The 119,535-nt window shown below is 42.0% G+C and overlaps 1 protein-coding gene across 4 annotated transcripts; it reads left to right on the top strand.

Moving 5' to 3' along the window:
• The first annotated feature begins 32,824 nt into the window (after positions 1 to 32,824).
• Epc1 (enhancer of polycomb homolog 1) lies at positions 32,825 to 112,977 on the top strand. 4 transcript variants are annotated; one of them, XM_021214300.2, is made up of 14 exons: positions 32,825 to 33,068; positions 85,252 to 85,411; positions 92,428 to 92,573; positions 94,838 to 95,044; positions 95,561 to 95,709; positions 96,826 to 96,985; positions 98,574 to 98,747; positions 98,828 to 98,917; positions 99,002 to 99,150; positions 99,932 to 100,284; positions 107,318 to 107,439; positions 108,682 to 108,823; positions 108,939 to 109,302; positions 111,619 to 112,977. In XM_021214300.2, the coding sequence occupies exons 1-14, from the start codon at positions 33,066 to 33,068 to the stop codon at positions 111,689 to 111,691; spliced, it is 2,292 nt and encodes a 763-aa protein (XP_021069959.1). In that variant the 5' UTR covers positions 32,825 to 33,065; the 3' UTR covers positions 111,692 to 112,977. The 4 variants fall into 4 exon arrangements, with proteins under 4 accessions (XP_021069959.1, XP_021069958.1, XP_021069960.1 ...); XM_021214299.2 differs by lacking the exon at positions 32,825 to 33,068 and adding an exon at positions 59,365 to 59,817; XM_029547241.1 differs by lacking the exon at positions 32,825 to 33,068 and adding an exon at positions 77,365 to 77,404.
• Positions 112,978 to 119,535: the final 6,558 nt, after the last annotated feature.

Genomic DNA, 119,535 nt, shown 5'->3' with positions numbered 1-119,535 from the left:
CCAGTGTTGGTTGTGACTTTACCACATCCCTGGTCCAGAACACATTTCTCATGCATTTAGATGGCAGATGCCTTCACACTTCACAGCACAATGCTATTGATACACCTTGACTCAGAGTCCAAACTACCATATGCTGTGAACTGCAGTTGTTGTTTTTAATCACAAAAAGAATGGTTTGGGGACTTATAGAAACACAGTGGTTTAGTAACAGAAAGCTAAGACTACTGAATTTTCCTGTTGTCATTCCTCAGCATGAAAGAATCCAGAATTTTAGGATTGAATTATGCCATAATGTTTGATTTTCAAGTATGTTTTTAAGTCACTGACTTAGTGTCATAAAAGTGAATTTTGACTTAGGATTAGGGAAAAACATACATTTGTGTGAAATGGAATTTTCAGCATTGATGATTGTAAAGTCAGAATATTGATCAACTCTGAAAAACAATGAGCATGGTCAATATTTTGCAGCATGAAATATTTCACCAAGATTTAATTTTGTATATTTGTGTGTGTACATGAGTGTGTATACCTGTGTGCATGTGTATGCACATTTATACATGAAGGTCAGAGGACAACCTCAGAGGTCATTTCTCAGGTGCCATCCACTTTTTTGAAATAAAGTTTCTTACCAGCCTAGAACTCACCTAGTAGGCTGGCCAGTGAACCCCATGGATCTGCCTATCTATCTGTCTCCCTGACACCTAGATCACAAGCCTGGATTTTTTTTCTTAAGTGGATTCTAAGTATTGAACTTGGTTCCTCACACTTTCAAGGCAAACATTAAACTAAACGGGCTGTTCCCACAGCCTCAGGGCTTAATTCTTTCTTATAGAAACTATTTTTGTGTGAGTGGTGTGTGCATGGTTGTAAAAGTGCTGGGCTGCGGTGTGTGTCTGGAGGTCAGAGGACAACTTTCTGGAGTCAGTTCTCTGCTTCCAGTTTTATGTGGGTTCTGGGCATAGAATTTTGATTGTAATGCTTACATAGTAAACCCTTACCAGCTGAGGTATCTCCCTGACCCACAAGATTTAATGCGGAGATGCCCACAGAGGCCAGAAGAGGGCAGCAAATCCCTTGGGGAAGAGCTAGAGTTAGCTGTGACTGTGAGCTTCAGGGACTAGGTGCTGACAACCAAACTTGGGTCCTTCGTAAGAACAGCAAATACCCTTAAACGCTGACTGAGCCATCTCCCTAACCCCAAGAGTTCATTCCTCATGTGAAAAAGCAGGACTCCAGCAGTTGCCTGCAATCACAACTTGAAGACCTCTAGGAAACAACAGAAGCTCTAGCAAACATGGCGCTGGCAAGCCTTGTCCTCCCTCCTCTCTCTCTTGTAAGCCATATATTACACCCCTAAAGCTAGCCATCAGGGTCTATTTTGACACTTTCTTATTCCAGACTCATTTCTGGGCTGACTACCAGAGTCCAGCAATCGAAAACCTCTTTTGGCTCACCAAATTAACAAGTTCAGTCAAAATGTACCACTGCAACCTTGCCCACTCTAACACAGCCCTCTCCTTTTCTCTTCTTAAAAATTACACCTGCATGGTCTTTCGGGGCTCTTTTTCTGCCTGAGTCAGAGAGCAGCCACTTGGACTTTTCTTCCCTGCTTATTAAAGGGTCTCTCTGTGAAAATAGATGTTTGGGTATTGTATTAGTCAGGGTTCTCTAGAGTCATAGAACTTACGGATAGTCTCTATATAGTAAAGGAATTTATTGATGACTTACAGTCCAATTATCAACAATGGTTCAGTAGTAGCTGTGAATGGAAGTCCAAGGATCTAGCAGTTGCTTAGTCCCACACGGCAAGCAGTTCAAAGAGCGAGAACCAGACTCCCTTCTTCCAATGTCCTTATATGGTCTCCAGCAGAAGGTGTAGCCCAGATTAAAGGTGTGTGCCACCACACCTTTAATCCCAGATGACCTTGAACTTGGAGATCTCCCTGTCTTAATCTTCTGGAATCAATCACCACTCAAGATCTCCATACCAAGCTCCAGATCAGAAACTTCTATCTCCCAGCCTCCAGATTAGGATCGCTGATGAGCTTTCCAATTCTGGATTGTAGTTCATTCCAAACATAGTCAAGTTGACAACCAGGAATAGCCACTACAGGTATGGTTTATGTCTAATCCAGGATCTGGTAGGGAGCCCCCACAGTATGTAAGTTTCTTCAGTATTTACAGGAATCTACACTATATCAGACATAGAGATTAGACTCAGGGAAAATTAAGGAAGAGTTAGTAGAAAGAATGTAAGACCTAGCATACAGAAAAGGGTGCTATGAATTGTTGACTTTTGAACATGGCATAGCAGTTACACACATCAACTGATAACAACTGTGCTGACCTACACAAGATCATGTCAGTCAAAATCCCAATATGAATGGTTAAAGGGCTCCCAAGGCCCCAGCTTTGATGGAGGAACTATTGACGGTACATGGTTGGTGAAGGAGAGAGAGAGAGTTTAGGTTGTCTAAGCATCAGTGGATATACCCACATTCATGCACATATGGGCTGTACTAATTGGACTAAGGGGCTATCAGTAGCAACAACAACAAATAGAAGATATGAAGTTTGGAAGACAACCAGGTGGGGTGGCAATCATGGATGAATATGATAAAAATACACTGAATAAATGTATATAAATTATAGGAAGAAAACTCTTCCTCCATCCGGACCCCATCTCTACCACTGCACACACAGATATTCCTTTTTCACATAATACCCAAGGTCAACGTAGCAGACTAGCACTGTTGCCTACTGTCCATGCCTGTCCTCTCTTGTTCTCTCTCTCTCTCTCTCTCTCTCTCTCTCTCTCTCTCTCTCTCTCTCTCCCTCCCTCCCCCGAGTTTATATCTTTACCTCCATATTTTTTTTTTATTTTTTTATTTTTTTGGTTTTTCAAGACAGGGTTTCTCTGTATAGCCATTGGCTGTCCTGGAACTCACTCTGTAGACCAGGCTGGCCTCAAACTCAGGAATCCGCCTGCCTCTGCCTCCCGAGTACTGGGATCAAAGGCGTGCGCCACCACGCCCGGCTACCTCCATATTTTTATTCTGTTAATCAAAACTCCCACATCTCCTCCTATTTTTCTTTGCCCCTGTTATTCCCAGTTATTCCCCTCCTTTATCTCTCCCCTAGCAAACTATCCTGATCACATATCTCACTGTGGTTCTTCACTCATGCTCTTTCCACGTATACCATGGTAACTAATATGCCCAGGGAGTGTTCAAAGGGAATGGCTGCGGTGTAAGGGTCGTTAGAGAATTTCCTCACCCCCAGCACCTTCACTTAAAGAAAATGGGTATGGGAGGGAATTTCTACAGTCTACATTTAAAGAATTTAACACAAGTAGTGATTTTGAGCAGATTTTTAACTCTGCTTAACATCTGCCTGGTACCCAGGGCAAGGCAGTCCATTTATCCATCTCAGAGTGGCCTTGACCAAGTTGCTGAGATGGCCCGGATTCGTTTTTGAAATGATCACAGCACTATAACCCCCAATGCTAGGCTGTATGTGAAGGGCTGAAGCATCAAAGCAACTGTGGCGCACAGACAGTCAGAGTGCCTGTCACTAGCTGGGTTTTCTTTTCTTTTTCAATATTCAGTATAAAATTCTCCTAACCAAATGGAATTTTCCATCAAACGTCTTTTCCTTTTTTACAACTTTACTTTCATTATTTTAGGTAAAGAATCCTTTGAAATTAACCCTTACCTTTTTCAGATTTTAATTTTAGAAATTTTAGAGGAATTTTAAAGGTAAGATTATAGTGAAGTAAACAAAAATCAAAAAGTAAAAAATAGATGATGCATCATCCATTTTTATTTATGTATTGCATGCATACATGTTGTACTGGCTAGTTTTGTGTCAACTTGACATAAGCTGGAGTTATCACAGAGAAAGGAGCTTCAGTTGGGAAGTGCCACCATGAGATCCAGCTGTGGGGCATTTTCTCAATTAGTGATCAAGGGGAGGGCCCCTTGTGGGTGGTGCCATCCGTGGGCTGGTAGTCTTGGGTTCTATAAGAGAGCAGGCTGAGCAAGACAGGGGAAGCAAGCCAGTGAAGAACATCCCTCCATGGCTTCTGCATCATCTCCTGCTTTCTGACCTGCTCCAGTTCCAGTCCCGACTTCCTTTGGTGATCAACAGAAATGTGGAAAGTGTAAGCTGAATAAACCCTTTCCTCCCCACCTTGCTTCTTGGTCATGTTTGTGCAGGAATAGAAACCCTGACTAAGCCACATGTATAGATTCAAATTCAAAAAACCGGAATGTAACTATGTAACTTTGTTTCTTTTTGTTTGTTTGTTTGTTTGGGGTTTTTTTTGTTTTTGTTTTTTGTTTTTGTATTTTCGAGATAGGGTTTCTCTGTATAGCCCTGGCTGTCCTGGAACTCACTTTGTAGACCAGGCTGACCTCGAACTCAGAAATCCACCTGCCTCTGCCTCCCAAGTGCTGGGATTAAAGGCGTGTGTGCCACCATACCCGGCTTTTGTTTCTTTTTTAATATAACTTTGCATCTGTCCTCCAGTTGTTAACAGTGTTTCAAAACTTTATTTAACCCTGGGCTATAAACTCTTAACCATTTTGGATAATTTCCAATTCTTCTAATTAAAAATGTACTGCAATAACATTCTCTTGTTGTTGTTGTTGTTGTTGTTGTTACATTTATTTATTTGTTCTCTCTGTGTGTGTAGCCAGGGCCGTAATCATTTGCCACATCACACACGTGGAGGTTAGAGAACAACTCTTCTTCCACCTTCTGGGTTTCGGGATCTGGTTCCATCTGGTCTCTCTCTTGGCAATAGGTGCCTTTACCTCCTGAGCCATCTCACAGACCCCTCATTCTTATACAAAACTCCAGGTAGTTTCTGATTGATTACCTAGAATAGGTTTCTATGCTGGGCGTGGTGGCATTCTCCTTTAAGCCTAGCACTCAGGAGACAGAGACCAGCCAGAATCTCTACAGAGAGATTCTGTCCCACAACAGAAAAAAAAAATGTTTTCTAGCAGTGTAATTACTGAGTTAAATAATTTAAACAATTTCAAAGAAAGACTTGCTGTCAAATTGTAAATGTTTCCACTTTAAATCACACCAAGCTTTGTGTATATTTTATATATATACACATTTACTTATTTGTATTTGTCTATGAGGAGTTAGAGGCCCCAAATCGTTAACAAAACCACGTCTTTTTTTTTTTCTACTTTTGAATTGTTTTACCAGTGAGTTCCCAGTATCCCCCTGTCTGTACCCTAGTGCTGGATACAGATACACTGTGCCTGGATTTTTACTTGGATTCCATTTATTCAAACTCAGATCTCCATTCTTGTATAACATGTAGCTTACCTACTGAGCCAGCCCACAGATCGTGGGTTGGTTTTTATTTTAATTTTTAAATTGTCTTGCAGAATAATAGGTCTTATGCCAGCATTTTCATACATATATGCCATTTTACCGCTTCTTATTAATCTCCTGCCACACTATCTGCCATACTGAACCCCTTCTCTCCTGTTACTGGTCCTTCACACCCCTCTGCTGCTTTCATGTAAGATGTGCTCCATTTCTCTCTTTTCATCTTCCTCCACCCTTGAACACTCTTCTTCTGTCCTTTGGCCCCCTTCCTGCTTTCAATTTGTGTATGCCCAACATACACTGAAATATGTAACTGGAATATGAGAGAAGGTCTAGTCTTCCTGAGTCTGCATCCATCTTCCTGCACATGCCACAGTTTTACTTAATAGCTAAATAAAATTCCAATATATAGACATACCTCACTTTCTTTATGTATTTAACAGTTGCTGGGCATCAAGGCTGATTCTACTCCATAGCTATTGTGACTAGTGAATCAATAAACATGCTGTCAAGTACCTCTGTGCTGTGGACTTCTGCTCTTTGGGTAGTAGTTCTGCCCTTGGTTTTGAGGAGAGCTGCCATGTTGATTTCCAATTTATATTTTCACCAGCAATGTGCCAGGGTTGCTGCTCCCCATGGCCTTGCCAGCGTTGGTGATAGGACAACTAGTGGGAAATTGGTTCTCTTTTTGCCACTGTGTGGGTCCCAGGGATTGAACTCAGATAATCAGGTTTGGTTGCAAGTGCTTTTACCCACTGAGCCATTTCACTCAAGTCATTCTAACTGGGGTGCAGTGGGGTTTCAAAGCAGTTTTAATATCTGTTTCTCTGATAGCTAAGGATTCAAACACCATTTTCATCTTAAATAGGAATCACTGGGTCGATGGTCAGGCACCGTTAGTCTTGAAATTACAGGCCATGGTTCAAATGATCAGATCTGGTCTCCCGTGCTAACTTGCGATCTTCCAGCCCCTGAATACAACCAACAAGTCACCATTTTCTCCCGAGGAATCAGCTCGGGCTTGAAGGGGTCACATTATAACACTGGAGATCATGTGATGGAAGGACAGCTCCCCACCTTATGTGCCAGAAACATTTATTATATCCTGGCCTCGGGTCTCACTATCCATCCCAGGCTGGCCACAGCCTGCTGAGCTCTGTGGTAAACTGAGGTGTGCCCAGCCTGATTAACATGGTCTAAAGTGTGTATTATTTGTGCTAGTCAGCTTCCATTCTCAGGAATGCCAGGATGGATGGCTGTTAAAAGAAGGAAGGCGTATTGTGGCTAGAGCTCAGTAGGTTCACTCCATGACCAGTGCTGCCCTGTGGGAAAGATGGAACATCACTGAGAGAGCCTGTGATGGAGGGAGTCATTCACCTCAGGACTGAAGGAAAGAGAGAGAGAATGATGCAGTCCTTTCTTCCTCTTTAAGAAACCTCATCTCCTGCCATGTCACCTCTTCTATGCTCTGCCACCTCCCATTACAGCCAAACAACAACATGAGACGTTCCAGAAACAAACTACCACCTTGTGAAATTCAGTGCTTTACCCCAAAAGAGTCCTTGAGCAAAACCACCATGGGTACTTAAAGGCACATCTAAGTCTAAGAGACAAAAATAAATTCTTCAGGCCAAAGAGGACACAGGATGGGCTGCCCAGGCACTAGAAGCCATTCTACGAGGCAGAGTAGAGGTCAGCAGGTTATAAAGTACATGTGACATCTCCCCTAATTATGGTTCTATTGATTGAAAAACAAAGCTCAAACTAAAAAGTCTGGGAAGGGAAGACCTGGGATTAAATTTGGGGGACGATTTGTGTGAGGCCTGGGTCTACAGAGAGTGAAGGTTATTAACAACATCCACTCCTAAGCTTGTGAGTGGAAAACAGATATTCGTTTCCTCCATTACAGAGGCGGTACTGCACAGTCCTCACTCCTGGTTTCTCCAATGTTTATCTGTGAGTGCTCTGTCTTCTACACAGCTAAACATGTACATAGGTCTTCCAGAGGATTAGAGTTTATTTCCCAATATTCATCTCAGATGACTGAAAACAACACCTAACTCAGCTCCAGGGATCCAACACCCTCTTCTATCCTCCATAGGCACCTGCATTTATGTTTGCATACCTCTACACACACACACACACACACACACACACACATATATATATATATATATATATATATATATATATATATAATTTAAAATACAATAATTGTCTGGTGTTTTTGAGTCAGGATCTTTCTATGTAGTCCTGGCTGTCCTAGTTCACTACATAGACCAAGCTGGCCTCAAACTCATGGATTGCTACATGCCTCTTACTCTCAAGTGCTGGGAACAATAAATTATATACCAAAAATTACTTGCAAAACAAATTAAAGGTGACATAAAAAAATCAATGGCCATATGAAGTTGGTTGTATTACAACTTGACATATACAAATAAATAAATGTATTTCTTAATGGACTCAAAGATAGATATCATATGATGATCTCATTAGATTCCGAAAATGTCTTCAACAAATCCAAATCCCTTTATTATGAAAGCCGTGGAGAAGATGAAGATGAACATAAAGAACACATACATATAGCCAGGTCTGGAGAGATGGCTCAGCGGTTAAGAGCACTGACTGTTCTTCCAAAGGTCCTGAGTTCAATTCCTAACAACCACGTGGTGGCTCACAACCATCTGTAATGGGGACCAATGCCCTTTTCTTGTGTGTCTGAAGACAGCAACAAGTGTACGCACATAAAATAAATAAATAAATAAATCTTTAAAGGAAGAAAGGAAGAAAGGAAGGAAGGAAGGAAGGAAGGAAGGAAGGAAGGAAGGAAGGAACTTATAGCCATCACTAAATCAGAGAAACTGAAAGCTTCTCACCAAGGACAAGACCAGGAGACTGTTCTCCCTGTTCCCCTTCAGTATAGTGTCTAAAGTCTTAGCTAGAGCAATAAGACAAGAAAAGGAAATAAGGAGGGATACAGAAAGCACAAGAAAATGTAAAAGCATCCCTGTTTGCAGGATACAATCTATATATGGAAAAACCCATACACTTTCAGCAAAACGGTAGTATGAACACAGTAACCTTAATAAGAGGGAGGTCAGGCCAGGAAGATGGTCCCAGTCTCGGAAGCCACACACAATAGGTACCTGAGAACAAGCCTGACCAAGAAAAGGAGCTCCTCTTTAAGAAACTGACCGAAGGGAAGCTAAGAAAGATAACAGAACGTGGGGAAACTGCCCATGCTCCTGAAGCAGAACAATAAATATTGTAAAGACAGACCTCCAAATGAAGGCACTTACAAATTCAATGTGACCTCATAAAAATTCCAGTACCATTCTTTACATCGAGGGGGAAAAGTCCTAAATTTGTATGGAAACCTTAAAATCTGAAGTTATTTACAAGTGGTTGACATTAACTGCCAAGTCCAAGAGAACTAGCAAGGATTGTCCCATACTGTAGGCCGTCTAATCTGCTGCAACCCCATTTATCAGTTCTCAGGGTTATTTCCCATGCTGTTGGGTTCCTTTTCATAAAGTTCTTGCCTGTGCCTGTACCCTGAAGTGTTTTCCCCCATGTGTTTAAGCACTTCGGGATTTATTTTAAAGCCTTTGCTTTATTTTGAGTTGATTTTTGTTCTCTTCTAGGTGAGAAATATGGATCCATCCTTCTAGGTGTAGAATGCAGTTTTTCCTGCACCACTTGATGAAGATGTTCTTCTCCATTCCATCTGTATTTGACACCTTTGTCAAAACCAGGTAGTTGTAACTGGGTGAAGCTATATGTCTGTGATCTCCCTTGTGTTCCAATGTTCTATGCAACTATTGTTTGTCTTAATTGACTACGTTGTTTCAAAATTGTTTTTTTTTCACCATTCATTTTTAAGAGAAATAAATAAAATAAATATCTAGTTCTTACACTTTCTACCTCCTGTCTTCTGAGATGTTCTTTGAGCTAAGTGTGGAGAGATGTGACAGACATATCCCACTTATAGCTAAGCATGCCACACTTACTCTCTGTGCTTTGACCAGCTGTAGATTTGTGTTAACATCATTTTACTGCACAAAACACTCCTATTATGAGCACTGAGAAGCTAGAGACTCCCTACCAGAAGCAGGAGAACTTGCTGATTCTCATCTGGATTCTGAACTGACTGTGGAGCTGTGGGCCTCCCGTGTGCATGGAGGAAGACAGTCTGAGACAGCCTTTTCATTTTGTTTTCATTTTCCCAGGAATGCCCTTCTGCTCGTGCTTTTTGTCCTCTCATACAAAGTTTTCTTTGATTCCTAGGATGGGACTGGCACAGGGCAGCCCACTGGGCTTGGTCCTGAACCACTTTAAGAACTTTTGCCAAGTTGCAGAAGACTAGGGTCTGGTTGTTCACCCCCGAAAACTAACCATTTTTTTTGCAGGAACAAATGGCTCACCTATAAAGTAGGATGGCCTGAGGAGGGAACTTTTCGTCTCCCCACCATTTATAGGGTAAAGGCTGTAATTTATGAGGACAGGGGCCACCCAGACAAAGGGCAATATTACCACATAGCAATACTTGGTTGAGAAGTCCCCTGTTTGGATGAGACCTTTTTTGTTACTGACCTCGCTGCTCCCTGCCCTTCTTCCTCTAAAGGAGGGTCAGCCTTGGACCCTGCCTTGCTCCCGCTTCTACTCCCAAGGAGGATCTTTGTCCCCCTCCTTATGCTTCTGCCACCACTGCCCCTGCCCTCCCCTGACTCTCCTGACTCCACTTGGAGTCCACGTCACACTCAGGCCAAAACTGCTCAACTCTATTGCAGCCTTACCCCCTCTGGGCTACAGGACTGCTCAAACTTACTCTAATGTCCATTTGATTGCTTACATTTGAAGTTTGGTGCTCTTGACATCGTTGTTGGATACCTCATTGTTAGCATGCAAACATGAGATGTGTTCTCTTACTGCTGTTCTGTTATAACTTTGTCTTGCTTGTTCACCAGCATTCCTGAATTCCTCTCTTTGCTCTTTGTTTTTAATTTCCTTCACTATTCAGTGAAGTCATTCCACTGCCAACCCTCTGAACTAACAATGCTCACAGTAAAGTATATGGAGACCATAGAAAGAACCAGAACATGTTCAAGCTATTGTCAAGACTATAGGTTGTTCCCCCACAACCTTGTGGCAAAGCCCTACACAGCCCACTGGACATGGCAAAGTCAAGCTGGTGCCTAGATAGAGTCCTCACACCTACAAGCTGATGTCTTTGGTACAAGAAAATACTCTGTGTGCTTCCAAAGGAGAAACATAAACACCAGCCCAACCACAAACCCTTTGACCTACTACAATGCTGTCCTTCCTGCAAGGTATGTTAGTCTGATGGTGGCACAAAGTTTGTTAGGTTTAACCAATCAATATCTGATTTGATTAAAGACCCATTCACTCCATGACATGAACCCCAAACCCTACACAGCTTGAATGATAAAGTACCTGAGACTAGATAGCCCAGGAACGTAGGTAAAAAACAAATGCTTAAAAACAAATTCTTTAAAAAAAATAGCAGGATAATGACTCATCTATACTCATAGACCAGTGCCTTGCTCAGCCCTCATCAGAGAAGCTTCCTCCTGCAGCAGATGGGGACAAATACAGAGACCCACAGCCAGACATCGTGCAGAGTGAGAGGCCAAATCCCTTCCATGAGGATTCATGGATCCCCTTAAAAGAGGAACCACAAAGAGTATAAAATCCAGGGAGCATGGAGAACACAAAGGAAGTAGGCCCTCTAAGTGAACATGATTAGTGCGCATCTGTATCAGGGCACAGGGACTGAGGCAGCGTGCACAGGTTGCACCAGATGAAGTCTTAGAGCTGTAAGTGGACACATCCCTGACCCAGAAGCAACCGATATCGATTTGCAATTGCTAACCACTTGCAAATGGCAATTTAGTTTCTTTCGAGAGGATCTCACTAGGGAAACAAACCACTCTTAGGGTAGGCTGTGTGCCCAGAAGTAGATGCCAACAGGAAATGAACTCGGCAGCATCTCTGGGGGTTTCTTGTCTCATAATATCGTGTCGTGGCTCTTCCTTATCTTTTTTCTTTTCTTTTTTTCTTCTTTCTTTGTACCCTACAGGTCATTTGATTACATGTTCTGGCTTCCAGTTTAGTGTTTCTATGGGATCTCTATGTAAGTATAGCCTTTGTTTCCTGTGTCATTTCTGTCCTGTGTCATTTTTTGGGCTCTTTATTTGCTTCATCCCATTCTTGTGTGTTAGTTTTATCTTGTCATATTTTGTTGTTATAGTTCACTTTATTATTATTCCATAAAAACATATTTATTTTCTAATGAGAGACAGAAAGGAGCTGGATCTAGAAGGAAGGGGAGGTGGGAAGGAATTGGGAGGAGGAGAGGAAGGGAAAGCCAACATCAGGACATATTATGAGAGAAAAAAAAATTTACTTACTATGAAAGGAAAAAATAAAAATAAAGAACCAGAAAATAAAAATAAATTTTTTTAGAGGGGAAGGCTGTGGCGAGCTAAGGGCTGCTGCAGGAGGAACCTGGGATGACTGTATGAGAGGCCACAGAACTGGAGCTGTCTTCCAAGTGCACAGAGATGAGCTGTCAGACGAACTGGTCTTATGCAGCCACCTCTGCAGGAGGCAGACCCACTGCAGCAAGTGCCAGATGTAGGCTGATATTTTTCAAAATCTACTTTTAATATGGATTCTTAAGTGCTTTAACCTCCCTTCTAGCCCACCACCCACCAAAGGTAGAGGAAAAGAAAGGTTATTAGGATATACGGGGTTGGGGAGGGGGACCTGTTTAGAAAATGTTCTTTAAAGTAAATCCCATCTGCTTTGTCAGGAAATCGGCAGTTTAGTTCACAGGAGTAAGCCGCAGCAGCTTGGTCCACTCACAAACACTTCAGAGATATACCAACAGTCCAGTTCAGTAGTGCTGATAACAGCAGCGGGGGCAGGACCTAGCAGTGCCAGCCAGGCACAAGTCAGCAGGAGGGATTAGGACCAGCAGGGACACCAGAAGTTCTCTGCCCTGACTCTCTCAACAAAGCAAAGATCAGCAAACACGGGGAAACTAAGAAGCGCTGTCAGCAAGCCAAGCCCCCGTCACTGTTCACTGAGTCCTATTTATGCTCACTCCAAACATCATGTGTGCTCCAGAGGTCTTGCCTCCCCACCTGAGTCTGACTTAGCAAAACTCCACAGGAGTCTGTATCCGCTGACATCATTCTATTAATCAGCTGAGTTTATGGATGCAACAAGAAGACACCAGCACATCTCCAGAAGTTTTTTGATGCATTTCTCTATATAAAGTCCCAACAAATGGAGCTCAGCTATGCATTGTACAGTGAACCAATACATGTATGTGGTGAGCAAAGAATCCTCATCACATGTCCTTTCGTGCGCTTGCTTTAGCAAACCATCCTTTTACTTGTCTCCACTTCAGGAAAACAATCCTTCACATGTTTGCTCCATCTAAACACCATCCTACACAACTGACTTTCCAAAGAACCCTTAAGTTTCCATTTCAACAAGAGGTATAAAATGTGTATTTTGTCTGCAGGCATGCTGAGACACAGGATCCACTGCTGCTATCAGGTGACATCACAGTGGGATAGAAGACTGAGCGTCTTGGAAGTCTTACTCAGCCTGAAGATGAATACACGTACCTGGTAATATGTCTACCCAGAGTATTATCATGTATTGTCACATGTGTTATCACTTCATGTATTATCACATAACATGGGAACCCAACTGGCTCCCTTCCAGACCTGTGTTTAGAAAGTTGCTCTAAAGTGGCCAGAATTCCTGATTTTCCCCGTGTTCAAAGAGATCTATACATATAAAAATGACTCAGTTCCCTGGTTTCTCAACCTGTTCTGCCAGGATAGTTACTGAGGTGTTGTGAGAGTTGTTTTCCCTTTTGCAAGGTCCACCAGCACCTGGGTCCCACGCATGCTAAGCAGGTGCTAAACCACTGAGCTACCCCTGGGACCAATGCAAGAATTAAGAGTGATAGTCTTAACAGTGCCCTGGTTTTCCTGTCCATCCTCTGGTCACTCTGTCCATGCTATCATCCTGCATTATTTTGGCCCCCCACCTCTTCTCTACTCCCTCATTTCCTTCAGTCCCCAGCAGCCCACCTCTTCCACTATGGAGCAGCCTTTCCATGTTTCAAGAGGCCCATGTTCCACAGTCATTTCCTGTCATGCCCTTGTCAATCCAATGATCATCGAGCAAGCAAGCAATCTAACTAGTTACATCGCCACCCATGTGTGACTTCACAAGTAATCCAGAACTGTGAGGATGATTTTCAAGTGCCCTCCTGAAAAATCCCTGCTCTGTATCAAAGTGAAGTGCAATTGTGCTAATTATGTAATCATCCCGTCTGGGTTATTTTTGTGGCTGCTATTACATACACTCATTCAGTTATGTAATAGTGATCACTGACTTGGCATCCTTTATTCTGAAAGTTTGCCAACACAAAAAGAAGTTGAGAGGAAGACAGTGAGGGAGGAGCTGGGGAACAGGACTGTAAACAGTTGGCATGCTTGTTATTACACATTTCTGTCTCCTAAATGCTTCATGCTGTGTTTATCACTGGAAAAAAATGAATATAATAAGTGAGATTGATTTTTCAGAAGGATACTTGAGACTGTAATTATTTTATCAATGAGAAAATCTGAAAGCTACGTTTGATGTTAGATAATAGCTGGTTATTAATTAATTCCTATGTTATATGTACATTCAATAATGCTTTTTACCCAGTGATTAAGTCTAACATGAGTCATCATTCCAGTGATGCAGCTGTTCAGGAGTGGCAGCTTCATTTGAACTTCTTGCAGGTATTAATGGAGGCTCCATGGTCCCCAGGATGCAGTCCTGTCAGTTGTCCCAGGCAGACACGGAGCCTGGTAAAAATGCTTGTTCTGAGAGACTATGCTTCTCAGATCCACTTCCTGAACTGTAATGACCACCTCCAGCTGGAGAGAGAGAGAGAGAGAGAGAGAGAGAGAGAGAGAGAGAGAGAGAGAGAGAGAGCTCGTGTGTGTATGTGTGTGTGTGTGTGTGTGTGTTGTATGTATATATGGGATATGTGCGTATGTGTTCATATGTGTGCTGTGTGTATATGTGTATGTGTGTGTCTGAGTGTTCATGAGTGTGTGTTGTATGTATATGCGTGGTATGTATATGTATGGTATGTGCATATGTGTAGCATGTGTGTATGTATTTGTGTGTATATGTGTGTATTTGTATGTATATATGATGTATGTATTTGTGTATATACCTCTGTGTGTGTGTGTGTTTGTGTATGTGTGTGTGTGTGATACATGTGTGACTTGCTCCATATGGCTTACTCAGTCTGCTTTCTTATAGAACCCAGGACTTCCAGCTCAGGGATAGCACCACCCATCAAGGCCCTCCCCACTGATCACTAATTGAGAAAATGCCTTACAATTGAATCTCATAGAGGCATTTCCTCAACTGAGGATCCTTCCTCTCTGATGACTCTAGCTTGTGTCAAAGAGACACAAAACCAACCAGTACGATCACTAACCAAAATCTAACACCAAAAGTTTTTTTTTCAATGCAGGAAAAAGATAGGGTTATTAAAAACAACTGTCTAGATGTTGACAATGCAACAGACAGCCTATGCCTGTCTGCTGTCACTAAGGGAAGATAGGAAGCCCTAGCTGTGTTTGACTTGAAAATGGTAAACTCCTCCTTCTCCCCTGAGGCTTGATGCACTCACTGATCCCCTTTGCTCTAGTATGAAGCGTATTCCATAAGGAGAGGACTTTTCAGCTCCGTCCTAACCTTGCTCAAAGGTCACACCTTGAGGGAGCATCTTTGCCCACTGTGTTTCCATTGCTGCTACGGTTGTTCTAATTCTTCTCTGAATTAAAGGATTCCTGCTGAATTGGAGCATTGAAGTCTGTGGGTTTTCTCTTTATTCTTCCCAAATCTTGCAGGAGTGCAGCGAGGAGGCAGGAGGCAGGGCCAGGAGTTTATAGTTTGCTAATTTCTTAACAACAGAAAGAATCCCTTTCCTGTATATCCCAGCTGAAACACTTCCCCTTAAGGCACTTTTACTGTTACTTTCTGTGTCCTATTACAACACACACACACACTTACACACACACACACACACACACACACACACACTTACACACACACATACACACAAACACTTACACATACACACACTTACACACACATACACACACTTACACACACACATACACACTTACACACTTACACACACACACACACACACACACACACACACTTAGGGATTTGGTGTTTTAATCACTTTGGGCCCACCAGAATCCAACTATATCCACTATTCTATAAGACACAGGCATGAGAAATTTGAGTGACAGCCAAGGTCACCCTAGATTCAGAGCTCATATACTGGAGTGGCTGCTACTGAGAAAGGCATCTGTATGGCTCTAAAATAAGAATACTAGGGGACATAGTGAGAAGATGAACAGTAATGTAACACACAGTTCTATGTGGCCACATGCCAGCAATACATGTCAGTAACACAACAGGGAAGTGTATCCATACAGGAGTACCCTTCTTCCTGGGAGAGATGGCTGTGGTCTCAGTAGCTACTCAAACAAACAAACACTAAGAGACACGATCTTATTTCTCTTTATGGCTGTATTAAATTTCATTGTGTGTCTCGTGCATTTTCTTTATAAACTCATCTAGGCTGTTTTTTTTACCCTGGCTAGTGTGCGTAGTTCAGCTATAAACATGGACGCCTAGTATTTCTGTGTTGACTTCCTTTTGACTGCTTCAGGAGTATACCTCTAAGTAGCATTGGTGGGTCATATGATAGTTATGTCTCAGTTTTTCTTGAACCTGCACACTGATTTCCACAGTGGCCATACCAGTTGACATTCCTGCCAGCAGTGAGTAAGCTTCCTCATTTCCCACATCCTCTTTCATTTGTCTTTCTGTCATCTGTCTTCTTGATAGTCATTCTGACTGGTAGTCAGTGGAATCTCAAAGAAACTTTTATTTGCCTTTTCCTAATCCCTAAGAATACCAAACTTTTTTTTCACATATTTATTGACCATGTGTATTGCTTTCATGTAACACTGTCTGTTCACTTAATGTGTAACTAGAAGATGTGTGGGTTTGTAGTTCTTTATATATCATGGCTACTCATCTCCTGTGTGAAGTATGGTTAGTGCAGCATCTTTTCCTGTTCCTCCGCTGGCTCTTTGCCCTGGTGATTACTTCCTTTGCTTTGCAGATGCACCTTAATTTCATGTACTACCCTTTTGTAAGAACATGGTCCAAGAGTGGAGCCGTGTGAGGAAAGTTCTAAGTGCTTGTGAGGAAACTCCTAAGAAACCAAGACAAGAGGTTTTGTGACCTCAGTTTCTTCAGAACCACAAAATTGCTTTTGGATTATGTTTTCATGCCTCTCCCAGGTATAGTGGATAGGAGTGAGTTTACCTCAGATTATTCATTACAACTGGCTATTGTTATTTGCAGACATGCCTCTATGGAAAACATGTTCTTGCCATGTGCTGCTTATCTGCCATGTGCAGCCTGCCCTTGTAGTTTGACACTTTACTTATGTGAATGCTCTTGACCCTCAGAGTATAAACTGCCTGCTACCTCGAGTGTTTAGTCTGCCTCGTTTATCAGATCCATTCTCCCATGTCCCACCACCAACTAAAGCGGTTAGCAGCCTTTGTTAGTGCTCAGCCTCGTCCTCTGTGCTACTGGAGTCCTCTTCCAAACATCCTCATCAAAACCTATCTCTGAACTATTTCCTTTATGTTTTCCTCTAGTAATTTTAAAGTTTCAGGCATTACGTTAAAGTTTCTGATCCATTTTTAATTGAGTATTGAGCATAATTAATAAACAAAGAAAGAAAGATAATTGTTCACTCTTCTACATGTGGGTACTCATTTTTCCTAGCACTGTTTGCTAAGGAGGCTCTCTTTCATTCCATGTATTTTATGGCAATTTTGTCTAAGGGCAGCTGTGCCTATATAAATGTACTTACAGGTCTCTTTCCCTAGTCTGCTGGGCTATACATGTGGGTTTGCACCATTGCTATATTGTTTTCACTAGATCTTTATAATCCATCTTTATTATTGGGTGTTGCAATCCCATCAATGTTCTCTTTCAACTAAGGTTTGCATCCTGTTCCTGACGCTTCAGTATTGTGCTTCCAGGTCTCTGCTGAATGGCATGGATTCTTGATCAGGACTGCAGTAAGTCTGAAGCTCTTGCTAATACTCTTTCACAGTGTTGCCTCTGCCTGTGTGTGGCATGGAAGCCTCTTCCATCTGGGATCTTCAGCAATTGTTTTCTTCAGTGTCCTAAAGCATTCTCTGTAGGGGTCTTTAACTTCTTTGGTTAGTTTTATTTGTAGGTCTTTCCTTTCCTTTCCTTTCCTTTGTTTCTTTCATCTTTTTACTTTTTGTTTTTGTTTAGTTCGGTTGTTTGGTTTTTGGTTTTTCAAGACAGGGTGGTCTTGGAACTCACTGTGTAGATCTGAGATCAACCTGCATCTGCTTCCAGAGTGCTGGTATTAAAGGTATGCAACAACACCACCTGGCCTTTCTTTTGTTTACATGAAGCTACTGTAAATATCATTTTCCCTGGTGAGTTCATTATTATTATTATACAGAGCATTGTTCCCTGGTGAGTTCATTATTATTATTATAATACAGAAAATATACTGAGCATATGCTGATTTCATATCCTACCACATTGCTGAAATTTTTAGGATTTTTTAATCATAGAATCATATAATCTATAAGTGGCAATGATTTGGATACTTTTCCTATTTGTGTTCTTTTAATTTCTCTCTATTATCTATTCTTGGACTCTCTTAGTTAGGCTCTCCATTGTTCTTAAAGAGACACCATGACCAAGGCAATTCTTATAAAGGCAAACATATAATTAAACCTGGCTTACAGTTTCAGAGTTCAGTACCTTATCATCATGGTAGAAAGCATGGCAGCAGGCAGGCAGAGTTGGTGCTATAGGAGCTAAAAGTTCTACATCTTGATCCAAAAGCAGCCAGGAGAAGACTGTTATATCTCACACTGGACAGAGCTTGAGCTTATATGTATTACCTCAAGGCCCCACCTCTACAGTGACAGACTTCCTCTAACAAAGCCACTCCTCCTTGAATAAGGCCACACCTCCTAATAGTGCTACTCCCACAGGCCAAACATTCAAACACATGAATCTATGGGAGTCATACCTATTCAAACTACCACATTCCACTCCCAGGCCCTTATAGACTTATAGCTATATCATAATGCAAAATGTATATGGAACAACTTCAAAAGTCCCCATAGTCTATCACAATTTCAACAATGTTTAAAAATCCAAAGTTCAAAGTCTCTTTGAGATTTATGCAATCTCTTAATTGTAATCCCATATAAAATCAAAATAAGAAAGCAGATCACATACTTCCAACATATCTTGGCATAAGATATACATTACTGCTCCAAAACATAGGGAACGGAGCATAGTGACAAAATACCAGACAGAAGCAAGACCAGCTGGGCAAACCAAACTATATATCTCTGTGTCAGATGTCAAAATGCTCTTCAGATCTCCTACTTCTTTCATCTTTGTTGACTGCAATACACTTCTCTCTCTTGGACTAGTTCCACTCCCTATTAACACCTTCCCTCTGCAGGTATCCCACAGCTCTGGCATCCGAATATCTTGGGGTATCCAAGACAATTTCAACTTCACAGTTTCTTGTTCCAGTGTCTAGGATCCACGCATGGTTTTCTGGGCTCCTCCCAAGGGCTGGCATCACTTCTCCAGGTCTGCCCTCTGTAGCTCTCTAAGCTCTGGTTGACTCCACTCCACTGCTGCTGCTGATCACATGGTACTGGCATCTCCAGTATGTTGGGGTCTTCTGCTGCAACTAGGCTTCACCATAGCCTCTCATAGGCTCTCTTCATGGCACCAAACCTCAACTTCTTCACATGACCCCTTCAGTCCTGGGCCTTCAACTCCCACTGAGGCTGCACCTTCACCAATGGCCTTTTCTCACCTCTCACCATGCCGAACCTCAGCTACTCTCCATGACCCCTTCCTACCTTCCAAACAAGTATCACCTGGGTGACTTTTATTCCTTACCGAGTCTGGCTACCACCACAAGGGAGAACCTTGGCTTCCCCTGGAACACAGCTTCTTTGTGCTCTCATAAAACACTTTCCAGAAGATTTCACCACAGTGATGTCTGTACCTTCTTAAGCACCACTAATTTCTTAGCCCCAGCTAGCCAGCATCAGTTGTCCCAGTAGACCCTTCTATTCTTGACTCTGAAGCCAGAGCCATATGGCCAAAACTGCCAAGTTCTGCTGCTTGCTGGAGCTGGAACACTGTCAGAAGCCATCATAGGACAAGCTAATAACTAGCAGGTGATCTTCCTGAGATGACCACCTTAGATTAAGCTCTACACAGAACTCTAAATTTAATATGCTTTCCCTGTTATTATTAAACATACATAACAATGGTATTAGCACACCCCTTTTAAGCAGATCTCTGCAGATCTATGAAGATGTACTGTCTTGTAGTGATGTTATACAAATAGATAAATAGATGACTTCTTAACTATTTTTTTAAAATTTATTTATGTATTATATATAAGTACACTGTAGCTGTCTTCAGACACTCCAGAAGAGGGCATCAGATCTCATTACGGATGGTTGTGAGTCACCATGTGGTTGCTGGGATTTGAACTCTGGACCTTTGGAAGAGCAGTTGGTGCTCTTAACCACTGAGCCATCAGTCCATCCAGGCTTCTTAATTTTTAATGATGATCCTATAAGAATTCCTAAAATTATATCAGTATGGATTAAGCTCTTTTACAGTGGAACTGCTATTAGATCCTTTTCTGATAGTCAAAACTACAATAAGAACTCTGCCAGTCTCCCATGTGTCACCAGTTAATTGCTTCTAGATAGTAACCAGACTTTCTACTACTCAGAGCACATTCAAAGAGATAAAACCATTAACCAATGCTCATAAAAAGGGAATTAATGATTTATTATAGGTGCTAGGACAGAAAATAAAATATTGACTGGATTTATCTGTATAAAACTTCACTAAAAACTTAGTTATGGTTTTTAACTTTCAATGAACCTGTGGAGCTGTGACAGGTGATGAATGTTTAGCCAGATAATTACTCTTAATGGATATGCATGTAAACATTCACTGTTGCAAACCTCTTATTTGATTTATGATTTGAATTTTATGTATCAACTTGTGATGAACTTTTACCACGTAGTCATGTATTCCGAAAGATGTATAAATGATAGGACAAAGAGAAGAGTCAGGACTGAGCTGAGGAGAACGTTTTAGACAGAACACATTTTAGTCAGATCTGAACAGAACTTAGGATAGAGCAGAAAGGCTTCTCCTTACCACGGACAGAACAGGCCTTTTCTTAATAACAAGGCAGGCTTAGTCTTATTAACAGGAAAAAAAATTCTTCTTAGAAACTTGGGTTTAATTCATTTAGCATTAAAAGAGTAGAAGCTTTTTTTTTCTCTATGCAATAAAGATTGGAGCTCATTTTTCATCCAGAATGAGTGAGTTCTTTCTGCACCGGTGCTTGGTCTTTTGCTCCAAACCCATATGTAAGTATGGATGTGTGTGTGTGAGTATGTAATTGTGAGAATGTATGCAAGCTGGACCCACCTGGTTTGAATATATATATATATATATATATATATATATATATATATATATATATATATGAATGAGTTATTTCTGCAAGAGTTATTTTCTTCTCCTGGTTCAATGGAAGTTCTTTGCTCCAAACTTCTGCCTAGCCTGACAAGTATGAGGCATCTGGACAAAAGGAGAAAGGCTCTAGCAATTAATCCTTTACTTAATCTCCTGCTGTTTTAGGAGGAGGTGCTAAGTGTCAGAGACTACAGTTCCTAACTCAGAGAAACACAGAAGGCACAGGAGCAGATCAGTAGCAAGGTAACTTAGACTTAGCCAAGTAAACGTTTTATAATTATACGGCAACCCTAAATACCTCTTAAGACAAAGTCTTACCCTCTCTGACACTTATCCCCATCACTGCCGCGAGAAGAACAACAACGAGAAGGAAGACCCTTCCAGGGCTGGCCCCCAGCAGAACATGGCCCCTCGTTCTATTAAATCTTCACCAGCTTTCTGGTTTCAAGGGTTTCCTTCACTACTTAAGCTTGTCTGTCCAGGAACTTGCTCTGTAGATTGACCTTGAACTCAGATATCTGCATGCTTCTCTCTCCTGAGTGCTAGGATTAAAAGTGTGCATCATCGTGACTGGACCTATGCCTTTCTTGCTGTTTTCACAAGAATTTTATAAGTTCTAGATTGGAGTTTTTTCCAGATACAGTCAAGTTGACAACCAAGAATAGTCATCACAATCTATCTCTTATCAATTTGGCATATAATCAAATCTCCTTATGTCCAAATGAAAATAATAACCGGGTGATAGTAACACCTAACGTGATATAACTATAACTTGTCCAACTGCAACACATAAAAAATAAGCTTATCTTGGTGGGATCTTGCCCTGAGGTCACCACTGCCTTAATTCCATTTTAGTCCTTGAACACGGGAGTTAGCTCCATTTCCTGGTGCCCCTTTAATCTTTGAACCATATATTTTGTATTTTTCCTTTCTCAGTTTACTACATTTAATTAAAATGATCTTCATAAGAGTGAACCACATGGCAGAGTCTATGCTAGGCTATTTTGAGTCCTCCTTCCTCAGTACAACCAACCAATCTAAATCTCTACATCTTAGCCTCAAGTAGACTTCCCAGAAAAGGGCAAAAAGCATCCACATTCTTCACCAAGAATGATCTCCGTGCCACATACTAAAATTCTTCTTCTCTTAAACCTCTTGAGCCAGGCCCCCAGAATTCAAATTATCCTCAGCACCAATGTCTTCCATACTCCTACTAGGATGGCCCACTAAGCCCCACTTAAAAGCATTTCAGTGCTTTCCAAATCCAAAGTCCCCAAATCCACATTCCTCCAAACAAAAGCATGGTGAGGACTGTCACAGCAATAACCAGACCCTGGTACCGACTTCTGTCCTCATTAGGGTTTCGTTGCTGTGAGACACACCATGACCAAGCCAACCTTTATATAGGACTTGGTGCTGGAGGAGCCAAGAGCTCTACATTCTGATCCAGAGGTAGTCAGGAGATTACGGTGCTTCGTGCTGAGCAGAGCTTGAGCACGTATTATACTTCAAAGCCCCACTCCACAGTGACACAATTCCTCTAACAAGACCACATCTCCTCCAATAAGGACGCACCTCCTAGTAGTGCCACTCCCATGGGCCAAGCAGTCAAACACATGAGTCTATGGGGGCCATTTCTATTTAAACTACCACATTGACCTAAGACTTTCAAGCACTACATGGAGTAAAAATTAAGAGACTGAGCTCCATTGTTGAATTCCAGACTATAGAGAAAATGTTTTCTCTTTGTCTTACATATTATGGTTGCTGTAACTTTGTCATATATAGCCTTTACTATGCTAAAGTACATTCTTTTTGTTCCTAATTTCTTTAGGGCTTTTATCATGAAAGAATGTTGATCTTTGTCAGAGGCCTTTTCTGAATCAATTGAGCTGGTCTGTGGCTTTTGTCCTTAAGTCTATCTATGTTTAGATAATGATATTGAACTATCTTGAACTCTGGAATGAAACTAACTTGGTAATGTTGTGTGATATAAATATATACTTGAATTCGATTTACAGGAATTTTATTGAGAAATTTTGTATAATTGTTTAGGGAAATCTATAATTTGTTATTGTTGTTTGTTTTTCTCTGTGAGTGAGTCTTTGGTTTTAGAACCAGGGTGGTGCTGGTTTCATAGAATGAGCTTGGTTGTGTTTTTTCCCTGTCAGTCCATGGATGTTTGTGTAGCATTAGCGTGGGCTCTTTTTAATGACTAGGCTGCGCTCAGCAGTAAGTCTGTCTGCCCTGGACTTCTTTTTGTTAACATTTCAATGTCATTGATAATAACAGATCTGCCTAATTTTCCAGTTTAACCCATTTTCCTAAAATTTTTATGACTTTGATTTTTCTTTCAGCCTAATAAAAGTCCACGTGTACATGCCCAACACTTTCCTTACTGTTCATCAGTTGACAGACATCACGGTGGACTCCATCTTCTAGCTGCTGAGAACAGACCAACAATGAATATGGACATGTCTCTGAAAAAGAACATGGAGCTCTCTGGTTATGTGTCCATGCGTGCTAAAGCTGGGCATGTGGTATTAGCTTTTTGAGAAAAATATAGACTGACTTTCTCAGGAACAATACCAGTTTCTAGTGCCACCACCAGTAGACATGGCTTCCTCAGGGACTACACCAGTTTCTAGTGCCACTACCAGTAGATATTCGTTCTCCTTTTCCACATAGGCAAGCCAGCATTCATTGTCACTTGTATTCTTGATGATACCCATTCTGACCAGAATGACATGGGACCTCAAAGTAGTTTTAGTTTGTCTTTCTCTGATGGCTAATGATGTTGAATACCTTTAATTAGTCATTTATATTTATATTAGTCATTTATATTTCTTATTAGTCATTTATATTTCTTCTTTTGAGCACTCTCTGTTCATGTCAATATAGTCTACTTTTTGATTTAGTTGTTTTCTTAAAAATTAGTTTCATATTTTTTTGTAAATACTGTCAATCTTACACCAGATACATAGTTAGCAACAATTTTCAACTATTCTATAAGTTTGCCTCTTCCCTCTTCAGTTTCTTTTGCTACAGAAATTCCTTTTAATTTCATGAGCTCTCATCTGTTCATTGTTGAACTAATTGTCCCTGTCTTCAAGTGTTCTGCCTGCTTCTCGTTCTAGCAGCATCAGTGTTTCAGATCTTAAGTCATCATTCTCCATCCGTGTGCAAATCTGCACTGAGAGACAAGGATCTGGTCTCAGGATCTAGCACAACCGTCCAGTTTTCCCAGCATGCAGAAAATGTTCTTTTCCCAACTGTGCCTTGTTATGAAAAAAAATTATATAGCTGCAGTTGCATGGATTTCTTTCTGGGCCTTCTGTTCTATTTCATTGGTCCATCTTTCTGTGCTTTTGCCAAAAGTATGCAGGTTGTATTACTATGGTTCTGTAGTATAATTTGAACTTGTTGATACTTCCAGCAGTATTCTTTTTGATCAAGATTTCTCTGTCTATCAATTTTTTTTATTTTAAAAGAATACCACTGGAATTTTTATTAAGATTTCATTGAATCTGAAGATTGCTTTTGATAGGACTAAGAGATTTTGAATTTTGTCATTTTTGCGTCTTAGGACACTTGAGCAAGGGAGATGTTTCCATCTTCTTGTTGGCGTCTTCCTTTATTCTTTCTTCAGTGCTTTAAAGTTTTCATTATAGAAGTTTTCTACATCCTTGCTTAACTTTAGTTCTAGACTTATTTTTGAGGCAATCATGAATGGAGTTATTTCCCTGGTTTCTTTCTCACACATGTTTGTCATTGGTATATAGGAAGAACACTGATTTTGTACATTGATTTTTTTTTTATCTTTCCCTTTGCTAAAAGTGTTTATCAACTACAAAGATTTTCTGGTGTACGCTTTAGAGTCTCTTAGATAAGGATAATATCATCATGTTCTATCTGATTTGTACCCTTTCTCTTGTTTTATTGTTCTAGCTAAGACTTCTAAGACTTCCAGTTCTATATTGAATAAAAATGGAGAAAGTAAACACCCATATCTTGTTCCTGATTTTAGTGGAAATGTGGATTTTCCCCATCTAATATTATATTGGATGTAGGCTTGTCGTATATGGACTTTATCATGTTGAGTCATGCTCTGTCTCCATGTCTCTCCAGGACTTTAGCATAAAGACTTTTTTGTCAAAAGCTTGTTTATTTTTTATTTTTATCAAAATAATAATGTTATTTGGTCCTTGTGTCCATTTATGTAATTTATAAATTTTAAATTATGTGTATTAAGCTATTTCTGCCTTGATGGTGTAAAGTCTACCATGTCATGATGAATGATGTTTTTGATGTATTATTAAATTTGGTTTGCAAATATTTGCTGAAAATTTTTTAATCTGTTCATCAGGAAAATTACTTTGCAATATTTCTTGTGACTTATTTTTTCCTGCTTTTGATATCAGGGTAATGCTAACTTTGTAAAAAGAGTTGGTAACACTTCCTAATTTTCTAGTTTATGGAATATTTGAGAATCTTTGGTGTTAATTTTTCTTTAAAGATGTAGTAAAATTCACTGGTGAATTTATCTGGGCCTGAACTTTTTTCTTAATTGGGAGATTTTTAAATTACTGCTTCAACTTCACTCCTTGTTATAGCTCTGTTTAGCTAGTGTGTGTCTCATCTTGGTTTAATTTGAAAGCTTGTGTGCATCTAGACACTCATCAATTTCTTTTAGATTTCTCAACTTAGTATTTTTCTTTCTCTCTCTTTTTTTTTTTGAAAGATTTATTTATTTATTATGTATACAGAGACTGTAGCTGTCTTCAGACATACCAGAAGAGGGAATCAGATCTCATTACAGATGGTTGTGAGCCATCATGTGGTTTCTGGAATTTGAACTCATGACCTCTGGAAGAGCATTCAATGCTCTTAACTGCTGAGCCATCTCTCCAGCCCAACTTAGTATGTTTTTAAGGTAAGACCTTTAAAAGATTTTTCTGAATTAGTAACTGTTGTAATGGTTTCCTTCTCAATGCTTTTTTATTTATTTAGGTCTTCTCTCTCTTCTTCTGTGTAGTTAACTAATGCTTTACCAAACTTGTTTATCTTTTCAAAGATCAACTTTTTGTTTCAGTTGTTTTTGTTCTTCATTTGTTTCTTCTAATTGTTTTTGTTGTTCATTTGTTTCTTTCTATTTCATTCATTCCTGTCCTGATCTTATGTCTCTTCCTGTATGTTGATTTGGGGTTTGTTTGGTTCTTCGTTTTCCAGGGTCTTGTGGTGTATCATTAGGTTATTTGTTTGAGATCTCTCTGACCTTTTCTTTCTTCCTTTGTTTTCTTTCTTCCTTTGTTTTTTCTCTCTCTCTCTTTCTTTCTTTCTTTCTTTCTTTCTTTGTTTCTTTCTTTTCTTTCTTTCTTTCTTTCTTTCTTTCTTTCTTTCTTTCTTTCTTTCTTTCTTTCTTTCAAGATAGGGTCTCACTATATAGCCCTGGCTGTCCTGAAACTCTCTATGTAGACCAGGATAACCTCCAACTCTCAGAGATCCACCTGCCTCTGACGAGTGCTGGGATTAAAGCATGTGCCTCTGTGTCTGGCCTCTCTGATTTCTTAGTTTACATATTTAGAGCTATAGATTTCCCTGAAAAGACTCCTGTACTGGCTGGTTTTGTGTGTCAACTTGACAGAAGCTGGAGTTATCACAGAGAAAGGAGCTTCAGTTGAGGAAATGTCTCCACAAGATCCAGCTGTAGTGCATTTTTTCAATTAGTGATCAAGTGGGGAGGGCCCATCATGGGTGGTGCCGTCCTGGGCTTATAGTCTTGGATTCTATAAGAAAGCAAGCTGAGCAAGCCAGTAAGAAACATCCCTCCATGGCCTCTGCACCAGCTCCTGCTTCCTGACCTGCTTGAGTTCCAGTTCTGACTTCCTTTAGTGCTGAACAGCAATTTGGAAGTGTAAGCTGAATAAACCCTTTCCTCCCCAACTTGCTTCTTGGTCATGATATTTGTGCAGGAATAGAAACCCTGACTAAGATAACTCCTTTCATTCAGCATAGATTTGTTATGTTGTTCACCCAAGAGGGAACCTGATTTGTACTGAATAGTTCTAATTTCGTTGTTTAAAAAAAAAAAAAAAAAAAAGAAAAGAAAAAGAAAAAGAAAAGAAAGAAAGAAAAAAAAAGGCTGTTCTATTTATTGAACAGCACAGAGAATATGATAGTGAAAAAGAATAAGGAACTTATGTCTTAAATCAATTTGTTGCAGGAATCTCACAAAGGGAAATTGTTTTTCTAGCCCTGTTGACTCAGAGCAGCACACAAAGCCATCATATGTTATTTATGCCCACATGTTGTTGTCAATATTCTCTGTGGGGACTGTGACTTCCAATGCCTTGCTGCTTTCAGCAGATGATCTTAGTCTTGGATAGTATCTTATGACACACTCATTGATCTGAGTCAGGGTCATGATGACTTATGAAAGAGAAAAAAGAAACATAGGAAGTCCAATGCATAGTAAGATTAGTTATATTGTTATATTATTATATCATATTGTTTTTCTTAATGTCAGTTGTTCGATTTTGGTTTTTTGAGATTTTTCTAATTAGGCTTATCTATCATGAAACTTGCTATGTAAAGTAGATTGGCCTTCAACTCAAATAGAGCCTCTTTCTTTTGCCTTCTGAGTGCTGAGATTAAAAGTGCGCCCCACCATTTCAGGTATAAGGTCAGTTAATTCTCAATAGACTAAGTATACAGTATGTGAGCATAATGAGATAGTAGTTATAAATGATCTCAAAGAACATTATTAGTTACAGATTGGGTAAAAGTTTAATTTGTAAAGGAAGCTGTAAGCAGCATTTCTTAAAGAGTCATTGCCACTGTGGGGGGGTGGGGGCTGTCTTATTGTATAACCTACTTGTGAAGCTCAATCCCCAAAGAGCAATGGCAAACCCTATAAGATACAGAAATATACTTAAAAGCAATTACAACCCATGAATGCATGACCAATATCAAAAAACTGAAAATGATAAGACCAGTGTGGAATGTACTATGATGTTAAACATTTTTAGAATAATTGTGTAAACAGTAAATGAGATAAGATGAAGAGCATAGGAAAAGAGAGAAGGCAAATGTGAAACAGGCAAAGGAGAAAGGAGGTGTGGCCAGAGAAGAGTGCTGGAGAGGAGAGAAGAGAGCAAGAGCCTGGACGAGCAAAGAGGTTTTACAGAGTTTAGAAAAACACATAAAAGCATGCAAAATGGTGTAAGCCAATACAGTCAAGTCAAAATACTAGTGTGTGTGTGTGTGTGTGTGTGTGTGTGTGAAGGAAGAGACAAGAGACAGAAAGTCAAAAAGGGAAATGAGAAACTGAAAAACCCTTGCTCTAGAAAGAAGAAAGATGACTGAATACAATTGGGTGAGTATAGGGTGGAGTGTGGATAATGAATAAAGCATAAGAATCTTAAATGTAATAAAGTAAAAACTCTGCTAAGTGTTTAAGAAGAAAATCACTCTGAATCGTCCAAGAAATAAAAAGACAAAAATGAAGGGGTGAACCAGTTTGCTCTGTGCCCCTAGAATTCTCACAGGTGTGTACGAAGGGCAACTGAACTCGACTTGTGCAGTTCTGACTTTCTTTTGGTTTATTTTGTCACTGAGTTATATCGGGCTGGCAACTAATGCTCAATAGAGCTGGCAGCTGTGCATCCAGGGCCTCTGCTGACCACACTTAACCCTTGCATTCTGTACACTGGCATAGAAGACTGCTGATGTCAGCCCTGAAATGGCTGTTTTAGCTGAGGGATGCCTTTCAAGTGCATTGGCGTGTCAGAAACAATCACAGCATTGAGGAGAGTAGAGACAGGAGCCTGAGTATTTTCAAGGCCTCTTGAGTATTGGTCACCCCAGCAGAGGGAAGCCACTGTGGGTGTCATGTATAGCCCTGAAGCTTCAGAGTCTCGAGTCAGCCCTCTTTAACTGACTTGTGAGTCCTACCGAACGATTTCAGCTGTAGCCCTTCAGGGAAAATGAGCAAGCCTTTCAACGAGTAAATGCACCTAAAACCCACAACAAACAATAGAGTCTCAAGTCAACACTCTTAAATCTCAGCTTGAAGGTACCAGAACATTTAAAAAACAAAATCGCCAAGTGTGTTGCTTAAAGATAAGTTTGCAGGAAGTGTGAGTTCACCATTCTTAGGGCAGAATCACGGAAGTCATGGGGGAATGATATTGTGATTTTTCCCCAGAATATACACAATTTAATGCTACTGTTCCCTGGGTGCCATATTGTCTATTTGGGGGTATTTCCAAATTGGAGTTCTCCATGCTCCTTAGGGTTACAAATGCTGGCTTCAGCTAAGAATGTTTTGGGTTTTTGTTTTTTGTTTGTTTTTTTTTTGTTGTTGTTGTTTTCTGAATTACCTGAGAGAGACTCAAATCTACAGATGTACAATCCCCCTGCACAGTTCCAAAGGTGGGAACTTCTTGAAAAACTTAATTGCAAGCTGCATTCCAGTATTTAGTGGGGAAAACTAAGCTGAATTACTTCAGGCTACTTGTCATATTTACTCTACTTACAGCAATTGGCCATATTGTATTTGGTTGAAAAAAAAACAGTAATAAACTTGATTGGGATCAGAAGGCTATATTATATCCCCTCTTAAAAATAAAAAGATTGCACTAAAAAACATATCTTCCTTTACCTCGCAGTTCTATGAAGTAAAGATTTTATTAATGTACTATCTGGCTCACAGTTTGAAGTCTCTGACCATTGTGGTTCCTAGGTGCATTTGAGGTACTGTGTCCCTGATTTGATAGAACAATGAGTATTCTACAACTTAGATTTAAGTAGTTTAACATGCTGTTTCTGTTCATGTACACATGACATTTTGATTTGCAAAAGTCAGATACCAAATTGTAAAAACATTACTTTTTATTCTAACTTTTCTAATTTCTAGATTCAACAATGTTTTGTATCTGTTATAACAATAGAAGATACTCAGATTTTTCAACTGATTAAACAATGTGTAAGAATTTTTTGTTTGTTTTTATTTTGCTTTCCAGACAAAATTTCTCTGTCCAGCCCTGGCTGTACTGGAACTTGCTCTGTAGACCAGGCTGGCCTCGAACTCACAGAGATCCACTGGCCTCTGCGTCCTGGTGCTGGGAATAAAGGGTTTGCACCACCACACTAGCTTTTTTAAATTAAAAAAAAAAAAAGTAAGAATCTTAAATAAAAGTCAAAGTACTAAAGCCAAGTACTAGGCCAGAGCCATCTAATGAGACTTTACCTAGACAAACACAGCTAAAGAGACGTAGAAAAGCAAGATGATTAGTTGTCTGTGTTGCTACTTTTTAAAAGATTTTTATTAGTATTACACAGTGTAGTCTGCTTTATGTCTTGCTTTTTCATATTTATAATTAATTCAACCATCATCCCTGGCTATGACCTGTGGATAAAAAGCAGAACTCCATGATGTAGCCGTGATGTAGCCATGTGAACTCAAAATTCTCATTGTGGGATTTGCTCTCCACTTCCATTTCTGCAGTTCACCATCATTAAAACCTCTGAGTCTAGTGTCTTAGTCACTGTAATTCACAGCTTAAATATGGAGCTCCATGGTGGACCTCGGTCCTCTCAACTTCAGTCCTGCTCACATGCTTACTCAATCCTACCTGCACCTCTGGCCAACTGTTGCCATCTTCCTTCTTCTGGGCATACTTTGGGCATGTTGGCCTCCATGGCACTTCCAGAACGTGTCTCTGGAATCCACCCCAGGGTCTCAGTGCATGTCATGTGGATGTCCCAGGTGGTTTCCCCATCTTTCGAGTCTAGTGTCAATGTCATCTGCTAAGGAGCAATTACTGGGCCTCCTTATTGATGCACTCTCTGTTCTGCATGCCTTTCAGAAAGAGCATTCTCCAATACTTCGAATCATGTATTAGCTTGCTACTTGTCTGTCTCCATGAGATAAGAAATATACCACTGCTATTCATTATTACCTATAAGCAGCAAATGCTAAGTTCTCAAGAACTGTGATAAACAACCTCCAACTTACTTAACTGAGAACTTTTCTACACTGTCTCCTCCATTTTGCCTTTGAACATAAAGAAAAAGCAAGAAACCTGTTTATGTATACCATGAATATGGCTTCGAAACTGGAAAACCAGCTATTTCATCAGAAAATATATAACTAAGAATATGAATAACTTACAAGGCACTCAGAGTAGTCTAGTCTGTAGACTATCTGTAGACTTACATAAGAGTCTATTCCTGTCCAGATTTTTTTTTTTTAACCATAGCTGCTCTGTAAATATTTGTGAATCCAGTTCTACACTGGTTATCTACTTCAGAGCAGGTGCAAAATATAGAGGCCAGAAGGGGAATCTGACTCTATTTAAATTAGCCCCAAGTCTGCGGGTCACTACCTGTTCATAAAATTCTTGTTTTGTCCACTCTCTGGCTTACTGGAGGCAAGCCTTGTTTATTCTAATCGTCCTGTGATTAACAGCATTTTTTCCCTCAGTCTTGTAGACGGTGAGTGTGATAGTAATCCTAGATACAGTTTTAAAGGTGGCTACCTATTAAATACTAGCCCAGTATATCAGACCTCTGTGTGGAGTGAGTTGTGTGTGTGTGTGTGTGTGGGGGGGGGATAAGTGTCTTGAAGAATGTGAGCAATTCTCCATCTTTGTTTTCATCTTTTGCTATTTTTCTTTCATCATTGGCCTATTAGAAATTTTCTGGCAAGGTATTAATTGCACAGTTGATGCATTCAGTTCACACATTTAAGTTACTGAAACACTTTGATATTAGCTGACTTTGGGGACTTTACATTTGCAATCACAAGTGTTGGATTCCTCTAACATTTTTATGCTTAATTTTTAGACTCTGCTCAGCACCCAACTAGAGATAATCAAGTTTCCCAGCCCGCTTAATTGAAAGTCGGCCAAGTTAGGTGAAAGACCTTATAAATATGTAAAGCAGTTAGTTTAAATTACAATCAAGTAAACCCCTAATGATTGATGTTCTTTTCAAAACAATTAAAAGAAGAAAAAAAAAAAAAAAAAAAAAGAACAAAAAGGAGCGCATTTCCTAGACACCCGGCTAGCACCAGCACCAAAGGTTTGTAAGGAGTTCAGACTCCAGGGTGGACTTTAGGGCTTTATTTATTTTGAATTTCTACCACTTCCTGAAGGCCGGGTGGAAGGATCCAAAAAAAAAAAAAAAAACTGGACACCTCAGCCATTTTGTTTGTAAGGCGGCGCTGTAGAACTGGGCCGGCCAGGAAGGGGTTTGGGAGCAGCGTTGAAGGCGGAGAGGGTGGGGGAGCTGACTATGGTTTCAACTTGTGTCGGGATTCATTCGATGCTAATGCAGGGACCGTCGTGCTCGCGGCTGAAGGAGGCCCTCGGAACGTCACACCTCGAACGAGCATCTTTCCCGAATGGCCGCATCCGCGTCCCACACGGAGCCGTCTCGCGTGGAGCTCCCCACGCGCCGCGCGCAAGGGCGTGCCCAGATGCTCCGAGGACGCGGTCGCTGCCATTGTTGTGGTTGTCACTGTCACTGACTCCCCAGCCCCGAGCCGGGCCCAGGCGTCAGCACTCTCCTGAGCTCGTTGTAAAATGGCCCAGTCGTGCATTCTTTCCGAGCTGCGGGAGGCGGGAGCGAGGGCGGAGCCTAGAGGCCGCCAGCCAATGGGCATGCGCGCCCGCCCTCTCGCCCGCCAGCGCAGAGTTGTTAACCCCGCGCCTGCCGCCGCCGCCCGCTCCGCAGCCTCCAGCCTGCTTCATTCCCCCGGACGCCCTCGGATCCTGCGGCTGCCCGCCCCGCTCCGCCGCCCTCCATGGACGAAAGTCTCACTTTTGATTTACCAAATATTTTCAGGATGTTTGAAGATCCGTACGCTGCCCGGAGGCTGTTTTTTCTGGACAACCCAGACCCCAACCTATATTGTTACAAATTTTTTTTGAGAGCTGGCTGCTGCTTTGCCTACACCAATGGTAAGTTTATAATTTTAAACATTCTTGGCATTACGTCTTCGAAAGGAGCACCAGATAAGAGAGGTTTTCATTGTGTTTCTTCTCACAAAACCAATCTTTGTATTTTTCTTTAGCTTGGATCTCTGCACGTTCCACCTAATTTTGTCTGGTTAATTTTTACCAAAAGGAAAAAAAAAATAGTTTTTCTCTCCATTGTTAAAGATAAACATGTATAATGAAAATTATACTTTAATTGCTGTGAACTAAAGGGGAACTCAAATGTTTCAAGATGGACTTTTTTTGTGTGCCAGCAATGTTGGTAGTGCCAAATATGTACGCATCCTCTTTTTATAAAAATTATCTATTGCCTAGTTTGTCCAGAGTAAATTACCAACAGGCAAACTACCGTTGTAGTTTTGTTTTGCTTTTTAAAAATAAATCTATTGTGATTTCCTTGATGGAGTACTTCAGAAAGCAGCTCTGGTATAATGAAGGCGGAGATTGACATAACCGGGTTTAAGTTATGGCTGTTGCTAAATAGTGGCTCTTTTATTGCTGAGCGGATCTAACTTGTGGTCTAGGATGTGATTTCTTTCGAGCTCTTTGTCGATTCATCTCTTCAGATCTATCTTATTTTTTTCTCCAGAAAGGTACATTTGGGAGACATTTTGTAATTTTTGGCATTTTTCTAGTTTTCTTCTTTTTGCACACGGTGGGAGATTTTTTTTTTTTTTTTTTTTGTTCTGCACTGATCTGTGTTGGTGGCGCTGTAGTGCTCCTCAATAATTTGTCAGTTTTACTAAAAGAAAAAAGGAAGAAAAAAGGTGGGGCAAGATTTTATCTATTATCCTTTAATTTCCATAAAGAAAGTTCAGTTTGGTCAGCTGTATTATTTAAGCATTTGCTGTGGACTGTGCACCATGGTGAGAACAGACATGTCATCACAGCCAATCCAGGGGACATTATGGACAAGCTTGCAGTTGGCAGTTGTGTTTGATCTCATCTGATTTATTATCTTTATCGGATTCTTTAATAATAAGCTGTCCTTTGCCCTCTCCTCTCTAGCATTCTATATGTATTTTTTCTTATTTTACAAAATCATGTCCATTAACACCCTTTCAATGTAATAAAACATTTGAGTATTAGTTCTTTGGACATTGTAAAAGTTGAATTCCATTTTGAATCAAGGGATTTCTCAGATACATATCCTGGCTCTGTCTTGAGAATGGTCTAGTAGCTTGTCATGCTTGTTTTATTTTGAGCTGCCCCTTGGATTGAATTTCTAGACAGCCTTGTTTTAAAATGAGCAAATATTTTTATTGTTGGAACAAAATAATTTTTAAAAGAATATTGCATACATATTTTTAACTTAAAAATACGAATGTGTACATTACTAAGGAGGCATTACATCTTTGTTCTTGAGAGTTATCTGATTAGAGACTAAGGGATTTAGGCCCAAAGCCTGCCAGGAACAAAAATATGTCACAATATGACATTGGCTTTACTAGTCTCTGTAAACATGTTTGTTGTTTGTGAAGAAGTCTTCAGTTAAAAAAATAAAGTAGGAAGAACCAGTAATTTTACTTTGAAATGCATTGTTTACCAAGTAAAGTAAAAATGAAACAGCTTTTGAATTATCTGACTAACAGGTTATGTCTTGAGAGAGTGACTGTCAGGAGTCAAGAGTCTTTATTACTTTGACATCTGTAAATGCCCTTTCCACTGGTCCTTTAACAATCTGGGATAAAGGAATGTGTGAACCGGAGTAGAAATAGTATTTCCTAGAATCTGTTTATCTCCTTCCTTGAACTTCAGAAGAAACAAGCCCAACGCCTATATTTTGTCTGTAGCATGCTCAGAAGGTTTGGAAGGAATCACAGGCATAGTTCATTCTTTCTCTCTTTGTGAAGTCTAAATGCAGCTTCAAGCGTGGCTTCTGACAGTATAGATTATGTATGGAATGAAATACTGCAGGTATAAATACTGTCTAAACTGGTTATCTGGAGGCTTTAGCTCTCTGAAGCTGATCAGCTGGATAAAATATTCCTTCCAGCACATTTATTGCTAAAATATTCTCTTCTCCATAATGTAGTGATTTTTCATTTTATTTAATTTCTGAAACTGTGTATGTTTGTCTAATGTCACCCCTTTTAAGAGCAAACTGAACGGAGAAATCCATCTGTAGCTATGCAATCCTCTTTGTTCTCCTCCTGACTCTTACGTCATTGATTATGAAGTAACCATTAGAGTTCAGTCGTTACTTTTGAAAATCACTCAGACATTTCTATCACACATACTCTTCTAGATGTGACCTTGCTGTCATTGTGTAAGTAAAGAGGTTTAAATCTGTGAGGTAAAAATAATTCCCTATTTTATATTTGTCTCCATTTTCAAATGTATCTGGTACTTCATCTTAGCTCTTGATTCTTTGGGAATTAATTATTTATAATTGACATTTTATAGACATTAAGTTCATGAGTTTGGTGTGGTTATGTTTAGAATTATAAAACCAATTTTTTAATCATTAAAAATCCTTATAAAATGTAATATATAAGGAACTAATTTATTTTTTTTCATGGCAGAAATTGCTAGATCATGGACAATCAAAAATTGTATTTTCCACAAATTTGCTGTGTCATTTCAAATTGACACCTTTTTGTATATCATTGTATCAGAGGGAGTAGTGGCAAGTAGCAAAATTGACTTCATTAAAATGCCTTTTGTGTGTATGTGTGTGTGTGTGTGTGTGTGTGTGTGTGTGTATGTGTGCACGCGTGCACACGCACACTGCCCATCCCTCTTGTGGAGGGAGAGGTTAAGGAACAGTGATACAGTCAGGAAACAGGTTGTAGAAGGAAGGAAGGACACAGAAGACAGGGACAGTCTGTAAGTCAGATTCTAAACAATACACCTCAGAAAAATGAACTTTGAATCCTCAATAATAGGAATAAACTGAAAATTACATTCAGACTAATGTACTGAGCCAGTATAGTTTCTTAATTCATTACTATGATGTCATTGGAATACCTAAGTATTGAGAAAATTTCAGATTAGCCAAACCCAGTAGGTAATAGATAGTGGTAGGGTGAGGCAGCAAAGGGAAGAGGCTTAAGAGGCACAAAGGCAAGATGCTGACCTCACTCAGGGCCAGGCTCCCTTAACTTGGGGTGAAGTTCTTAAAGGGAAGAATATATTCTCTGAATGCTGCCTCAATACAGATCTGAAGCTGGGCGTTTTATATGGTGCAGTTTTGTCCTTCCTGTGCACACATTTGCCACTTCTCTGTTGTTTCTTGGACACACTGCTGATTCCACAAATGTAACTTACTGTTCCTGGCATGACTTTACCAAGGAAAGAAAAATAATACACAAAATGGGTGTATTGTGCTCTGACTTATTTTTTATCTTTCCACTATGACCCTGAAATGACGACTCAAGGCAGAAAGTACGGCAGAGTGAAAGATTTCATTCCTGCACAGACACACGCATGCTTTATACTTGCTGAGTACAGTATAAAGCATGATTTTACCAGGGGTTCACAGTGTTCAAAATCTCCCTGTCTCCATCAGTAGTACAAGATGCTGGGTTATGGTAGTGAGAGAGAATGAAAAAGTTTTTCTCTTATCCACCTGAAAGTCCAACATGGCTCCATGTTCTAACAGTGTTTTAAATCTGAGGCCTTGGGTGTGGGATGTTACCATTTGGAGCCACTGACCATGTATAATCTCTGAAGGAAGAAAAAGGTTAAAATTTTAACTTGTTAATAAGGATCTGACAGTCGTCTTTTTATTAAAGGACCATAACTTGGACACCAAATACTCGCAGCCAGCTTGGGGAAACAGTGGCTGGCCTTCCTGTTTCAGCTATAATACAAACAGATGGTACGTAACTAGATAGCCACCTGATGTCTGTTCCCAGTACAAAGCAAGAAGTGCAACTTTGGTTTATGTCTGTAAGAAAGCACTTGAGAGGGCATCCTGTATGATGAGTTTGGGGTGTGCCTCTGAGCTCTGTTTATTAGTTTATGTGCTTGCTTGCTTGTATCGATGGTTAGAATTCAACCCAGAGTCCAAAATGTTTACTCTTTTATATAATTTTTTTTTATGTGCATTGGTGTTTTGCCTGCACACATGTCCGTGGGAGGGTATAGGATCCCCTGGAACCAGAGTTACAGAGAGCTGTGAGCTGCCATGCCAGTGCTAGGAATTGAACCTGGATCCCCAAAAAGAGCAGCCAGTGCTCTTAACTGCTGAGCTGCTACATGTTTACTTGAAAAACAAAACAAAACAAAACTGTTAAGCTGTAGCAATACAAAGACTCAGGACTTCAAGGACAGCCTGTGCTACGGAGATTCTGTCTCAAGAAGAAAAGAAAGAATCCAAAACAAAGACAGTAGCCACAAAAAGTTAATATATGATGGTTTTTTTTTTTTTTATCATAAATGGACTTTGTACATTTTACTCACATAGCCCTAATTTAAACATTACCATGTTTGGTATCAACCTTTACAGTAGTACAGACAAATAAAAGGATTAAACAAAGACTGTTAGAGTCAGGGTCTCTCATTGTGTTAGGCTGGCAGGTAAGAAGTCAGGGGTGGGAGGGTGGGAACACACCTGTCGCTAACCCCCCACCCACCCACTGCTGAGCTTACAGATACATGACACCAGTTATCTGAACTCAGGACTCGTGCGTAAGCTCCTTTTAATATATTTTTGAGACAGGGTTTCTCTGTGTATCCTTGACTGTCCTGGAACTCAGAAATCCACCTGCCTCTGCCTCCGGAGTGCTGGGATTAAAGGTGTGCGCTACCATGCTGGCTCTTAACATATATTCTTATTTTTAAATCTTCTGTAGACATTTCTAATGCTATAAAACAGAAAAATTTAAAAGCAAAAACAAATATTTTATGAAGTTAATATATTTAAACATCTAGCTAATGTTTAATCTACTAAGCAAGTATAGAGCAAGAAGTCAAATTAATGTTATTTCTACACACATGAATTGATGAACAATTAAGGAGTTGCTGTAGATGACTTAAGATAACTAAATTATTTTGTTATACAACTAGATAACTCATACTGGCTGGGTGTTAATCATCTAATTTGTTTTTGTGCTAACACAGAACTCTGCTGAGAATGATGTTAAAACTAACAGTATTTATTGTTTAAGTAACCAGGAGGGAAGCTCTAGGTTTGACTTACTAGCGGATTGGCTTTTATGAACCTTTTTGGTTTTTTTGTTTTTGTTTTTTTTTTGTTTTTCCTTTGACACTGTCCGTGTTATCAAGATGGCTGCCAAGACACAAGCCTAGGGACACAGTTTTCAAAATGAGAAGACTCTCTTTTACAAAGGGAGATGTCCTTTCCCAGAAACATTAGACATGCCTTACTTCAGCAAGGTTGGAATGATCACAGAGGGTGTGGCTAGAGACAGATGCTTAGAAGGGCGAGCACTGTCTGTGTGTCCAAAACTCAGTGCTGTGGGCTTGGATTGCTTTGTAAACTTCTATGTGCAATTCTGAAGTGATGAAGCATTAACATCATCTGTCTTCACGGTGACCAAACTGGTCACCTGCCAGCTAATTTACAAAGGGACAACCGGGGCTGCAGAGAGGGCTCAGCGGTTAAGAGTGCTTGCTGCTTGAGTCTCAGCACCTACACGGCAGCTCACAGCCACCTGTAACTCCCATTGCAGGAGAATTGATGCCCTCTTTTGGCTTCCATGGTCTCCTCCATGTCTGTGGTACATGTAAACACATGCAGACACGGAAAAAATAAATGAATGCACAATTATTTTTAGAAGGCAATAACATGGTAGCTCTCAACTAGGGCTTGTGTTGTTCTACAGCCAGTACTGTCTCAGCATCTTCACTCAGAGTAGGGAAATTAAACTCATTTTTATGGAAGAAACTGAGAAATTAGCACACCTTAGATATGACCCACATTATCTAGTAAATCAAAGAACAGAGCTGGAATTTATAGGTCTGAGATCAGAGCTTATATTGTAGAGTCACCTCTTCACTAATGCCACAGTAGATCATCTGTACATTTGCACTTTGTGAATTGACATATTTTAAACGTGCAGTATAGTATAGCAGCATAATTTTCTACTGGATTTATTCATTATTTTATAACCAATAGTCATTTCGTAGGAAGAATAATTCTCACTTAGCAATGATATATATCTGAATTTTTCTTTAAAACTTTATTTATTTATTTATGTATTTATGTATTTATTTATTACTGTTATTGTGTGCATGCTTGGTTTCTGGTATGTGTGCGCAGAGATCAGACAACTTTTGGGATCGTGTCTCTCTTTCAGCCAGGGTTTTGGTATCAGATTCAGTCTTCAGCCTATGGCACAGGCCTTTTACATGCAACGTGACCTTAGCAGACTTGCTTCTGAAGTTTCCATGTTGAGTTTGCCTAAAGTACCCTCATGAGCAATTGTATGTGATGAGATTCTGTCAGAAGTTGATTTTTACAAATTTTAAACTTCTAAAATTGAATTACATTCAAAAAGCAAAGAAGCCTTGTTGAAGTATGGAATTTCACCACTTGTAAAATTAAGTGCACATAGAATAATGGCTTCTATTTTATAGCATACAAGGCCTGATTAGGTTCTAAAATGGCTCATCACTTAAAGGTACTTGATGCACAAGCCTGATGACCTGAATTTAAGCCCCAGAACCTGCATGGTGGAAGAAGAAAACTATTCTCTGACCTCTACTTGTACACACTTCCGTGCACACACACACACACACACCATCATCTATCATCATTATCATCACCATCATCATCATCATCACCATTATCATAACAGTATAATAAAAAAAAGAAATATAATCAAATGGTTTAGTCATTTTCAGCTTCAGGTCATAAGGAAGCTTTTACTTGGGGGACAGTTTTGGAGGATTTACAATACTTTAGGTCAGTAGGTGTCAAATTTTAGCACCAGAATCACCTTGATGGCTTGTAAGAACACTGAGTGCTGGGCCACGCCCCTTGGGTTTTGACTGTAGGAAGTCTGGGGGTATCCTATGAGAAAGCCAGGCCCAAAAGACCTAAATGCTGTCCTCAGAGGTACACCCTTGGAGAACACTGCCCAGTTCTGTCAGGCTATATGCCATGATACTTAATTGGACTTCAAAAGCTGGGTCACAAACTGTCATTCAAATCTGGCAGATACAATGAATGGCTATGTGGGCAGGCAGGGGTGGCCTCACTAAAACACTTGACAGGGACTTGGGGGCTGGGGGGGGGTTAATTCCACAGTTGAATTTGATGGCAATTCACATGCTGTGTTGCCAGTATTTGAAAATGTGGCCATGGGGAAGTATCATGGTCTAGGTTGATGCTAAGCTTTAGAAATTCATTCTTATTCTTTCAAACTTTGTTAAATTAAACAACATGAGATTTTTAGAATTTCCCAAAAGCTACCCACAATTTACAAGTTATTTGGAAATTAGGTAAACACAGTTCAGTTTTATTCAGTAGGAAGTTGCAGTGGAAAGACTCTTATCTGGGCCATGTTCCTGACTGTTCTCAGTCTTGTATCCCACCAACCATGAATAACCCCATTCATGGATAGGGCTTGATTTCCAAGTGCCTGAGAAAGGAAAGCTGTCATTGCCAATGACCTATATTTAGCCCTGGAACTCAGGCTGTCATCACAGATCACTGAAAACTCTCGTCTTCCAAGGCAGAGGTCACAAAGCACAGTTGGAAAACCCTGTACTATGTCAAAGACTGAGGAGGACTTTCCCCGGAGTTTAATCAGCTCATTTCTCCATTATTATGTACAAGACTTAAAGAACATTTAGTTCTGAAGATCTTTGCTTCTTTTTTAACCTGAATGGAAGAGTGAAAAGCTAATTCACAGTCCTTGCTTTCCTTAGAAGCCAGTACAATCTTTGTGTATCCTTCCGTTTAGCCGACTTGTTAGGAAATGGTATGAAGAACCTCAAAGAGGTGTGAGTAGAGAGAGTGAGATGGCCCAGCAGCCTAAGTCTCATGATCTGAGGACAATTCCTGGCAGCTACATGGTAGAAGGAGAGAACCAACTCCCCCAAATTCTCCTCTGACCTCCACATGTAGGACATAGTGCCTACTGATACACAGACACACAGGCACACTGAATATATAAAGATTTTCTTTTTTCTCCAGTGAGCTGGTCCGCTTGCTGCATAGCATCTGTATACACTTAAACCTGGAGTAGTTAAACTTGGAAGTTTTAAGTTCTCAATCAGACTATCAGCATTTCAAGTGGTCTACTTAGCACAGACTATGAAACATTTCTGATGTTCTAGAAGATTCTATTGGGTAACCCTGGTCCAGAATATACCTGGATCCTCCATACTACTATGGCAGACTCATCCTCTTATTCTAGAACTTCTCAACGCTGTCTGTGTATGTGCATGTGTTTATCCACTGTGCTGCTGAGGACAGAAACCAGAGCCGCCTCCTGCTTGCTAAGCAGGCACTTTGCATATGGCTTCACCTAGAAAATTGCAAACTCAGGAAATTCTGAGTTAGTTGATCTGCACTGGATCTTCCACAGCTATTCCCAGTCCCTAATATGAAGCTAGAGCTGAGGATCTGAGTTAGATCAATAAATTAACAACTACTGAAGGAAGATAAGGGGCACACACCTTTAATCCCAGCATTTGGGAGGCAGAGGCAGGTGGGTCTCTGAGTTTGAGACCAGCCTGCTCTACACAGTGAGTGGACAGCCAAGGCCACACAGAGAAACCCTGTCTCAAAAGGCAAAGCAAGAACAAAACAAAACCCAAAGAGCTAGTGAAGCCAGCTGTAGAGCCAGAACTCTGTGGAGGGTTGTGGGTGGATTTCCTTATCCCCATTTTTCAAAACCTAGAACCTAGGTGAGGGGGATGTAAAGTAAATAGATTATAACCGCACAATTGAATGAAGGGAAACAGTGAGCTAATGGCCCCTTGCTACCCAGACCTTAGCTAGGAAAGAGATGCTGACAGTCACCCTCTTTCCTCCCCAGGGAACACTTTTCAAGCCTTCAGAAAGCCTTACATAGTTAAGAAAGGCAACATAAGCATGGCAAGTCTCCAGTCCCCCTTAATGTGTCAGTGCTACTTATAAACCTAGTAGGTATTCTGCTTAAAAGTGTAGTGGGCAGACCTCCACTGTTAACCAGTTCAGTTCCTTTCCATCAAGTACTTAGGAGCCAGTTGTGGGGCACTCACCTATGATCCTAGCACGTGGGAGGTGGGATCAGGTGTTCAAGGACTACCTCAACTTTGTAGTGAGTTCAAGGCTAGCCACATCAGATCCTGTTTCAAAAAGTAAAGTGTTTGCTGTACCTTTTACTGTGCATCCTGTCTTCCTGGTTTGCCGTGTGTATAGCTATTACAGGAACAGTTACAGCCTTACATACAGTTCTGGAAGGTGTTGTGGGAGTTCATTTTCATGCATACCTGGCAGCCACTGCTCACTCTGTCTTGTTCATATAGCTCAGCTCCTCCAAAAGTCCCTGTTTCTATTATACTATTTCAGTCTCCCTTGGCATCTGTCTTAGTCAGGGCTTCTATTCGTGCACAAACATCATGACCAAGAAGCAAGTGGGGGAGGAAAGGGTTTATTCAGCTTACACTTCTACTTTGCTGTTCATCACCAAAGGAAGTCAGGACTGGAACTCAAGCAGATCAGGAGGCAGGAGCTGATGCAGAGGCCATGGAGGGATCTTTTCTTTTCTTTTCTTTTCTTTTCTTTTTTTAAGACATGGTTTCTCTGTGTAGCCCTGGCTGTCCTGGACTTCACTTTGTAGACCAGGCTGGCCTCGAACTCAGAAATCCACCTGCCTCTGCCTCCCAAGTGCTGGGATTAAAGGTGTGCACCACCATCACCCGGCAGAGGGATGTTTCTTACTGGCTTGCTCAACTTGCTCTCTCATAGATCCCAAGACTACCAGCCCAGGGATGACACCACCCACAATGGGCCCTCCCACCTTTGTTCAGTAATTGAGAAAATGCCTTACAGCTGGATCTCATGGAGGCATTTCCTCAAGGGAGTCTCCTTTCTCTGTGATAACTCCAACTTATGTCAAGTTGACACACAAAACCAGCCAGTTACAGGGTAATGCAGAAAAAACTGACTAGACCATTCTAGTTGAGGATTGTGTTCCTTCGAGTGTTCTCTCCTGAGTTCTGAAATGCACCCTTTACACCTGGATTAGGTTAGGCCAGTTAGATCATCACCCAGAGCCTGAGTTTGCTGAGACAGGTGGTAGCTAACCTCACATTACAATGTGATACCAGTGAGGTCATGCATTCTGAGTACCTGTGGTTGATCCTGACTTGCCCTAGCTCTTGAACATGCTCTCAACTCACTTTCTGATGGCAGAGTCAAAAATGCCTCCCCATGTTCTCCATAATTACCATAACAAATTATCGGAGATAATTAGCTTACAAAGATATAAGAGAGTATTGGCTCACAGTTTTAGAAGTTTTGGTGTGTGGTGGAGACCTGTCACTGTTGAGGTGCCAGGAGTAACAGTGAGGATCTTTGGACAGAGCAGATCCACTCTCTTCATGGCCAGAAAGCCAAAGAGAATTAGAGAATAGGCCCTACCTTTCCCTCATGAGACTGCCCCCAGTGATCTAAACCCTCCCACTTGGTCCAGCCTCCCAAAGGCTCTACCATCTGCCCATCACACCACCATGAGACCAAATGTTTAATAATTGTAGAAAACTTAAGCTCCAAACTCTGGGAGCTTAAGAGGGGCATTAGAAGATCACCCCATGTCTGAGAACTTAGCTCAATGGTAGAAAACTTGCTGACCTTGTTTGAGGACCTGGGTTTAAGCCCCATCCCCACCCTCACCCACACTGCCTCATTCAAACACAGATTATCAGTACTAGAAGAGCTCCTGGGGCTTTATTAAAAGTCATAGGGGACTGGGAAGATGGCCCAGTGGGTAAGAACATTTGCTCTGCAAGCATTGAAGACTGGGTTTGAATCCCCACTACTCATACAAAAAAAAAAAAAAAAAAAAACCAACATACCTATAACCATAGTGTTGGAGGCTGGACCCAGGCTGATCCCGAGAGGCATGCTAGCCAGCCAGCCTAACTCAAATGACCCTGCTCCAGTCAACACAGGATGGAGAGTGAGAAAGACATCCAACGTATTGTTCTAGCCTGTGTCTGTTAATTTGTTCACCACTGGCCAAAGGAAAGTTTCAGCAGCTTCTATCTCTCATCAGTTTTGATGTGAGAATAAAGGGGTTGGAAGGTTTGAGACAGGTTTTAGTAAACATGGGCACAGGGCAGCAAGGAGCAAGCAGCCTGTGCCTGCTCTGAAAAGTTGGTAGAATGTGTAGGTTGTTCCTATAACATTTCCTGCCAACTGTGAATTTACATTTCTAACAACTGATATTAGTACCATTATTCTTTCCCCTAGAATGAATAGAATTAACAGGCAGTAAAAGAATAGCTTACCTGTGATAAGCTGGTAGCATTGCTGTTTATCTTAGAGGACAGAAACTGCTCTGTACATTATTTCCTCTCAAATCTATACAGGAAGCCAGAGCTTCACACAATAGTTTCAACTGGAAAGTGCACACACACACACACACACACACACACACACACAATTCTAAGATTTTGCCTTCTAAAATGGATTTTCTTTTCTTTTTGTGTATGTGTGTGTGGTTGGGGCATGGTATGCACCTGTGAGTACAAATCTTCTTAGAGGCAAGAAGAGCTCACCCAGTGCTCTGGAACTGGAGTTACAGGAGCTTGTGAACTACCTGATGTGAGTGCCGGAGACTGTAATCAGGTCTTCTTGAAGGGCAGTGTGCTCTCCTACCTGCTGAGCCACCTCTTCAGCCCCAGATCTTTCATTTTCCAATATTCATCCATGCTGTTAAAAGGCAGGGAATGTGCGTGGTTACTCTGGAATACAAAACTGCAGGTAAATAATGAACTAAGCTAGATGTGGTGATACATGTAACTCTTAATTCCAGCAGAGATGTGATAACCAGAGGCCCGAGGCCAGCTTTAACTATGTGAGAATCTGTCTCAAAATAAATCATTCTATTTTAAATTTGAATGTACATATTATTTTATATACCAAATACATAGAATTTTTGAATCCCAATTTTGTAGCTAGCCAAGTTTTTGAAATCATTTTTGTCAGTTTTATACAGTCTCACTTTGTAGCCCAACACAGCATTAAGTTAATCACTTGAATCTTCAGTTCCCTCTCTGCCTGCCTCCACCCACCCCTCTCTGCTATTGTCTGTTTCTCCCCTCCTTCCTCCTGATTCCTAGTGCCCTGCCCACGTTGGGAAGCTGTAATCCCTGCATGCCTTCACATTCTGCATCTTGTTTTCATATTTCTCCGTATTACATATTTCTGCTTTCCACGTATATCCATATGCCTCACATTTATCTAAAAGATCAAAATGATTAATGTGTAATGTATGATTGCTGAATATTGACTTCTGTCTTTATTAAAGAAAACCACAAGGAATAAATACATTTTTGGGCTAAGCTAGCTATAAATAAATCACTTTGTATATTTATGAACTATTATCTATATGTTTTATTTCAACAAATAATTTTGTAATCTGGAAGCAGAAAGATAACAAACTTACCTTTCAAAATAGGGGGTAAAATAATGTAGCCTCTTTTGTGAACAGGAAATAAGTTGGCCAAGGTCAAAAAACATGTTTTTCTTTGTTCTCATGATTCATAATCAAAGCTGGCATGAGGTTGGGCTTGGTAAACAAAATAAGCTAATGAAAACTTAGTTTTATACAACTAGTTATATAAAACATAACCAGGCTTTCTGTGCAGATTTACATATATATAGATTCTTTATACAAATAACACTTCAGATAGCTAAACTGGTTGAAATGGTCCTGTCATTGTTTGGTTACTAAACTATACTACTGTGTTAATTATTTTCTAAACCTATTACAGTGAAATTCTCCATCCTTTTTCAGGAAGAATATCACACCAGTTGGATTTTTGCCCTCCCCTGACAATTTCAATCATTTCTGTATAGGCCATTGTTACAAAGTCTGTCTTTCTCTTTTCTAGTTTCACAATATGTTTGCAAGCTGCTTGGATCCCTCAAATCACGTGGTCACACTTAGCACAAAGCTATATCCAGGTATACTACACAAGGAGCCTTTTATAGGGCAGCTTGAGTACTTGGCATGCAAGAAGTCCTGGTTCTGATCTTCAGTGGTGGAGAAAAAAAAAAGAAAAAAGAAAAAAGAAACCCCTTTTGCTTCCTGCCAGGTGTTAGAAAGTGTTAGAAGTTTGTGTGTGTGTGTGTGTGTTTGTGTGTGTGTGTGTGTGTGTGCCTGAGCATGCCAGGTGTTAGGAGTCCCTAGCACAGCACCGATCCTTTGACTCAGCTTTATGTGGGTTCCCAGGTCAGCAGGCTCTCATGGCAAATACTGTTCACTGGGTACCTCACTGGCATCTTTTGGGGGTAGGGGTCAGGGGAGTGAGACAGGGATTCACTGTATAGCCTGCCTGTCCTGGAACTCACTCTACACTAGGTTTGCCTTGAACTCACAGATATCTGCCTGCCTCTGCCTCCTAAATGCTGGGATTAAAGGCATGTACCACCACTGCCTAGCCACTAAACATCTTTGATTACCTTTTTTTTTTTCTTTTAAATAAATCAGAATTGAATCTTTTATTAAAATATTTTAATATAGGTATAAACACAGGGTTAGAAGAAAAATTTTCTCAAAGAAAGTCAGGCACATTTGAGAATGTGTGGGCATGGCATCTCAGAGAGTAGTTGTCTGCTTAGCTTTCTCTATATTTAAAGTTTTTCATCTGTCATTCTTCTGTCAATTGTGGGAGAATAGAGATAGTCGTAAAATTGAAGAAGCATCAAACACTCATCCTTTTCAGAGCTAAGGACATGGGGACCCAGGGGACCAAGGTCAGATACAGCCTGGGTGTGGTCGTAACTCAGAGCATTAGTGTGGCATGAACAGGCTTCCGATTTCCCAGCAGCACAGGGAGAGGAGATCATACATGCTGGCTGTCAGCAGAGCACTGGAGCCCAGCTCCTTTAAAATAGATGCTCATGAGTAACCACTTGAGACAAGAAAGCTGGATCATCATGGATTAAATTTTAGCTTATTCATGAGTCAGTTCTAAAAATGTCACGTGGCTGAAAATGCTTTTTTGCTTTTTAAGATGAGTTCTTGAAACACAGCAGGAGGTGGCAGCACTATGAAAAGCTCTCTAAATTTTTTTATTTGTGTAGATGTTTTGCCTGCTCATGCCTGTGCAATACATGAATGCAGTAATTACAGAGGCCAGAAGAGGGTCCCTTGAACCCTCATGTGGGTGCTGAGAGTGGAGCTTGACTCCATGGTCATTAGACCTGTGCCATCACAGCAGCTGGGCAGGAAGGGTGCTCGGCCCTCAGAGTAGCACGGGCGAGCAGGGTGCCTTGTCCTTTTGTGATTGCAGCTGACCACAGAGGACTTACTTACTAGAGAAGACATCTTTGTCCACTTTCCTTTCATAAGAAGTCTTTTAAACAATTTTACTAATTTTAAGACTCCCCACTCCCCTTTTTATCTTGCCATAGTTTATCAGTGCACTGTAAAGAATGTATTAAGTCAGGCTCATTTGTACATACGTGCCTCTTGTGGCTTACTCTGAGGCTTGCATACCCTTCCTTCCAGCTGCTATGTTGAAATTGAGTACTCTTCCTTAGATTGTTGTGGCATTTTAGCATTTTTAGAGATTGTTCCCACTATACTATCTCATTTGCTCTGGTTAATTGCCTAAAAGGAGAGAAACTGAGTATTCATTCCTTTGACCATTCGGGTGAGATCATACTGCTCAGAAATTAATCATTTCTGTAGTGTAGTTGTGTTTGTCAAGTTAGGGCCAGAACAGATCACCTGAGAAATCAACAGGAAGCATTCTCAAGGAGGCAGCCCATGGTAACTTGCCTCAGTTGGTGCCAGGTCTGGGTCACTGTGTATCGTGGCTGGGTGCATGTGACGGAGCTTAGCTCAGACCTGGGCCACCATGCATCGTGGCTGGGTGCATGTGACGGAGCTTAGCTGCTCACTATGGCTGCCAGAAGCAGAGGGAAGGAGACAGTGTAATCAGTCAGTGAGGTCAGCCCCTCATTCCAGCATTCACCTCTGCCTAGTGGTGTCTTGGAGACCGAGGTTTCCACCCAGAAGCTTTTCAGGGACCCTTAGTGTTGAGACTGGAACAGTCATGGTAAATAAGAGATATTAGATTGCGATCTAGATCTTCAACCCAGGAAGCTCCTGTTCTTTCCAGTGCCTGTTGGTGTTTAAAATGTGAATGATTACTTACCATACCGATCATTTGCACAGTCCCTGCGGCAAACAGAAGCTAGCTGTGTCCGAAGCTGGTACCCTCAGGAGTTTTACCCCCAGTAACTCGGGAAGCTTTGGGCAGGGTGCTTGAGTGGTGAGGTGAAAAGAACAGGGGGTGCTCCTTCTGCAAGCCTTACTTGCCTGAATGATGCATAGCTGCTAAATGGAAAGAAATCAAAACGCCCAACCCCACTATGCTTCTATAGGCTGGCTCTGTAAATATCATGTAGGTGTTTGGTTGGAGAAATTTTGTTGTTTCTAATTTTAAAGGAGTTGAGTCCCTTCCAGACACTATTCTCTTTCATACCAAGCATACAGAAAGTAAGTTGTAGAGCTGTGAGTGTGTGAGTGTGAGCTGTGGTGATCTGATGCTTGCCTGGCGTGTGTGAGTCCAGGCTCAGTTCCCTGGCAGTAACAAGGAATAAAGCATGGAAAATAAAAATACTTACAGTACAGATGTCCTATAAAAATGGGTCCTGTGAAGGTGGCCACTGTGGCACACACCCATAATCCCAAAAGGATGAGGAAGGAGAACCACAAGTTTGAAGCCAGCCTGAGCTGGAGAGTTCTACACAGTAAGACTTTGTCTCAGAGGAGAGAAAGTGAGATGTGGGTAGGGGAACTGGCTGGCTTGGGCATTCTTTTTCCATGAAATATTTCATCAAATCCTTGGAGAGCCTCACCGATAGGTTTATGATTCTTAGCTTTTGAAATGGGAAGGAATAGTTCCATGGGCAAAGCAGTTTCCAGAGTTCACCTTGAGAAGTTTGAGGATTAAATAAGGCTGGACTTTTTTTAGATACAGGGTTTTAAGGATCAAAAATATTGTGGAGTATACCAGATTGCTGAGCTCTAGTTGCTATAGGAATTCTGACCAATTCTTTGTTTAAATGACTTGCCTTAGCATTTTTTTATTATCAGGATAAAAATCTTTATCAGGTGCTGGAGAGGTGCTCAGCAGTTATGAAGAAGCTGCTCCTTCAGAGGACCCTAATTCAGCCCCCACTTCCCATGTGAAGTGGCTCATTACCACCTCTAACTCCAACTTTAGGGGATCTACAGATTCCTCGAACCTTCAGGCACCTATGCCCATGTCCACATACCTACAACCAATGGTAACAAATATAATACTTTATAGCTATATGTAGATTTTACAAGTTTTTTTCAGTTTGTGTGTCAGGCATCTTAAACAATAAGATGCAAAGTGTGGTTGAAAATGTTCTGTTTCTTTGAGGTGTCATGACTAGAATTTGCCAAAGTGTACTTGCTATAGATACATTCAGACACATTAGAGATACATTGTATTAAGCATCCAATTTCTTTCTGTAGGTTGCCTCTGAGCCTATACATCATGAACCCACAGGTGTTTTGTTTTGTTTTGTTTTGTTTTGTTTTGTTTTGTTTTGTTGTTTTTTTAAGGGCAAGGTTAATTTGTAGTATTTTCCAGGCTTATTAGCTTGTACATTCATTTATTTCTTCAGCAGCAAGGGTGGAACCCTAGGTCTTTAGCTTGCTAGGCAAGTGTTCAACTGTAGAGCCACACATCTAGTCCCTACTAGTATTTTATATACCTATATAACTCTTATTTCAATATCTGGACTCATGTATTATAAAACATACTTTTGGAAAATGTCAAATTAATATGTAGAAAGAAATGATACTATTTAAGATCAAGTTTTTTCGAGACTACTCAAAGAACAGTTTGTCCACTTTAATTTTTATAGACACAGAATCATCTTTAGTCAAGGAACTGTAGACATTTATTCTCTTCTGTCTTAAACCATGATACTTTGAATGATTTTCTCTCATAAGTGCTCTGTGAAGATTATATATGCCTTTTTGTTTGTTGGTTGAGGCAGAGTCCCTCAATATATTCTGGGTGTTCTGAAACTCACTATGTAGCCCAGGCTGGCCTCAGACTCACAAAGATCCTCCTGCCTCTGCTTCCTAAATGCTGAGATTAATGGTGTGCATCACCACACTTGGTCTTATGTCTATTCTTTATAGTAAACAAGAGTCAGTGTACATAAAGAGTCCCTTAAGAGGATAATGCTTTAAAAAACTATAATACATACTATTAGGCTGAACATAGGCTACAGAGGCAGGAGGTGGCAAGTTTGAGACCAGCTTGGGCTACACATTGAGACCCTGTCTGAAAAATAATCAAATATTTTAAAACGAAATTTAGTGATAAGAGAGCAAGCTCAAATTGTATGGAGATACAAAGACCATGAAAAGATAGAAGTAGTGTTATCAATAGTATAGTATCATTGTAAAACAAGCAAAGAAAAAAGTAAAGCCAAAAATGAACAAAGCCAGCCCCGACAACTGGCAGAAATAGAAGTACCAAGATGTTAACCTTGTGAACAGATTAATTAAACCTATTGCAACATCTCAGGCTGTCAGCTCAGCACCACTTGTCCCCGGTTTGAGTTTACGAGTCTCGTGTTTGGGAAACTCAGCCCTCAGGAAGTCAGATCTGGGTGTGAGTTCTACCTCTCAGTGATTCCCAAAGGCCGCAACAGGCATTCGATGTGGTAGCTTGTACATCTCTGGACCAGAAAAGGATGTACTGAAAAGGCATGCATGTATGGAACGTTCCCTTGTAATGTATGGCGTGTCGTGAGGGTGAAGACTGGGAGCATTGGGCTAGGGCCTGACCTAAGCTAAAATTTAGCTTCAAGGTGGTGTTGCTCCTTTGGCAGGGGATGAATTACTTTTCTTGTTGCTATGGCAAAATTGCAGATAGATACACTTAGGGGAAGAACAGGGAAAGGGACAAGGTCAGTCGTGGTGGCAATTTGATGGCAGTGGCTGAGGTTATGGTAGTGGGAGCTTTGGTACTGTCAGGAAGCCGCAATGAGAACCAGGCTAGTGTAGAATCCTCAATGTCTATCCTTAAGGCCTTATGTCTGCCAGCTCAACCCCATGTCTAAAGGTTCTACAGTTGCCCAAAATAGCACCACACTGCCTGAGTCCAGGTGTTGAAATAAATGAGTCTGTGAAGGACATTTCCTATTCAAACCATAACAGCAAGAAACCACAAAGTCTTGATGGAGGACAGGGCCAGGGAGATAGCCAGCGGGTGAGGGTGCTTACTGCCCAGCCTAACGAGCCCTGGTTCGGTGCCCAGGGGTCCAGGATCTACATGATCGAGAGAGTACAGAAACAAGTTCTCTGACCTTTATACATGGGCCATGGCATTGCCTCCCCACCAACAATAAGGAAATAAACAAATGTTTAATAAAATCACATAGGAGGGCACTTGGAAACGGCTTGAAATCTTGCTTGGCTTTGGCCCTCCAGATAAAAGACTGCCATGGTCCAGGCCCCACTGCCAGTCATTCCACCAGCTCAGCTGTCAGCCCACCAGCCTGTTGGCACAAGGCACCATTTCAAAGGATTCGGTGCTCCCAGGTGATCGGCTCCATCCTTTGTTCTGGTGAGTGAACTCAGCTCAGCTCCGCACTTCTCCCAGCTGTCCCTCTTCTAGCCCTTCTCCCACCCCTCTTCTCGCTCTGCTGTCTGGACTCCTGATGATGCTCCGTGGGCCTCTGTCCTCTTCACTCTTCTCCGTTGCTGGCTCTCCATGACTCACTTCTGACACCTGCAATCTCACTCCATGGGTTTGGAATCTTCACTTTATCTTCCCTCCCATGGACAGGGCCAGGAGCTGGATGCAGAGTGCATATGCAGGTGACGTTCCTCAAAGCATCAGTGAAAACAGTGACAAGCAACATTCCATTTGACTAAAGTTAGCTCACTTGATGACAAGAAAGGTAATTCTGTACCCAGGGATAGAGAAACCCAGAAAGCATTCCCATCCTGTTGTAGGAGCAGTGGCAGTTCACTGTAAGCCCTCCTTCTCCAGTGCCCTCTTGGCTCCTACCTGTCCGCCTGATTGGTCATTGTAGTGGTCATTGCTCACTGGCAGCTCTTTTGTTCCTTCAGATTTCACTCCCTTCCTCTCCTGTGCCACATATTCCTTCCTGACTCACATGCGTTCCTTTGGAAATGGCACACAGGTTGTGGGTCCCATCTACTCAAGATGATAAGGTGCCCAGCCGAGGCTTGTCCTCTGGAGCTCAGGATCTTTCTTCTGCTCTGACTTTGTCCTTCCTGGAGTCCACACCTCACGTGAGCACCCGAGCAGGCCAAATGTGTCAGCAATAGTTAACACAACTCATTTGAGATACTTTGCCAAATATTTTGGACTCAGACGGTTTATTTCTTACATATTTTTACATTTTTCTGATATGGAATTTTATTCTTCTAGAAACCTAGTTGTTCATGATTTGGATCAGAATTCTGGTCTCTGTAAGTATTAAGTCACTACAATTTAAGCTCAAGTTTCACTGGTTTCTACTATTTCTCCAGCTGTGATGGCAGACTCCACATCGAAATGCCATCTAGGGTCTTAACTACCTGCCTACAGGGTGAGCAAAAACCCCATGGCTTGTAGGAGCTGAAGGGACACATCTTAAAGACTATCCAACTTACCTGGCCACCCTTAGTGGGATGGAAATTCTCAATTTTGACAAAAATCTGTGCGGTAGTAAGTAAAGTTTAGAATCATAAGTAAACTTTAAATAGTAATAAGTAATTAAATAAGAAGTAAACTTTAGAATATACTTTACACAGTAAGGTGTCCTAGATGAGTTGTTTGTTTGTTTGTTTTTCGAGACAGAGTTTCTTTGTGTAGCCCTGGCTGTCCTGGACTCACTTCATAGCCCTGGATAGCCTTGAACTCACAGAGACCCTCTGCCTCTTATGTGCCACCACCATCTGGCTGAGATTTTTTTTAATGTTCATATTGGGCGAATCCACTTCATGCCATTTTAAAATTGTAGTCATAAGTCTCAATGTAGAGAATCCAACATGCAGTTACAATTTCTGGGATACTCTATTAAATACATTGCAATCCAAACTGTAGTATTTCCTTTCTACCATTTTTTAGGTTAAAAAAGAAAGGAAAAAAAAATCTTAAAGGGTTCCCAGTCTGTATTTTAAGTATTGTGTTGGAAGAATTATGTATTGACATTTCTTATGTGGCTTATTATGAAAATAAAAGGAACAGCAAGTTAAGGGAAATCATTCCTAAAGCAAAGCCATGTTCATTCAGTACTGTTGCTTTTGCACAGTGCTCAGTACTAGCATTCTCGTTTACTTATATTCATATTCATATTTATATCCACCCATTCATATTTAAAGATGTTATTTTCCAGCTGGGCAGTGTTAGCACACACCTTTAATGTCAGCACTCAGGAGGCAGAGGCAGACAGATCTTCCAGTTTGAGGCCAGCCTGGTCTTCAGAGCAAATTTCAAGTCAGCCAAAGCTACACAGAAACCATGTCTCAAAAAAAAAAAAAAAAAAAAAAAAGGAAGAGCTGGAGAGATGGCTCAGTAGTTAAGAGCACTGACTGCTCTTCTGAAGGTCCTGAGTTCAAACTCCAGCAACCACATAGTGGCTCACACCACCTGTAATGAGATCTGATGCCCTCTTCTGGAGTGTCTGAAGACAGCTACAGTGTACTTATGATTAATAATAAATCTTTAAAAAAAAAAAAAGGGAAGAAAGGTAATTTTTTATTTCCCCAGTATACACAGTAACAGTAATACCCTTGAGACGTCATATGTATTGTGTTTTCTCATTTTTCTAGCACTGACTGCTTCACCCTAGCTCTGAATAAACTATTGGTAAATATTAAATGCTTTCAGGAATGAGGAAGCTGGACATCTGCTATTATGGTATTATGATATTGAATCCTGTTGTTTTAGCTAGGAATTTAACTCTTCGTATTACTCTTCATTCTTGGCTTCATGTCTTCCTTCTTATGAGTAAGAATGTCCTGAGGTTAATCCATCTTTGCTTTTAGTATAAACATGTCCAAATCTCTCCCACCTTCCCCAAAAATAAAACCCTTGACCCATCTCGCTCTTCTCTGTCATCCCTCTTTCTCCATTTCCTATCCTCTCTTCTCCATTTCCTATCCTCTCTTCTCCATTTCATCTTATTTCTAAGACTTTAAAATGAGGCACAGAGATTCTGCTCTAACCAGTTAGTCTTGCCAGCTTCATGACCAGGGGTAGTTTATATACCTTCTCTAACCTGACAGACACATCAAATACGGCTCTCAGGGACGTGAAACAGAAAGCATGGAGTAAATGGCCGGCGTTATTCTTGCTGTTTAAAGATGGCGTTGACTTCAGTGAAAGAACAGTTCCTGTAGGCTTAAGGAGTGTTGAGCTCATCTACTTGCTGGTTTGTTTTTCAGATCATAAAAGTAGCATTTAGATGAATTAAGTTTCACGGAGAAGCTGGTATTGAGTTGGATTTTGAAGGGCAGTAGACGTTTTCTTAGATTGACCTTGTGGGAGGTACCTAGCACTTGGGGGCAGAGACAGAAGGATGGCAAGTCCACAGCTGCCTGGGGTGCACAGGGAACATCATCTCAGATGTGATGTGTGAGAATGTGATGTATGAGAGTGAGTGCAGAACTGGGCCTAGAGAATACAATAACTCATGTCTGTGGACTGTCCTGGGTGGGCCAGGGCCCATTGTCAGTGCTTTTCAATGGGTCATTTCATTCAGTCCTCAAGACGTTTTTGTAAGATCTTTCAGAAGATAGCCTGGAGCTGGACAAGAAGGTAGAAAAGCAGGAGTCAGAGCCTGGAGGTAGGAGAGCTGTGCTTGTCTCCGGGAGTTGATAAGACTGACCTTTTCAGTTGAAGCACCCAGCTTTGGTAATAAGGAGAAGATATTAACAGCATAACAGGAGGCCTTAACTCCCAGACCAAAGCCAATTTTAGCTTTCCTCATGAGCAAAATACAGAAGTTATGGACATATGGCTTGGGTAAAGAAGACATGGGTTTCAGGAAAATTGACCTGTGGCATGTGCTATAAAGGCACATGTACATGTACATGTGTACTAAAGGCACACCCTGAACTGTGCTCATTATATCAGAGTGACAGTATTTTAAGTATTATTTCCATTGATCGGACCTTGCACCTCATTGGGGTGTGTGTGTGGGGACAACGACAGGACACAACAGAACAGTGACCCGATACTTGCATCTCAGGAGACAGCCAATTTGTGAGCTCCAAGCCAGCCTAGGCTATATATCAAGACCCTATCTCAGAACGAACAGCCAAAGCACCTCTAATACACTCCAAAGAGAGTCATATCTCTTTACTCTCTCCTTGTGCACTGTCCACTTAAATTCCCATCACTTCTACTAGATAGTTTTGTGACAGGATTGTTGTGAGAGTCCATTTTCATGCATACCTGGCAGCCACTGCTCACTCTGTCTTGTTCATATAGCTCAGCTCCTCCACAAGTCCCTGTCTCTATTATACTATTTCAATCCCCCTTGGCTTCTGTCTTAGTCAGGGCTTCTATTCGTGCACAAACATCATGACCAAGAAGCAAGTTGGGGAGGAAAGGGTTTATTCAGCTTACACTTCCACATTGCTGTTCATCACCAAAGGAAGTTAGGACTGGAACTCAAGCAGGTCAGGAGGCAGGAGCTGACGCAGAGGCCATGGAGGATGGCTTGCTCAGTTACTTGCTTCCCCTGGCTTGCTCAGCTTGCTTCCTTACAGAACCCAAGACTACCAGGCCAGGGATGGCACCACCCACAATGGGCCCTCCCATCCTTGATCTAAATGAAAATATGCCTCATGGAGACTTTTCCTCAAGGGAGGCTCCTGTCTCTGTGATAACTCCAGCTTATGTCAAGATGACACACAAAACCAGCCAGTACAGCATCTTTCAGAACTACATCCTGTGTTACCAGCATGTGATGTTTGGTGAACTCATCTGCTGCCACACCCACTCACTGTGTGTGTTTATATGTGTGTGTGTGTGTGTGTGTGTGTGAGAGAGAGAGAGAGAGAGAGAGAGAGAGAGAGAGAGAGAGAGAGAGAGAGAGAGAGAATATGTGACAATGTGTGTGTGAAACTGTAGGTATGTGTATGTGTATGTGTGTATGAGTGTGTGTGAAACTGTGTGTGTGTGTATGAGACTAAATGTGTGTATATATGTGTTTATGTGTGAGTGTGTGAAACTAAGTATGTGTGTGTATATATATGTGTGTAAAACTATAAGTATGTGTCTATATGTGTTTGAGTGTGTGAGACTGAGTGTGTGAATGTGTGTATATTGTGTGAGTTGTGTGAGACTGTAAGTATGTGTATCTATGTATTTATGTATAAATGTGTGTGAAACTGTAAATATGTGTGTTGTGAGACTGTAAATATGTGAGTGTGTATATGTGTGTATGAGAGACTAAGTATGTGTGTATGTGTTGCTTGCTTGGTTCCTTAAGGCATAGGCTTCCTTATGGTCTGAGATGGCTGCAGTCCTGCTCTCCTTCTCAGCCTCTTGAGTGCTGGTCTGCATCTCCACAGCCTGCCCTGACTGCTCTCCAGCATTTCCCTGGACTGCCACGCGTGGTTCCCCACAGAGATAACCCATTATCACCTCTGTTCAGCATGTGTTTATGATATGACTTATAGCCATTTTTAACTACAAATCTTTTCCCAAACATGTTTTTGTTTGAGAAGTAAGTGTATTCCACATCTAGTGTATAGCATACAGTTTGGGAGCATTGAGAATTTTATGTAGCTTTTGTCGGGGACACTTAACAAACAGTAAGAGGTTTAAAGAGTGATGAGAAGGTTAAAGGCAGTGCAGGGCTAGTGGTTTTTCCTCCTAAGGAACCTTTGAGTAGGAGAACTGAGGAAAAACTAGATTTGAGCTTTCATTACTGTGTCCTGCCTCTCAGAATGAGGAGCTATGAAGTGCAGAGAAGTGGAACTCCTTTGGGTCCTGAGATGCCTAGAAGGACCTGAGATTCCAGGGTACACGGACATGAATGGAGAACTTGATTTGAAAACATGCTTCTTAGCAGGCATGTTGTATGTAAAAGGGCCCACTGATCTGCATGCAGATCTCAGTGTCGTGATGATTTAAACATTTCTAGAAAACACAGTTTATTTCTGCAATGTCATTACTGCTACTGTAGAATGTAGAAATGTTGTCTGTAGGCTGCAGAGTTAGTTCCTGCTGCTATAGGGTATAGAAGCAGACCATATCCATAGGCTGCAGAGTCAGTCACTGCTGCTATAGGATGGAGAAACATATACCCATGGACTGCTGCTTGGCAGTCTCTTTAGGACTGCTGGGATTGGAGCCCAGGACTTTGCATACTACTGGTCCCCTGCCTGGGAGCCCTTAGGCTGTCTTCCAGTGAAGATAAAAATAAGTAATTTCCTCAGCTCACTCTTTAGCTGTAGATGCTATTTTGTCCTCTAAAATCTTCAGTTCCCTAAGTATAATTTCTTCTACTAGGATTTTTAGTAACCTCATATTACAAGCTGAGGGACTGCCACTGTTATACTGAACAGCCAGTGTTCCCCTAACTGTTGAACCTGGCTAGATAGGAGTCACATTCCACAGTGGATCTGGCAGGTTTTTCTGATTCCTGGAATGTGATCTAGTCTTCCTTGCCTCTGAGATTTATCTTTCCCTCCCTCCCCCCTTTTTTCCTCCCCTTTCATAACCCATGCTTATCTGCATAAACTCACTTGGATATCCTCTCCCAATACTTTTGTGAATACTTCAGTAGAGCCTCACCACTCACTTCTGCCAGTTCCAGCAATATGCACTAGCTTTCATCCTAACTCCTTGGGAGAGGCAGTTACTGAACCCAGAAGGTGGAGGAAAGGCAGGTGAAAGTCTCACTGCCTCCCAGAGACAAGCTAGCTGCCAGTATTGGAGTTTTAGGGTAATCCTGAAGAACTGCAGTCTGTCTCCTGCTTGTCTGTTCTTCCCTGGTCTAGTAGAGCAAAGTGTGCTCTGGCTGTGGGACTAAGGTCGTAATTAATGTTACATAGAGACAAACCTACATGATAGTTTGTGCACTCTAAACTACAAGTTTCTATCAAACCCTCCATTTAAGAGCAGTGGTTATTTTTACGATGTAGCCCTTGAGGAAATCAGACTTATAACACGTTTTTAAACGTTTTAACGTTTGAAAATTTGCCGCCAAACTTTTAAAGCCCATCCTAACAGTCTTCCCCATTTATAAAATATTTTACAGAAAAGATATATTTGGGTACTTATTTTCATGTATAGTACAAGCAGCTATTAGCAGTCTTATCAACATCTATGTTTTTAATAAATTAACGTTTGTTTATCCTCCCATTTCTGATGTGGCCACGGAACCACCACGGGTCTTTGATTCTATTTTATAAAGTTTTCCAACGAACAGATGGCAAGAGTGTGAACCTGTAACTACGTTGAAATAGAGTTTCTTCTAAATACAACAGAAATTCATGAGCTAGCTACCACTACCGGACTGGCCCTAGGAACTGGAAACTGTATCTGAAATGTTTCACTTAAGATTGTTACAATTTGTGGTAATTATTCTGCTTGCTTCAATTATAGTAAAAGGGATGGATAAAATCTGGGCTTGGAGGGGGAAAACTACTTTCAAGCTGAATATATAGGTAATGGTTATAGAGAGCCCGGGGCCTGACTCGATGCTGACTGTGAAGAATTACATCCAAAGTTTCGTTCGACTTAGAGAGTTAGCCTATGATTTCGCGTGCGTTTTTATTTCTAAGCCCCTGGACCTCCCGCCCTGCGCTGCGCTGACTCTGCGCGGCCGCCCGGCGGTGACAAGTGCCCGCGCCCGGGACGCAGGCCCGAGCATCCCGGCCGCTCTACGCGCCGGCCTCGCCAGGACCCGCGCGGGCGCCGAGCTCGTCGCTCCTTCGCCTGAGCAGCGCGCAGGGCGGGAGCGGGAGCGGGCGGCCGGGCGAGGCCGGCGGCCGGCGGGCCGGGGGTTGGCGGGACGCGCGCTCCATGCCGCGCCGCGCCGGCGCCCGCTCGCTCGCTCGCTCGCTCGCTCGAGCCCGCGCTCCCCCCGCGCGTGCCCGCGCCGCTGCGCGATGCAGTGTGGGGAATGGCTGGGGTTGGCTGAAGAGCGCACAGTGGAGTTTTAATGTCCGCCATGTTGGCCATGGCGTATTGAAGAGAGCGAGAGAGCGAGGCGCGGAGCGGCACAGCCTCCCACCCTCCCGGCTGGTGTCAGGGCCCGGACGGCGGGCTTCGCGCTCCGCCCCCAAGTCCCCGGCAGCGGCAGGCGAGTGGAGACCGAAACTCCGGTTCTCCATGATCCCGCTGGCCGGGGCCGTTTCCCCAGAGCGGAGAGGTATCTGCTGCGCCTGAGATGAGTAAACTGTCGTTTCGGGCGCGGGCGCTGGACGCCTCGAAGCCGCTGCCGGTCTTCCGCTGTGAGGACCTGCCCGACCTGCACGAATACGCCTCGATAAACCGGGCCGTGCCGCAGATGCCCACCGGGATGGAGAAGGAAGAGGAGTCGGTACGTGTTAACTCCCCTGTCCGACCCGCCGCCAGGCCCGCGCCCTCCGCTGCCCGCGGCGGCGGCGGCGGCGGAGCAGCAGACCCACACAAAATGGCCGCCATCTTCTCGCCGCCGCCGCCTCTCGGTCGCCGGCCGGGCCGGGCCCCCCGCCTCCCGGGGGCTCGGTCCCGGGCGCTCAGGCCCGGCGGGGCCCCCTCGAAGGCCTGCCGCCGTCCTCGGCCACTGGTACCTGGGTCCCGCCGAGTTCGGGGGCCCGAAAGGCACAAAGGGGTCACGTGACGAAGCCGCCGGCAGCCATTTTGTGGTCTCAGTGCTTGGGTTGGGCCTTGTGCGTCTCCGGAGAGGGAAGCGGGCTGGGCGGGGGGGGGGGGGGGGGGGGGGGGGGGGGGGGGGGGGGGGGGGGGGGGGGGGGGGGGGGCGCCGCGAGCCGGGAGAGGGCCGCGCCTGCGGGCCCCTCGGAGGGCCGCTAGGTGGCGCTCCGGGGCCGTCGGGGCCCGGCCGGCGGCGGCGGCGGGCTCGGGCTCGGGCTCGGAGCGCGTTTGCCCGTGGGCTCGGTGCGGTCCCCACGTGGAGCCTCCGAGGGGCCTGTCATGCTGACGGCGGGGCTCGGGCCGATCTCTCTCCCCTTCCTGAGAGGAAATGGCGAGGGTGCTCGGGGTCTGCCCGGACGCCATTACATTTATAGCAGATGAAACTCCGGGTGCAGTCTTGTTTCCACCCGCAGTGCTGGTGGGAATTTTACAACACTGTCTCCTACTTTTTTGATCTTTGAGACAATGTTGCAGATTTGTTTACAGTAACTCTGTTCTAAAGTCTGCAACTTTTTAGTTCTTTGTAAGTTAAATTAGGTTCGCCCTGTTTTTAGAAGAAAAGATAGAGAATAAACTTTTCAAAGAATGTTAAAGCTCTAAGGTCCTTTTGTATTACTAGCGTACGTAGCTAAGGTTGAGTGAATTCTTCACAGACATCCTAACATTAAGCTATCCAAACCGAGTGGGCTGCAGTAGTTACGTTATTGTTTATACAGCTAATAGGTGATTTACTATTGCTGTGGCCTTTACCTTGCTGTGGAAGTTGGGTCCGGACACAGACGTAATATAATAGACTTCCACACATTTCCCCCAGATGTTAACATTATAACTTGATGACTTCTAATTCTAAGGACTTGCATACGTTGGTTTCCAGGTACAGCCACTTATACAGGGTGCAGTGTGTTGACAGTTGAAGGAAGTCAAGGATTCCCATGGACTGTGTGCTCCAATTTTGTTGTGGAAAATTGTACTGTAATACTTCTGTTGGTACTGTAAGAATTTCTATTCTCTGTAATGTTTTTCAAAATAAAACTCTTCAAACTGCTTGGGTTATTTAACCTTTAAAAGTAAAATAGCTTTGACAGTTGAATGTTACTTTGGGGCGGAGGGTCTTGAATCTCACTTCACAGCTGAGCGCTGAGTGTAGCTGAAATGTGTGGGGCGGTGCACTGACTCCAGCTTATTACCTGTGAGAGCAGAGCTCTTTATTTTGACTTGTATCAACTTAGAGTAGAATGGTGACATTTGTTTATTTTTAAAATAAGTGATTTGTTTTTTTTTTTTAAATTAAAGTACTTGTGATTGCAGAATCTTGTCTTTTTGTTTTATTTTTGTTTCTCTGTGTAAGTTATACAGATACGACTTTCAAGTAGGGGTGCTGGTGTTACCCTACTAGAGGAATTTGTTGCATTTTGTGCATCTAAGATGGAAATCATTAAGCAAGACCCACACCAGTACACTTTAGAAACTGAGTTAAGTCTTGCTTTCTGACTCTTTTGGACAGTCCTGACAGTTACAACCTAAAATGAAAGCTGAGCTCAACTGAAGGGTCTGTCCGTGCATATTAACATTTACAGATAATTTTTGTTCACTAAAACAGTCTTGGTATTGTGCAGTGGTTGTCACTGGGTTTTAGTAGGTGAAGTTCTAACTTTTATTAAGTATGGGGATTAGTTTTTTTCAATCATCTGTTTAGAATTCTTCACATCACAACCAGCCAAAACTGTATTATGAGTCAGGTCTCTTAATAGAAGAACTTAAAATCCTTGGGAAATAAATTGCTCCACAGTCCGTGTGTCAGGCCACACTAGTGACAGACTCTGTGAGTCAGGGCAGTGAAAGTAGTATGTTGTACAATATTGAAAAGTACTAAACATAATGTAATTTGGAGTTAACCTTTTTACTAAAAAGAAGAGTGAAAGCGAAGTTCACCCATGGGCCTCCTGCCAGGTCCTATAACCTAGGACCTGAATTGATTGTCTAGTTTAAAAATATATGATTAATTTACTCTCAATCTTGAAATGGTTAGAAATAGGATCTAGTTATCATAATCCAACTTTATGGGTTTATAGGATTCTAATTAGACAAAACAGATTGAGATGAGGATAGTTTCTTATCCACTGCTTTATAAGAAAGCATTTCATGATTTAAAAAAAAAAAGAAGAATGGCATGTAAAGCTCCCTAAGAATATAATTGTTGCCTTTATTATATTTTTTGTGGTTAAAGAAATCTAGGTTTTGATCTGGTTGTGTAGCCCTTGCTTATCTCAGATACACTCCCAACCCTGCCTCCCTTAGCCTCCTGGGTCCTCGGATTTAGGAGTAAGCCACCATAGTTTAGAAACCTTATGGTACTGGGAGGATAACTTGTCAGTGTACTTCTGTTCTGCCAGTCTTGGTAGTAAAAACTGAACAAAGCTTAAGCCTGGTAGCACATGTCTGTAATCAGTGGCTGAGGCCAGCCCAGACAATGTATCACAAGGACAATCCACACGCACACTTCAGTGAGGGGTACCTGTCCACTCGGCACCTTAGAAAAGATGAAGGTCTTGGCCTAATTAGGCATGCTTAATTTTTTAAACAAGTTTAAATAAATGATGACACACACACTCCCCGCCCCCCAGGTAAAAAGCAAATTGCTACTCTGTTTAAAACCTTTTACTGTAGAACTGAAAACTGGATTGTAGTGCTTGAACTGACTAAACTATAAATGTTAGGGATTCAATGTTTCAGTTAGTAGAGTGTAATAAGTAGTAACAACTTGCTAAAAGTCAAAAAATAAGGGTGGAAATTTTTGTATTTAGAGTCACATGTAAATTTTAAAGCTCAAAAAAAAATAGACTAGTAACTCCATGAAAAAAAAAAAAAGAGTGCTCTGGGGTTGGGGGGGGGATAAAAAAAAATCAGGGGCGAGTGCCCCGTTATCACTTAGCATCTCTTAAACATGTAACTTCCACTCGAGGCAGGGCGATGAGCCCCATTGGATGGGTTTGTTAACAGTTTTAAGTGATTAAAATTGGGACTTTACAGTTTTCGTATATGGAAACATTTGTGGGTCTTTTACTGGTTTTTAGAGTGGTGTTTGGCAAATTGGAGCTACTTTAACTTTTTAGGGTGGGACATAGGGAACAGACCGTCCAGACAAGGAGTCTGGACTGGGTAGAATATTCGAAGTTACTGGAATTATAATTGATACCACATTGATATTAGCCATCCAGTTTCTTGAGACTGATTAGAGTCTAGTTATCATAATTCAGCTCTAGATTTAAAGAATTCTAATTAGACACAATAGTCCTGTAGTCCTGCCTTGCCTCACCTTCATTCTGGGGTTACCACATGCAAGTGAAGGATTTATAAACAGTTTTGGTTTTCGTCTAAAAAATTTTTTTAGCCAGGCAGTGATGGTGCATGTCTTTAATCCCAACACTTGGAAGGCAGAGGCAGGCAGATTTCTGAGTTCGAGGCCAGCCTTGTCTACAGAATGAGTTCTAGGACAGCCAAGGCTATACAGAGAAACCCTGTCTTGAAACCCCCCCCCAAAAAAAAAAAATTTAGGGGAGGTAAAATTGGAAATATGTACATATTCCCAATATAAAAAGCTCTACATCTAAATTTTTTAAGAGACCTAGTTTGGACTCATAATTTGACAGTTTCATTGTAAACTTGAAACTGATTTTCTTCTGAAAGCAAGCTCCCCCTCCCCTTTAATATGTTAAGCCAAGTTTTTCTCTTGTGTCTAAAGCTGCAAAATTTGGCCCATTTTTCCATTCTGTCAACAGTCTTGCAAGTGAAGTGCATTGTCGCAGAAGCAGAATTAAAGGAACTTCAGATAGTTTGGATTAGGAAGAAATTGAGAAGATCTGGGCAGTCTGCATTAGATAGCAAAGGGTCTGGACACAAAGGTATTTGAGAAAATAAAGTTTAATTTTCAGTGAAAGTTTTATTACTGTCAAGTTGCTGGGGCTTGCTTTGAATCTACTTTCTGACTGCTAATACCATAGGACTGTGATATCACACCTGAGTCATAGAAGTTGGGATTCAGAGATGACACACCTTCTAGAAGCTGGAATTCCCTCCAAAAGCATATACAATTTTGGGAAGGTTTTTTGTTTGTTTGTTTGTTTGTTTGTTTTTAAAGGAGAAGGCTCAAACCTTAAAATTTCAAATGGAGACTCTGTCTCAATGTGGCAGTTATTTTTTAAAATAAGTGTGATAAAGGAATAATAGTTAAAAACATAAATAGGCAATCCAGAAAGAGACTGAAGAAAAAAAACTACAGAAGTGACCTATGGAAAGCTTCCGCTGACAGCCCAGAGACAATGGGACTGGTAGTGTCTCTGTCTGAGTTTAACTCCCGTTCTAGTATGCAGTTGGTTTATATCTCAACCTTATTTTCTAAAGAAATTACAATAAAAATGGATGGCTTATGTATCTAAAGGAATTTCTGTAGGTTGTGATTAACATGTTTTTTTTTTTATTAAAGTACATTTTCTTTTTATTACTAGAACTTAATTAAAAACACTATTTAAATATAGAACAAACAAGGGCTAGAAGACTTTGTAAAAGCTTGCAAATCTCAGGAAGGATTAAATATTATACCAAACAGTGTTCTATTAAAAACAGAATGGGCTGTTGTTACTATTTTGTTTGTTCCTTTTTATGCCTTGGGGTTTTTTTGTTTTTTGTCTTTTGGGTTTTTTTGTTTTGTTTTGTTTTTTGGTTTCTGTAACAGCCTTTGCTGCCTCTTTTCAGTTCAGAGGACCATTTTTTTAAAGTTAGTTAGTTTGTTTTCATTTTTTAGAAGCACAGTTTCTCACTTGTAGACCATGCTGGCCTCGAACTCACAGGGCTAGGCCTGTCTCTGCTTCTCCTGGGATCAAAGGGGGTCTTCCCCCACGCCTGCCCGCAGTTGAAGCACTTCTTACTAGGTGTTTTTCTTAAGCACTTGTTAATAAGTGTTCTTCATACACATAGGAAAACACTGATTCTGACCACATCTACGACTCCACTTTTTACAATTAGATAACACACAAGGAAATGAGATTTTCTATTACAGTTAAGTAGTAAAACAAGTTGTTTCTGGGTACACAAGTGAAAGGAAAGTATAATAGAACTTTTAGAGACAGGAAATTGTATTTAACTTCTGAAGTAAGTTTTAGAACTTTAAAATGTTACTTGTAAAGCTAGGCATGGTGGTCCATGCCTGTAGTCTTGCAGAGGGTAGGGATGGAGTAGAAGCTACCCTGTGAAGAGTGAGACCCTGTCACAAACTGAGAAAAGTGGCAATAAATAACTTTTGGTGAGATAGGAACCCACTGCTTCAACTACTTTCCTAGGGTCACTGTCAGTAGGTTGGTTCCTGATGCTGTTGTCTTCTGCATGTTTATACACTGGAGTCTTTACTAATCCTCTAAATGCTCGTGGTGATAAGAAACTAGGCTGTTGCAGTAATTTAAACTTAGTGGATGCCCAGCTCTGCATCTTTAACTATAGTAAGTAAATTTCATCTAACAGTGGCAACCTGTTGCTGTATTGTAAATAAATAGCAGACTTGCTGGCCTTGAGAAGTTTGGGTACTCTGAGTTACAGCCTTGATGAGTAAAGAAATCAACTGTTAAACAATTTGATGTTAGCTTTAAAAAGCTTGCTTCAGCTTTGGCTATGCATTGGGACACAGCTTGCTAAATTTTGCAATCAGTATTACCAATTAGTGCATAATTTAAAATGTCATGTGGGTGATTTTTTTTCAGTTCTAGTCTTTTTAGAATTAGGTTAATAATTTTGAACCCCAAATAAAACTTATATATGCTAAGAAAATGCACCTGGACTTAGTCCTCTCACAAGTCACTAACCTTACTGAATGGACTTTAATCTGGTCCCGCCTTACAGGGTAACTGTGAGGAGCAAAGAAGGCACCTGCAAGAACACACAAATGCTGTTGCCAAGTACTGGTTAGGTTTTAGAATGACGTTTTTATTGGTACTCGAAAGTAATTTAATATTTATATAATCTGAAATCTTTGATTATCTGGTGTAAAACGTGTCCTCCTCCCTAAAGAGTTCCATAATACAGTTGTAAAACTGTCTTTAGGTTTAGATGATTATTAAAAGTGAGTATTAGTCAGACCTAAGTCTAGTCTAACCTGTGGTATTGCTTGAGTGGTTATACTCAGGCTGTTTTTTCTTAGCTGAGAAAGACAGGGTCCTGACCTATACCAGTTTCCTGTTTTAAAAAAAAAATGGCAGTGTGCCTTAAATCTTGAATTAATTAATGGCATCATTTACCTGTCATTTACAAAGAAGGTAGTTAAGATCCATGGGTAATTAATTGGTTCTGGTCTAGTCTTGGCTGGCTCAAACTTAAAGCCAAGTTCTGAAGGAAATATAGGAAGTAAATGGGTGAAACAGTCACAGAGTGCTTTGGTTGTTGTAAGAACTTGGGGTTAGAGCCAGAATTCGATAATCAGTTTCAAATTATGTTTTATTAGTAAAAGAGGTCTGAAGTTAAAACAATATAAATATACTAGTATCGAAGTGTGAAACAAAAATTTGGTCATTGTTTTAAAGAAACTTGGGGTGAAAGGCGTGCAGAGTAAACACAGCTAAGCCCATTTTGTCTGCTTAGGTCGCAAATGGTGCATTCTCTAGGAAACTAATAAGTCCCTGGGTGGTGCAGCAGTGACCACACAAGGGTGTTCTGTGGGTCTTGTACTCCAGCCTCTTGGCTTTGTGAGGATGGGAATTCTGTGTGCTTCAGTTGCGCGTGGATGTGTTTCTAGAGTCTGAAATGGTATCTAGTATGTAGTGTCAATTTTTAAAATTAAACGACTTAATGAGAGGCCGTATAAAAAGTAAACTACCATGATTCTTACATGGCGGTACGATAAAAACACAGAATTGCAGATAGGAGGAAGACAGTTTCTTTAAGTAGTGGTTAAGGCGCACTTACCCGAGACTTGAGTGCTGAGGGTGAGCCAGCCCTTGGAAGAATGTCGAGGTAGAGAACCTTCCTGGCAGCCCCAGGATGGAACCAAAAGAAGGAAGACCAATGTGACCAGACACAGGGAGGCTGATGGATGCTCAGGGGTGAGGACTTGCAAGTGCTTTGAAATAAGGTTTATGTAAAGAAGGAACATATTCTACCTTTTATTTTCCCCCAATATCATTCTGAAATACCATGTGGGAATAGGTCTTTTGTGTAAGAGTGGGAGGGAGTTTGTTTGGAAATGAAGAGAACTCAGTGGATTTGAGATATGTTTTGAGGTGGAAGCAACAGGACTTGATGAGTTTGAATCAGCAGAGAAAAGATGAAGGCGATTAGCCTGAGTTTTACTTGAGCAGCTGGACCGGGAATTTAGGAAGGAGAACATAGAATCAGAAGGGTTTGGAAAGCCTCTTTTTCCACATTAATTAGGCATAGTACAGTGAGCAACTGAAAGCCATGGCTTGGTACTTGTTCTAGGCTGGGTAGGAAATGTCCCTGCGAGCTTATATATTTAGACTCTGGAACCCCCGTGATGAAGCTGTTTGGGGGGTATATGGAAGCTTTAGGAGGTAGGACCTAGCTGGAGGAAGTGAGTCACTGGGAATCCAGTCTTGAAATAGCCCTTCCTGTCTTCCAGTGGATCTGTCTTTATTGGTCAACATCTTATAAAAATCAACCATGGCAAGATCCACTAGACAACCCTCTCCCCCACCCGCATGGGAGTCCATATCCTCTTAAACTGTGAGGCAAGATGAGCGTTTCCACTCTTACGTTCCATTTGTTTTATGTTTTATAAAAGCAGTGGAAATTGTAACAAGTAATGCTGTTTTATTTGATAGACTTTAGCTTATGGTCTGCAACTCAGGAAGAACTTACGTTAGAGGTGCCACCCGAGAGTGGAAACATTCAGGGAGATTGGCTGGACTGTCGGTTTGTTCCAGTGAAGTGATACAGAGGAACGCTCATTGTTAGGAGAACCAAGAAAAGGTAAATCGGGAACACAGCAAGTACAGGAGAGGCTTTGGAAACCTTTGCTAGGAAAGGCAGAAACAATCCAGGTAGCAACTGGAAGGAACTAGTCTGCAGATGATTCCTAAAACTGTGTTTCCAATCCTAACTCAGACAAGGGAGATAAGAAAGCTGAGCCTCGGATTGGTTTGCCGATTCTGGTGGCAGCACACTGTGTTGAAGAGACAGAATTTAGAGTTTGAGTGATACAGATGTACAAAGGCTACATAGAGAGAAAGAGTGCCAGGGGTCCCATTGAGCTTTCCTGAAGCTGAGTAGAGCTGATGAGGAACTTCCGTGTCTGTGGGGAAAGGGACAGGTCTAGAACCTCAGAGCTTGGATCGATCTAGAAAAACACTCTGGAAAGCTATCACCAGCTTTGTTCTAGGCTAATGACTGTTCTGGGGTTGAAAGATTGAACACAGGCCCAGATAAATCTGAAGTTAAAACAACCTGTGTTGGAAACTAGTCCTGCAGCACACAATTCAGCATTTGGTACTTCAGATCACCAGGATGAGGCTATGTATGATGAGGATCACCTATAAAAGTCAGGGTTGCCTTGAGTTTGAGATGAGCCTGAACTACATAGTGTAGGCCACTATGGCCACATAGCAAAGCCATAGGGAAAGAAGAAATTACCAGACATTCAAAGAGCAGAAAAAATGTGGCCCATTTGGTAATCACAAAAATAAAGCATTTAAAGGTATAAATAACAGTAAATTACTCCAGTTATATCAGTGGTTTCACTTAAAAAAGATCCTGTCTTCTCTAACTCGGTGGCTCTGCTCTTGATAGCCCTTCCTTGTCTCCCCAGGATCCGTTTGACTGGGGAGTTGGTTACTAGCTAGAGAAGGAATACCTCCTCTTTTAAGGAAGGGAAGGAAGCTGTGTGGGGTGGAGGCTTGGGGGGTAGTTAGTTGAACTGGTAATGAGGATGAGCTGACATAAACTTGTGTTTCTCTGTGACCTATGAGATGAGATCATCGCTTTCCTGCTGAAAGCCAGAATTGTGATCATTGTACAGTGATCATTTGGACAACTCAGTGAAAAGGAAGCATCCAGCTCGCTATTTGGCATAAAATGTAGACAGTGGGGTTCATCAAAACTTGATGTTTGCTTATTAGGAGGTATAGAAAATGAGTTGAGTAGTGAAGTCACAAGTGTTTGTGAAGCAGGTTATGATCTCAACCATGGGGTCTAAATTGTGTAAGCAGAGAAAGAAGATAGAGGGAATCTAACGACTAGAGGACGTTGATATGGGGCTCACTGGAATAAAAGGCTCAGTGGAGTTGATTGTTTCAAGAATAGGAGTGCATGGTTAGGGAAAGGAACTGAGTCAGGAGAGGAAAGAGTAGGATGCTTGAGTTAGGTTTTAGAGGTACCACTGTTAGTGAAATGAAGCTCTCTAGGATAGTACCTTGGGGTGGTGGGTGGTAGCCGTGGCCGAGAGAGCCCCGATGTCAGGTCATTCCAGGTGTGCATACTCTTAGGAATGACTACAGTGCAATATTAGGAACGAGCTGAGCTCTAGCGGAACCAAAGCACATGATGGCTTCCAGAAAAGCATGAGAGTAGGAAAGGCCAAGAAAAAGCATGGTGTGGTCTAGCTATGGAAACCAAGGAAGGGTGGTGAGTGTGTGGTAAGGAAATGGACAGCTACTCGGGCACTGCTTGGGGGATACTGCAGAACCAGTTACAGCATTACAGCAAAGTCTAGAAACTGGAAATAGAACTGGAGAAATCAGGAAGAGTGTAGGAATTGGGTCGCATTAGTTGCTGTTGCAACGAGGATACGGGGAAGAAAACAGTTGTTTTTCACACTCTTTAATAATGGTTTGTAAGCCGCCACTAGAGGCTGAGCTGTAAAGGGATGACCATGCTGTAGTCATGGTGGGAGCCTGCGGAAAGGCTGCTCATCACTCCTCATGGACAGTTAGATAAATATTTTCTGAGAGGAGGGATGACCTGGGCTTCCCAAACCTTCCTTCCATCAGCCAAGTGCTGGTGTCACAAGCGTGAGCTACCTATGCCTAACACTTAGCTTGTAAGAATAAACTCAAGCTCATCTCTTTATTGGTCCTACTAAGAGACAGTACTCTTAAATTTCTGAGAAGCTCTATGAGCTAATCTGTGAAACAGGACTCTCGGCATCTTTTCTGTGGTCTGAGAGATCTTACAGAATGAGTTGAGGCCTGTCTGTAAGTCAGTCTCAGCACTCACCTATAATGCCAATGTGTGGGGCCTAAGGAAGGGTGGTCCCAGCTGAGGCTGGCTTGGGCTGCATAGTGAGACCATGTCACAAGAAAGGTGTAACTAACTTTCAGCAAGCCATTTGGACCATGATTTCTGGCAGTGCCTAGGGTTTGGTTTTGGCTCAGCATCAGTTTCCAAATATATACTTCATTTGTAAAGAGACACTGCACGTTTTTCAAGACCATCAGCCTGGCTCTTGCTTTAAGAGCCCTTGATTTAACTATTCTTATTTATTACATTTATAATGGGAAAAAAGCATTTCTAACTTTGGTTCAGAACATCTCCCTAGTCCCTAGTACCAGCACCTAGTTCACTAGGTAAATTTTCTACTTTTCATCTATCGAAAGGCAAAAGCATAAACTTCCCGCCCCTTGCTTGATGCCTTCCAGTGTCCAATATCTTACCTTCTGCTTGTGTGCCCTTACCTGCACAGCCACGTGACACGCTGCCAGGCATCATCAGTGACTTCTTCACTAATGGGTTCTCTTTGGTCAGTGGACTAGTTCCAAAGCTATTCTATTTTAGTTTTTTGTTAGGGCAGCAAAGAATCAGTATCAATGTGTGTGTTATCCATTACCATGCAATTACCCCAACGTTAGCAGCTCAAAACATCAACCAGTTAGAAATCTCACCATTTCAGAGTGTCCAGGAGCCATATTACTGGCAGTTCTGACTCCAGTTTTAGAAGAGTCCTTTAGGGTTGCCAACACTGCTTGCTTGCAAACTACCTCCAGATTCACTTTCTCAGTCCACGGCTTCTGAATCATCACCCAGGCCTCTCTATTGGCTACCTACATGACTTGGCATAGCATCTGGCTTCCTCCAGAGCATAGGGTCTAAGAGATGCTAAAAATACACCCAAAGCCTACTCTTTGGTTACTTACTCTTATAAATGGCACAGGGTCACCTTGCCATGGGGTCACTGCTCACACATCAGCCAGGATTCTGAATACCAAGAAGGAGGTGTGTCTTGAAGGCTAGCTGCCACAAGCCCTCTTCCCATTGGGCAGCACTATCCTCCTTTCCAGTCATCTTAGAAAATCCTTTTACTGTCAGTTTAGATGAAGTCTGTCTTACATTTGCCAAGTGCCATAGCTCCTAAACACTAGAGAACAAATTAACATATAATTTCTTACCATTCTAAGCCCTTTGATGGCAGAAAGCATCATCTTTAAAAACTTAATATTAAGGTAACAAATATTTCTTAAACAAATGTTTAAATAGTTCTGGAAGCCAGGCATGGTAGCTCATATCTCTAGTCCCAGCACTCAGGAGACAAAGGCAAGTGAAGCTCTGAGTTCAAGGCCAGCCTGGTCTACAAAATGAGTTCTAGGACAACCAAAGCTACATAGGGTTTCTACCCTGTCTGAAAAAACAAAAGAGTTCTGGGGAAGTTAGGCATTCAGTAACATCATATTCTAAGTGGCACTCATCATCGATGTGCTGAGTAAAGCCAATGAAGTCAGTTTTAAGATAGGGAAGACATGAGAGTGTCATGAGCTCTCCTGAAGCGTAGCCTGTGGGGAGGCCCTGTGTTCATGTGCCAGCTTGTACATAGAGAGCCGTGTTCTCAGAGTGTGAGGCTGATACTGTGCTGTCTGTACACATGGCTTTTCCCTCATGGCTCTTAAAACTCAGGCGGTAAACTAGATAATGGTCTGTCAGTTTTAAAGATGAGAAGTAATTATTGTAGTTTACAGCAGTTATGTTGCTACTCAGTATAATGAAAATAAGTCAAATTGAAGTTCCTGAAAAGTCACCTTGCTTACCATTTGAAGCAAAGAGAAGTAGAATAAATCATGAATTCTCAAAATGAATTTCCTACTTGAATTAGAATTTTTTTGCATTAATTTCCATCTCTTTGATCTGAAAATGAAGATTGATGGCAAATGCTTTTTTACTACCTGCAGCTCAGTTCCCATCTACCACCTGGCAGTGGTGCATACCTGAGAAATTTGTACAGTGTTCTTTATTTTGTGAATTTTTCCTTGTAATACATTTGCACTAAAATAAAACAGAGGGTTTTTTTTTCCTCCGTGTATCAGGAAATATTAAAGAATCAGCTTCGTAAATACATTTTCATTGATGTGTTTGTCCTGTAGCCTTTATTTGGTTCTGTTTGTACTCAGTCTGACTTTGTAATCCTGGTCTGCCATGAACTCTTTGGTCTTCCTAGCTTCACCTTCCTAAGAGCTGGAATTCTAGGTATATCACACCATACCCAGTTTTATAAAGAGAATTACTAGACCTTATTAGAGATGTCTTGACATGAGTTCTTTTTCTTATCCAGCTAAACAGACTGCTGTTAAGCTGCCCTTTCATTGAGTTTACATGCTTAGCTTTGCTAAATCCCAGTGGGAAGGTTAGTCTGGCAAGAAGTTGAAAATTATTGGACAAGTACTGTCAGGCTTACAAACATCGAAAATACCCTGTGTCTAACGTAACTTCCTAAATATGTCTCATAGTCTGGTAGGTACATGTGCTTGCCATGAGTGCCTGATGACCTGAATTCAATCACCAGAACCCATAGGAAAATGGAAGGAGCCTCCTGACTTCACCAAGCTGTCTGTGGCATCCATACGCACACCCTTGCACACATGCATCATACAAACAACAATAATATACTTTTTAAAGATTGCTACTATTGTCGTTCCCATTGCTATGGTACTTCCCTAGTTTAGGAGACTGTGTCTCACTCAGATTTCAAAGTCCTACCTAAGCCTTCCAAAACTCTAGTTGCTGCTTCCTCTCTTCAGAAATCAGTTGTTCAACTGGGTGTGGTGGCGCACGCCTTTAATCCCAGCACTTGGGAGGCAGAGGCAGGCAGATTTCTTAGTTCGAGGCCAGCCTGGTCTACAAAGTGAGTTCCAGGACAGCTAGGGCTATACAGAAAAACCCTGTCTCGAAAAACAAACAAACAAACAAAAAAAGAAATCAGTTGTTCTTTGAAAGACAGAACAAACTGTTGCTGCTGGTTTTGAAGTGATGTGTGATGCTGTGCAGGCTAAATGTCACCTTGACACAAGCTAGAAATATTTGAAAGGAGGGACCTCAGTTGAGAAAATGCATCCTTAAGATCTAGCTGTAAGGCACTTTCTTAGTAGGAGAGGGTCTAGACCACTGTAGATGGGACTGTTCATGGGCTGATGATCCTGGGGTTTGGCTTTCTTATTTTTTTAAAAAAAGGAAGCGAACTGAGCAAGCCATGAGGAGTGAGCCAGTAAGTAGCACTCTGTATGCCTCTGCATCAGCTTCTTCCTCCGGTGTCCTGTCCTGACTTCCTTCAGTGATAGACTATATGATATGAAAGTATAAGCCAAACTCTTTGCTCCCCAACTTGCTTCTTGTGTTTCATCACAGCAAAAGAAACACTTAACTAGGACAGATGCTCTGGGCTTTTGTCATCTGGCCTGTTTCTTTTCACCTCTGAAGCCTTCAGGTTCTTTTAACAGCTCTTCTTTATTTCCATTATTAAAGCATTTCACTACTATTCCCCAACTGAGTTTACTTATGGCCCCTGCCTTAGTTGTCCATTATGAGACTGAGAAGTCACAGGCTGCCACAACAATTGCTGCTGAAGCTTCTGTTTAATAAATTGGTTGGTACAGTCTTTTACTATAGTATTCTGAGCTCCAACTGCCATTAGCATTGGATTTTAGTGCCTCTGTAACTAGGTGTGTGACTAGGTTGATGAACCTATTCTTGCATTTCTGGCCAACCTATCCCAAGGCTATGTTTGTTCCTATTGCACTTCCAAGTTCTATCAAGATGCGGGTTTTACCATGTGATTGCTATGACGAGACAAGGTTCTTAACCACTAGGCTTCATTGCCACACTCCTGTCACTTATAATACAGATCTATAAGCATGAATGACAGGACAGTTTGTTTCTGTTGTCAGGATAGGGAAGGCAAAGGTTGGACTATAGGCATAGAACCTTTTCCCATCCTAGTGGCTTGGCAACAAAGAGTTTTTGTATCACTGCGTTGCTCTTCTGGTTGACTTGGTGCTTCTGTTCTTCATAACCTCATTCCAGGGTGTAGACTGTGGCAGAGTGGCCTCAATCCCAAATGTGACTTTAGTGGAAGAAGGAGCTTTAGAAGATCAATCAGCTCTTAATTTCTGTGGTCAGAATTTGACCAGTAAAAATAACGTATCAAACCTAGCCATAGAGGAACCAATAATTACAGTCTTGAAGTGTAAATATTTGGGAGATAATCTTCACTTAGGTTTAGGTCCTTTTTGATTGTATAGGTTTGGATGTGTTGCCTCTTGTCCCTGATATGAATAAAAACTGCCACACAACACCCTCTCCTCCTCTTCCTCCTCCCCATCAGAGAGTCAGTGGGTAACAGAGACAGGATGACGATGATAAGCACTCCATATGGATGAAGGAAGGTTGGGAGAAGTGCTGCAGAGACCTACAGGCCATGCCTGTTCTTCAGGCACAGGTCAGCCACTGCAAGAGGCCCCCTGCTCCATAAATCTTTGTGGCTTCTGTTGACTGTGAGAGGTTTCCTTTTTCTTTCCTTTTCTCAGCTTCATCTGATGTGTGCTGACTACATCTGACTTTGAGAGCTGGAACAACCCACAGCCGCCTTTCTACCTTGGCAAGGCAGAGACAGCATGCTTCTAACTGCTGTTGATGTCTGTTCATTTCTTTGTTGGCACTTAAGCTTTGTGCTGTTCTGCCTCTTGGTTGGCTTTCACTGTGTTTCCTTTCTGCTCAGTATGCCAGCCAGTGTTTCTGTCCAGATGTGTCTCTTCTAAAACTACTTCCTACTGGCTTTGTGTCTATCTGCCCCTTATTTCTCCCCGTGTGTGTGTGTGTGTGTGTGTGTGTGTCCTATCTTTTATGTAATGCCAAACAGAACAACCAATGTACTGTTTTTAAAAACTTGGCTGGGGCTGCAGGTTTGGTTACAGTGCCATGTCAGTCTTTTCAGGTTGCTATAAGTTATTTTCCCATGCATGCTATGGATTGTCGTTGTTCTTGCTAGCATCTATTTTAGTTTTCTTCAGTATTTCATATTTCGTTTGTACTGCCTCACCCTCAATTTATATGTTAGGATAGGCATAGGTCAGGCTATATGGTATGTCTGTGATAACTGCCTCAAAGCCTCAGGATACAATAATATTAGAAGTTTATTTCTGGTTCTTGTCACATTTTGTATCACCATAGGTCAGCTGGGGATGCAGGTTGCTACAGTAATCATTATTTCAGACATAATGTTGGTGGAAAGAGTGCTTATGCTGTGATCCAGAGAGAGGTCGCTTTGACTAAGAATTTACTGCCAGAAAGTTTAGTCCTCCCAGAAGCATCTGAGGAAAGACACTTGTAGTTGTCCCTGTTTTACTGTCTGGAGAAGATGAAAGGTGTCCACCAGGGCCTTGCCTTTGAGATGTCTGCTAACTGCCTCCTGTTCAGAGAACCTTTTGTTTGTTTTATTTTGAAACCAGGTCTGTGTTCTTGGCTGTCCTGGAAGTCCTGTGTCAACCAGGCTGACCTTGAAGTCACAGAGATTGATAGCGTGCACAGCCACACACAGCTCAGCAGAATAGAGGTGTATCTTAAGGTGGCTGTATTTTACAGCTTTTTACAGTTAATTCAGCCTCCCTTCTGTCAAAAAGAGTTTTCATTCTGGCCGTGATTTGATCAGATTTTAAAATAGAGAATGTCATTTACTTACTTGAAGATGTTTTATGATTGGAAATTATAGAGTGAAGAAACTCCTTAATTGAACAAATGTTTCAGCACCAGCCCTGTGCCAGCATCTGTTTCTACAGAGTTAACACCATTTTAGACTTGAGGAAATAAAAAGACTGACTGGCACTTTCTGTTACAGTTTGTCTTTGCAGTGAGATCGTGACTGCTGTTCTATTGTCTTTAAAAATAGAATTGGGCTATCATTCTCAACAAATTTAATGGAATTCCTATGTTCCAAATTTAGCATGGTTTATTAGTGTCTTTGTAAGAGGTAAATGCAATCTGAGCTGTATTTAGTCTTTATATGAAGTAGAGACTTACAAGAGGAAGTGTGTTCCTGTGGCTGTGGACGGGGCTATAGAGACAGTGATGCAGTGAGTTATATCAGGCCTCGAAGCCACTGCAGTTATGTTAAGTTTGCAGCTCTTTTCCTCCTTCCTCCCCATATTAAGGTGGTTAGTGCATTTTTGTCTGTTTTCGTGGAAGGAGTTGACTAGATTCATTTCAGGTAGCATGCAAGGTTGGAAAATATTCCTGTGAGTTTTCACGTACATTGTGTGTGACATAACTAAGTAGCACTTGGAATGAATTGTGATTTAGATTGGAAGCTGTGAGAAGAGAACCTCATGTGACTCTGATATACTTTTTCCCTTTGTGTTCCAAAGTCTGGAGAGACCTTGTTGTTTTGGAAAAGCTGACATGGCTAACTAGAGTCTGTGCTTACAGTACCTGAAGCTTCTAAAGAAAGCCCTTAATCTGTCAAGGGAGATTTGATGATTTCAGAGGTTAACTGATGACAGTGACAGTCAGCCAATAACAGGTGGAAACAATGAACTAGAATAAATCTTTCCAAAAAAAAAAAAAAAATGTAGAAGTTGCTGAGTTTACTTGTTTGTCTGAGAGGGTTTGTGTATTTTTACTACTGTGGTACTGGTTATTGAACCTAAGGCTTCATTTATAGTTAGAGTAAACATTTCTATTAATGTTTTATTAGTCCATTGTATGTTATAATTTGATCATTGGAATAATATACAGAGCAAGGCTTTATAGATACAACTTCTCAATTCTCAATATAACCCTGTAAGTTAGGTATTGTTTTCAGCCCTTTACCAGTAAGAAAACAGACATTAAACTGATTTTTGAAATGCTAGGTATTATACTAAGAGGTTTATATCTTCTATTTCACTTTTGGTCTTATAGTAGAAATACTTAATATTTTTTTAAAGGTAACTAAAGGGTGAGGGTGATCAGTCCGTGGAAAGGAGTGTGTAGTCTGTCCACATGGGAACCTGAGTCCAGAGTGCCTACATCAAAATCCAAAGGTAACTGTGCGTCCCTGTATCCCAAGTATTGTAGAGTTGAGATGGACAGGTGCTGGGAGCTTGCTGGAAGGCCAGCCTAGCTGACAGGCAAGCTTCTCATTGAGTGAGGTACTGTGTCTCAAAAAATAAGACAGGACCACAGGGGAGACCCTGTGCCCTCCACTCTACTGTGTCATATATTCACATGCTCTGTAATGCACGGACACATGGAAACTAAGGTATAAAGAACGCAGCGAAGAATTAGCAAATGGTAAACTGTAATTTCAGCCCACATTTCTTTTTTTTTTTTTTTAATTTTTTTATTATTATTTTCTTTATTTACATTTCAAATGCTATCCTGAAAGGTCCCTACACCCCCCTCCCCCGCCCCTGCTCCCCTACCCACCCACTCCCACTACTTGGCCNAGGCCTTCCCTNGTGCTGGGTCATATAAAGTNTGCAAGACCAAGGGGCCTCTCTTCCCAGTGATGGCNGATTAGGCCATCTTCTGCTACATATGCAGCTAGAGACACAAGCTCAGGGGGTACTGGTTAGTTCATATTGTTGTTCCACCTACAGGGTTGCAGCCCCCTTCACCTCCTTGGGTACTTTCTCTAGCTCCTCCATTGGGGACCCTGTGTTCCATCCAATAGCTGGTTCAGCCCACATTTCTGATGTTGCCTTTTACATGCCTTTTGTCTTGATTGTTGAAAAAAATTTTTTACAAGAATCAGTAATTATTTTCAAGTTACATTAAAAACAGAAACAAATTGTCAGATGTTTTCTCCTGTGTTTAATTAGAATGAATAAAGAAAGAGTAAGTTTGAGCAAATGAAGAAAACAGGATATTGGAGATGGTCAGGCTTTTGAAACTGCTGTGGGAAGATACTGTTTACAGATACAGTGGGGGCTCTGAGGGGTTATGGTTTTGCTGAAGGAAGAAAATTATATGCAATTATTTTTTATTTTTAGTCTGAAAAAAATAATAACGCACAGAACTGTCACTTTCTCATCCTGGCCGTGCTACACTGCCCCAGTTTCTTTAGTTGAGCATTCATGCGCATTTGAGAGTTTGATTCTCAGATGCTCACCCAGAGTGTAATAAAGCAAAGGAACAGTAGCCCAGTACTGTCTGTAACATTCACCAGTCACCAGCAGGGAAACAAAGTAGAGACAACTTTACTTTTTATAGGTCAAATTTAATTCAACTTGACACTTTGTTGAACCAAATTTGTTCATCTCATAAGTCTTTTCTCCCAATGGTGAATAATTTGTTTCTTTTATAACAGTAAGATTGATTTTTATACTTAAATTTAAAGGCAAGTGAATTTCTTCATTATTTCCTTTTAATTAAAAACTGATTTTCTTCCTATAAGGAAATTCCTAATCCTGAGTACATTCCATAAATAACAAGTCACAGGCTGATGAGATGGCTCAGTGGGTAAAGGGCTTGCTGTGCAAGCATGAGGGGGAGTTCAGATCCCCAGCACCCATGTAAGCTAGGCATGGTGGCACACACAAGAAACGTGTTCACAAACTGTCCTGCTGAGAAGGCAAGAGGTAAACACCCTTTCCTACTATAGTCTGTTATTTGGAGATTTTTCAGTTACAGAGAAGTTTGTAGAGAGGGGATAGTACAGCGACTGAGGAGACAGCTCAGTCAGTAGAGGGTTTGTGAGGCCCTGCCTTCAATTCCCAGAACCCACACAAGAAGGAAGAAGCCACCAATGATGGTACAGGTCTGCAATCCAGCACTGAGGAGGTAGAAACAAAGACCTGGGACTTGCTGCTAGCAAATCCCCAACATCCATGTAAAAAATAAAACGCCAGGTTGGCAGTGTTCCTTTTAACACAGCGCTGAGGGCGCAGAGGCAGGAGGATTTCCCAGAGCTTGCTGGCTAGCCAATCTAGCCAAACTTACGAGATCCATGTTCAGTAAGTAGCCTTGTCTCAAAAGAACAAAGTAGGGAAAGGAAGCCTGGCCCAAGAGCTCTCTGGGCATGCACACTAGCATGCACGCGTCACACAGAGAAACAGTGCACAGAACCCTGTGCCTTGGACCTAGATGGGATTGTTTATATTTGTTCCACTTGCTTTCTTGTCTCTGCTACCCTCTTTTCCTCCCTTCATCCTCACAAACTAGTAATTATATCATGGGCTTTTCTCTGAAGTATTTCAGTCCTTTCTTGTTTTTATTACTATTATTACTTTGCTTTTGTTTTTCGGCAGCATGTGCATGAGTATCAGAGGCGAGGGATGGCCTTGAACCCCTGGTCTTCCTGTTCTTCCCAGTGGTGGCATCACGGGTGCTTACCATGCTTTTTTCTTGCTTATTTTGCCCTGCTCCTGCTGACATGTGTAATGCGGGTAGTTTGGGGGCATCAATTCATTATCGGGAAGTTTTCTCCTGATTATTCTTACTCAGGATTCTACTTCATAAACATTTCAGTTACCCCAACTGGCGTCAAACTTCCTGTTGTAAGCCATCCTCCACCCAGTGTTTATTAGGAGGTGGACACTTTAAAATCACCTCTGCTGTTTCCTCTGCTACTTTAATAGTGTTACATGAAAATGTTGAGAGACCTCTAAAGGAGAGGCAGACATCCCAGTACAGTAATGTAAAATGGAGAAAGGTAGATATGGGTTAAAAATGGGGAACCATACATTCTAGTATTGCTAGAAAGTTCTGTAAGATGTGGACTGAGGGTGGGAAGTGCTGGGGTGTCGATTGGAAGAACTGGTGAGATACACATCACAAGCAGCTTGCTGCAGAGACCATGGATTGGAGTGTTGTGTTGAGTCTTCAGAAGGTCCACTGGAACTAGCTCCAGAAGAGAGGGGGGCGCAGTGTGTTCTGCTGGCTGACAAGCTTTAACTCTGAGGTGGGGAATAAATGCTGAATACCTTCTAGATAAAATAAACAACAACAACAAAAAATCTCTTTACGAATTGGGTCTGATTTGGAGAGGGGGAAGGAAAGGGAAGCTTCGGCCTGGATGAGCGAGGAGGGAGAGACCAGTCCAGGGAGAGGTAGTGTGCATGGCCAGAGGTACATCTGGAGCTCTTTGGAAATCAGAGTGGAAGTTAACATGTAGACTGACCCCCAGCATGGAAGTAGTCGAGGACTCAGTAGTGAAGCTGAGTATGTGCAGGAAGTGGGCCGTGATGCTTTAATGCTGCTGTTTGTATCCATTGGACACATTTACTTCTGGTCAAGGTACTGCCTACACTGGCTTACCAAAGAGACACTGATGTGAGATGTAGACGTTGTCACTGTAAACTTTCTAACCAAAAAAGCAAAGAAAGAGACTTTGGGCTTATCCACAAGGAACTATAATTTTAGCCTTTGTCCTCACTTCTGAGCATCACATTGGGCGTGCAGGGCTTGAGAAGGGAAGCACAGACAGGCTACATCTAATGGGGCAAGGGTTAGAATTAAACATGTTAGTAACCTAAGCCCTGATTGTGTTTGGGAAAAAAACATTTGCCAGTTAAGTCAAGAGACAGGATGTTTTAGGAGCAAGACAACAAATGCTAGCTGGGATCTCTCAAAGTTTAGATTAACTTTGCTTGTTTAAGAACTACACAGAGGTAGACTCCAGTGTGTGCTCTGGTGGGTAAAGCTGGTTTTGAAAGTTGCTGTGATATTGTATGTTTAAGTAATTAGTTCCTTTTGTTACTGATAGTCTACTTTTTTACTGTACTATAGTTTGCCCTATTTGGGGCCCAGGGAGGCTGTTTGTTTCAATAGTGGGGGTCAAAACCAGATTCTCATATTCACATACATATGCTTTAGTGCTGAGCTGATAGTGTGTGAGCATGTCCACCTATGGACAATAGGTGTGTCAGCCTGAGGCCTTTATTGTTAAAATATTTTCAGCATTCTTTTTTTGTTTGTTTGTTTTTTGTTTTTTGTTTTTCGAGACAGGGTTTCTCTGTCCTGGAACTCACTCTATAGACCAGGCTGGCCTCAAACTCAGAAATCCACCTACCTCTGCCTCCCGAGTGCTGGGATTAAAGGTGTGCGCCACCACACCTGGCTGGGTTTCAGCATTCTTATTCAAGTCTTTTGTGAGCTTATATCCAGTTTCTCTTGAATCAACACTTATAAGTAGATTTACCAGGCAATATGGACTGAATATTTGGGTTTTAAAAACTGCTGACTTTTTCTCAGTGACAAGATATAAATGCTGTCATTCTAAATCCTTGCCACCTTTTGATGTTGGCCTTTTCCATTTTAGCCATCCTAGCGAGAATATAGTGGAAGAGCCCATGGGCAATGATCTGTTTAGGAGGAGACATCTGGACAGAATGTGAAGTGGAAGGAAGTTTTATTGGGAGTTTGACCAACAGCAAGGACTCTGGTATAATAAACTAGATTAACGTTCAAGAAGCTTTTAACAAAATCAGCCATTACTTATTTGCCCAGAAGGAAATTTCATATATTATTGCTACTTAGAACAAACTGCCTCTAATTCAGTTAGAATAGTCTACAAAATAAGTGAGCATATTCCGTGTTTTTGGTCTGTGGCGCTTATCCCAGTCTGTTAGAAGGCAAGAAGAAACGTTTCCTCGTGCTCCCTTGAGGTTGTCCTTTTCCCAGCTTTCCTCGGTGACAGCTTATAAAGTACTATAAAATAAGCCAGATTGTTAAACCAGAATCTCAGGACTTGCAAAGATATTCTTGTCTAGTCCTCGAGGCTAAAATGTATAATCTTCATACACCATGTAAGACTTACATCTTATAAAGAAAATGTTTAAAAGATAATTTAGAGCTGGGAGTGGTGGCTCACGCCTTTAATCCCAGCACTTGGGAGGCAAAGGCAGGCGGATTTCTGAGTTCGAGGCCAGCCTGGTCTACAAAGTGAGTTCCAGGACAGCCAGGGCTATACAGAGAAACCCTGCCTCAAAAAACCAAAAAACAAACAAAAAAGATAATTTAGACACCTACTCTGAAAGAACTTAAACTTGGGGAATGGCATGTAAATGTAATTATGACCTGCTATCTACCCTAAGTGTAAGGAATGCTTTTGTAGGTGCATGCCTGAGGGGATAGTTTGTATACGGATGGAGGAATGTGCAGAACCAGTGGGGCTTCCCCCATGGATGAGAATCTAGGGTACCTGGAGCAGAAGCTGCACCCCATGATGTGAGCTCATGACATTGACAAAGCCCAATCTCCTGTGGCCTAACAAAACTGTGGGACTTACTTTTTAGAGGTATTTTCTGACTTTTTAAAAATTAATGGTGTGCCCTGTTTGGAGCCTTCCTTGAGTCAGGTAGCAGAGCTTACAGGCACAGCAGAGTATGGGAGTCAGAACAACTGTGAATGTCAAACCTCCCTAACCTTACACCTGTGTGCGACAAGATCTCATCATACCCTGCTGTGTATACATGCCGCTGGCCCTTGAGCTTCTGACGTTTCCTAGCCACTCCCAGTCTCACTGTAGGCACACTGGGATTACAGCTGTGCTTACATTTCAAATCTTCCTCAGAGTGCAGATGGATTAGCAGGAAGATCAAAGAGATGAACTATACCTCACGTGTTCATCTAAACACTGAAAGATGGCTGAAGTGTTCTGAGCTGGGAATAAGAGTGCCCCTGCTTCTTCCATCCTAACATGGAGAGTATCTGAGAGCAGAGGTGTGTGCATGCGCCTGCCTTCGCAGCTGAGGGGCTCCCCAAAGCAGCCTGTCTCTGGGCTTACAGAAGAAGACAGAAGGGCTACAGCTCAGCACCTCCTCGCCTCCTTCCCAATAAGCAATGGATTCGTGGAGTCATTTTGTGTAACCGTCAAGATGGAAGGACTGAACTCAGGCCTTGAATCCATAGGGAATGCTATTTGTGGAGCTAGTCCAGGCTCCTCCACCTTATTGGTTGGTCTGAGATCTGGGAAACAAGTGCTACAAACTCCTGGTGAGAACTTTGTTCAGGGCTGTGGTATAGCGTCATACTAGGTGCATAGATGCACAGGGCTGTAGTATAGCATACTAGGTGCATAGGTGCACAGGGCTGTGGTATAGCATCATACTAGGTGCATAGGTACACAGGGCTGTGGTATAGCACCATACTTGGTGTATAGGTGCACAGGGCTGTGGCATAACATCACACTTGGTGTATAGGTGCACAGGGCTGTGGCATAGCGTCATACTTGGTGTATAGGTGCACAGGGCTGTGGTATAGTGCCATACTTGGTGTATAGGCAGGCTGTTGCTTTTAAAAAATAACATCTACCGTGAAAGAAAATTCTGCTGCCAGAAATGGTCCATCAAATCGAAGATGTAGTCAACATCAGGGACTGTCGTTACCATTGCAGCCTGCCTACTTTTACATACCATTAAACAGACAGTGACCAACATTTATGGAAAGACTGAGGGATCACTTGTAACCTGAAACTTAGATTCTACTCATAATGCAATGTGTGTGAACCCTCCAGGTTCCTTCAACAATTTCTGTTACCCACATGATGGTTTTACAGAGTTGGGGGAGCATAGCTCCCTAGAGACCTTTCTGTCTTCTTCAGGACTGGCATTCCTTTAGCTTTCCAGATAGGTGTAGCCTTCTTCTGGTTTTACAGATGTGAGTGACAGTTTTCAAAAGATTTACTTAAGGCTTTCTTAGAATCACTTTTCTTGGTGCTGGTGGCACATAATTAGGACAGCTGGCGTAGGCTTAGCTGTGGTTAAGAGCCAGTCACCTTTCTCCTGGATAAAACACATTGCTGACTATGCTCTGAGCTCCACAAAGTTTTTGTGTTTTTTGTTTTTTGTTTTCTTGAGACAAGGTTTCTCTGTATAGCCCTGGCTGTCCTGGAACTCACTCTGTAGGCCAGACTGGCCTCGAACTCAGAAATCCACCTGCCTCTGCCTCCCAAGTGCTGGGATTAAAGGCATGCGCCACCACTGCCAGGCTAGCTTTTGTGTTTTAATATATTAGTACATCTATAGGATAACTGTCTATGTTGGTTACTTAGGTGCCTGTGTAAAGTGCCGCAGCCAACAGTATCATTCATGTAGACATTATACTCTACGTGTAGGTTGTAAAAGATTGTCGTGATTCTCACTAAGGTATAACTGCCTTCACATCATATGTTTCAACTGTCACCTTAACATCTAGAATAAAACACATAAAATAAAAGCCAAACCACAGTTACTGCTGCTGTTCTCAAACCCCACACATCAGGTCTGTGTTAAACTTATGTCCCTAGATCAGCCAGAATGGCTTACTAGTAAAATATGGCTGGGTAACTGCATTCAGGAGTTTCAGTTACTACATGAAAGAGAATTATAAAGTTACTGTGAAAAACCAGTCACCGCTCAATTCTTAGACCAAACAGGGTTGTCTTTTCACTTGAAGATTAGTGGGTAGTGCTTCATTAGAAACTGAGTGCTGAAATTGTATAACTGGGCTACCCTGAGGTGGGCCTAGAAAGATTCCCTACTCAACAAAATGCCGTTAACATTTTATACTGATTTTCTTCCTACTTGATATGTACTCCATGTTATCCTAAATGTGAACAAATAGAGTTAAATTTTAAAAAATAACTCTTGTCCTCTGTAAACTAAGGTTTCATGCTGTTAGTCATATTATCATCTTTGGCAAATATTACCTTTTGAGGAAGTAGTACCTGTACCTAAAAGTATTCTTCTTACATGTGCACCTTTGATCCCAGCACACAGAGGAGATGGATATTTATGAGTCTGGCCTATATGATGAGCCCCTATGTCAAAAAAACTTTAAGCTAGCTGGTCTGTTGGGTCTACCAGAATTCCTTCATTTGAAAACAAATGAACAGAAACTTCTGTAAGGCTATACATGCTGATGACTACATCTTAAAGCTTACACTTTATGTTTTCCTTGTTTTTAGGAACACCATCTTCAGCGGGCAATTTCTGCACAACAGGTGTACGGCGAGAAGCGGGATAACATGGTTATTCCAGTTCCTGAAGCAGAAAGTAACATTGCTTACTATGAGTCCATATACCCTGGGGAGTTCAAGATGCCAAAGCAGCTCATTCACATACAGCGTGAGTGCTCTTTGAATTGTTTTTAACTCTAGCCTTGGGTGACATGAGTTGCCACACTTGGCTTTCAGACCATTCTTTATTCTGTTCTGTAAATTCGGCAGTTTTAGATGTAATTCTGTGATCCGTTTTGAGTTAATTTTTATGACATTCTAAAGTCATTGCTTTCCCCTTGTCCCTGGTCATTCTGCTGCTGTTATTACAGGAGCTCTCTCCCACTGGGTTACCTGTTTGTGGTAGAGTCTCTGTACCAGAGTGGCCTCACACTTGGAGCTCTCCTCGTTGGGTCTTGTGTGTGCTGGGATTACAGGGCAGGAACTAACTACTGTGACCTGATGAGTCTATTCTTGGATTCTCAATTCCCTTGATCTTTGTATTTATTTTAGTAGACCACCACTGTCTTGTGTATTATGGCTAAGATGTTAAGTATAACCCTTAACATCTGGGAATAAGTCTTGAGTGGAGAGAAAACAAGCTGTGCAAACTGTGGGGATCAAGCCAGTGGCAGCCTGCTTTCTTACAGCACACAGTCCTGCCTGTTCGGGGCACCCACAGTTGTCTGAACCTTCCCAATCAGTTGTTAATCAAAAAAATATCCAACAAACCTGCCGTCTGGCCAGTATAATAGAAGTATTTTTCTCAATTGAGGTTCATCTTCCCAGAGGTCGTCTAACCCTCACAGCCTCCTGATGCGGTAGGTTATTCTGATTGACTTTTAGATACTAGCCTTCCACCCTATACCTCACTTGGCTGTGCTGTAGTGTGCCTTTCAGCACATTGTTAGGCGAGTCTACAGTGTACACTGACATCCTGAAGAATAGGTTCTGATGCTAGTGAAGGAGTGAACTTGCCAGTGAGAGTTGGGCAAGTAGGGGGGGGGAGGGGAGATGTGCTTTCTTCCTCCCTGCCTTTTACATAGCCTTCCAGCAGAAGTGCGGCCCAGGTTAAATTGGGTCTTTCTACTTCAAATGATCTTATCAAGAAAAACCCCTCACAGGAGTACCCAGCTGCTTGGGTTTCAGTTAATTCCACATGTAGTCAAGTTGGCAACTAAGAGTAGCCATGACATACAGTATTATTCTTTTCAGATGAAAAATGAACTTTTAACTCTGGTAGATGAGGCTTGTGAGGAGTGCATCGTCTTGAATTCTTAGGGACCCTCTCAGTGGTTTATATATACATACATATATACTACATACATACACATATTTCAGTTATGCTTATACTTAATGTGTATACAATTACTTAGGAATGGGGCTGGGTACTCACTGGGTAAAAGTGCTTGTAGTGTATGCCATGTAAACCTGATTGCCTGGTTGGAGCACTGGGATCCCTCAGTGGAAGAGAAAAAAAAAGTCCTCAGTCCCTACCCCATATGTGGCACTGTCCATGGCATGTGTATGCCCACACTCACACTCATCATGCAAACATACAATAATAAAATAATTTTAGAAGGGGAAGCTCCTAAATTACACTAATTTTTCTTGGGAATTTCTGGTTTTGTTTTAGTTTTATTATACAGGGTTATATGAGGCCATTTTCAGGTGAATAAAATGTGTTTTAAGCATATACACCCCCATCCTGTTTACTCCCCTTTCTTACCCTTCTTGCTCCCCTGTGGTCCCTAGCCATCTTGCTTTTGCTGTCATGCCATCTGTAAATACATGATAAAAATATGTCTAGAAAAAATATGTCTAGAGGCTAGCGCCCATGAATGAGAAAACATGAGCATGCGCTGTTCTCAACTGACTGAATCTGCTTAGTACAGTCATCTCCAGTGGAGCCCACTTACCACAGAGGCCCTAACTGTGTTGTACTGTATAGCCGAAAGGGCCTACTGCGTTTGTTTATCCCCCTGCTGCCAGATGCCTAGGTTGACTGTTGTGAGTAAACACTGCTCTAATGCCAGTGAGGGGGGCGACTTGCTCTCAAGAGCAAGCAGGCAGAGAGAGAGAGAGAGAGAGAGAGAGAGAGAGAGAGAGAGAGAGAGAGAGAGAGAGGAGAGAGAGATAGATTGATTCCTTCTTCAGTGTCCTTTATGTAGACTGCCAGCAGAAGATGTGGCCCAGATTAAAAGTGACTAAAGATTTCCCCACCTCAAAGATCCAGATTAGAAGTAGTAGGTCTTCCCACTTCATGTGATTTAACTAAGAAAAAACAAAATCCCTCACAGATGTGCACAGGGTTTTAGCTAATTCCATATGTAGTCAAGTTCACAACTAAGAATGTCTACCAAAGCTAGAGACCTATTGAAAAAAATCTTTGTGCTGTACCTTGGAGTGTTTTCCTCTTAACAGTTTCAGAGTATCGGGCCTAATTAAGGTCCTTTAATGTATTTAGAATATGTTTTTACAAGGTGACTGCTAATGACCTGCAGAAGAGGCCGTCTTCCCATCAGTGCATAAATTAGGAGTCTTTTTAAAGCCCTGTGTCCACACTAGCATGGATCTAGTTGTTTATGCTCCATTCTGTGGCATTGATCTAAAGGTCTGTTTGTGTGCCAGGGCATCAGGAGTGCTGGTACTTTGACTGTTTCTTTGGTGTTTTTTAGGGTGAAGTTAATGTGCCTTAAGACAGTGATGAAATGTGTTTGAGAATGTATTGCCTCTCTCTGCCCCCTAAGTGGTAGTGTACACTACTACTGTGCACTGCAGGTGATATGTCTCTTTGTAAACCTATCACTGAATGTTATTTCAGTTCATCAAATGGGAAATTCTGCCTCTATTTTTTTTTTTTTTTTGTCTTCACTTGACTTAGGAACAAAATCAGTATTTTCTCTTTAGTCTTGTCAGAGTTCTGCAAAAAGAAACATTAAAACCATTACTGTCTTCAGCTCCATTCCCTAGTGTTTCTAAACTATTTCACTTAGTTGAGTTTCTCCTGATCCAGGGATCCACGAGCAGTGATACTCCATAGCACTGAGTTCACCAAGTACCTGTGTCATTAGGAAAGCACCTTACCCCAGGCCTGGGCAGGAGGGGGACATGATGACACAGGAACATCTTGAATGTAGTAATGAATAGTAAATTGCTGGGAAGGACGGGTTATAAACTCAGCATGCTGATAAGGAAGCTTGGCGAGCATCTCAAGTTCTGGCTAAATGTCAGCTTGTGACACCATGAGGACAGTTACCACAATCAAGATGACAGCATAGAGCTGACCAGTGTCTACTGAATATGAGAGAGTTTGATGAGGAGCAGGATATGTGAGAAGTTTAAGCTCTTCCCTGCACTGCTTATTACAAAGAAATCCGCATTAGACTGGAGTCATTGGACAATATCTTGACTTTATAAATCAAAATTACCAGATGGAGCACAAGAGGCAATTCAGCCAGTAAAGGCACCTGCCACCAAGTTGTGAAAGTTGTCCTCTGATATCCATGTATGTACTCTGCTCTGTGTGTGTGTGTGTGTAATTATCTGTTATGCAGGACAGATAACTATTGTGTGCACATGGCACATTTTCCTTGATACTCAGAGTTGTTTTAGGAGGTAGTTTATTGAAAGTTAGTCCCTATGTCAGAACCAGAGTGAGAAATTTCTCCTCAACCCTGTAAAGTGTGCTTTTCTCCAGGAATTGTGCTCTGTTCGGTGCATCACACGGCGCTGTCGGGAGTTTTAGGCAAACCTGCTTGTGCCCAGTTAGTTTGAGCCATAAACAGCACTTTGTTAACATAAGCATTTATTTGTATTTCATCTCTGCACTAGATATTAAGTACAGAAATTGTCCTTATCCTGTTCTCACTTGCCTGTGATCAGCTGAGCTCTAAAGTCTTCGAGCTTTAAGTTGCTGAAGCGTAGAGTAAGAATGATATGTAATGATGAATGGGGATGATGCTAAGTAATCAGGCTGGGAACTGTAGTGTCATCTCCTCTGGAGTCCAGATCCACAGACATGGGAGGAAACTACTGCCACTACTGCCTCGTATTCCTTTTTTTTTTTTTTTTTTTTTTTTTTTATAGATTTATTTATCTTATTTATATGGGTACACTGTAGCTGTCTTCAGACACCCCAGAAGAGGGCATCAGATCTTATTGCAGATGTTTGTGAGCCACCATGTGGTTGCGGGGCATTGAACTCAGGACCTCTGGAAGAGCAGTCAGTGCTCTTAACCACTGAGCCATCTCTCCTGCCCAATCTTTTTCTCTTTTAAAGTAACCAAATTAACTTTTATGTGAGATTGTGCTCCATGCACTTAGATTCATGTTGTAACAGTGTTCCTGTATGTAGCATACAATGCTAAGGGTTGATTTTTCTGTGTTTTAGTTTTTGTGGTTTTAAAGATCAAACACATGTCTTTCATTATACATGTGAGGCAAGGGTTGGACCACTGACCTACACCCACAACATGGTGATAGTGTGTTTTGTTTTTTGAAAGATTTATTTGCTTGTTTTTTTATGTGTATGAGTATTTCATCTGCGTGTGTGTGTGTGTGTGTGTGTGTGTGTGTGTGTGTAATGTATGTATGTATGTATGTATGTATGTATGTGCATAGCATGCATGGCTGTTGTCCACAGAGGCCAAAAGGAGATTCTCAATCTCCCAGAATTAGTTGTGAATGGCTCTAAACTGCCTTGCAGGTGAGCAGCAAATTCTGGTCTCTGCAGGAGCTGCCTATGATCTTTCCTGCCTTGTTTTTCAATTCTGCATGTGTCTGGGTTGACCTTTTTAAAGGAATTAAAATCCACAGTGTCGTAGTTATTTAGGAGCAGTTGATTAGCTGGATTTCATTTTAATTGACAAAACGTTGTTGTTGTTGTTTTTGTTGCTGCTGCTGCTGCTGCTGCTGCTGCTGCTGCTGCTGCTTACTGTATAGATCATGCTGACTTAAAAACTTGGAGCAAACTGGCTCTGCCTCCTGAGTACTGAGATCCTGGGATCACAGATTTGGGCCACCAAGCTTGTATAGCTGATGGAATTCATTAGGGGAAGGCATGACACACCTGTAATCCTAACTAAAACTCAGGAGGTAAAAAGAAGGAGCCACAGGTTCTAGGCTAGCTGAACTGTTCAGTGGGACCTATTTTGGCACTACCAAAAGACTCTGGCGGGTGGGGGATGGTGCTCAGGAATGGCTCTGCACTCTGGTGACATGAAGACCATGTCTAGACCCTCCGTAGTTCCCTGGAGGCTTAAAGACAATTTGAGTATGTACTAGTAGCATGTGGAAAGCATTGATAGAAAGGTGATAACAGGCAAGCTGGCTTCATTCTTATGAATGATTAAACATTGTGATGATTTCTCATGGGATTTGCTCTAAAGAAAAACCACATTTCACAGTAGAGCTTTTTGATGAGTGTTGTACAGATAAGATCCTAAAAACTCATTAAAGGCCTCAGGAGGCAGAACATCAGTACTGGTCCCTGCCTGTATGGCTCTCTGGGTGATCTGGGTCAGCCATGTTTAATAGAACTTTCTAGAGCAATGGATATGTTTTCTAATTTGTACTTTCCTGGATCAGCCCTTACCATCAGGCACATGTCAGTTGTTAGCACTTGGAATGCAGCTAAGGTGGCAGAGGCTGAATTTTAATTTTGCTTGATTAGTATAAATTTAATCAAAATAGCTAGGGGACAACATAAGTCTGGATTAGTTTGGTTGGAAACAGAATCCAGTGCTCTCTGTCTCTGTTCCACCATACAAGACTTTCTCAAAGTCTTGTTTCTGGAGCAGTGACAGGAAGTGGGGGCACAAGGGAAAAGCTGATTGCTGCAGGGTCTGGGTTGAGAGGTGCACCTAGAAACTCAAGTCTAGACATCCAGTTAGCATTCCCAGCACACTTTTAATTAGATAAGCCACTTATTAAGATAGACAGCGGAGTAACGTGTTTAATTCTGCAGGTACTTACAGCGTCCTCTATAGCAAGGGTGACAGCTACTTGACGTCCACTGAGTGTACCCTTATGTCACAAATGACAGGTTATGAGGTTATTTCCCTCGGTTTAAGTAGATTTATATAATGCTAAATACTTCTCTGCTGACTGCTTCAGACAGGGGTGGCACGGAAAAGGGACAGGTTCCTCTTTCTCAGAGCACTTATCTTAATAAAGGGCCTTAATACAGGGCAAACCATGCTTAACAGGTAAAGTGTAAAACAGTACAGAAATGGTGGTGGGAAGGCAGGAGGGAATGATTGGGGTGAGGTTTTTGTCTTTAAGCCATGTACCTTGCGATTTTATGATTGCTTGAAATGCCTCTAATTTATCTAGAGTGTTATATATCTTCTCAGCCCATTTTTCTGTTGAGGATTTAATTTTTGAGACTGAAGAGCTTAGAAACCACTTACTTGAGTGAGTGATAGGCAGAGGGGACTTTGAAGGACTGACATCATTTGGAGTTTGAAAAGATCAAGTTGGAATTCACCTGCTTAGACAAACAGTGCTTAATACAAAGAAAGACCTGAAGTCATAAACTGTAGCATGCCTTGTGATAGGAGACGTGATACTACTGGCCTTAGGGAGACTAGATCAGAAAGATAAATAAAAAAGACCTCGCCATTCTAGGTGTTAGATTTCCAGAGTTAGAAACTAATAACCCAAAGGAAAGAAGAAATTGAAGATTTTTGCTATCAGAATATTTCATTTTCTTTAATATCCTGCTCCCTCCGTTTTTATAAGCCACTGAATGAGTTTTGATGCTGTAGAATAGTGTTCTCGCCTGTGTACCAAGCCACACATGTCTGACACAGTGACACAAGTGTCTCTTGACTTGAACCATTGGAACTGTCACTGTTACTGGTAACGACTTCCTTAATCTTTTAGAAAAATAGCTAAATAAACTAGAACTTCAATAATCTAGACAAAGAACTTACATAAAGAGTGGGTGAGGAGTCCTGTTTGTTGTTTTATAGTTTTTCTCTACATTCAGTAGAGAAGACACAGCACTAAGCATTGAGTCTGTGTGAGGTCTGCTGATCCCTTCATTCTTTAGGAAGCCCAGGCTTTTGTTGTGTTGCCATCTGTGTGCAGCCTCTGCTGGTGGACCACACAGTAATTGATTGCTTATTCTTTCTCCATCAGCTTTTAGCTTGGACGCTGAACAGCCTGATTACGATCTGGATTCTGAAGATGAAGTATTTGTGAATAAACTGAAGAAGAAAATGGACATCTGCCCATTGCAGTTTGAGGAGATGATTGACCGGCTAGAGAAAGGCAGCGGTCAGCAGGTACAACTTCATGTCTGTATGTCTCTGTGTTACCTATAAACTCCTATATTATGTGGAACAGTGCAGTATAGAGGAGAGCCGAGCCAGCACACTCTGCAACTAAAAGCATAGATTCACATCTGCCTACTATTAACCTGTATAATCTTGAGCATTATGTTTAAATTTTTTGTGCCTCACCCCAGCTGTATTTGTTTTTTGTTGTTTTTGTTTTTTTGAATTGCTAACCTAAGTGCAAATTTTATTAATCAAATTGAATCTATTAACTTTTTTGGGGTTTTTTTTTTTTTTTTNNNNTTTTTTTTTTATTATTATTTTCTTTATTTACATTTCAAATGCTATCCCGAAAGTTCCCGGTACCTCCCCAACCCCCCACAACTGCTCCCCTACCCACCCACTCCCACTACTTGACCCTGGCCTTCCCCTGTGCTGGGTCATATAAAGTTTACAAGACCAAGGGGCCTGTCTTCCCAATGATGGCCGATTAGGCCATCTTCTGCTACATATGCAGCTAGAGACACAAGCTCAGGGGGTACTGGTTAGTTCATATTGTTGTTGCACCTACAGGGTTGTAGCCCCCTTCAGTTGCTTGGGTACTTTCTCTAGCTCCTCCATTGGGGACCCTGTGTTCCATCCAATAGCTGACTGTGAGCATCCACTTCTGTGTTTGCCAGGCACTGGCATAGCCTCACAAGAGGCCGCAGGGTCCCTTCAGCAGAATCTTGCTGGCATGTGCATTAGTATCTGGGTTTGGTGGCTGATGATGGGATGGATTCCTGGATGGGGTACTCTCTGGATAGTCCATCCTTTCATCTTAGCTCTAAATTTTGTCTCTGTACCTATATCCTTTCATAGGTATTTTGTTCCTTATTCTAAGGAGGAATGAAGTATCCACACAGTGGTCATCCTTCTTGGTTTTCTTGTGTTTTGCAAAATGTATCTTGGGTATTCTAAGTTTCTGGGCTAATATCCACTTATCAGTGAGTGCATATCTAGTGACTTCTTTTGTGATTGGGTTATCTCACTAAGGATGATATCCTCCAGATACATCCATTTGCCCAAGAATTTCATAAATTCATTGTTTTTAATAGCTGAGTAGTACTCCATTGTGTAAATGTACCACAGTTTCTGTATCCATTCCTCTATTGAGGGACATCTGGGTTTTTTCCAGCTTCTGGCTATTATAAATAAAGCTGCTATGAACATAGTGGAGCATGTGTCCTTATTACCAGTTGGAAGATCTTCTGGGTATATGCCCAGAAGAGGTATTGTTGGGTCCTCCGGTAGTACTATGTCCAATTTTCTGAGGAACCGCCAGACTGATTTCCAGAGTGGTTGTACAAGCTTGCAATCCCACCAGCAATGGAGGAGTGTTCCTCTTTCTCCACAACCTCGTCAGCATCTGCTGTTACCTGAATTTTTAATCTTAGCCATTCTGACTGGTGTGAGGTGGAATCTCAGGGTTGTTTTGATTTGTATTTCCCTGATGACTAAGGATGTTGAACATTTTTTTCAGGTGTTTCTCAGCCATTCGGTATTCCTCAGTTGAGAATTCTTTGTTTAGCTCCGTACCCCATTTTTTAATGGGGTTATTTGAATTTCTGGAGTCCAGCTTCTTGAGCTCTTTGTATATATTGGATATTAATCCTCTATCAGATTTAGGATTGGTCACACACCTTTAATCCCAGCACTTGGGAGGTAGAGGCAGATGGATGGATCTCTTGAGTTAAAGACCAGTCTGTTCTACATTGTAAGTTCCAGGCCAGCCAAGGCTACTTAGTAAGACCCTATCTCTAAACAAAATGACTCAGAAAATCTCTTCACCTGTCATTTGTGTATTTGGTGAACAAGTAGAAAGTGACTGATATCAAGTCCTAAAGTCATAAAACACAGCAAGTTGTGTGAAATTGGTTTGGGATTATTGTAAAGACTGCCCACGGCCTGGAGATGTAGCTTAGTTAAGTACAGTGCCTGCCTAGCATGTGTTGGGTGTGCTCCCCAACACCCAATGAAATCAGGTGTAGTGTTTGCACCAGTCCAGGTCCTAGTACTTAGAAAGAAGGTGGCAGGACACTCAGAAGCACAGGGTCATCTTCAGCTATGCAGCAAGTTCAGGACTAACCTGGGATGCGTGAGACCCTGTGTAAGGAAGTAGACTGTCAATCCTGTTATTGGCTTGGTTGTTTTCATTAAAGGAGGCTGTGATGAATGTTTTTGAGTCCTTGCATACGTGTCTTATGAAAGTGACGAAATGCTTTTACATTTAGCCAGTCAGTCTGCAGGAAGCCAAACTACTTCTCAAAGAAGATGATGAGTTAATTAGAGAAGTTTATGAATACTGGATTAAAAAGAGGAAAACCTGCCGGGGGTCATCACTTATCCCGTTGGTAAAACAGGAAAAGCGAGATGGTTCTAGCACAAATGATCCTTATGTGGCTTTTAGAAGACGAACTGAGAAAATGCAAACTCGAAAAGTAAGTGATTTTTTTTAATTTTTAAGAAAAATTATAGTTATTAATAACTTAATTTTGTGACTTAATTCTGTGCTTTATATAATATTCCTTAAAATTATACTAGAGGGGTTGCTCAGTGGTTCAGAGCTCTTATTTCTCTATCAGAGGACAGTGTTGCAGTTCCTGTACCCATATCAGGTAGCCATAAATACCTGTGACTCCTGCTCCAAAGAATCCAGGGCCCCACTTTGGACCTATGGGTACTTGTACACACACACACACTAATTTTTTTAATTACACTAGAAAATAATAAAATAAGTTGGCCTTTAGAGTTCTTACGGGGGACTTAATACATATTAATTTTGATTCACTTAAAAATCAGGTACAGAATTGGTATCTTTGTGGTCTGTATTCCTTTCCTGTGTCTTTAAACTGTAATTCTACAAATCCATACATTCTTAACATGGCAACAGCTACACTTCCTACAGGTAGTTAGAAGTGCTTCTTGATGTTAAACAAGCAACTGTTTATTTCCAGAACCGCAAAAATGATGAAGCCTCATATGAGAAAATGCTTAAGCTGCGCCGTGATCTCAGCCGGGCTGTCACCATCCTGGAAATGATCAAGAGACGTGAGAAGAGTAAACGGGAGCTGCTGCACCTGACCCTGGAAATCATGGAGAAGAGGTAAACCTCACGTGCAGAGCGCTAGGACCGAGGCAGGGGCATCGTGGGTTTCCCAATTAGCTTAAATTTTAGAAATAGTTTCTTTAATAGAGACCATGGGTAATACTTTGTGAAATTTTATACACAATTCTGTCTTAATTTTCTCCGAATGTGATTGGGTTCACTAACAGCTGTTTCTATTGAGAGATATTTTACTCTTTTTGAGTTGTGTGTGGTTATGAGGCACGGTGAAAGTGTGTGTTGAGTATTAGTAGTTTATTTGGGGTGTTTTGTGGCTTTATGGGGGATTTTTAGTACTAGAAACAAAACCCAGGGCCTCACAGAGCCCAGGCAAACATTTCCCTGAGCTAGCCCAGCCCTGTCACATTCAGATGACCACTTAGTGACAGTGCACATGACATGCACATAAAAGCTAGTACTCAGGGCCCTGCTTCTCAGGTCCTACTCTCCTCCCACTTTACCCCATCACCCACCCCCCAAAAAAATACACTTAAATTTCTTGTGATTGTTTCAGGAAAAAAAGACAACCCTAATTGGCAGGGTGGCTTTTGGCTCTACTTGAGGCATTTCAGCCTTGGAATTTTCCCCACAGTCACTGTGTGCCGAGATAAAGCTAAACACTCCATCAGTAGAGAACACGCCTGTCAGGTGTGAAAGCTCTGGGTTTGAGCCAGATGGCCCAGGTGGCTCATGCCTGTAGTAGGTGGTAGAAACAAAAGGACCAAGAACTCAAGGGGAGGTCCTTAAGGATGGCTCAGAGGTTACTCTTTGAAAGAACCTGGGTTGGATTCTCAGCACCTATGTGACATCTAACAACTTTCTGTTAAGTTTAGGTCCAGGGGGGTCCAGTATCCTCTCTGGCCTCATGGGCAAGAAGGCACACACATGGTACATAGACATACAAGTAGGCAAAATACCCATATGCATTCAGGGTCACTGTTGCATACCTAGTACATTGAAAGTCTTCCTAAGTGATTTTATCCCAGCTACAGCAGGCACACAGGTAAGTGAAGCTGTGGTTGTTGAATTAGTTGGACTGTACATCATTTCACAATGTTTATGGAAGCATCTAATTGTATTCTGTGTCTAGTCAAAGTTTCCTTTGTGTAATTTCAGGTATAATTTAGGCGACTACAGTGGAGAGATCATGTCTGAGGTCATGGCACAGAGACAGCCAGTGAAGCCTACTTACACCATCCCCATCATCCCGATTACTAACAGCAGCCAGTTCAAACACCAGGACGCCACGGACTCGAAGGAGTTCAAAGTTAACAAGGTGATTAGAGCTTTGTAACAGTAGCATCCAGTAAACAGGGAAAAGCACAGATTCCTCCTGCAAGGTGTTCTGGAGTTAAGGGGCTTGGGAAGATTTTCATGACAATTTAATTTCTACTTCTCTTGCTTCCTTACAAGGGAAGGCTTTGTTCTGTGTCTGATTAAAAAGAGGGATTTGCTGAGACGGGGTAGGAAATGTTGGTGTGATGAATGGTGTGATTAGAGGTCTGGAAAGAATATGAAGCCCTCCCGCCTGGTATAACGTTCCGGGACACATCTATGTGTGAGTGGCAGGCAGGTCTTGTTAACAGCTGGCGACATGGGCAGAAGTAGAAATACTTTGACAAGTTGATATGTCATAATTTGTGAAGAATAACATTGGTGAGGGGAAACCCAGGGGAATAAGAGAGGGCAGGGCAGACAGTGTGCCCTTTTGATGAATGCGCCTCAGGGAGAAGTGTCTCATGACCTAACATGTATCATTTAACTCGGACTTACCATTTCAATTGAGGAAATCTGCTGATCATTTTGTTATCTAACCTGGTCTGTTTATATCTTGTTTCTGTTAATTTTTTTTTTTAAATTTGGCATATAATTTATCATATCATTTGGAATGATGGTTTCTGCAGCCTAGACTTTTTTCCTGTCAAAGCACTGACAGAGACTATTTCAGACACGTTGACTTTGAAGTATTGGGATGTTGGACAGATGAATGGAAGTATTCTCTTTAATAATCACAAATGGTGGCTGTTAATGCCTGGCAGATCTCTTTTGAGTTTGAGACACAGCCTGGTCTACATAGTGAGTTTCAGCCTAGGCGAGGCTACTTAGTAAAACACCTCCACCCAACTCCCCCTGCCAAAAAAAAGTTAAAGGTCACTCTCCAAAATATCTCTTTAATTTCTAGTCCTACATATGTACAATTTTTCCTTGTTTTTATATTGAAGTCTATTGTCTACCTGTCTGAAATGTATGACCTTACAGATCATTTACAGTCTTACTTTGATTTTTATATTTCAGAACTTAACTCCAATTCTGATTATACAACATTGTATTCATCTGTGTGTTCCAGAAACATGAGCCATGCACTTGGATCTGGTTTACCTTAAATCCTTCTAAATTAAGACAGAATCATTAATGGAATAGTCCTGTTATTTTGAACATTTTCTTATTTAAATTTTTATTCAAATTTTTGTGTTGTCTAGCTGGAGAGATAGGTGAACAGTTAGCAACACCCATTGTTCTTGCAGAGAACAATGTTCTTGCTGGGTTGAGTTGCCAGCACCTACGTCAGATGGCATACAACTGCCTGTAATTCTAGTTCCAGGGATTCTGATATTCTCTGGCTTTTGAAGGCACCTGTGCATACACATAAGTCTTGTAAGCAAATGTTTGTTTTGAACAGAGCAAATGTAGATTATTAGGGGAAACTGAAACTGAACCTCTGAGGGTAGGAGGGGCTACCAGGAGGAACACTGTTTTAATAGTTTAAGCACTTGGCTCCCCAAGTAATTAACTCAAGTTGTTACAAAAGTTGCAGTTGTGGAATGTGCTACTGGGTGACTGTCTTATTCACATCTGTGTTGCAGCAAGATAAGGCTGATCTTATCCGGCCGAAGCGCAAATATGAAAAGAAGCCCAAAGTCTTACCCCCATCTGCTGCCGCCCCTCAGCAGCAGAGTCCTGCTGCACTGCCAGGCTTCAGTGCTAAAGACTTAAACCAGTATGACTTCCCCAGCTCAGATGAAGAGCCTCTGTCACAGGTAAACAGAAGACCAGCTCTCTGCACACAGAAGAGGAACGTAGGAACTGCATGTTTGACCTCTCATTGCTTTATTTCAAGGTTTTGTCTGGCTCTTCGGAAGCTGAGGAAGAGAATGACCCTGATGGCCCTTTTGCTTTCCGTAGGAAAGCAGGCTGTCAGTACCATGCTGTAAGTGTCAGACTTCCTCTGTAAACAACAAACAGCAGACAGACTGACAAAATACAATAATTTGGATTTTTTTTTTTTTTTTAGCCTCATTTAGACCAAACTGGCAACTGGCCCTGGACTAGCCCTAAAGATGGAGGCCTGGGGGATGTGCGATATAGATATTGCTTAACTACTCTCACCGTACCCCAGAGGTGTCTTGGATTTGCACGAAGACGGGTCGGGCGCGGTGGAAGGTAACGCGCTTCTACTTTCCTTACAGCAGCAGACTCTAGACTCCAGCTTGCTGTGCTTAGCAGAGCTGGTTCCATGTCTCCCACTGCATTACCAACGTCTTCACCCACTCCGCAGTTCTCACGGGCCCCGTGTGGGTTCTTCTCTCCCCGAGCTTCTTAGCACCTGAGTTATTACAGGGTAGACCCCCAAGAAAGGACAAGTGTAACTTATATTTACACACTCGGGATTGGTTCAGGAGTCTACAACCAAAGTTGCTGAGTTCTGGGGAAAACCTTCCGTTAACTGCTGCAGTGACCATTTAGCGTTACTGCTCATGGCCTCAGTTTGTCAGAATGTGGTTCTGGGGTCTGAAATAGAATACTTCATGCATGGAGAGGAGGAGAGAAGGAGCTGCGAAGCACAGAAAAGGTTTGGTTGAAAGACAGTTTGAAAAAAAGAACTCTATCCAACATTGAGATTTGAGGCTAAAAGAACCAAAGCCAACAAGATGACTCAGTGGGAAGGAGCATTTGCCACCAAGGTGACAGCCTGAGTTCTGTCCCCAGGACTCATGTGGTAGAAGGAGAGAATCAACTCTTGGGAATTGTCCTCTGACTGCTGCATGCGTGCTGTGCTGTGTGCCCTATGCCGTGCGCACACAGTGTGAAAGAGCCAAATGCTGCAGTGGTGAACTTGCTAGCTTTTAAATATTCAGTGTACTGGTGTTGAGCTTTAGGGAAAGCTTTCGGGAAAGAAAGGAAGAATCTTTGATGTAATCTCTGCTGTCTGCTCCTTGTGCAGGGTCTTGCTGGACAGAGCGCATTCAGACTATGACAGTATGTTTCACCACCTGGACTTGGACACGCTTCCCTCACCACAACCTTCTCCAGTCAGTCAGTTTGCCAATACCTCAGAACCCAATACCTCGGACAGATCTTCCTCTAAAGACCTCAGTCAGATACTAGTCGATATCAAATCATGTAGATGGCGGCACTTTAGGCCTCGGACACCATCCCTGCCTGACTGTGACAGTGGTGAACTCTCGAGTAGAAAGTTACACAGGAGTGTCAGTCGAGCAGGAACAGCACAGCCGGGGGCCCACACGTGCAGCGCCTCCACGCAGAACAGAAGCAGCAGTGGCTCAGCACACGGTGGTACGTTCATTTGTTGTACCCATGGCTATACCAAGGTGGGGCCTACCATCTTGTTGAGGATGTGGTGTTTTATTCTCATAGTGAGATGCTGAAGGATTTCTTTGAATTCTGCTCAGTAGTGCTGTTGCTCTGTGAGTTTGTGTGTATGTATCTTTCCTTAACCACAGCCAAAAAGAGGTGGTATGTTACTACATATTTAATGTTTAATTTATTATCTTGAGGCAGTCCATGAACCACAAGATTCATTTTCAGATAATAAGATAAAAGGGACCCCAAGTTGTTAGTGATATGTACTTGAACATCTAATCTGGTCTTAAATTTCGTGGCCAGTAGTCAGTTACATGTAAACTTACACTGATACTCGTTCAGAATAAATACCAGAGAAGCTGACTTTTAATATTTTGGAGACATTTTTAGATAATCCCTACTTTGTTCTGCAGGGTGACTAAAACACTGGAAACAGTGCCATGACCTGTGACTTTCTTTTTTAACCACTTGAGTCCACATTATCTGAGTTGTTAAAATTGTAAAAGCTTACTGTCAGCGTGCTGTAGCAGATTAAGACCCTGAGCGCCAAGCCTGACAGCCTGAGTTCAGTGCCCAGGACCCACACGGTAGAAGGGAAGGGCTCCACTCAAGTTCTTTTAGGATGATTTTAATACAGATTTTCTAAAAGAGGATTGTTTCCTTAATTACCTAATTAGGTTACCGTTAAAGTGTTTTAGATAGATAGATAGATAGATAGATAGATAGATAGATAGATAGATAGATAGATAGATATTTTCTTTATTTACCTTTAAAATGTTATCTCCTTTCCTGGTTTTCCCTTCCGAAAACCCCCTATCCCTTCCTCTTCCCTCCCCCCTGCTCACCAACCCAGCCATTCCTGCTTTCTGGCCCTGGCATCCCCCTACACTGGGGCATAGACCCTTCACAGGACCAAGGGCCTCTCCTTCCATTGATGACCGACAAGGCCATTCTCTGCTACATATGCAGCTGGAGCCCTGTGTCCCACCATGTGTTTTCTTTGGTTGGTGGTTTAGTCCCAGGGAGCTCTGGAGGTACTGGTTAGTTGGTATTGTTGTTCCTCCTATGGGGCTGCAGACCCCTTCAGCTCCCTGGGTACTTTCTCTAGCTTCTCCATTGTGTATCCTGTGCTCAATTCAATGGTTGGCAGTGAGCATCCATCTCTGTATTTGTCAGGCACTGGTAGAGCCTCTCAGGAGACAGCTATAACAGGCTTCTATAGTTTGGGGACTTTAATGATTGTAATTTTACTACTCTTTTTCTGTCCTGGATAGTCCCTAAAGGCTGAAGAGCTAGTGTATTAGAGGCTTAACTAACACAGGTGTGGGGAGTTCAAAAATGGAAACTCTTAATTGGTTCCCCAAAAATATTTCTGAAGATGTATGATTTTTTTTTTTTTTTTTTGAGATTTCTATGGAGAAAGTAGCTATGTTCTATCAATCCACATCATGTCGCTCCTGTGGTGGAGACACTGAAGAGCATGGCAGGCCTCCAGATTGCGTGTCAGTCTAGGAAACGAGGAGTGCTGGCATGACTTACAGAGGCATGTCAGTGCCAGTTGCAAACTTTCCTGATTGCTTTCTCAAACATCATTAAAAGGTGGACATTAGCAAAAGTTAGCTAAAAAAGAGCCTTGCATAATTATGCAACTTTTCTCCATAATCATTTTTTAACAGTAGAGCTTTTTCCCCCCCCCCCCTCAGTTTTTCAAGACAGGGTTTCTCTGTGTAGCCCTGGCTGTCCTGGAACTCACTCTGTAGACCAGGCTGTCCTCAAACTCAGAAATCCGCCTGCCTCTGCCTCCCAGGTGCTGGGATTAAAGGCGTGCGCCACCACACCCGGCAAAGTCGGGCCTTTTTAAATGATGTATTTATTTTCAAATCTACTTAGAGAATAAATGCCTACAGGCTACTCTCTTGTTTTCATGCTTGGGATATTCATGTCATATGTGCAATTAACATAAGTGAGCTCTGCCAGCAGCCCTGAAGACAGAAAAGACTATTTATGTGTTACATGGGCGTCGAAGCATATCCTCTTAAGGGAGTGTTCTCCAGAGACGGCCTAGATCTGCTGAGGGTCTCATGAGGGTCAGCCAGGTCCTCTCCAAAGGCAGCAGCAGACTAGATCTTAGCTGAGCTCTCTGCCGCCCTGTCAGACGGACAAGAGTCAGCTTCAGGTGTAACCACTTCTGATTGGTCAGTTACTGACTCTGATAGTGAGATCAATACTTACAAGTATTGAGCCTTTTCTAAGTAGTTATTAGTGAGTTGTATACCCATTTTTTAATAGGCGACTCCAACTGAAGGCACTAGGAGTGTACTCATTTCCTTGAAGAGTGCCCAGTTGTAAAGCTTCTTCTCCCTCCTCGGGGTCCCTTCAACTTGCTACTCAGTCTTGGCCGTTTCACAGCTGTGCACCTATGGAGGTTTCCTGGGTAGGGTGTTAAGTAGCCTCCGAGAAGGAAGGTGTGAGGACGCTGTATCCCCTTTGTTCTGTGTGTCAGAGGGGAACTTGGGAAGACTTAGTGATAGGGATTTAGAATTTCTTGGGCGAGATCTACATAGGGAGGGATAAGATAAATTGTTTTTAATGATCATTAGTTAATACATGATTTGGACTGTTTTCAAATAGTTTTCTAGGCTTTTATTAAGCTATACTAGCATCTTTTCAGTGTTTGCTCAGTGTTTGAGCATCCATCTGTTTTGTGCATTTGAAATTGGAGGGTTATCAAATTACAATAATTAGATGAGACCCTCATACAAGGGCTAGCAAGCAGCACGGCTCAATAGGTAAAGGCTACTTACCACCACACCTGCTGTCCCAGTTCTGTCCCTGGAGCCCACGAGGGGAAAGGAGAGAATCAACTCCCACACGGTGTTCACACTCTGTCCTCTCTCTCTCACAGACGGACGGGGAGAGGGTATATGTACAAGTGTGTAGATGATTCACAAACACTTAAAACTCCTACAACAGAGATGTGCCTAGTACCTGAAATCTTAGTTTCCAGTGAAATTGAAATTGGCATCATTTAAGTTATTTTTCTAAACTCAAACTATCTGTAACAGGCTGCTTTATTTTTGTAAGCAACAGAAGTTCTAATTGTGTTTGACATGGAAAGGACTGCAGTCCTGTGCAGTGGTTATTCCTTGTGTAAGTCCACGGGACCCTAAGCTTATTTCAAGGGCTTTCTAATCCAGAATCTTTTCTGGAAGGTAGCCTTTCTCCATGGCACTTGTATGTGGTGCACTGTGAATTCAGCAGCTATCTGTGATTCAGGGGCATCACAAACAGAGTAGCACTGGGCTAGTGAAATGTCATATTGAGGTCATAGCAGGCATGTTCAGCTCTGACACAGCATGCCAACCGTTGAATTGCAACACAGCTTGGTTTCCAAGTAGGGTTAGGGTGGTAAGGGCTGGTAGGGTTTGGGAAGCGCTTTGATTTCAGGTCCCTAATGCAAAGATCCTGCTTAGTAATGAGACCATTTCATATCCTAGTTATTTTGCTTGGGTTTTTGTTTGGTTTTGTGATGCTGAGGATCGGGTCTAGAGTCTCCTGCACACTGGTAAGTGCTGCACCACTGAGCCACATCCCCAGCTTTTGTTTTCAGTGCTTTTTGGGGTCAGCCTGTTAGAATTAGAAAAGATCTTCAGCTTCGAAGGCTTTTAATGAAATATAAATGTCTTCCATTTGAAATTGTTCATTTCTTGCTGGTATGTGTCTCCCTTCTCACTTCGGTAATTTGCTGCAGTATCAGGGATGTGTCTGTAGGGCCATAGACAATTCCTGGTACTGGAACACAACATTTCCCCATTCTTGGAGTTGGCTTGTTTCAGAGTACTACCCCAGAGAATTTAGTTAGAGACTCCTAAAAACCTGGTGGTTTCATGATGTGAGGAAATAGAACAGATGAAATTATTCATTGAAAGAGCTTGCTCAGAAAGCTTACCAGAAGCAGCTTCCTTCAGTTCTGAGTTGTGTTTTCTCGTGTGATGATGTTATGTGTGTACACTGTCTGCTGTCACACTGTTCACAAAAGATAGTTCCTTCCCTGGTTCAATGAGCTTAGCTTTCCTATCTTATAAATATCGATCTAGAGTTCTTCTGTTTTAACTTTGAAATCTCACTATTGGTGGTGCTTGCTCCCCTTATGTGACTTTCCCCAGGACCTCAGCTTCATGTGCAGTGTGAGGTGACAGGGTGGCGGCAGGTCTGAGGGCCTCGTTGAGCCTCATGTGCAGTGCAGTGTGAGGTGACAGGACAGTGCCAGGTCTGAGGGCCTCGTTGACTACGGCTCTTCTGGTTCTGCAAAGCAGTTGTGATTCTAGATTTGCTTTAGTTGGCTCTGCCCACCATTTGTGGATTAAATTTGACTGTTCCATTTTATCTGAAGTAGATGTATAACTGAAAACTTTCTGCCTTGATGCCTCAGTTCATTAGTAGAAGTTTGAGAAAGTATGGTTGCTTTCATTTATTTCATGGAACAGTTGGTTAGACCTTAGAGTTAGAATGGATTAGGAACTTTGAATGCTTCTACAGTCTCTGTGATAAAATAAGAATATAAAATCCAGTTCACATTTAATTATCCACATTTACTACCTTACCTTCATACAAATGCACATCCTTTCAGACTGCAGTTTTATTTCAGAGAGGGAGCTAAGAGGATTTTGGTCTCCACCTAAGTTTAGTCCTTGTCACATTTGCACGAAGATGCTGAGCCACAGCAGGCGGCACCCTCTTCTGAGGACTCTGTTGTGTTGGTTTGTATTTCTCACTGCCAGCCTCTTTGTTGCTGTTTTAATTACAGATCATTTACCAGAAACATTCAGGCCAGATTTTACAACTAGACTCTAAGAAAAGGTGATCTCAGATACTGAGCTGACAGGGGAGGGGGGGCATTAACTGTGTGTCTGCATCTCTGCATCTGCACTGCACGGCAGGAGACGGATAGTAAACGTAGGTGGGCTGGGCTGGAGACCTGCTCTTCCAGAGATTCTGAGTTTGATTCCCAGCCATCACATGGTGGCTCACAACCATCTGTAATGCATCCAGTGCCCTCTTCTGGAATGTCTGAAGACAGCTACAGTGTTCTCATATACATAAAATAATAAATCTTTAAAAAAAAAAAAAAAAGTAAGGTTGCACACCTGCACACAGAAACTGGGGTGAAGTTTAACTAAGGCAAAAGTACTTGAAAGTTCATTCAAAGTCGATTCCCAGTTCATTTACCACTAAATGTTTAACTGAAACACAAATACCATCAAAGACACACACACACACAAAAAATTTGCAGGGAGAAAACATTGCATCTGTTTACCTTCACTCATAAGAGGTGGTGAGCAATGACTGAATCATTTTCCTAGGTATGAAATGCCTGACCCTTCCAGGAAAAAAAAAATTTTTTTTTTAAATTACTGAATATTGCCTACTGAAAAAGTAAAGGCTGGAGCAGCACATCTGGCTTTAGGAAGTTAAAGTGTTATGTTAACTCTCAACCTTCATTCTGGGTAGCATTCATTTTTGTAGATTGTTCATTGTTTTGGCCCAACTCACTTTTGTCACATGTCAGTGTCTTGATGGCAAGAAATACTTCTGTCAGTATTTAGTGAATATCCTAATACCAGAAAGTCTCCTCATAGAATCTGTAGATTACAAATGGTAGGAAAGACTTACAAATCAGATACCAACTAAATGGAGCTGTAACAAATGAAAAATAAGAGACTCAATAGGAGTATTTTTCTAGGGAGACGTGTGAGCCATGAACTTAATTCAGTTGAGGAGCGTGTGAAGGTGATGATAGCCTACCGGCCGTCTAGGTACACTGAAAGTGTGGTGGACGTGGTCCTGTTGTCCAGTGCCACCAGGCAGGACCAGGACCTGGAGGTCAGTAAAGACCCCTCCAAGTTACAGGTGAAATTCAGAAAACTTGATGGGATGATGATATTCCAACTAGCAGAGCACTTCATAGCAAATCAGGTGGGCGTGTTTGAAACAGCAGGCTTGAGCCCCAGGAACATTGGCTAATAGATGCCCTGGCACCGTAGGATGTGGCGTTACTCTGTTGTTTTGGGTTCTGGTTTTGGTTTGTTTGTTTGTTTGGGGGTTTGGGGGGATTTTTTGTTTTGTTTCAGGTAACTTCTACTCAGAACGGTTTCTTTAAGAAGCCTTTACTGTCGGGTGGTTGTGATATTATTTGCTTTCTGTTTTCTTCCCCCTCCCCCCTTTCTTTTTATACTGGCAAAGGAAAAAGAATAAAGAAACAGGTTTCCTTTTTAAAGTTGCACACACTTTTGGGGGTAATAAATGAACATTTTTTTTGTTTGTCTTTTTTAGAACTGAGCTCTCCATAGACACACATAAGTAGCATAACACAGTGTCTGTCCTCAGGCTTCACTCTGTACAGTAATCAGCATAACTCCGTTCTTATTGACTGGATTTTGTCCAGGTGGGTTAACTGGGTGGGGAAAGTTCGTTAACCTTAATCCTGGTACTTCTTTTCTTCCTGTTAAACTTGAAAGATAAGTTCTCCTGTCTAAGTATTAAACTATCGCATTTACTTTTTATGTAGAAGAAAGTTTTGCAATGATTGGAATAAGAAGCTATGTAGACTTTAGTGTTTGTACAAAGCTGTTGGGAAGGCCCGGGCCTTGGCATGGCGATCTGGACAAAACAGAAGCGGAATGCTGGTTACCAGGTTTCACCTCATGCTCAGTGCAAAGTGCATCTCCAAGAGTGTGGACTGGGGGCCCAAGAGCACATTCTGCGCTGTCCAGCACAGTGTCACAGCTGAAAGAAGTAGTGGCTTTTTCTTTAACTTGAAGCCACTTTGGTTAAATGTGGCAGAAGATGCTGGTTTGTCTCCGGGCGCAATCTCTGGCAGCATCATTTCTATCCACATGCTTCCATTTTGCACAAAAACATCTTTTTCTTCTGCTGGATTTTTTAGTGTTGTAAGGCATCTGTGGTGTCTGTGCATCTTGTGAACCATCTCCTTATTTATGTTCAGCATTCACAGCCGAACAATACCAGCAGCACCAGCAGCAACTGGCACTCATGCAGCAGCAGCAGCTTGCACAAACTCAGCAACAGCGGCAAGCAAATAGTAGCCCCTCTGCCGCCACCCCACAGGTGAGGGCCTTGTGTCTTATGAGTATCCTCGTTGTTTCCCACCAGAGGTCATCTCTAATTACCAAGTGTTGTCCTAGAACCTTGCATCTAACCAGCAGAAAAGTGGCTCTGGCCTGAATGTACAGGGTTTAGAAAGAACACCCCAGGTGAGTATGGGAGCTGTTCGCTCTGCTGCCTGTTACACAGAGTGGCCTAAGACCATAGTTCTCTTAGTTGTCAAGTTGCTTCTTTCTGACTCGTGGTCTGTACTGTACTGTCCCCATTGTAAAGCCCCATGCAGCAGATGTTCCAGTTCCAGAATTAAGTCAAAACAACCTGTTCTGCTTTTGGAAAAGTATTTGCTGTATAGATAGATTTGGGGCTGAAAGGCTCAGAATTGAGTCTTCTTCTAAGCATCTTAAAGGAAATTTCATTTTTGAAGATTAAAGAGGCCTTTTCATTTTTAAATTATGATGTCAGATCTTTTTTTAATTAAGGGATGGATGTCTTCCTATTGAAAGATGCCGTTGAGTGTACAGTGGGTGGATAGTAGCATTGAGGGTGGGTAGAGAGAGTTGGTATTTAGAGATTAAATGGAAGAAGTTTACATATTTACCTTACTGGGTTTGTCCAGCACTGAGAAATGTGTTTTAACCTTTCAATTGGAACTTTTTGCTGTTGTTGCATTCTGTACTAATAGGCTTATTTTGGTAATTGCTTTGTATATATTTTGTATTCCATAGGAAGATCAAAATGTATAAACCCTTAAGTTAGACAGCTAACTTTTCAACCTTAAAACTTATGGCTCTGAAAATAAAATAGACTTCATTGGTTTGCTGCTTTTAGAGCTTTGAAGCTGACTTTGGTGACCTGTACAGTGAGGCCAACTGACTGACTGAGGTGACCTGTGCAGTGAGGCCAACTGACTGACTGAGGTGACCTGTGTAGTGAGGCCGACTGACTGACTGAGGTGACCTGTGTAGTGAGGCCGACTGACTGACTGAGGTGACCTGTGTAGTGAGGCCGACTGACTGACTGAGGCCGCCTGTGTAGTGGGACCGACTGACTGAGGCCGCCTGTGTAGTGGGACCGACTGACTGAGGCCGCCTGTGTAGTGGGACCGACTGACTGAGGCCGCCTGTGTAGTGGGACTGACTGACTGAGGCCACCTGTGTAGTGGGACCGACTGACTGAGGCCACCTGTGTTACTCTGACTCATCCTTCAAGGCCATTACACTGATGACTTTTGTGTTTTCCTTTCAGGGTTTTGTTTCTAAGACTTTGGATTCTGCTAGTGCACAGTTTGCTGCTTCTGCTTTAATGACGTCAGAACAGCTGATGGGATTCAAGATGAAGGATGATGTGGTGCTTGGGATTGGGGTGAATGGCGTCCTTCCTGCCTCAGGTGAGGGGTAAAGGCATCTGCGTGACCCAATTATATTTACATGCATGTGTATTTGTACACATTGTGATTTAGCCACAAAATGCACAGTGCTTACATGGTTTCTTTTTCTCTCTAGGAGTATACAAGGGCTTACACCTTGGTAGCACTACACCAACGGCACTCGTACATACGAGTCCATCGACAGCAGGTTCAACTTTGTTACAGCCTTCAAATATTACACAGACTTCGGGTTCCCACAGCACACTGAGTCACCAAGTAACTGCTGCCAGCTCTGCGACAACTCAGGTTCTGTTTGGGAACAACATCCGATTAACTGTCCCCTCATCTGTCCCCACTGTCAACTCTGTCACCCCAATAAACGCACGGCATATACCTAGGACTTTAAGTGCTGTTCCGCCATCTGCCTTAAAGCTGGCTGCTGCAGCAAACTGTCAAGTTTCCAAGGTCCCCTCCTCATCCTCTGTAGATTCAGTTCCAAGGTGAGTAGTTCTTCTAATTCTAAGCTTAAATGTCTGAAATGTAATCACCTAACTCTGCCTCCTGAAGTGGCTATCCTATCCACCTAAGTTTTCTCATTTCCTTCTGTGTATTGAGTGAATGAATACACACACACACACACACACATATACATACATACATACATACATACATACATACATACATACATACATACATTATATATATATAATATTTGTTTATTCAAGAACTAAGCAAGTGGATGTTATAATTGAGTGTTAGTTGAATTCAGTCTTGAGACTAAGCCAGCCCACTCACTGGGAAAGTCAGATGTTGCTTCTGTGACATGGACCTCTCATAATGCAGCGGTAACCTAGAATTCTCATTCTTCTCCAGCTTTGGGCGCAAGGAATTCTCTTTAGCATGTGTTGTTGTGCTGTTGGTTTCATCTGTAGCTTACTGTGGGACTGGAATGGGTAAACCTTCCTTCAACAGTCTGCTAGCTACTCCCAGTAGTACCAATGCTGGCAGGCCTGGCAACATCTGATCAAGCCATTGTTTTCTCTGCTCACTCACCTTCTTGAAGTTCAATAGTTTAGGGTTTTTGTCAAGGCTTCATTTTAACTGTAACTAACTATTACTTTAACTCTGTATTAACTAATTAAAGTCCTGCTACTACAAAGTACTAGGAGAAAAATAAAGACCTGAATTATTCATATTAGCAAGAACTAAGCTTAAAACATAAACGTGAATATGTGCAGGTAATAGATAGAAGCCCTTCTAGGTGGGTCTCAGAGCAATGCATGTTGCCCAGTTCATTGTACAGACAATCATTCTTGTTTTAAAACAGAGAAATATTTTCACAGAGAGGTAATTGTGAGTGTGTATCAGAAATAGGCAAAGCAGAAATAAAAGTTGGGAAAAATAGTGTTTAGTGGTTAACAAGTAGCTGGGTTTTCCTGGGGGGCTTAGGAGTGACAGGGGGCCAGGCCTGTGCTAGACCAACATTTAACCTTTTCAGCAGAGTGTCAGGGAAGAACGGCTGTGTAGTGGCTTATCGGTAGCCTTACTTTGCGCATCCACAGATCTCTGCCAGGTCAGTACCAGGGACGCACTGTTGGCCTGTTCATGGCTGATCAGTGGATTAGTTCCTCTTCCCCATCACCAGTCATGACTTTAATTGGTGTAGAACTGGACAAATATGAGGACATTTACGGTAGATGGGACTTCTCATATCCCTGTCTCTATGTAAAAGTAGGAAACAAATTCCTAGAAGCCAGTGGACTTTTCAAAGGACACCTCTAGAACCTAGTGTTCTGGCTACTAGTCCTGTGTCTGTGTCTCACTTAGTGACATCCAGTAGGACCTAGATTTAAAGTCCTGACACGTTAGATTACTGAGGTAATCAAGCTTTGGGGTTGGAAGGAGAAGATGGCTCTGGGATAAAGGTGCTTGCCATCAAGCCTGGCAGCCTAAGATTGACCCACTGTGTCCATGTGGTGGAAGAGGAGAAGCAGACCCTGCAAGTCGCCCTCTGGCTACACAGCGTCATTATGTGATGGCTGAAGAAAAGGCCTCAGTGCTCGCCGGTGCACTGTGAGCACCTGAGTTCGTAGCCCACAGTTGTAAAGAAGCTCCATGGAGTGTTGAGTGCCTGCGGTGCTTACACTGTGGGGTTACAGGAAACAGTGGGACAGACACATCCCTCAACTCCATGAACTTGAGATTTTCTCAAAAACAAAGGTGAAGATAGATAGAAGAAAGGCGCTCGCTGTCCACCTCTGGCCTCCATGTGCACCCACACACACACATTCACACACATCCCAAAACAATGATAATACCACAATGGCTCCGTGAGTTAAGGCACTTGCCACCAAGCCCAACAAGCCAAGTTTGATCCCAGAACCTGCGTGGTGGAAGAAAAGAACTCACTCCCCAAGAGCTGAGCTGAGATACTTACATGAGTACATGTGTGCATGGACATACATACTAAATAAGTAGATAAGTGTAAGAAGAGAAAGCAGCTGCAACTGTAACTTTCAGAGCTTGAGACGTTTTGGTATTGGGTGTGTGTGTATCTTTGGTCAGTCAGGTTCTTGGACAGTGTTTTGGTAGTGCAGTTGGCATGGAGTTGACTGTTGACCCCTGATTTACCTGATTTCTGCTTGCCTGATTTTCATAATTACAAAAATTCATAATCCTTTGTCCCATTGCCCCATAAGTGATGTTTCTTCCTGTTGTTAAAGATAACTAAGGCTTTTAAAGGAAGAATGAAGAGTCTTCATTGGCTTAGTTTGTACATGACTGTTGGTTGACTAATGGAACTTTTATCCCAACAGGGAAAATCATGAATCGGAAAAGCCAGCACTGAACAACATAGCAGACAACACAGTAGCAATGGAGGTGACGTAGCTTCCTGGGAGCAGGACTGCATCCTGGGGACATGGTCAGGTGCTATGCATCAGAGCGTTGGAACGCGGGGAGTATGGAGAGCACTTGTGCGGTTCCGTGGCAGCTGTGGGGACTCGGCAGCATCTCTCGAATCTCCCGTGCTTCAACCTTTCTTTTCTTATTGTTAATAGGAAAAAAATCAACATCTGTAAATTAAGAATACAGCAATTATCTGTACAGTACTGCATATTTGTAATACCCTTGTATATATGTTACTTGAATACAGAACTGTTCATTTGTGATGCTTTGCACTTGGGGGCGGGGGGTGGGGGGTAACTGCAACAAGAGTGTGAGCTGTGAGATTGTGTAGCTGGTGTCATCACATCATGTGCATGGTGCGGAACCTGCTGTCTCTATTTATTGTGCCGTGTTTACAGGTTTTGTACACTGTACCCTCATTGGTTCCTGTGCTGTAGTAAATGTGTTAGGTAGCTGTGGACTCCTTGGTATTTTGTAAATGGTATAACATAACTTGGTTCCCTCTGGGTCCTTGAGTTTTCTGTGTATCATGTGAAAAAAAAATGGTGACATACATACAGAATTTTACAAAAAAAAAAAAAGGCATCAGTTTTTTAAAATGGGGAATGTACTGTTCAATGGGGGTCTTCCTGGTCTACTAGCATTAGGACGTGCAACAAGCTAAAAATGAAGTCTCTTGAATTCTCCCGTCCCCGCCTGTCTGCAAGCTTGGGCGGCCCTGGTACTTAAAGCACTAATGTTATGTTGCTGCCCTACAAACAGCCCAGTCGTCCCATTTCCTTCCACACCAAAAAGTGTTAAATCAAGTACACAAACGGAGTCCTTACAACTGGAGTTTATGTTGTCTTGCCCTTTTTTTTTTTTTTTTTTAGCACAAAAAGATGTACTTTTATATTGTGGAATTGTTTAAAGACTTCATTCTTTACTTGTTCTTACAGAAAGGATATAGGGGAGAAGAATGCGGTAATTGCTGTCCGTGTATCGTCATTCCAGTTTGTAAAACAGCCAGCCAGCTTTTTTCCTTTTAAGATTCTCCAGAAGGCTGCGAGGCCAGAACCACAAATACCGGGTGCCTTCCTTTGGAAATGTTTGACCTCTCTTCTGTGAAGAGAACGGTTCTTACCAGACTACTACTGCTTTGTTAGTACCGAAGTCTGAATGCCCAGGCCAGTGGCATACGTCATCCTTAAGGTTTTTAATCCCACCTGGAAACATTGTGATAGAATTCTCACAAAATAAACCCAGGGCATTACATGTTGACAAACTAACGTGCAGTGGTCTTTGCCTTTTGTTTTCGACCCCAGAACTTTGTGTGACTTCGCTGTTTCAGCAAAGGGGCTTGGTTAGAAACAGGAAGGAAGAGCTTCAAGTTCATGTTCTCAGTGACCATTTCGATGTGTCTGTCTACAACCGTGAAGGAAAGCCCTGCATTTGATTTACAGTCTCATGGAGGTGAGAGCAAATAAGACGTAAAGCGTAGTATGACTAATGGGAAGCAAAAGGCAGGATCAGTGAAGAAGCGCAGAGAGCCAAGGACCCAGTCAAACTGGGTCAGGGACTTGAGCAACAGAAGCAGTTGGGCAGAGAGGAGCATTGATCCAGGGACCAGGGAGCAGAGTGTAGGGACAAGAGTAGTGTGTGACGCAGAGGACTCTGGGGACTCTGCCTTGTGTACACACCCGAGCTTGGAGAGGAAGAGTCCACTCTGTCTGCCTCAGTGTCCAGACTAGTCTTCAGTAGTTGATGACCACAGTTACCCCAGGGGTACTGTGAAGTAGTTGGCTCTATCTCTGTGTTTAGAGGGCCATTAAAAGTTGCTTATTGGCCAGGCCTTGGGCAATAATCCCAGCAGAAACAGATGGAGCTCGATGAGTTACAGAGACCCTCTTTCTAAAGAAGAAAAAAGTTAATGTTTATTAAGGCACATGAAAAGAAAGGGTTAAAAAAGGCTTCAGAGGGGCAATAAGGACCAGAGTTGATTCCTAGAACTCAGTAAAAGTCAAGTGGTGACAGGTACTTGTCATCCCAGGACTAAAGAAAGGAGGTGGACGTGGTACAGCCTCTGGGCTCACTGGCGAGCCAGACCAGCCTGCTCAGAACACGGAGCAATGAGAGACTGAAAAGTCAAGGTGGTGAGGGTGCCCTCCACATGGACAGACAGACACAACTTAGTTCAAAATGTTTTAACTGAGCAGATTGAAGCGACCAGGGGTTGAGCTGGAGACATGAAGTTAGAGCAAGGGACAGGATGGCAATGCAGCATGGTGGCAAGGTAGGTTTGAGTTCACTTTATCTCCTGTCTCAAAGAAGTAGACAGCTAATGTGATGAACTAATTCCCACTCACATTGTAGGGAGAAAACAAGAGATTTGTCTTTCCATTCCAGTGTCTGGTCAGTGCAACTAAAGTTTCTGAAGTGCACCCTGCAGTGAGAATGAGGCCAAGGTCCTCAGAACTTTGCCTGCTCTGTCTGCAGGCAAATTCATAAATGCTCTTGGAGAGGTTCATAGGCAGCTGTGCTGGCAGGCAGCTCCTGGTCCATGCAGCAGCTTTTCTGCTACACCACAACAGGGATTCAGGAAACGTTCAAAGGAATACACATTTTAAAAAAGATACCTGTAGTTGGGGGACCTCTAAACTATGTTTCCCATACTTTTGCTGCCATGTTTCAGTACCATGAAATAAAGGACATGATACAAACAGCAGCTTAAACAAGAAGGCCTCAAGAAAGTGAAAAAGGGCCACAGTTGCTGACAGTCCCAGGCTTCAAGTCATACCTGCTGGACTCCAAAGATGGCTGTTTGTCTACAACTGTTTTGTGGGTAGACCAGTGCACACAGTTTCCTTGGTAACCGTGGTTACCAAGGTAAGTTTATAGGTCACCATTGCTCTAAACTTTGGTCCAATTCATGAACAAGTCCTCCAGGTACTGTACAAACACTGGCTTTTTACCTAGTTTTAAAAAAAAAAATGTTCTTTTGAACTCCAAATTATAAGAGTTGTGGTTTTGGTTTATGGTTGGTTGGTTGGATTTTGGTTTTGAATTTTAGTTTGAAAATAACAGCATCGCAGGAATAGTCAAACAGCCCATCACACTAAGAAATGTGTACTGTCAGTCAGGTGCCACAGCAGATGCTTGGGCCAAGCAGGCAGTGCCCTGCCTCGGTGCTGCTTACAGCTTCGTAGGCTTTGCACTGAATGACAGACAGACTGGGTGAGGCTAAGTAGTGCACAATCGTACTAAAGTTACTAACTTGAAATCAGAATAACACAATCATTTGCTTAATCTTTTCAAGTAAATTAACCACCAGCCTCTGAAATTACAGACTACACAACTGAATAGAACTGATAATCAGAATAGAATAGGACCATTAGTATTAAAGGACTTGGGTGTTACAGAAGGCTCGCTTGCTTGCTTTTGTATGCGGGTGTACATGTTAGGTATATATATGACTGTGGGCACATGTATGGGTGGGTATGTGTGGGTAGCTGTGTGCATTTTTGTGGGGTGGGTATGGTCTGTGTATGTGTGAGCATGGTTATGTAGCAGTGTGCACATGTATGTGGAAGCCAGGGTTTAGTGTCATCATCATCATTTTATTATTTACTACATTTGAGTGTGTGTATACCATAGCATGTGTTTAGAGATCAGAGAACAACTTACAGACAGGGTTTCTCATTGAACCAAAAACTCATGGATTGGCTAGGCTGGTGAACTCTAGGATCCTGTCTCTGCTCAGGGCATTAGACATCCTATGCCGCCACACTCAGACTTTATGCAGGTGCTCAGGATTCAAATGCATGCTTTCCTGGCAGGCACTTTGCAGACTGGACCATCTAGCATACTGACAGCTTTATTTTTGACCACATATGTATTATTATTTTCCAATCACAGTAACATTACTTCAAGTTTGATAGCTCCAAGATTGTCCAGCCCACCACAGCCAAGGACAACTATGAATATAACACAAGACAGTAATTTTATTTATTTATTTTACTTATTTATTTTTGTAACTTGATTGTAAGATGGCAAAGCTTTTAAATTCAGGCTCCATTTTAGAGAACCTGACCTAAGTTTAAACCTAGATAGACTAACAGGCTGGTACCTAGCATTAGTTTCCAAGTTGCCCCCTACCTCCCCAATAGAACCTGAGCCCAGCTCTATTTTGTAGGCTAATCCAATCAGAGCAGAGTTTCCAGATTACACCCCCAACAAGACCAGTTGTCTCCTGGTTATTCCCCCAACAAACCTGTACCCCAGGTTACAAGCCTACCTTCTACCTAACGACCACCAGTGCAGAGGGAAAGGATTCCAGCACCAGCCAGTTATGTTAAAGGCCACAAGAGCTTTCCAACTAGATGCTTGCACATGTATTCCCTGCTTGCTGCTTATTATAAAGCCTTGCCCCAGTAGACATTCAGGGCTTCCCCCCCCCCCAACCAAAACCATGACAGTGGTGTGTGGGAGTGGGGGGCGAGCTAGTTTGAATAGAATAAAGACCCTGCTGTGAGTTGCATCAGACTGGCTCCTGTGTGTGCTTTGGGGGATCACTAACATTTCCCTGGCACAACAATTGCACCATGTGTATGAGCTTTGTGAATGGCTACATCATGTCAGGATGTCAAAGGTTGGGCATACCTGGCAAAAATGTTTCTCTTTCAGTTCCAGGAGACATCCTGAGTTCAGAATACATTTATTTCACCAGGTTGAAATCCAGGTTTGAAGGAGCTAAGGACAGACTGCCTCGTTTCTTTTTCAGGTGCCGCTGGCTGGCAGCCATTCTCTGTCTTCCCATTGATTGCCTTCTCAAAGTTCACACTGCCTAGTTTCCCTTGTAACACACCACACACACACACACACACACACACGTGCACACACACACACACACACGCCCCTACCTCTCAACCTGTCAAGTGCTGTTAACTGGGCACTTGGAAAGTGTTGTCAATGATCTGCATGTCACCTCTCAAAATTCTCAGTGTCCAGGCTGCTGAGGGTGATTCTGCATACAGTGATAGGCTGCCACCCCTGGGGTCCTACATGAATGGCACACACAGAAAATGTAGCACAGTACTGATGACCTTTTAATATGTGAATATGCTGTTTGTCCATTCCTGTTATTTTCAAACATTTTAACAGTAAAACTTAGTTACAAATTTGTATTTGTGTGTATGTAACTGCAAGCACACATGGATGTGGAAGTCAGAGGACAAGTCTCTATGAGGTGGGTGATGGGACTTCATGCCAGCAACCTTGGTAGCAGGCACTGTGCCTGCTAAGATGGCTCACAGGCCCAACATGATAAAACTTGAATGAAACCATTTATATCTAGGATTCCCAATATATAAAACAGGTAAATCTACTTCATGGTGGTGCTTTCCTACTCATGAAATCATTCGTTTATAATATAAAAGATCCAGTTAGGGACTAGAGAGATGGCTCAAGGGTTAAGATTACTTGCTGCTTTTATAAGTGAACCAGCTCAGTTCCCGGTGCCCATGTCAGTTGTCTCACAAACCCCTGTAACTCCACCTCCAGGGGACCAGGTATCCTCTTCTGGGCTTCTGCCCTCACAGGCACATACCCGCATTCACCCTGCACCGCACACATACACCAGCAAGCCATGAGGAGCAAGCAGAGCCCCTCTGTAGCCTCCGCATCTGCTCCTGCTTCCAGATTTCTACCCTGTTTGAGTTTCTGTCCTGCGTTCCTTTAGCGATGGACTACAGTGTGGAGTGTGAGCCGAATAAACCCTCAGCCAAAGTTGGTTTTCTCATGTGTTTACTGGAGCCATGAGCTCTTCTACCCAGCCTCTTTGTTTCCAGAAATAATGACTCTGAGAGTTAATTATACATGAATAAATGCTTAGGCCATAAGCTTGGGCTTGTTCCTCAACTAACTGCTAACTTATTTGACCTATTTATTCTATTTTAACTCTTCCACACAGCTAGTTACCTCTCAAATTTATGTAACTGTCTCCTCCAGACTTCAAGGCGAATCTCCCACACCTGACTTCTTCCCAGAACACCTCCCGGCCACCACCTCCCACCTCCTACCCCCTGACTCAGCTCCTTGACCGTAGGCTTCGATGGGTGATGCTTTTCAAAACTCAAATACGATTCAAAAGAGGTTTTCTCCCGTTTACAGCAGTAGAAAACGAACTAAGACAATCTTCATGATGAAGTCGTCTTTTACTGTTGTAAACTGTTGTCTCCCAAGCAATGTTCTTTACTTTGTGTAATATTAATTTGTGTAATATTAATACACCCCATGCTCCAGGCTTGTTGACTGTAGCTTGTGTCAAGTTGACATGAAGCCAGCACAACTGTCCCCGTGTCAACCTGAAGTCTCAGCGTGGCGGTGGCTGCCTGCTCCATTCAGTGCTACTATTCCAAAGTATCTGAGACTAGGCAAGTTTTATACAAAATTTGCTTTCACATTTCTGGAGCTTGCCTGCAATCTGATCTTATGGAGTCTTTTCCTTAATTGAGGCTCCCTCCTCTCAGATGACTTTATCTTGTGTCAAGTTGACATAAACCTAACCAGTACAATTGACCTGTTGTCAGCTTGACACACAGACATCACCATTAAGTCACAACCTTTCTCCCCATTCATCCTCAAGACTTCACATTAAAAACACAATAACTTTAAAAGTACTCACAGTCTTTACAAATTAAAATACATTTAAACTTCGGCCCCTTTAAAATATCAAGTAGTGCGGGGAGCAGCACTTGGGAGGCAGAGGCAGGTGGATCTCTGAGTTCAAAGTCAGGCTGGTCTACAGAGCAAGTTCCAGGACAGCCAGGGCTGCACAGAGAAACCCTATGTAACCAAAAAACCAAAAGTGAACTGATAGATAGATAGATAGATAGATAGATAGATAGATAGATAGATAGATAGATAGATAGATAGACAGACAGACTCTGGGCACAGTCACAGTCAGGTCAAACCATAAGCACTCCAACAGTGTACATAATGCATTTCTCAAATCCACTTTGGATCTGAGTTCCTCCGAGGGCTTTGGGTCACTCCTCTGGCTCTGTCCTCTGCAGCACACAGAAACTTCTAGGCTGATGAGGACTCTACTCCACAGCTGCTGCTGTTATAGGTGGTTAGCACATACTGTTGGCATCACCCACATGCTGGGGTCTTCTGCTGCAACTGGACTGGACTGTCTTCACTAGCCTCTCCTGGGCTCCATTCACGGTGCCAAACCTCAGCTACTCTCCATGACCCTCTGTGCTTTCAAAGCCAGTACCACCGTGAGACTCCTGCACACAAGAGTGTTTCTGCCAGCATGAGATACAACCTTGGCTGTTTCTGGAACGCAGCTTCTCTATGCTCACCCTGGGGAAACAGTATCCAGAAGATTCCACCTCAATGATGTTAATCTCTTCTTAATCACAGCTGTGGTTTTTTTTATTTATTTAAACAATTTTTATTAGATATTTTCTTCATTTACAATTCAAATGCTATCCCGAAAGTTCCCCGTACCCTCCCTGCGCCCTGCTCCCCAACCTGCCCACTCTGGCTTCCTGGCCCTGGCATTACCCTGTACTGGGACATATAATCTTTGCAAGACCAAGGGCCTTTCCTCCAAATGATGGCCAATTAGGCCATCCTCTGATACATATGCAGCTAGAGACATGAGCTCTTGGGTACTGGTTAGTTCATATTATTGTTCCTCCTATAGGATTGCAGAGCCCATCAGCTCCTTGGGTACTTTCTCTAGCTCCTTCTTTAGGGGCCCTGTGTTCCATCCAATAGATGACTGTGAGCATCCACTTCTGTATTTGCCAGGCACTGGCATAGCCTCACAAGAGACA

Source organism: Mus pahari, chromosome 15 (assembly GCF_900095145.1).
Source record: "Mus pahari chromosome 15, PAHARI_EIJ_v1.1, whole genome shotgun sequence".
Taxonomy (NCBI): Eukaryota; Metazoa; Chordata; class Mammalia; order Rodentia; family Muridae; genus Mus; species Mus pahari.
Note: the sequence above shows the minus strand (reverse complement) of the source record. Positions and strands in the feature narration are given on the sequence as shown.

Bases quoted from the DNA above. Each gene is read 5' to 3' on its own strand.
- Epc1 (XM_021214299.2), top strand. From the start codon at position 59,665: ATGAGTAAACTGTCGTTTCGGGCGCGGGCGCTGGACGCCTCGAAGCCG. The intron at 95,710-96,825 runs GTAAACCTCACG...GTGTAATTTCAG, and splicing joins CTGGAAATCATGGAGAAGAG to GTATAATTTAGGCGACTACA. The intron at 98,918-99,001 runs GTAAGTGTCAGA...TTTTTTTTTTAG, and splicing joins CAGGCTGTCAGTACCATGCT to CCTCATTTAGACCAAACTGG.